The following is a 124,179-nucleotide window of genomic DNA, read 5'->3' on the forward strand; positions in this document are numbered from 1 at the left end:
AAATCACCTACTTAGGGGAAAGCTGGCGCCTCGGGGCATAGCACTTCCTGAGTCTAAGACACAATGCCTCCATATCCAGTGCTGTGTACCTGCTTGGCAGGCGGGAGCTGGGTTGATGGAAGCCCTCCCACAAGCACTGTTTACTCCAGGAGTTGGGTCTGCAGACCTGTGTTGCTCGGGGTAGACCTACAACATAAGTTTGCTGTGGAGACCGGGGCTCTGGGAGAAGTGATAGCAAACACCGTGGAGACCTAAAGATAAAGATATTCAGACTGTGCACATCAGATGGTCGGTAAATCCCCACTCACTGCGCTGATCCAACGACTCGAAGAAAACAGAGGCCTGAGTAGCTGTGTGTGTAGGCGGGCTGCCAGGGTCAGAGGCAAAGCCAAGAAGAGGCACACGCAAACTGAATGAGTGACAGGAGGCCACGCATGAGCTCTGATCGGTGTTATGACTTTCTCTACAGCCTAATTTCAAGGAGGAAACTGACCATAAGCGAGTCACTGCAACCACAGGAGGCTTGAGGAAGCAACACTTAATGACTTCCATTCTGTTGAAAGCATGATCTGGCCCTGGAGTTCCAGCCGAGCCCTCAAATCATAACTACAGATACTGTCAGGTGTGATGACCCTTAGCTGGATGCTCTGGCACGAGCCAGAGAGAGGGAGCCCAGGAACAAAACCTCCAGCAGTGACACAAATCAGGGATGGAGAAGACAACCACTCCTCACCTTCACCTTCTGTTTAGCTCTACGGGTCTTGCGCCAGCCTACAGTTTCCATGACAGCCTTAGCCAAAGGGGTGCATCATGGGAACATCGTCTGGCCTGGACCGAAGGATGGGAGTCTGCTCTTGGCTGAAAGTTTTCCATATGTGAATTTTAAAAGTTTTAAACATTTTTCTGCCATCCTCTCCTTTGACATGATGCCAACAAAAACATGGCCACGCGTTTGGGATCCAGAGTACTGAGATTCCAGCCTCGCACGTTGCCCAGTATTGTTTAATTTTCCGGGGCTCCCCATCCACCTGTCTTTACTGTTACCATTTGTCTTACATGTTGTCCCTACTCCAAGAGATTATAATCTGTTTTATCACTATATGTTCCTTGGTGGGATCCCAACATCAATCAACAAAAAAGCCAGTGCAGAAGAGTCATTCTGTGTAACTCATCACACCTCTGGGATTACCAGCTTTTTGCAATAACCAAAGCGTGGCAAATAGCTGATCACGGCAGAGAGATCAGGCAGAAGACATTTACCACAGTCAAAGTACTGGCTCTTAGAACTCGACAAGTTGATCTCCAGCCAGAACAAGCCACAGTGAATGGAAAAAGAAAAAAAAAAAGGTCACTTCATTGACATTCAGCTATCACCCAAAGTGGCAACAATTGGTGTGAATTGTAAACCTGCTAAAAAGCACCTGAGACAGGAAATGAGTGAAGTGAGAGCAGCTACAGGGAAAGAACAAAAATCTTCCTGCATTGATCTGGTTTCAGACTAACAGGCTGGTAGAGGTGGTGGCCATGGCTAAAAGTTCTTTGCTGTGCATCCCAGCAACCTGAGTCCTCCTCAGGGGGCTATAACATATTCAGTCACTGGGTTCAACCAGGGAATTTCAAAACCACTGCAAAGGCTACAAAGATATGAAACTTCAGCAAGAAATCTAAATGTTCTGAGCCCCGCAGCCTGCAGGTACTACCCATGTTTCACCCAGTCATTGTCAGGAAGAGTGCCCAGGAGCCAGGTTAGCCCCCAGCCCTCTCTTTGTATTGGGCATTTTAGATGATTCCTTGTTAACAATGAAATTAGCACATAGCTGACAGCAGTAGCAGCTGGTCCTTTATCCTCTGTGCAGATCCCTACGATCCAGACAGATTTGCGCAGAGCCCCTGCTGGGGGTAGGTGGGGGACAAAGTTCTTGCCATGAGGGGTAGAGTGGGAGATGCTGGACCAGGGATGGAGGGGAGCTGCCATGGAAGAGGGAGGGCCTGGGGACACGGGATGGGAGGTGCATGCACACAGAGGAAGTGATATGGGTGAGGGGGAGAATGGGGCCAGATAATGTCTAGCAGTGGAGACAATGGGGAGAGCAGCAGGGAGACCCTGAAATAGAGATGGCAGGGTGGGTGGGCCAGCGAGATCTTCATGGATCTGCTGCTGAGGCACTTTAGCTAAGTCACTTCAGTGCTCCATACCATTCCTTCTGTAAAACAATACTGACTTCCATTGTTAAGTGCTTTGAGATGTATGGCTGACATGTCCTATGTATGGTTTGAAGTAAAGACTTCAAGTGGTGGAGAATTGTCTACATTCCCAGAATCCACTACATCACTACTATGCTCCTAGATAATATACAGTCAGTTCCAATGCTAAATTACGCTCGCTGCTAAAAAAGTGCATCTTATTTCCAGTCTGAAATTGTGGGGGGTAAGTTATGAAGAGCTTCAAAAGGAAGGGCCAGACTGGAGACAACATGAAACGAGAGTAACGCAGCCACGGCAGTGGGCCAGAAAGATGATCTTGGTGGTGACACCTAGGATGAATTCAAGCGGAGAGAACTTAGAAGACCTTGGAAAAAGGGTCTGTAATATCCAAGATGATCAGGCTGTGGCTAAGGATTTTGGCAGGATGGACACGGAGGGGAGGTTGGATCTTGGTTATGTTACGCTGGAAGTTGAAACATTGGTCAAGTGTGACCTGAACACATGGGTCGAAAGAAGCGGATGAGGTAATGATGAAGCCAAGACTCCCAGCCTGAGTGACATGGAGGATGTTGGATGACACAGAGAACGGTGGTTCCCGGTAAGCTGTGTGCTTGTGCCTAGGGGAAATTCAAAATCCATCCAGCTGATCAGCAGACTGCGCACAGCTAAGTTTTGTCTTTCGGCTGGTGGTGTGCATGAAAATTTATTCTGCACACGGTTGGAAAAGATTAGAGGGAACATTGCTCTGGTGCTGTCCTGTGCCAGGCCCCCAGGTAATTCCCAGGCTGCCTTGGATCCATCCATAGGGCAGTCAGAGCATCTGCCAAGGGCCCCCCCAAAATGCATGAGGTGGGGTGGCTGCCCCAAACCAATCTATGGACGGGATGGCTCTGACACCACCCCCGCTTGGATTCGGTGGGCCTGGACACTAAATGGGTGGGCTGCAGCCCAGCTGTGGCTGTGCCCCTGCCCTGGATTTCCCTTTCCAGCTCTGCATCGGGACTCCCCTTTTCAGGGTAGGGCTGTGTGGGCTCTCAGGGGCCTATATGCGGGCGTGCGCATGGGGGTCAGTCCGGGGCTGGCCTCTGCCTGGCTGTGGGTTGGCCTGGTCCATGGCAGCCGCTCTTGGCCGTGGCAGGGGACTCCCCTTTACCAGTGACAGTTGTGGCTGAGGGGAGGCGCTGCAGCTCCCCAGGGCTACCCCAGGTCTCAGCCTGGTCATTGTTCTGGTCTCGCCCCGCCCCGCGCTCTGCTCCAGGTCCCCCTCCCTTCCCGGCTGCGGCTCCGCGTTCCGGGTTTTCCCCGCGCCTGCCTGTGTGAGTCGCTCCGGCTCCGGGCTCCGGGCTCCGCGCTCCGGGTCCCCGGCCGCCCCGCGCGCGCTGAGGCGAGCCGAGCTGAGCCGAGCCGAGCCCGGAGCGCGGCGGCCGCTGAGAGCCCCCGGCCCGAGGCGGAGCGGCCTGCACCGAGCGCGGCGCGGCGCCATGGCGGCCCCGGGCCCGTAGCCGGCGGCGCCGGGAGCCCGGTGGCCCCATGGAGGAGACTTAGGGGAGCGCCCGGGGCGGGACCGCAGCCGGGTGAGTCCGGGGCCGGCCGCGGGGCCTGGCGGGGGAGGGGCGCCCGGCGCGTGACCCCCCCCCCCCAGAGAGGTGAGGGGCCGAACCCCCTCCCGGCACGTGACCCCCCCAGAGAGGTGAGGGGCCGAACCCCCCCCGGCGCGTGACCCCCCCCCCCCGGCGCGTGACTCCCCCTCGAGAGGTGAGGGGCCGACCCCCCCCGGCGCGTGACCCCCCCCCGAGAGGTGAGGGGCTGAACCTCCCCCCCGGCGCGTGACCCCCCCCCCCAGAGAGGTGAGGGGCCGAACCCCCTCCCGGCACGTGACCCCCCCCAGAGAGGTGAGGGGCCGAACCCCCCCCGGCACGTGACCCCCCCCAGAGAGGTGAGGGGCCGAACCCCCCCCGGCGCGTGACCCCCCCCCCGAGAGGTGAGGGGCCGACCCCCCCCAGAGAGGTGAGGGGCCGAACCCCCCCACCGGCGCGTGACCCCCCCCAGCGCGTGATCCGCCAGAGAGGCGAGGGGCCGAACCCCCCTGGCGCGTGACCCGCCAGAGTGGTGGGGTGGGGGGACTGAGCCCCCCCCCAGAGCGTGACCCCCTTGGGTGGGGGGTGGACTCTCCTCTTCCCCACCTGGAGCCTGACCCCCCCCAGTAGGCATGGGGGGCCCAGACTCCCCCCCCCCATTGCAGTGTGACCCTCTCTTCACGAGCAATGGGGAGCCAGGGTGTCTTTGGCCCCCACTCCCCTTGAGTCTGTTGCCTGCAGGGTGCAGGGCTGTGCTTGCCTGGGGTGCCATGGGGTGCCAGGATCCCAGGCATCACAGAGGTGGGTGATGCGGTGCAGGGTTAGTACTAAGGTGTGCGAGGGAAGGGGTCTGCGGACAGATCCTCAGCTAGAGGCAGGGTCCTGTGTCCTGGCTGGATATGTTCAGCACCTAGCGTGAGGTCTGTGATGGCTTGGGTGAGAGTTTGCTGGAGCATGTGGTTTGGGGGAACCGGGTGGGGGAAGGGATGAGGGCAAAGGGCAGACGGAGGTAGGGTAGCTGACAGACAACCTCAAATCCCATGGCTCAGGCCCCAGTGGGCTTAGTTTTCCCTTCCTTGTCCAGTTCCTTCACCCCTCTCCTCACCCTGGCAGGAATTAAGAACTTGGGGAAAGTGTCCCTTCCAGAGGCTTGTGGGTGTCCTGTGCCAGGCTCCTTTCTAGCCTCCAGGCGCTGTGCTGGAACCACTGCTTTCTCCATTTCCTTTATTTACAATGTGGGTTCAATAACTGTGCTTTCTCATGACCGATTTCCTTCTGCCTGCTTGTGCCTGGGCCTGAGGTGGAGGGAGAACATCTGACCTGTGTGTTGTGGGGGTGTGTGAGAAAGAGACAGGCAGCAGCCCGCAGCAGTTTCAGGTCCTCGGTGTTGGGCTTGCAGACGAGAAAAGGACAGAGCCCTTGTGGGGGATTTTCTTAGCACAGATCACAGTGAATTAAATCCTTCAAGAGACTCTTCACTGAAATCCGAACAGGCAATGTGGGAAGAAATCTGCCTTCTCTGAACACATGGGTGCCAGAGGCGGTGGCATCTGTGGGTCACAATCTTAGGCAAGGCACGTGAGATTGCCTTAGCCGCCCTTAATTAATGGTAGGCTTGATCACATCCCTGGATCCTCTGCTAGTAACTATCCTTAGAGCTCTGGTACTGTTATTCTGAAGCCCAGCGCTGCCGCATCAGCTTGCCTTGCACGGTCTCCTTTTGGAAAGGGACAGGAGTGCTGTGAGTGGTAGCTGCCTGGAGCTGGACCGAGCGTCTTCAGTTGTCTTCTCTTGTTTTTTAGCAGGGGTAGGGTCCAGAAGGTAGCTTGGTTCTTGGCCAAAGGAAGAACTGGGATTGGAATGTAATCTGTGCAGAGTTTATCTCAGCTGCTCTAGAGCCAGCTCCCAAGTGGGGGTCATTTTCGTTCCCAGATTCCAGGAGAAAGGGTGTTTTTCTCTGGTGACACCATTTTGTTTTGTGGAGAGGCACAAACTGGCTGTACTGGGTGTCCACAGTAACTGGTCTCATTTTAACTGAGTGAAACAGTGGGGTGAGAACTGCTGCTCCAGGATAAAGCTGTTCTCACTTCCCTCATTGTATACACAGGGAAGGTCACAGGTTCAAGTCTTGTCTGTGAGGCTTGGCTCTTCTCTGTCTCGGGAGCCTCCCAGCAGGCCATTTTGTCCCTGTGTTAAGCAGGCCTTTGCCCTGGTTGAGAGATTGTGCACAAAGAATTTTTGCAAGGGACAATGAAGATCTGATTGGCACATTTTCTCCCTGAAAGGATAAGGATGCCAGTGTCTGTGCTGAAGCCCTTCTTGGCACAGCCAGCCCTTGTGTTCTTAGCCCTGCAATGGGAAAGGATCACTGTGGGGAAAAGGAGATTTATAGTTTTGCCTGTCTGCATGTATTGATGGAAACATGTTTCCATGGTCTGCACAATGACTCTGGCACAGGGAAACGCTGCACAGTTCTAGCTCTTTGTTGACGCACAATGCTTGAGAAATCCAATGCGCTCATTTCTTGATGAGCTTTTGTACACTATAACTTACAAGCAAACTGTTACCTGCTTTGGAACAAAAGCATTTTAATAAAAGTAACGCTTCATCATTTCCTTCCCATTTCTATCCTCAGACACTCTTTTACTTCCCAAAATCTCTCTGGTTGGTTACAGGATGTGGGAAATGAGCTATGTACACCCTGGAAATGCTGTCAGCTCTGGGATAGAGAAAAACAGTTGTTTAAGGTTGTGCAACATTGCTTTCCGACAGCTTAGGTTATAATTCTGTACCAGTCACACCACCAGAGGAAATCGGCAGGCAGGAACTGGAGTTTATCCCAACCTGGATACTTTCCGTTGTTTGTCTACCTCTTGGATTTTCGCATCTTTTCGTGACTGTTACTTGAACGGCTCCTTATTCAGTCTGACATGCAGTACATGTGAGCATGCACAGATGTTTCTGTCTGACACATGCGTACCTTCCTATTGCGCTTCCGTTCATTTAGGAAATGAGCACTGCTCTTTTCTAGGTGGTATCTTGGGCTGGGACCTGCGTTGCTGTGTGGATTCATGTCCCAGGCAAGGGCAGCAGTGATTGTGAATAGTAGGAAAAGGGAGGGCTCCTCCTTTAGAGGAATTATGGGGTAGTGTGCCCCCAGCCAGAATACTGAGTGTGTACAGTCATGATGCACTCTTTTCCGTGTCCTTCCTGGCCATGGGAAGAAACCCACTCTGACTTTAAATAATTTATCCGCCTAAAATACGTCTTTTAATGAAAGACTAGGCAGAAGTACCTAGCAGTGAAGGATAAACAGTCCGGGGTGTAGCCTAAGGCATGCCACCTAACAGGCCTTGTGCATTTTGGAGTGTGTTTGCTGTCTGACAAGTAAGCTGGATTTTTGTAATGGGACTCTGTTGAGATTGAGCCACGCTAACTATGACCTGCTTTGCCCAAGAATATGCTTGCAGCGTCCAAGTTGCCTTTGTCCAAATTCTCCACAAGCATCACAGAAACATTTTCCCTTTCAGTACCCCTTCCCTTCTGAAAATGTACCATGAGGGCAGTCCTTGCTTATGGGCGACCCTGAACTGTGGCTGGGCTGGTGTGGAGCAGTACCTTATGTTGCTCATTGGTGAATGATGCAGGTGCAGCAGCTGAGCATGGGATTCTGTCTCAACGTAGAGAGTGGAGATGGGTCTCCTGGGGTGATCTGAGACTGAGTGTGTGTGTTTTGGGTCCACCTGGGACCTGTAATTGTCATACTCCTTGCATTCATTGGCTTTGGGCTGCCCACAAATGTTTGCTGAGGAACTACACAGGATTGAGCCAATGTATATCTCTTTTGACCTTGCGTTTTGGCAGACTTGAGCCAGGATGTCTATAAATTCTTCAGAGCAGGGGTGTGTTTGCACAGGGCCTGATGCAATGGGTATCTGGTGTTGATTGGGGCCTATAGGGACTAGTGTAATAGGAATATTAAATATGCTCTGTTGAGGCTTTGTCCCTCTGCTGCTGAGTGTTGTGTAAATAGGATGGTATTTATGGTTCCAGGTGCACTGTTTTTGGGATGCAACACATAGAGTGTGTGCACAATTACCTCCTGTAAGGCTTTTACACCCTGTCTTCATTGTGTTTGGATTATCTGGCATTAGAAACAGCCCTGCCCAGAGAAAATTGAGGGCACATGTTTACACTGCATGAGTCACGTGCCTGTTCTGTGACAAAGGGAGGTGAGGCCTGCTGATGACGGTTTCAGGGGGAGCAGCTGCTTGTACACACTGAAGCACAGGCTTTGGCTGACCTGCACAGTGGCATTGTAGGAAGCCTGGGGTAGAGAAAGGTGAAAGGAAGTTGCAGTGAAGGGTGTTCAGCTGAAAGGTTTACACAAGAAGTCTCTGTGTGGCTGTTTTCTTGAGTTTGGCTGATCAGCGTTTCCTTTATTAGACTGTAGATGACATGGGAATTCCCAGTTCAAGGCGTGACTTCAGGGATCTCTTTGGGGATTCACAGAAAGATATGGAGAGATATTTTCCCAACCTTGGATCCATCTTCCTCTTCCCTGTTTTAATACCCTCAAGAGCTTCTTCCTAGATGACAACCCGAGTTCCCATCTGGTGCTACGCTCTTTGATGTAATGTGCAAAACGTTATTGTGATGAAGAACAAAGGTGGCAGCTATTTATGGTAAAATTTGCCACTGTGGCATCAGGGTTTAGTGACTTCTGAAATGCTGTCTTGACAGAAACAGCATTGGTATAGTTACCCAGGGATTCTCCAGTAGTACTCAGCAGGGTGGATCTTGTGGGATTTCACAGTATGGATGGTGGATACCTCCTGAGCTCAGACACATGGTCTGTGGTTGGTTGCTGTTGGCAGACCTGGTTCCTGTCTCACAAAGCCCTCAGTCTAGTCCAGAAATGCAGGGCGTGTATAGGCTTAACGTGCTGAAGCAGCAGCATGGTTGCACAGCACCTGCTCCACTGTTGTACTTAAGTGACAATGCTATCTGCATTGATGGGAGGGGTTGTCCTGCACTCCAGCTCGCGAGGGGCAGTAGCTACACTGGTGGGAGTATTGTACCATTGAGCTAGTGCTGTCTGTGTTGGGTTGGTTTAACTGTGTCATGCAGGGAGGTGGATTTTTTGACTTAATATTTTAGTATGGACCACATCGTAGCCTAGTTCTGATTAGGGTGTTGCCATCTCTCCTGGACCGATGCCATTGCCGCAAATAGCGTCCGGTCTGAAGAGTTGGAAGCCTGAGTTCAGACACACTGAACGCTGCCATGGTACAAGCTGGAGGTCTCAGAGGCTTTGGACCTTGGAGCTATCAGCCCTGAAAGGCGGTGTAGAAGAGTATCTGTAGAAGGGATTTCGGCCAGTGAGGCTGTTCTGGATCAGGAGGAGGAGACCTATCCAGGTGCCAGAGGTTCTCTGGAAGAGGTCTAGTGGAAACATACTGGGGCATTTTGATTCAGGGGTTCTCATAAACACCTGTCCAGCTGGGCTTGTGGATTGAGAGCAGCTCATCTGTATGGTGCAGGGCAGACTAGGGATCAGGTGTCTTGCCCAAGGTTTTCTCTCTGTAGTTTGACTGTCAGAGGAAGTTTTGTAGTGAAACAAACAATCCCAACCCCCTGTCTTGCTGGCTCAAGTGAGGAAAGGCTGCTGCATTGTATCAGGGCAGTGTTTGCTCTGGACACCTTTGCCTGTGAGCAGGTTTATGCCTGTGGTGTGCCATGGAATGAATGAAAGGAAGGGAATTTCAGGGGCTTGGCAGGCTGCTGACCAATGATTCAGGTAGGTGAGAAATGGAAAGAGAACCAGATGGCTTGCAGATTTCATTTTGATTCTCCTTGTCCTTCAGATCCTTGCAAATATGTACAGAATGTCCAAATCTGGGTCTTTCCTATGCCTTAAATTGTAAGAGTGCCTAGAGGCCCTGATGAGGATCAGGTGGTCCCTGTTGCATGAGGCATTGTGGAAGTGCAAGTAGAGGCAAACCAACAGTCGGTGGAAATGGTGAGCCCGTCATTCCAATTACTTGATTGTCAGAAAAAATGTTTCAACCCTGGTTTGGTGAAAGTGGAAAAAGTTGCTCTGGGTGGAACCGAGCGAGGTCATCCACTGTAAGCAGAAGTAGTTTTAAGTGCACCCACTGTTGTTGTTTTTTCTCAATTCAAGATACAAACCACAGATGATCCTTTAAGGAAATTCTGCTCTTATTTCAATCTGCATTTCCTAGCACCTGCCAAATATTAATGAATTACACCTCCCACCATTACTTTGAAGCAGGGGGAGTCCAGAAGTAGGGTTATCCCCATTTTACAGATAGGGAAATGTTGAGATGAGGTGACTTAACTGACAAAGATGCCTGTTAGGGTCAGCAGCCCTGGCTCTCTTACTTTCTCCATTACCAAGGTCATCTTAGTAATGGATGACCTTCCTGTTTTACTGATACAGTTATGCCCATTTAATTTTGATATCCAAGTCTCCTGCTGCTAGGAGTACACATTGCCAAAACCCAAAGCCGTGTTAAGGTTTCAGTTCAGAATACACAGTAACCAGGATGTCCAGTTGCCAAAAGCAAAGTTAACTCAGCTGCACCAAGTCTAAGCAGTAGTTGAAAAAGGTATTTGTGGATGAGTTAAGGTTCCTCTTAGAGAATTTTGACTTTTGTGCATTTTATTTCCCTTTCTTATTACGGGGAAAAGGCCCCAGTTTTTTTTGTGGTTTTTTTTTGTTTTTGTTTTGTTTTGTGCCTTCCTTGCCCACAACATGAAAAAGAAGTGGAATAATTTTGCAGCACCAGATTTTAAATACAGCCATTGGTACACATTGCTTTTATCTGGGCCAATATATGTGGGCCCTTTAGCAGCTGGAAAGTTTTACATTTTATTCAGTGTTTTTGTCACCTCTGACTTTGTAATTTAGTTAGTTTGTCTTTCTATGTGCGCAGTGATGTGGTTCTTGCTGAAAACTGACCACCTGTGCAGCAGGAGTGTATGTAATGTGTTTATCTTTTATGTTTTTTTAAAAATGAAGTATTTTCCTGTTGGGTAATTTAGGCATATGGAAGGATTTTTATTAAAAACTACCTCAGAATCTTCTTCCTGTGATGAGACCAAAAGAATGGGCAGTTCTAGGCTACCCCGGGCAATCCTTTGCAAACTTCAGTGAATGAAAATGGGGCATCTAATGATTCTTCTTGCACACTTAGCTACTGGGTGAACAAGAAGTGTTGGTCTCTCCCCAAAGATTTAGCAGCAGACCCAATAGTGACTTTTTTTGTTTTGAAAGTTTCATTATTTTTGCAAGACCTAACACAGAACCTTTCCGAGCATTTTCCGTCTTGCCATGAGTAATTGAAATGGACCTACAGCTAACAAAGCAAGCGAGCAAAGTACATTTGATGCAGTATCTTTGCTTTTGGCTGTATTCCTTTACGTGCTTGCTAATTCTCAAAATCATGTAATTGTCAGTGGGTCATTAGTGTGACTTAGTGAGAGTCTGAGATATATCATGGCTTTTCAGGTGTGCTTTATTAATCTGTAAAATACACCTATTTATTATCACTATCCAAAAAAATCACTGAAGGGCTTTTGCCATCTCATATTGCTTGAGCTCAGCTGTGTTCGTGCCTGTCTGTAGTAGTAGTAGTAGTAGGCATCCTTCAGTCTGCATAGACTATGGATCGCGCCCTGTATAGTTTCAATTGAGGACTTCGTTTACTGTGACTATGAAGACCCACATGAGAGTGACAGTCCTTGCTGCATCTCTTGCAGATGTGGGTGTCTGGCAAGTCCTTAGTGTGCTTTCTGTGCGCTCGCTTCTCCTCTGCTAGCTGTCTGATCCTCCTCTCGCCCTTCTGAAGGCCCTTGTGTAACCCCTGCCTCCATCTGCTGCGGTCGTCTGCTAGTTCTTCCCAGTTGTCCAGCTCGATGTCTGCCTCTCTGAGGTCTCTCTTGCAGACATCTTTGCAGCGCAGCTGGGGGCGTCTGGGAGGTCTGTTGCCAGAGGCTAGCTCACCGTACAGGATGTCTTTTGGAATCCTTCCATCGTTCATCCTGAGCCTGTCCGTAGCCCTTGCCTTACAGTCTGATTGGCTCCCCCCACACTGCTCCTGGGCTGACGCTTGACAGCAAGAGAGATCAGGAGTGCAGGTGACATAAATTCTGCTCCTGCAGATGAAGCTCTAGCTAGCGTTAGCCAAAGTGCACTAATTGGTTATTGAGTGAGGGGAATTAAGGGCATTAGTAGATAGAGTGGGAGCCCTGTCATTTTTGGAAGCAGAGACATATTCCTTCTATGCTAAAGCATGTGAGTGAGGCTGCCAGTGCTGTGCATTTGTGGTCTCCCCAGGGCCGCCTAGAATCTGTCCTGGGTGCCAGATTGAGAGGCCTGGGAGTGAGGCAGACAGGCAGGCAGCGTGTGACCTACTGGGAGGGGCAGGCCTCCAGGGCAGCTGAGAGGTCATGCCCAGGGCAGTCTGAGGCTCTTTTCAACTGTCTGCACTGTACCTGGCCTCTTCTCCCTGGGGTTTGGATCAAAGCAGAATCATGGCGGGAAGCCGTTGCTTTGTCGGTCACGTGACTTATGTTCCATCCACGTTTTCCCCTGGATTTGGGGTTGAGCTTTGACATTAGAAATAAACTTTTCCTGCCATGTTTTCTCCTCCTGCCAGTCCAGTCAGTGGTGTGTCAGCCCTGACTCCTAGCTGCCTTTGAAGGCAGTGCTCATCACAGCATGCTTGCATTATCCTTGGCCTGGCCCTCCCTTCCCCCATCATGGATGGAATCATCTGCTTGGGGAGCAACTCCACTCGCCACTTGGAAACACGCTAATTACTGTAGCTATTATAGTCGCATCCCAGATCCACCCCCGTCCCGTTGTCTTCCTGCCCCCTCCTATGCCTCCGGCAGCAGGAGCCAAATGGCAGTCTCAGAGCATAGCCAGCTTGCAGGAAGCCCTAGCTCTTGCCAAAGCGACTGGAGCTGACAGGGCTGTTTTTTCACAGTAATCTTGCCATTTGCCCTAAGAATCCCATAAATTAAAGGTGGAAGGAGCCTATTTGGTTACACCCAATCCACCCCCTCCTGCTCCAACACCAGCCAGGGTAAAGTTGAGCTGTAAGGTACGTGAATTCCTAAATTGTGTGTGTTTGTTTATCCAGGTGTCTTGATGGCATTAGATGAGCAGGGAAAAACTGAGACTTTCTCCAAGTATGTTGCCAGCTTCAGCGCTGTAGCTGGCATCCACTGGCTTTGTGTGGCCTTTTATTATCTCGGGAGCTTTTGTTTACGCCTTTCCCTTGCCTGAGATTGTGGGGCTTCACCTCTGATCCCATTTATTACACTTCCCTTTTTGATTTGCTTGTGACTCAAATGGTGCAACTAGATGGATTTTAAAGCAGTGTAGTTACACTAGTTCTAGTTCTCTGGCAGACATTTTGTCTGTGAGAGAAAGTGAAAAGAGAGGCTTGTCCTGTATGTTTCTATTGAAAGCTTCACTGTTACAAAACTGCCTGGTTCCAGTTGAGTGAGTTTCCTCAAATTTAACTTGTTTGTTAGAGGTCGTTTAGGCCGAGTCCATAATGCAACTCTTAAGAATGGCTTTGTAACCAGGTAGAGGGCATTAAGAATGTGTTGTATGTGTTACTGATAGCTTAGTGACTGGGTTTTCATGACACTTTGGTGCGGTGCCCGATCGCTGTCTATACTAGTGCTCCCGCACTGTTGCTGGCTGTTACTGTAATATTGGTTCTGATTTTTCTAGTATAGAATCATAGACTGCTAGAACTGGAAGGGACCTCAAGAAGTCATGAAGTCCAGTCCCCTGGCCTCACGGCAGGACTACTCAGCATCTGTATCGTCCTTTCTAGATATTTATCTAATCTGTTGTTAAATATCACCAATGATGTAAATTCTACAGCCACTCTAGGCAATTTATTCCAGTAATTAACACCCTGATGGTTAGAACAGAGTCAGTTACCTTACCTGGTTACACATTAACACTGTCTAGTTTGTATTTGCATAGCTGCTTTTGTGCAGTCACAGTGTACATTGTGTCTGCACCTGCTCCTCCAGCTAACTCTATTTGCATGAGTATATGATGGGAAAACATGGGCAGCTAGCAGTGTTGCCTGTAAGCTGAGCTCTTGAGTGGCTGCCCAGGACAGATTCAGGTGCTGTCCAGCTCATTAGCAGAGTTGTAGCCTGTGTTTCTGTTGGTGGTGCACAGCCACATATGCCTTGGTGCACATAACAAAATTTATTCTGCCCATGGATGGAAATAAATTAAAGGGAATCCTGGTAGCCACCTCATTGTGCTTGAGCAGCAGAATTCACCTGCACAGAGTACTTGGGCGGTTAGTGGTTCTCAACCAGGGATCGCGGGCCCCATGGAGGGTTTGTGAGCAGCTTTCAGGGAGTCCACCAGAACAAGCCAGAGGGTTGGACTAGTGTTAGACTCGCTGGTGGCTTGAGGCAGAAAGTCAAAGCTTGAGTCCTGCCACCCAGGGAAGAAAGCCAAAGCCTAAATAACTTAGCTTTGTGGGCTTTGGCTTGGAAGGTGGGGAGAGTGTTTGAAACAGAGATTTCCTTCAGCTAAAAGCTGATTTAGAAGAAGATGAGGTGTTCCTGAGGGAAGTGATGGAGCTTTTAGTCTCCCTTGGAGGGCTTTGCCTCTTGAGCACAGGATCCGACGTACTCTCCTTTCACTTCTCTGGAACAGGAAAGTCCAAGCTAGCTGTGTTAGCTCAGCCCTTTGTTCTCCACCGGATAATCTCTGTGTGTACATTTCTGACATGCTCTTTTAAATGGATATTGGAGCATCTGATGCTTTTATCGAGAGCAGATATTTGCCCCAGTGCCGTTGTCCTGATGTCCTTTATACTGTTTGGATGTCATCCTCCACACTGTGGGGTGCTGAGGTTCAGTGGTGCTGGATAGGGTTAGTTTATAATATAATATTGGATGCCTGCTTAATTGGAACATCTGCTGTAAAATTGATTAAATCTAAGTATCGTGGGTGGGGATGATTCTTGCCCAGTTGTGTCAGTATTACCATAAATTCTGCTTGAGAATGAATTTGTTTAGTGCCAAGAAGTTAAATGAAGTTTAGCTAGGAGATAAATACCTGCGAGAGGCAAAATGCTGGTCTTCTGCTACACAGATTGCCAGATAAGGTTTAAGAGGTGCATTTTGTTCCGTGCACAGGCAGCTTTGGTCAGGAGTTTCAGGGCTGGGGGGAAATCAAAACCAAATAATTGCAAATCGAAAGAGCTATAAATCCCAGTAGCAATTCTTCAAAAAATAGGAGGAGGTTCTGTGCCATGATCTCAGGCTGAAGGCAACATTAAGAAGGGGTTGAAAGGAAAGTTTGTGCCAATTTTGCTATTTCATAATGTATAAAAATGGTCTAACGGGGTAGGGTGTGGGCTTTTTTTTTTTTTTTTTTTAAACTCCTGCTGTAGTTTTTACCTCAGAAATATCAGCAGTGTCAAGACTGGTTTTACTGGAGGATTTCTTGGTGGTTATGTGTTGGGAATTTTTGGCTTCAATTAAAATGATCCGGGATGGGGAAGTATGTGGCCGTCTTTAGTCAAGAGAATCTCTCTTCCCTTGTCCATTTGGCATTGGCATTAAATAAACTAATAAAAATAGGCAAAATTTTAAATAATCTGGCTAAACTTTTGCTAAAAACCTGGTTCAGAAATCAGGCCAGGCCTGAAGGCTGTAGAACAGTAGTTCCCAAACTTTTTGGCATCATGCCCCTTGCCTTTTGATTTTTGAGAAATCATCCACTCTTCCCCACCTCTTCTTTACTGCAGCCAGACACCTGTGAACCACCTGCCTGAGCCCCTCCCCTCTCTCAGAGCCACGCACTGCCAGCCCCTCATCAAACCTCCTCCTCCTCCTCCCCCCCACCCCCAACCCACACTCACTCACCTTTCCAGGACGCAGCTAGCTCCACGTGGGCCTTTGCCAGCTGCCTGGTTTTTATAGTGCCAGGTTGCCCATGTGAAATGTTAGAGGCTGAGAGCTGGAAGGAAAGGCCGTTTTTTTCTTTGGGTGTGGGAAATGACTTGGGGGAGTCTGGGTTGCCTTGCAGCCACCTGGAATGTCTTCATGCCCCCCCAGTTTGGGAAATCATGCTCTAGACTATATGTTACTGTATTTGGTGTTAAACGTACCTGGGAAATTCCTCTTTGTATGGTTGTAATTGATCATGCTCTCAGAAAAGGCAGTATTTGAAAGTTACAAGTCTGGGAGGTGGAGTCAAGGTTGAGTTTTTAACTTTAACTCCGGATTTCCTGATTTGATGCTGGATTTCTCAGCGTAAAGTTGCATTGATTTGTTGTGTATGTTTGTAAAACTACTAGTTGCTGTCAGGTAGAAGTTTTAATTTACAGTTCCCCTGAACTTGGCTGTGGTTTCCTCCCTAAAGCAGCCTGGTGATCCCTGCAGACAAGGTTTTCTTGGAATGACTGTGCTGGTCTTTACCTCCCCCAAACCTCCAGTTGCTTCCCGTTACCTGCTGCTCCTTGTGTAAGAGCTGATTATAACCAGCAGTGGAGGGAGACAGTAATGCCATATTCTCCACTTCACTAGTGCCTTTCGTTCCAGAATCGGTGTGTTACAAAGCAGACCTGAGAATGATTTATGATCTAGATGCTGTCCAAGGGAGAAGCGGTGGATGTGGTATACCTAGACTTCAGTAAAACATTTGACATGGTCTCGCATAATATACTTATCAATAAACTATGCAAATACAACTTAGATGGGGCTACTATAAGCTGGGTGAACAACTGGCTGGATAACCCGTACCCAGAGAGTAGTTATTAATGGTTTTCAATCCTGCTGGAAAAGTATAACTAGTGGGGTTCCACAGGGGTCTGTTTTAGGACCGGTTCTGTTCAATATCTTCATTAACGATTTAGATATTGACATAGAAAGTACACTTATTAAGTTTGCAGATGATACCAAGCTGGGAGGGGTTGCAACTTCTTTGGAGGATAGGGTCATAATTCAAAAGGATCTGGATAAACTGGAAAAATGGGCTGAGGTAAACAGGGTGAAGTTTAATAAGGACGAATGCAAAGTGCTCCACTTAGGAAGGAACAATCAGTGTCACACATACAGAATGGGAAAGGACTGCCTAGGAATGACTACAGCAGAAAGGGATCTAGGGGTTCTAGTGGACCACAAGCTAAATATGAGTCAACAGTGTGATGCTGTTGCAAAAAAAGCAAACATGATTCTAGGATGCATTAACAGGTGTGTTGTGAACAAGACACGAGAAGTCATTCTCCCGCTCTACTCTGCGCTGGTTAGGCCTCAGCTGGAGTATTGTGTCCAGTTCTGGGCACCGCAGTTCAGGAAGGATGTGGAGAAATTGGAGAGGGTCCAGAGGAGAGCAACGAGAATGATCAAAGGTCTAGAGAACATGACCTATGAAGAAAGGCTGAAAGAATTGGGCTTGTTTAGTTTGGAAAAGAGAAGATTGAGGGGGCACATGATAGCAGTTTTCAGGTATCTAAAAGGGTGTCATAAGGCAGAGGGAGGGAACTTGTTCTTCCTTGCCTCTGAGGATAGAACAAGAGGCAATGGACTTAAATTGCAGCAGGGGAGGTTCAGGTTGGACATTAGGAAAAAGTTCCTAACTGTCAGGATGATCAAACACTGGAACGAATTGCCAAGGGAGGTGGTAGAATCTCCATCACTGGAGATATTTAAGAAGAGGTTAGAGAGATGGCTTTCAGGGATGGTCTAGAAAGTGCTTGGTCTTGCCATGAGGGCAGGGGGCTGGACTCGATGGCCTCTTGAGGTCCCTTCCAGTCCTACTCTTCTATGATTCCTCCCTAATACAAAGGTGCTGCCAATGGGAAGGACAGGCCCTAGTATGCATTGTTCTGCTTTATAGCCAAAGGATCTGGCTGCATTGCATGCTGGGACCTGTAGTCTTCCTGGGTGTGCCGCTCCATATTAAAAGAGGAGGGTGGCTCCATTTTAGTCAGAGTGGGTGCAGCCTTCTTGCTCCTGGCAGGTTGCCACTGTGGTTCTTGCTCCGGAAAACTTTGGTGGCTCCATGTCAACTGCATTATGAGCAAAAGACAGTGACATGCCAGCTCTCCCCTTCAGCCACACTTAATTCCAGATTTAACAGCGTAGTTTGAAACCTTGGACTTCAGTGAGCTTTGGAGCGTCTTGGGCACCCCGGTGTGCATGTGATTCAGGAAACCTGCCCCGGTGGGGTGGCAGTTCTGGAGATCGTGATCCATCTCCTTTGTCTCCTTCAGCCTGACTGATGCGTGTGAGAGAGCAGAGCCCTTTCCCCTGCACTGAACTGAGCTGAAAGCAGCAAGTGAGTGAGGAAGCTCCTTTGTGCAGATTTCTCAGTCTCCTCTTGTGCGTGCCAGTTGGCTCTCGTTCAACATTTTTTTTCATCGCTAGAGAGAGGAGGCGGGGAGAAAGGAACATCTTTAAAAAGAAATCTACAAAAACGACATGGGAGTTACTTAAAAAAAAAAAAGATCCAACCCAAACAAGCCAGGCGGGGGGATTACAGAGGTAGCGGTAGGAGCGCTGTGGTTCTTGAGTTTCTTTAGTCGTAAAAGGAAACAAAAAAGGATCTTGTGTGGAGGCGGTGTATGGGGAAAGCTGCAGGCTGGCTGCCAGCACTGGATGGCAGGCGAAAGGCCTAGCAATACGGCATCTTCTCACGTTCCCGCATTGCCCCACTTGAAAGAATGGTGCCAGGGGCCAGTGGGGTAGTTGTTAGATGCAGGCTAAGGCTGTGGGGAGCAGCAGTTCTGACTGAGATTCCACTCCTCCTTCCTGCCAGTGCTGGGACTGCCTCCCACTCCATCCGTTGGAGGCTGCCCTGGAGCAGATGGGTGCATTTGCTGGTTTGGACTGGGCTCAGTGAGGGCAAGCAGTTATTTGAAACCCTCCTCTGCTTTGCTCTGCTGCAGAGTGGCAGCCGCCTCGCCAGAAGAAACACCTCGCACAGATTTTCCCTCTTCTTTCCTGGTCCTCGTTGTGGGCATTCCTGAAAGTTAATCAGGGAGAAAATTGCAGTCAGTCATGTCTGGAAGCCACCAGAGGCTAATCCCGGAGAGCTGCAGATTCAAGCACATGGTTAGGAGACAGTCTCTTTATGTGTGGGCTGGCTGACTTGCTGGCAGCGGAATCGCTTGCTCCTGGTTTTTATCACCCTAGGGCGTTAAATCATTCCCTGTTTAGGTCTTTCTGCCTCTTGCTCCCTGCAACTGCTCGGAAGGAATGCAGGCTCCTGGGGTTTGTCGGAGCCGCTGGGTGTGTTCTAGCACAAAGAGCCCTGGCGAATGCGGTTTCCTAGTTCTCTGCTTGAAGCTGGTGTGTTTGAAATGCTCCCTATCTGTTTGAATAGCTTTCTATCGCTGTGTTTGCCTGTGGCTTTTAGCTCCAAAAGTGAACTTTCCGGTTTCTCTGTTACATGTTGGCTCCTTCCCACTACATAGATGTGGATTGTGGAGGTTCCAGCACCAAACGGAGCTGAATTATTCATGTCTTTTACTTTGTGCGTGCAGCATTCCCCAGTGGATGGCTTTCTCTCTGAAGGTTTGCAGCCTCGCAGGTGACTACACACCTTGTCTGTGGTGCAGGGATCAAGCCCCAACTGTGGAAGAGGGAATGGCAGGGGAGGGTGAAAACTGGGTAAGCCTCTTTCTGTTTTCTGCACTTCTTTCACTTCCTTATGTCTCTTCTCCTTCCTCCAGAGGAGGCAGAGTTTCTGCTGGGTGCCCACTCGGGACAGTTTGCCAGGAACTAGAGGCTGTGCATAATGGACAACAGAGGAGCAAGCTGGAAGGAGAGTCTGGTGGTTACAGTCTGTGATGAGTACAGATTCTGGCCTGCACTGCTTGATCTGCTTCCCTGTGTGTCTTGCAGGCATGACGTGTAACCGACGCAGGCTGCACGTTCTGTGTTGGTAGAGGCGTCCACAGGGCCAGGCTGTGTTTGTGTTTTTGTGGTGTGTGTGTTGGAAATCCCTTGTGTCACCTGGTTCAGATGTTGTCAGCAAGGGTAGTGTATGATGGGGGACCAGATCAGCACCCCCTGAATTCCTCTGCTTTGTCTAGTTCATAGTGTTTTTCTCTTGTTTCTCCACGCTGGGGGGCAAGTTGTGCTTTCAGTCACGCACACAATCTTGTGGGCATCCCTTGGGTTGCATGTGTGAGACAGGGCTCAGTGTTTATTGGGTAGTATAGCTGGAAAATTTTTCGGGGGGTGGGGGGAAGCTCCAGCTCTTCAGCTTTTTTGGCATTTGTCTGCAGCTCCTAGTTGCCTGCCTGCTGCGAGTCTTACTGAGAGCCTGACTGCCTGGGGGATTTTTGTGTGTTCATCCCAGCTCTACTAAATGTGTGACATCGTCTCAAACTTCATTGTGCCATGACCCCCTTCTGATAGCAACATTTACTACACGACCCCATGACGGGACCGAAGCTCTACCCTGGGTGGGGGAGCCAAAGTTGGAGCTTCATCACCTTGGGTGGGGGGTGGTGCGGGGGGAGGGGGAGAGGAGGAGAGCACAAAGCTGAAGCACAGGGATTTCATACCCGAGCAGGGGGCCTGTTTCCCTGGCGCCCAGGGCAGCAGCTCTCGTGCGTATCTGTTGGCCCTTGGTGGTGGGGTGTGGCCCCAGCAATTCTAAGCCAGCCCTGGTGACCCCCATTAAAATGGGGTCCTGACCTGCAGTTTGAGAACCACTGTTCTGAAGCATCCCTGTGGTTGGCTCCCGTGGGAGATGTTCTCGAGCGAGGGCGTTACTTTGCTTTTCCTCCCTTGCCTTGGGGCTATTGTTTGTTGCAGTTTCAGCATGTCCCTGCTTGTGCTGTGCCTGGCACACTCGCCCCCTCGCCCCGCATCTCCTCCACAGCCTCACTGTACCCAGATCTTTCACTTTTCAAACCTCTGCTCATCCCCCTGGCTGCTTTCTCGAGGGACTTGGTGGATTTCTGGGAGTTCTGGATACTTTTTCTGTTTGGTGGGGTGGGGGTTTGAGGACTGTTTATGGATGCTGAGTCTGTTTGCGTGGGTCTAGGCCAGAGCTCAGATGCTTTCCTTTAAAAATATGGTTGGGAGAGCATATAAATGAATCAGGTGGGAAGGCCTTTGAGCCTAGCTTAGTGGCCAATAGCAAAGCACAGGCTATGGTATTGTCCAATATGACCTGTGCAGTCATTATTGTAACATACCCATGTGAACTACAGGTCCCAACATGCAATGCTCAGTCCTTCTCATGACCTTACCCTGGCATCAATAGGGAATGGTGCATGCTGGGATTAGTAGTTTTTACAGGCTGCACCTCAGTATTAAGGTTGGTGGAGGGGTTGGGGTTCAGGTTCTAAGCGTTGTGTTGGATATGAATCAGGCGTAGTGTCTTGGACTCCAGGTAAACTGTTTAAGAGGCTCTTGATGTTAGGTATGTTTTGGACACGCCAGTGGGGAGGGTGATCTGTAGCTCACTGTTCGTGCCCCTGAGCTGTCATCAGCCAGCAAAACCTTGACCTGCAAGTGCCTCCTGCACCTGGGCGGAATGGAGGCTTATGGGCAAAGGGGTTACTGTCCGTGTTATCTCTGAAGTGCCCCTGTCCATGGGCTTATCCCACTCCCAGGAGGGGCCTTTGTGGCTTAAGGGCTTGGGCCGTCAGCCTCATTAATGGCCTTGTGCAGCTGGACAAAGAAATTGCTCAGGGCTGGTGATACAAAGGCGGCTCTCTGCACATGGCGCGGTGCCTGTGGCTGCCCGGGGCTGGGGCTGGGGGCTGGTATAGCGGCTTTGTGCTGCTTTGGATGTGCAGCGCTGCTTCTCATTTTGGAGGGAGGCTGAGGGGAGTGAGGTGAATTGATCCCGGCACGTCTGCATCCGTCCCTCGAGCTGAGCTGTGCAGGGAAACAGCCCGTTTGTTATCTGAGCTGCAGGAACAAAGCGCAAATGGCACTCCTGGCAGGGCTGGAGCTGGAAAGTGGCTCCAGAGAGGCAGGTAGCCTGGAGCAGCTGGTGGTTTAGAGCTGAGGATGCTGACTGTTGTGCATGCTCCAAGCTGAGAAGTGGATTGCCGGGGCCGGAGGGGAGGGGTCTGGGGCACGGCAAGAGGGAGGGAGGAACACGCATGGCGGCTTTTGAAAGCTGTTAGTGACTCCAGCGCTGCGTGCAGCATCCAACTGATTCTGCACTTTCTCTGCCATTGAAACGAGAGGTCAGTGCTTTTCATTTCCAGCTCGTGTGTTCGTCCCTGGCTCCCGGGGCTCAAAATCTCCGTGATGGTTGTTAGGTGTGCAGAGCCAGGGAGGCTGTGCCGAGCAGATGGAAAATGGTCTGGCTGCTGCAGCCCATCTGATGAAAGAGTCCCTGGCATTTTTACAGTGTTTGTGTCTCTGAAAACGCACCACAAAGCTGCTTTCCAGGCTTCTGCCGGCTGGGGTTTCAAAGGAAATGTATGTTTTTTAAGTCACCTGCTCGGGGAGTGTTGCTCAGAAATAATACGGTGGATCTGTGGGCTGTGTGCTCAGCAGGAGAGGGAAGAGGACAATGGCACTTGAGTGGAGCCGCGCTGAGTGGGGTGGCCAAGGGTTTCTCTGGAGAGGGCTTGGCTGGGGCTGAGAGCCTGGCTGCTGTTTCATGTGTTAATTATGTCTCGTAAGGCAATCACAGCTAGACACTGCCCAGGAGTGACTCTGGTCCTTTCCCTCTCTTGACATACAGTTGGTCCTAGGAAAATGTCCAGCTCTGAGTGTCTGCCCTGGCTGTTGGGAGTTCTGGGATGAGGGAGAGGATGCTAGGTCTGACCGGGGTTGCCAGCAGAGGGTGGGCATGTGCAGTGTCCGATTCCTGCAGGCCATGTCCCTCTGACCTGATACCAGCCCTGGGCTCCTACGCAGCACTGGCCGTGCCCCTATGACCAGCCCTGCTATCCCCTGCTGTAGTTCTGCCAGTGTCCTTCAGTCCTGGCTTGGGAGCCCCTGCCCTGCTTCCTGCCTTGGGCTTCTCCCCATCACTGCCCTGGGGGAATGGGACTTTCCAGTGGAAAGTGAGCTGATACCATCTGGGTTGTTACTGGAGATCAGAGGTGAGTTCTGAACCTCGGGCTGGAAAGCTAGTCCTGTTGGCTCCCTCCTGGCTGTAGCACTGGGCTTATGCTGGGGCTGGATATCCCACGCTGTGCAATGTCCGTGGGGTGCATTGCTCTGATCAAGGGTCCCAACCCCACCTCTGGTCCTGGGGGTGTGTGGGGAGAGGCGTCTGTCTCCGTCCCGGGGCTGCCAGGAAGGAGGGCTCAGTAATTCCAAGGGAAGTGGCAAGCAGGGGGCATGTGAGTAATGTCTTGTTGAGGCTGAGCACTGTGACCTGCTGGGGCCTGTATCGATTGAGGGAGCCGTGCCAGATGGAGGCTGCCAGAGGGACAGCCAGGGTGCTAGGGCCTCTGCCGAGATGCCACGCATCAGACTCTGCAAGGGGCGAGCAGGGTGCTGGGAGGGGCTGTGACAACCTGAGGGCAGGCTGGTGATTTTCAGGTATCAGGTGGATACTCCTGGGCAGCGATTGTGGTGGGAGCTGGAGTGGGTGAGGGAGTGTTGGGAGTTGTTCCCTGCACAGACAGTTAGCTCTGGGGTCTGTGCATGGCCAGACTGGGGGAGCAGGATCTGCCGCCTGCCAGTCACCTTCCATCTCTGAAATTGTTCACGTTAATGTGAGTGTGTCTGGGGTGAAACATGGGAGTTGTGGGCAGCTGTGCTCATGGGCTCCTGTGGGTAGGTAGTGAGCACAAATCCTGTGTGTGTGTGTGTTTTCAGGCTCCATGCATCTGTATGTGTATGAGTAAGAGAAAATGTTCAGGCTCTGTGTGTGTGTGTGTGGGTGTGGGTGTGTGTGTATGCGTGGGTGTGGGTGTGGTGGTGCACAGATACCAGTTGGACCCTCTGTGGTGGTGCATGCTTGTGTGCCTGTTCCAGGAGCATCACCCAAACAGGCTTCCCCTGCGTGCCGTGTAACACCTGTTCTTGCTGTCCTTTTCAGCGATGATGCTGTCACCTGGGCAGACTTTGACCGTGGGAGGACTGAGGAGATAGCTGCAGCTGCCGCCTGGGATCCAGGAGGTGTGGAGGCGGGGTAGAGCCTGGAACCTTGAGGTGGGCCGTTAACTCTAAGATGTCCTTGAGCAGTGGAGCTACCGGAGGGAAAGGAGTGGATGCGAACCCCGTTGAGACGTACGACAGTGGGGATGAGTGGGACATTGGAGTAGGTAACCTCATTATTGACCTGGACGCTGATTTGGAGAAGGACCAGCAGAAATTGGAAATGTCAGGCTCCAAAGAGGTGGGGCTGCCGGCACCCAATGCTGTGGCCACGCTGCCCGAGAACATCAAGTTTGTGACGCCAGTGCCAGGCCCCCAGGGCAAGGAGGGCAAGTCCAAATCCAAGAGGAGCAAGAGTGGCAAGGACAGTGGCAAGTCGGCCCCAGGAACCTCTCTGTTCACGCCTGGTGAGGGAACCAGCGGCAAGAAGGAGGTGCCGGGGCGCTCTGGGGACGGCACCAGCTCTGGTGGCCTGGTGGCTGCCGTCCTCCCGAAGGGCACTGAGAAGTCGGCCAAGGCATCACGCAGCATGGCCAGCTCCAAAAAGGAGAAGGAGGGCAGCTCGTCCAAGAGCAAGAAGGAAAGGAGTGAGGGTGTGGGGGCTCCGTCAGAGAAGGAACCCGTTGTGCTCCAGCCTCTCGCCTTGGCGGTGAGGGTGGGACAGTACGATGCAGGCCAAGGGCCTGAACCTGCTGCAGCCGAGCAGCTGGGGAGTATAGCTATCGACACGGGAGCTGCACTCAACCCTTTGGGAGTTAAATCGGAGATGGAGGATGGGGAGAGCGAGTGCCGGCAGCCAAAAAAGGTCAAAGCAGAGAAGGTAAGAGGCCGGCAAGCAGCAAGACGTTGCTGTGACCGTCTGGCAGCCAGCGCAGCCATGGATCTGCTCCATGTGCTGGTGGAGCTGTGCTCTTTACACACCCTTCACAATGTGGGGGTGGCTGGGGTGTTCGGGTGCCTGGTCCCGTTCCAGACAAACTGGCATGCTGAGCTGTCGCATTGGCTCGAGTACTCTGCACAGACTCGCTCCGTGTTGAGCTGGTCCCAGCAGCTGATGTATCAGTTGATTTCTCTGTGTTACATCAGTTTCAGCAAGGGAGACAATTTCCATATTAAAGCGTTAAGGAGGGCTTGTCTCCACTATGTCAGGATCAGCATGGCAGCCATCGATTCACTGGCTGTTGATTTATCGTGTCTGCTTAGGTGTGATAAATCGATCTCTGCACTCTCCCCTCATTGCTGGTACGCCACCAGGATGGGCAGAGTAGCAAGGGTCGACAGGAGAGCAGACCCCACTGACCTTACCACGCTCAAGATGCTGCAGTAAGTACGTCGACTTCAGCTATGCTGTTTATGTAGCTGAAGTCACGTAGATTAAATTGACTGTGGGGTTTAATGTAGACAAGGTCTGAGTGTAGACTCTGTACTAAGATGTGGTGGAGAGGCTGGAGCTGGCCAGCTCACCTGAAATGCCAGGTGAGGTGAGGGGGCCTTGTTCTCCCTCTACTCAGGCCTGCAATTTGTACCTTGGCCTGGTGGTACCTGTTGTTGTAGTCAGCGTACAGGCATTGATACGTCAGGGGCTGTGGGCAGTTTTCCACATTACATGTTGTTTTGCATTGTCTTACCCTTGTGGCAGCTTCTAAAGATCGCTGGGGTGAGCTGCAGGGGTGTTCTGGCCCTGAGTGGGTATTGTCCACAAGTGAACCCCAGCTCCTGCAGCTGAGCTGCAAATGCTAAGATTCTGCTGCTGCTCCTGGCCACAGACTTGTCTGCCTCTGGATCTCCTCCGTATGCAAAACAGGGCAGTGGAAGATGGCCGACTTTCATTCCGTGCAGCTCTGCGATCCTGCCGGGGCGTTGCTGCTTCGTGTATGATCTTACCTTGCTGGGGTACCCGAGGGAGAGCAAGTAGCTCAGCTCAAAAGTGGCCTTGTCTGTAGCGTGTGCTGTGGACTGCATGTTCTCTGCGGCTGAGTGCCAACAAGCTGATACCCTCCGGGGAGGCATAAGACCATTCCGAGGCCTGTCTGCACTGGAGAGTGTGGACAAGATCGCTGCCACTGCCACCGTCCAGCACACCCATAAAATACCACAGACAAGTGCATGCATTGGTGGCCAAGCCTTTCTGCTGCTCCCGGGCTTGCACTGGCCTAGAACAGCCCATGGGAGAAACCCAGTGTGGTGCAGATAGATGGTGGAAACCACACACTGCCATGCCCACTCCATGCAATGGCCCCAGGCCCAAGAGTGCATGAAGGAAGTGCTGCATATGGGTGCAGCATTGGCACTTGGAAAAAGAGACCCACGGGAGGGAGCTGCAGTGCTTCAACTCAGGTGCAGGTGCAGCCTCAGGCAGGTGTTGCTGCTGATCAAATCCATGCTCTCAAAACTGGGCTCTTGTGCCAGGAGCCAGGTAGGATCTGTGTGTGCAGGTGGTGGGGGCAGCCAGCTGGGCAAGGCTGAGCTGTAGCATTGTGGAACAGGGTGCTTTGGGAATTATTCCCAAGCAAGACCTTTAAGCTGGAGCCAGGCTTGCCAATGCCCGTGGTACTGCAAGACGGAAATGTAAGTGACGGGGGGGGGGGGGGGGGGGCAGGGTACATGCCCTTTGTCCTGTCCCTCAGATGGCTGATGCTGCCTGAAATGTTTCTCCAGTGCAGGTTTTCTGACTGGTTTTGTTTCCATGAGGAGTGCAGCCTCTGGGTCTGCCTGCAGGGATTGGCCTGCTGCAAAGCTTATCCCTGTCTAGTGTGTAACTGTGGCTGACCTGCAGTAATGTGAAAAGAGGATAGGTTCCTGGGGGACAGTGATGTCAGTCAGCAGCTGGTTTGTGTTAAGCTGGTTGTACTGGCCCAGCGCTTCCTGGTGGAACATTTATATTAACGTGGCTCATTCCCCTCCTGTTCGGGGATAAATGATCCGAGTATAAACATTCTGAAGTGGAGGTAACTGCATCCATAGCGTGCTGGGTTGGCCTCTTATTGGAGGTAAAGCCTTTGAGTGCAGACAAGGCCTTGGGTGCAGATGTGCCCTTTTCAGAAGTGACTTAGGTTCCTCGGTCTCGGTGTAGGTTGGGGGGGGCGGGGCCGTTTAGGCGCCTTGGGCTTGGTGAAGGTCGGCAGGGTTTAGGTTCCTAAGTTTTTTGGGAACATTAGAAAATTCTGCTTGGTCTCATTGAGCCGGAAGGGTAAAACATGGGGACTCAGAAACACCCTGTCATGCTGGGTGTGAGGGTAGGCAAGATGGCTGGGCAGCCTGGCTGTGAATAGCCCTCCCTGGCCAGTGATGCTCTGAGGCACATTTGGCCCAGTGATTGCCAGAGGCTTGTGCTCTCTGAGGCAAAGGCGAGGCTGGGGTGGCTCAGTAGGGGGCAAAGGCCTTGGAAAGAGGGTCATAGACAGCACAGGAAGAACAGGAGAGAAGGGGGCGTGTGCGATGAGTGAGCAGAGCCTCTGGAACTGGAGCTGCCAAGTTCTGCACTAAAGGGCTTGTTCCGAACCAGCGTGGAGACTGCGTGGAGAGCGGGACGGACTGAGGGGACAAGCAGGCAGCAGGAAAGGATGGGTGTCAGGGATGTTCTGCTGCTGCCCAGGCTGCAGGATCATGTGAGCCTGGCCTGATCGCCTTGTGTCCCCATGAACTACCAGTGTGGAGCCTGCATTTATTCTCCTGTGAAGGAGGGGCCGGTATGTGCACAGCCTGGGTGGGGTGGGGTGGGGTGGGGTGTGCCCTGCCCTGCCCTGCCTGGAGAGCAGCCTGGTTCCTGAGGATGCCGGGGCAGCTGGGGGACAGATGGATGCTGCTCAGACGAGGGTGTCCTGGAGAACGGCTGTGCGCAGGGAGAAATGCCCTGCAGGCTCTGGGGGTGTTTCCTGGCTGAGCTGCCCCACGGCACGGGGAATGGCTCCCTTTGCCCGGTGGGGGTTGGGAAGGGCAGCGAGCGATGAGTGTCTGTGGGGTGCTGCTCTCAGCGCCTTGTGCATGGCAGCCCCTTGCAGTGCTCTCTCTGCCCCTGCTGCTGCGGCTGCCCAGAGCCCCGGGGGGAGGCGCAGCCCAGCAGATGCCGCCTGCTGCCATTGTCAGCACAGCCCTCTGGAGCTGCCTCCTTCCTCCTGCTCCCCTCTTGGTGTGGGGCAGGGTGTGGGCTGGGAGGGGATACTGAGCATTAAACAATAGCGCCTCTCAGCTCTGGCTGCTGGCCCAGCTTTGTTTTGTTTGAGAGCTTGTTGAGCGGGAGGCCAGGCTTCGCTGCTGCTGAGTGGCCAGCTGCGAGGCTGCCTCAGACCGGGAAAAGGCAAACAGCAGCACCTGGGAAGTCAGTGCTAGAGAAACCCCACTCCATATTGTGTGTGTGCAGGCAGGGGCGGGCGCTGCCTTGAAGGACTGCAAGCAGGGGCTGCAGAAGGATGCGCCCGCCTCCCTCAGAGGTGAGCTCCCATGCTGTCAGAGCTCAGGTGGCATTCGTGCTGGCCCAGGGCTCCCGCCATTGCTGGGCTGAAGGGATGGGGAAGTCTTGCTGTGGCTGGGAGAGCTGGAGATAGCAAGGCCGAAAATACATTAGCTGTATGAGCACGTAAGGGCAGTTCAGCTGTGCCATTGCACAGGGGAGGAAAATGCGGCACCTCTGTGTTCTGGGGCTGTGTTTGAATTGGGGTGCGTGGAAGCCAAGTGCCCACCTCCAGGAACAGCTTACAGGATGCAGGGTCAGGGACACTGCATCTCCGCTGAGTGAGTTTCCCTGTCTGCGGTTGTGAATGGGCTGGCAGTCTGAGCATTGGCTGGTTAGCTGCACCGGTGCTGAGCAGCCAGCTTGGAGCAGGTGACCCAGTGCCCAGTCAACACCCGGGCTTCCATTCGTCGCGCTGGGGGCAGAAGGCAGCTTCTCTTTGTAATATGCACAAAGGCAGAAAACGTGGTTTTTAATCCACGCACGAGACATCTGTCGCGCTTTTGGCTGGTCTGCGCGGCCAGGAGCAGCCGCTTTAAAGGGTGGCTGGAGCACAAGTACGGGCAGTGTGGACGGGACCAGGACCTCCCCGAGATGTGTGTGGGGATTCTTGTTCTCCTCCGGTCTCCATTTGGCCCTGCCCCTATGAGAGCTTGGCCAGTATTGTCTGTCAGTTCCCTCGTGCTCGCGGGTGACAGAGTTGTGTCTTCGCCCACACTGGGTGCCTTGTGACAAACGTACGAGGCACTGTACTGTGTCTTGCCAGGGCAAGAGGAGATGCAGGTGCTGCTTCGTCACCACTGAGCTTGCTGGACCTGATGGAAAATGTTGCACTAGCCCTGTCCGCCTTAGAGCTGAAGTGACACGGGAGGAGACTGAGAGTACCAAATGGAGCGGGGGAGGGGGGAGGATCAGATCTCTTCCAAGTTCCCTTCCCCAGGCGTTCACCCCTAAAAATTCCCACCATTGGTGCTGGTTTCATTAGCAACGTGGGCTGCTGTTGCTTTGACTTGCGTGATCAGAGCAGGTCAAATCTCTGGCAAATGGAATTGCCGCGTGCCTGGCCTCATGATCATCTGTTGTCCCAAAGAAGTGTGAGATTTGGGTCAGAGACAACTTTTGGCCACTTTGTGGGTGAGGCTCTGGGTGGGGGCTTGTTGCACTTCTCTGCCCACACTGAAGACAATATGTGGCCTCTCTGTTTCAGTCAGAGCGGGCTGAGTCTGATCAGCGCCATGCGTGCTGGGCAAGGGGAGATGCATTGCGTGTTTTGGGTGACAGCATAAGATGTATCCCTTGAGCATGGGCCATTAAGGTGGGACCCAGGCCGTGCGCATCACCTCGTGGGATGCGCACAGGTGGGCCCACATGGCAAAGGGGCAGAGAGGCACTGCAGGTCACTTCCCAGGAGGCTGTGGAGCTGTATCCTGCAGTCCTGTGCAGCTCGGCCTGCCAGCACATGAAGGCCACTCCAGCCATGCATCTCTCTGCGGCTGTTTACCAGGGGCTTCCCATAACTCCTCATCCTCTGGGTGTCTCCCGGAGACCTGTCCTGGTCTACTTCACTAACTGGCAGCTGTGGCAGTAAAGCAGTGTCCCTTAGGCCAGCTGCTCAGTAAGAGTTCCCAGGTTCCCCCTACCAGCTGAGCGCCCATGACCATCTGTGTGTCGCTGACCGAACGTGTTGGGCTACTGGCAGTTCTGAGCTGCCGTGGGGGAGAGGATGGTTCAAATGGCTTCTCTGCTTCAACCCACCCACTTCCAAGAGAACCAGGCTGGTAACTGTAGGGGCAAAGGGGTTCTCTATCCTTCTGTGTGCTAGGGTTTGCCTGGGTCTGTCCTGCTCTGTGTCCTAGAGGCTGCTGTGTCTGTGTGAGTGCCCTGTAGTGAGCTGGACTGGTTGCCTATCATGTGGGTTCTAGAGAGCACTCTGGAATGCAGTCTTGTTTAGTTGCTTGCTCCTGAGACAGCTTTATATTAAAAGAGCATTTGTAAGGGCTGTTATCCAAGCTCTGATCTGCTGTGTCCACCTAGCTCTGAATGTGCTTGGCAATAGTGCTATAGTGTAGTGTGTGATGTGATATCCCTTAACTTCTCTGAATTGATATCGCCTGACATTCTGATCAAAAAGTTAGACCAATATACTATTAACATGGCACATGTGAAATGGACTGAAAACTAGCTGATAGGTCTCAAAATATGACTGTGAATGGGAAATCATCATTGAAGTGGTGTGTTTCTTTTAGGGTCCTGCAGGGATCTTTGGCCTGATATTATTTAATATTTTATCACTGACCTAGAAGACAACCTGAAATCATCAAAGTGTATGGATGATATAACAGCAGGAGAGTGGTGAATACTGAAGAGGCTAAATCATGGGCAGTGTTCCCGGTAAGCAAGGCGGCCGCTCAGGACAGATTTGATTGCTGCCCAGCTGATTAGCAGAGCTAAGTTTTTGTGTCTACTGGTGGTGCACATTCACACATGCCTTGGCACATATGAAATTTATTCTGCACGTGGATGGACTGGTTTAGAGGGAACGTTGGTCTCAGCTACAGGGCAATTTGGGTTGTTTGGTAAATTGTGCACATGCAAACGAGATGCTTTCTAACACACCCAAACGTATGCATTTGGGAACAAAGGATACAGGCCATGCTTACAGGATGGGGCCTCTATCCTGGGCAGCATGGACTTTGAGAAAGATTGGTGTGTGGGTGTTCATGCTGGATAAGAAGCAAAACACGAGCTCCTTTTGCTATGCTGTGGCTTGAAGGGCTAATGTGCTCCTGCCTGTGTGTAAAAAGGGGAGTCCCGAGAAGGAGCAGAGAGAGGTTGTTGTATCTCTGTGTTTGGCACTGGTGCAGCTGCTGCTAGAATAGCGTTTCCAGCAGTGCTGTGTGCAGTTGTTTTAAATCAAGACTGGCTCTTTTGCTAAAAGGTGTGGAGGAGGTTCTCTGGCCTGTTCTGTACAGGAGGTCTGACTAGGTCATTACAAGGGTCCCTTTAGCTTTGGAATCTGGGTGTTTCCCCAAGCACTTTCCTTGCAAATTGCTCTCGGTGTAAGGCAGAAAAAAGCAGGGCTGCTGTCTGCTTGTTAATGTACCTGTGAGGAACCAAGGTAAGTGGATTAAGGTGGGGGAATTTGTAGCGAGGTCTCTGTTGGGCCAGGCTGTGTTCTGAGTCTCTTCAATCCAGATTTCTGCAAGAATGGAGGAGCCCTCTGAGTATGGGGTGTGCTCTGACTAGCATCCACTGGCAGTTTGGATGCACCTGTAGCATTGACTGAGACTGAAATTGTTAGCACAAAACAGTCTTGTCACGTGATGGGCGGTGGCTCACTGCTACTCTCTCTGGGGGGCACGTACTCAAACATCTCTGTAAGTGGAAGCAGCTCTCAGTTTAACAAACCCTTGGGGGGTTGAATCTCAACTCTTGTCTATATTCCCCCCTTCATTGTGTGCCGTGGCAAACTATAGGTTTGATTTGGCAGCGGAGCATTCCCTTCTGGCTACAGGAAGCTTGTTCACAAAAAGCATAAGAATGGCCACACTGGATCAGACCAAAGGTCTGTCTGGCCCAATATCCTGTCTTCTGATAGTGACCAATGCCAGGTGCCCCATAGGGAATGAACAGAACAGGGAACCATCAGGTGATCCTTCCCTATTGCCCATTTCCAGCCCTGTCAAAACACAGGCTAGGGACACCTGTCTAATGAATTTATCAAGCTCTTTTTTGAACCCCCTTACAGTTTTGGCCTTCACAGTATCCTAGGGCAAGGAGTTCCACAGGTTAACTGCTCATTGTGTCAAGAAATACTTTGTTTTAAACCTGCTGGATATGAATTTTATTTGGTGACCCCCTAGTTCTTGTATTATGGGAAGGAGTAAATAATTTCTCCTTATTCGCTTTCTCTACAAGAGACCTGATTTTATTGACCACGGTCATATTTCCCCTTAGTCATCTTTTTTCCATACTGAAAAGCCTCAGGCTTATTAATCTCTTTTCACATGGCATCTGTTCCACACCCCTCATCAGTTTTCTTGCCTTTTTCTGAACTTTTCCATTCCAGTATATCTTTTTTGAGATGAGGTGACCATGTCTGCAGGTATTTTCTATCTTCTGTATTGTTTTCTTAATGATTCCCAACATTTGGTTTGTTTTTTGACTGCTGCTGCACATCGAGTGGATGTTTACAGAGAGCTGTCCACAATGACTCCAAGATCTTTCTTGAGTGGTAACAGGTGATTTATTGTTTACCATAATTTTTATATGTCTAGTTGAGAGTTTCCCAATATACAGTACTTTGCACTTATCAGCATTGAATTTCATCTGCCATTTCGGGTACTTTTGAAGCTTTTCACAGTCTGCTCTGGACTTAACCATCTTGTAAAATTTTGTGTCATCTGCAAATTTTGCCACGTCACTGATTGCCCCTTTCTCCAGATCATTTATGAATATGTTGAATAGGACTGGCCTCCATACAGACCACTGTGGGACTTCGTCATTTACCTCTCTCCGTTCTGGGAACTGGTAATTTATTCCTACCCTTTGTTTCCTGTCTAATCATCATTTATCAATCCATGAAAGGACCTTCCTTCTTATCTCATGACAGCTCACTTAAGAGCCTTTAGTGAGGAACATTGTCAGAAGATTTCTGGAACTCTTAGTACTCTGTATCCATTCGTTCCCCTTGTCCACGTGCATTTTGACCCCCTCAAAGAATTCTAGTACGTTGGTGAGGCATGATTTCCCTTCACAAAAACCAAGTTGACTCTTCCCCAACAAATATGTCCATCTATGTGACTGACAATTCTATTCTTTGCTATAGTGTCAGCCAGTTTGCTTGGTGCTGAAGTTAGACTTACAGGTCTGCAATTGCTAGGATCATCTTTGGAGCCCTTTTTAAAAAATTGGCGTCACATTAGCTATCATCCAGTCATTTGGTACAGAAGCTGATTTAAAGGATAGGTTACAAACCACAGTGAGTAATGCTGCAATTTCACATTTGAGTTTGATCAGTACTTTTGGGCAAATGCCTTCTGGTCTTGCTGATTGATGAGTGTTTAGTTTATCAGTTTGTTCAAAAACCTCATCTAATGATACCTCAATCTGGGACAGTTCCTCAGGTTTGTCACCTGAAGAGAGTGGCTCAAGTTGGGAATCACCCTGATGTCTTCAGCCATGAAGATCAAGCTTCCACAGTGGTTTTAAATGTCACTGAATGCTCCTGTTGCCTCCTGATGCTCCAGTGGTTGGTTAGCAGGGGTTCTTTGCTATTGCTCTTTGAGTTGTTGGCTAGTTGTTCTTCAGATTCTTTTTTGGCCTTTCTTAGGTATCTTTTACCCTTCATTTGCTAGAGTTCATGTTTGTTTTTAAATTTAATTTCCACCTTTTAAATGATGCATGGGGTTTGAGGGCATGTATTTGCATTCAGAAGATCTGGTATTATGGTGGCTTGGGAGTGTGCCTTGTCTGGACATTTGGAGGTTCCTGCTCATACTTATGGAGTGGGAGCTGCTGGCAGTGGTTGGGGGAACATGCTCACCCTGCTGATGGTGTCCAGTTTTAAGTGATAGGCCTGATCTGCCAAAAATGTAGATAAGTGTGGCAGTTTCCCTAATAAAAGTGAAAGCTGGATTTTGAGTTCCCCAAGCTGCTGTTGCTGTGTTTGCGGCATGGGGCTGTGTTTTGAGGTGGCTGGGCAATCAAGATTTCCAGTCTGAGCCATTTCCCACTGCTTGCTTTGTGTAGCTCTCTGCCCTCTTCCTGGGGAATGGCGGCTGGAACAGCTTTCGCAAAGCAGCCAATCTGGGCGGGCGAGCGGGCAGGCAGGGAGGGCCGAGGTCTGGAAGGTGCTGGGAAACATGTATCAGCAGCTGCTGGCATGTCCCAGCTCCTCTCACTGTGGTTTCCCCCTTCTAGCCATGCTTGAATAAGCTGCCTCCAGAGCTGCTGACAGGGCCTCGTTTGGAGGCCTTGAAAATTACACTGTTCATTTCCTTATCATCCCCTGACCTGCAGTGCAGAGCCTTCTGGTGCAGGAACAAGGCACGAAAGCGGCATGCAGCCAACATGTGTCAGGAGCTACAAAGGAGGAAATTGGACTTGCTCACTTAAAACCATGGGGTTAGGCTTTGATTTTTGGCTCCCGTTGAGAGGTTATTTCTTTGTACTGCTTTTCAACTGCTAGATGTGGCAGGCTGTGGATTTCAGCAGATCCCACCTCTGGAGTCTGATAACCAAGGAAGGCAGGGGAAATTGCATCTCCTGTTAATTTCCCTGTGGTGCAGTTGGGAGTGGGCTGACAGTATGTGCAGGGGGAAGGATTAGGAAAAGGCTCATCTTAATCCGCTTTTATCCTTTGCTGCTGTATCTAGTTGAACTGTCGTCAGCTCCTGCAGTGTGGCGCTGCCTTTGCCATGGCTGCAGCCTGCACTTCCCTGGGAACAGGGATCTGGGGATGCCCTCAAGGGCACTGGCACACAGAACAAAGAGGCACTAGCAGTGCTTAGAAAACTGGTCAGCATTTGCCAAGCAGGAGTGTGGAATGATGCACGTAGTGGAGAGGAGGATGAAAGAGGCGTAAAAGCTGCTTGTGACTGTGCTGATGCTCTATTCCAAGCCACTTCCTCCCCTCAGGGCAGCTGTAAATGGGCACCATTCGCATGCTTTGCAGCTTCTTGCAGGAGTTGGGATTAGAGGTTCGGATGCAGGATCCGGCTGCCTAGTGCGTGACCCTGCCCATGACTTGTGTACGCCCATTTCTGCTCCAAAGGAGACTTCTCAGCAGTTGGAGATGGCTCAGATTGTGAGGCTGAACGGTATCTCTGGCCTGTCTAGCATTCTTGGTCCGGAGGTGTCTGTGTGTTTGCATGAGAGCCCCATGTGACACAGGTCACGTCTGTCTGACTGAGGCCATGTCTACATTACCTGGAAGATCAGCCTGCTCGGGGTCGATCTTCCGGGGTTCAATTTCGCATGATTGGTAGATACGCGCGAAATCGACCTATCGGGGTTGGCAGTCTACCCTTGTGCCCCTCGTTATCATGAGGAATAAGGGAGGTTGATGGGAGAAACTTTCCTGTTGACCTTCCTCAGTGACTCACCTGCCTAGAACAGGCCAAGCCTGAGTACTGTTTCCCAGAAGCACATAGAATTGTCCCTCTGATCTGTGTAGTGCTGGGAACCCAAGGGACGCCAGAATGAGACCAGTTGGTGTTACTGGGCTGCGGGGGAGCAGGAGGAGTGTGCCAGGCCTTATCTGCTAGTGACCACATCTGCTCCTGGAGCCAGGCTCCTCAGGGACCTTGCAGTAGTTCATATACTCCCGGAGGGAGCAGGTTTGAGGCCATTTCCGAGTGCACTGGGCATGCTGGGTCACCTTCCTTGTTCTCAGCTGTGCCAGTGGCAGGGCTGTGGGTCTCTTTCCTTGCTGTCAGCGGGGTTGCTTACAGCGCATGGAGTGGTGCTGCCTAGGGGACTCCCGTGCTGAGGTTGACCTAGAATCAAACAGCATCTGAGTCACGTTGAGGATACGCAAGGTGTGCGGGATGGGTGAGCCTCCGCCTTCACCTTTTGTTAAACACTCCCTTGTTCCAGGGAACAAATGTCTGTCTTCCTGTGCTCCTGCTGCTGGGGCGGGGGAGCGTGCTCCTTTCGGCAGCATGACCTGCTGTGCCTGTCGGAGTCATAGTGTGTGCTGCGCCCTGTCTTTAGGGGTGGGAGACCCTGTATTTCAGAGGAGCGGTGCATTTGCTGGTGGGAGTGGGCTGCTCACCTCTTGCTTGCTGACAGAGTAGGGCCTTTGATGGTGGCTTTGGAATGGACTGTGCCTCCTACCAAACAGGTCCGGGGGCCTCCCTGAGAAGGTGGCCACCCCACATTGACTCAATGGGTTAGAGAAACCAAGTCTTGGGTGCCAGCACAGTTGCTAGAGCTGCTGTGTCCAATATGCTCCCCATTCACCCCATGCAGCGAATGGGGCAATGCAGTGTGGCGAATGCGGCTCAGGACAGCTGCAGACATATGGGGCACCCCTCCGGCCGCTCTGCACATGCACCCTGCCACATGGTGGGACGAGCACTTGGTGGCAGTGGCAGAAGTGGCTCCTCCAGCCCCGGGGGCTCCTGCCGAGGTGTGGATCTGGCCCTGGGTGACTTGCACAGTGGCAGCAGCTCCGGTCCTGGTGTGGTTTGTGCCACGTGAGTGATCTGGCTGGGGGCGAGAGCCCTGGCTGTGGGGGGACTGTGGTGATTGGGGAAATTTAAGTTGGACACCACTGTGCTAGAGAGATCCCAGCTCCACCTGGAAGCAGCCACCTGGATCCTGCTTCACAGAAGGGGGGTTCCCCAGTGGGGAGTTTTGGGAGGAGAAATCCTTTCCTTACCCGAGGGATGATCATCTGTCTTCTCTGCTGGTGGTTCCTTTTGGGCAAGGCTTCTCCTTCAGGCTCACTGCAGGGCCAAACCTTACTACATCCCTAGATTCCAGGTGTTTGCTGGGCTTGTACTAATGCAGTTCTGTGGGTCTCTGCTTCAGGCCTCTCACCCCAGACACCAGCGGAAGGGCGCTCTGCATGGGAGGGTGATGGGCTGGACTCTTTGCTAGGGGGAAGGAGAAGGCCACAAGCCCTTTCCATGTAGAGGGATTGCAGTGCTGAGTGGGACCTCTTGCACCGTGGCACACTGAGGTTGGCCCTGCTACCTGGGAGAGCTTGGAGGGGAGCTGCCCAGAGGCTGGCAGGAGGAGGCAGCATGGAATGGTATCAGTCACAAGAACTGGTGCCTAGAAGATCTGTCCTCCTCAGGGACTTGCATGCTGGGCCGCTGTCCATGAAGAGGCAGAAGCTTCTGTGTATGGTGTTTTGCTTTGGAAGGGCTTATGTTTGGCTTTTGGTGGACTGAGGTTTGTGTTGGCTTCTGTGTGCTCTGGGGGTGTGGGTGGGGTGTATGGAGCCACAAGAGGGCCTGACACTGCCCTTGCAGCTGGATTTGCCTTGGGCAGTTGTTCCCTGTGTGCTCACTTCTTGGCTGGCTCCTTATTCCCATGGCCCTCTCAGCCTCTCGCAGAGTTCCCAGGGACTGTTGCACAGGCCAGAAAGGCACGCCGGTCCATCCCTTCCTGCTGCACTTGGCCATGGCACTGCGTGGGGATCCCACAGATGGCTGTTCTCTAGGCTAGTGGGAACTTACTGCTGCGTGGTTCTCTCCTTGGCGCATGGCTCAGCAGAGCGTTTTTCCTCCCACCTTAACGGCCTCACAAGCAGGGCCTTCTTGTCTCTGTCTCACCTCTGAGCCAGCTGGTCTGGTGTCCCCAAATATTGTGGGAGCAACTTATAAACAGCATGGGCTGGTAGGGCTCAACCCACATGTGCAGGCTGGAAGCAGAGCCTTGGGGCTTGTGTGTGTCAGTGGTGTCAGGCCTGGATGCTGCAATTTAGCATGCCTGGGAGCTGCGGATATGGGGCCTGGGCAGTCTGCAATATGCCACTGGGAGGAGTAGGCTTGTGCGAGTCAGGGGAGCTGGTCGTGGAGCCTGGCCTTTGCCGCACAGGAGCAGGTGCGTGGCCATTTTATCTGGCCTGGCTTGTCCTGGAAACCTGTCAGGAGTGTCTCTGGTGTCCAGTGATGGGGCCCATTGTTGGGACGCCTCTTGGAAGTCACAGGGGGGCAGGGTTCTAACTAACAGCTCAGAGAAGGGGCCAGGAACTGCCTCACAGGTGACTGCGCCTTGCATGTCCCCCTGCCCAGCAGAAAGGGCTGTCTCTGGTGTGCTCTAAGAAGGCTGGGTCCTCTCTGGGAGCAGCCAGCACGTCCTGCGCTGCAAAGGGCACGCGTGCTCCGCAGCCCAGTTCTACCTTCTCCCTCCTACGCTGCTGTCGCTACTCTTCCCTCCTGCTCTGTGTGTCTGCCCAGGTAGCAGCAGCTCTGGAGCCCAGCGCTGGTCGGCTGCCTCTGAATTCCAAAGGCCAAGCTGCGGGTGAGGATGACCTGAAACAAATGCTGCGTTGACATGAATTGGCTCTGTCCAGGCAGCCAGCACCAGGAGCGTTTGGGAGAGTGCCTGGGATACGCCACTGAATACCCATTGTTAGCTGGGCAGCTTGTGGCTGTTAAACCCTGTGCTGTGTGGGACCTGGCACCAGCTGGCCGTGAGGCCTCAGCCCAGCCCTGCAAGTGCCCAGTGCTCTCTGTTAGGCAGAAGGTGCTGTGCTTGGAAGGGTGAAGTCTGTAGCTTGCCATGTGGAAAACTCCCCTGCAGCGGCGGCAGCTTGCCAATGGCAGGTGTGTCTGTGTAGCCTACGCTTGCTGCTTCCTCCTCTCTGCTTGGCAGTAGGGGGCTGTTGACAGCGGCGGTGGCCTTGGCTTCTCATAAGCCATTCCTGTCTCTGTTATTTGTTCAGTCTCTGTTCTGGGGGCTCCAGAAACCTACTGTGCCAGGATACTGAATGCAGCCAGGCTCGCCTTGTTACATGGTGTCCTTCTTTGCTAGTAGCTCCAGTTCCGCCTGCGATGTGGAGGGGCGAAGCTCTGTTTCCTAGTGCTTAGACAGGAGACTGTCTGTCCAAACTCCTGGCTTGTGTTCCAGATCCCTTCATCTCTGCGCCTCGGATTCTTGCTTGGCAGTGAGCAGCCTTGTTGTGTCTCTCTCCCCCACCGCAGGGCTTGTGGAGCACCCGGGAATTGCTTTGTGATTGCTGTAAATACAGGCATGCCTTTCCTTGTCAGGCTGCAGGGGAACTGAGTGCAGGGAGCTGCTCCCCCCATTTGCTATGGAAATGCACTGGCCTGAGTGTCCTGTGCTGTGTAGAAAACACTGCTCTTGCTCTCCCCACTTGCTGTTAGTGCAGGTCGTTAGTCTTATTCCCCCGAGCTGCCTCCCACTGGGTCTGGAGCAGCCCCTCCCCTTTGTGGCATCCTTGGCTGTGGCTTTCTCTGGAGTGAACTGGGTGCTTTGTTTGTGGCTGGCCCCCTTTCCCAGGCCAAGCTTCTCTGCATAGTGCCTGGGTGTGAAGGGTGGCCAAGGGGTGGGGCAGAGCCGGGTTTCTCCTGCTGACTTCTCAGGCACAGTCCAGCGCCTCTCCCTGTACAGCTTCTCTCTGCCCAGCGCCAGTGGCCAGGAGCAGTCGGCCCTGTGGGAAAAGCGCTGCTGGCTGTGATGGAGTGGGGGGTGGATGTGTGCGAGAGTCAGGCCGGATGTGTATGTGACAGGCTGAATGGCTCACCACAGCTAGGGAAGACCCCCCTGCTGTCTGGAACCTCAGCTGGCAGGTAGCAAAGAGCGGGGAGGAGCTGAGCTGGGTTTTGAATCGGCGGCTGCAGTAGGAAGCTGGGGGGAGAGTTGGAAGGCAGCCAGCCTGTGCTGAGGGGAGGCTAGACCCAGCTGGGACACCCCTTGGTCTCCTCTCCCCGAGATGGGTTGGAATGACTGTCTGTACCACGCTGTGCCTCTGTCAACTCATAAACTCCCTGTTCTACCTGCTGAGTGAGAGTCGTGGTTGGGTGCAGTGCTTGGGGACCCCTGAACCTCATTACAGTTGCTCCCTGGGTCTGGGTTCTGGGAAGGGCCGGTTCTGACAGCTTCCAGGAGTGATGCTGGAGGTCAGAGCCCAAAGCTGCAAGTTTTGCAGGGCTGTGAACTCCACTCCTCAGCTTGAGCTAAAGCCCAGCCCTGGGGGTCTCCATGCCCTCTGCCTCGCCCCTGCCCAGTGCTGGAGGAGGGGGGGCTGGAGAGGGAGGCAGTGCTGTTTTTGTCACTGCTGAGTAACTCAGGGTGGCAGGGTGTGAGAGAGCCAGACAGGCCAGAGGGTTGGAGATGAGGCCTAGCAGTGAGAGGAGGGGAGGCTTGGCCAGGCTCAGTCCATGAGGAGGCCTCAGGCTCATCCATGTGATGGTGGGAGGGGACTGGCTGGGGGCCAAGGAGTTCTTTGAGGTGGTCACTGACTCAGACCTGAGCTGGCGTGTCCCGCGACATCCCACGTCCCAGCTGTGGCGGGGAGAGGCAGAGCTACAGCTGCCTTGTAAGCAGAAGGGGGTGTGGTGTTAAAAGGGCTGGTGGCTGGTCTGTGGGAGGAAGGGAAGTGGGTATGTGTCCTGGGGCCCAGCCATTTGCTAACAGGAAGGCTGGTTCTTTGCTTAGCATTGTCATTTCAAGGTCCAGGAACTGCAAAGGTACATAACGGTTCATGTCCCTGCCAGCCTGGCTGTTAGTACTCCACTCTGCCCACAGGGCCAGGGACCAGCTGGGTGGAGCTGCTGCATCTGCAGGACTGGGTGGGGAGGCCTTAAGAATTTATGCGAAAGAAACCAACCTTTTCTCAGTAGCCCTGCAGTAATCAGCATCACTGGCCCTGGGGAGGGACAGCTCTGTCGTGGGGCGTGCGGGGGGCGGCTCTCTGTAGCTGCGCTTCAGAAGTCGGATCCTGTGGTGGTTGCAGGTTTGTCTTCGGGGTAGCCGGAGTCCTGACTGTCCCGGACTTACTGGGTGACCTGGGGCAAGACACTTCCCTCCCAGTGCTGGTTGCCTTGCTGGTGACAATCGTCTAGTGATTGCCTGTGCCCTGTGCAAGCCCCAGCTGCCGCCAGCAGCTCCCTGGGAGGTAGATGAGTCCTGTTGTCAGCACTTCTCTCCAGGGGGCGTGCTCCTTGGACAGCAGTGGAAAGTCATGAGACTGAGGTGAGCGCTCTCGTCTCCGGTCACCTGAGGCTGCAGGCTGAGCCAGGATCACAGTGCGAGGCCGCCTGTGTCCTTCCCACGACGGCGGGACTCTGAGCTAGACAGGGCTCCTGTGGCGGGGTCGCTGAAAGGTTGTGTTCTGGGAGCATCTCTCGGTTAAGGTTTTCCGAGTCAGGGGTTGCCTCTGCTTTGGCCAGGGCTTCCTGGAGCTGCGGGGGAAAGGTTTGGTTTGGTAGCTGCCCTATGGTTCAGCCTTTCCATTGAGTTGTTCCCATGTCCCAAGTCAGTAGCAGAAAATGACGGTAATGAGGGTTCTGCCTGGGAGAGAGCATCAGGATTTGTCCTTTGGCGAGGTCCAGGGCAGCCCAGAGGTAGCCTCAGCTCCAAGCTTCCCAGGGCATCATGGTGAAAGCTCCTGTTGTTACCAACCCCTGCAGTGGGTTCCTGGCAGTAGGTTTACCTGACAAGAAGCACAGGGCCTCTTTGGTGAGGGAGTTCCCTTTCCCTGTGGGTATTTTGAGGTGTAGGTTGGGTGTTACCTGAGCCTGTTCTTTAGGCTGCTGAGAGTCGGGACACCAGAGCCCCACACCCTGGGAAGTCTCCGAATGGAGAGGAAGAACCAAACAGCATGTCTCGGCATGATCTGTCTCTAGGCTGTGGTAAAATGGTGAACATCTGCCAAAGATGACTTGGGTTGAACTAGGATCCCAAGCTACTAGAAGGGGAACCAAGGGTGCGTTCTCCAGCCAGGAAGCTGCCTCCTCCTCCTGGGGCTGGGACTGCGTTTGTGACCACATCATTGAGCGGGCTCAGGCGGTGCTTCCCCAGGTGATGGTTGATTGTGGCACAACGCAGAGCATGGTGAGGGGACATTTTGTTGTGATGAGCTCTGTGCAGCAGGTTCCAGTGTCACAAAGGGCTCGACAGCGCCCTGAGTTTATGCATGCAGCCGTGTCCAAACTGGGGTCTTGTAACTTTCCTTCCAGGACACCTCTCTTCTAAGTCTTACAGCGCAGGGGGTTCCAGGTCTGTCCTCCTAGGGTGTGTTCATAGGGCAGTGATTGGTGGAATCGTTACCTGCAGGGCCATTAAGAACAGTCTCTCTGGGGAACTGGTGGTCTGCTAAGGGAGACGGAGAATCTCTTTTCATTTGCCCTAACAAGCCTGCGCGTGGGAGGCGCAGATGCCCAGCCTGTGTGTGGTTATTAAATCTCCCACTCAGTGCTGATATCTGATCTCTGAAGTGCAGCGTTTCTCGGTTTCTAGGAAATCAAATAAAGGAAAAACTACTTAGGAGGATTTTAATCAAAACTTGGCAGAAGAACGTAAGGGAACCCAAGAAAGCCTCTGACAGGCAGACTTCACGTGACTGACTGAGATTGCGATGAAAGGCAGGTCAGAAAGCGGTGTCGTGGCCTGCACTCTCAGTGATTGGGTGGGTAGGGTTTCAGCTTCTGGCATGTTAATCTGATTACGCTCCCCATGTGACAGGAACAAGAAAACAAGCCTTCTCCCAGAGCCGTTGAGACAGACTGCCAGCTGGAAGTAGCAGGCAGAGGCCTGGAGGAACTGATGAGGAGAGGCCTCTCTCCCCCACCTCCCTCCGTTTGAGACAAGCCAGTGGGGACCGTGGAGGGGAGCGCTCACCCCTGTACACTGCTGTCCTGTGTGAGGGGACAGACAGGGGCTGTTACACTTGGCCTTTTCAGGAAGCAATTAGGAGTGATGGGCATTATTGGCCCCCGGGGGAAGGGAGGTTCCCAGTAAAACAGACTATTGGAAAACGGTTGAGCTCAAAGCTAGGAGTTTGACTGTGGGTTGACACTTCTCTGGCTGCAGGCTTGGGAAGAGCCTTGCTGATCAGTTTGGGGCCCCTTGTTTATGTCACTGTGACACTCTTAAGTGTGTATGTAAATTGCTGTGCCAAACCCTTGTTTGTAGTTGATAGTGACTAGCCCGTAATGTCTTCCTGGCTAAAGCTCTTTTTGGTCTTGGCTAAGCTGGGACTGTCGGTTTTGTTTTGGAAAGTTTGACTAAAAATCCCATCGAGCAGCCTGAGCTGTTTGACCATTTAGGGGCAGGAGGTAAGCTGCAGGATTTTTCAGATGCCTCTCCTACAGAGATGGGCAGCCCCTCTCTTCTCATAGCATGTGCTGGGCCTGGACAGAAACCTGGCTCAGGAGCATGGGCTTTGTGCTGTTGGGGAGGCAGGGAAGGTGTGTGAGAGATGAATTGTGGGCATTTGTTAATAGCTCTTGGAGTCTGCTTGTGCCGTTTCCTATGGCAGTACCAAAATGGGCTTTCTCCTCCAAACGCCTCTTCGCACAGGACTTGGGTGAGGATGTGGGGACTGCTCCCCTGTGTCACAGAACCCTTTGTCAATTGAGTTCTGAAGCGGTAGCGAAGGTGGCCATGTAAACCCTGGGGATAGCATCCAGGCCTAACTATACACCTTTTGCCATCTCTGCTGGGGCTTGCACAAAATGGAAGCGAATAGTGTGACGATGCAAAGACTCTTGCGTAGACGAAATGCCTGGTTGGTGATCGCAAGCTAGTAAGTTGCTGTCGAAGGGGCAGTGAGTGAATGCTTGGAAGAAAGGGGTGTAGGGCTTATCTATGTTTGAATCACTGCAGCAGCAGTGCAGGACTGTGAACGTTCCCTTCACCAACAGGAACTCTCCCATCAGCACAGGTAATCCACCTTCCTGAGAACTGGTAGCTAGGGCTGTCTGTTCTGTGTTAAGTTGGCGTAATTGCATTGCTTAGGGGTGTGGATTTTTTTCATACCCCCAAGGAATGCACCTGAGTCCCCCCTACTTTTTCCTGTCCACCAGGCCTCAGTAGGCTTGACCTGATTTTAAAGGGGTCAGCAGGCTGCAGCCCAGAAATATACATTGATGTTCACCTTACCAGTTACAGGCAATGAGTTGCTTTTGCTGTGTGAGGACCATGAGACTCGGGTCTCAAGATGAATAAAAGATCGAGTGACTGACGTAAAGTGTAGCTTACACAGTTGTGGGTCAGCGATGAGGATATGTTGATGCTTGCAGTGGTGTTTCCCTTACTGATCTTGCAAGTAAGTTGTAGGCAGGTTGTACTTGCACTGCCCAACATCAGAGAGGATGAAGGGTTAAGCTGAGCGCAGACGGCCTTAATTTCTCTGATCCCATCTCTATGCGCCTGTCTGCAGTGTTTTCACTACAACATCACGCTGCCTTAGGCTGTGACTGCTTGGCAAGTACCGTGCAATGGAAAGGAACTGCACTTTTTCCTGAATTAGAAATGTATGTGCATAGCATGCCTGCTTCCCACACGGTGTGTGATCATGAAGCAAAGTCCTTTCTCCATGCCATATGCCAAGGGGGCAGATTTAACCTTGCTGTGGGCAGCTTGAATCTCTTTCCTGGCCTCTTCACCCTTGTGCTTTATAAAGCACTTCCTTTGCATAGAGGCAGGGAAATTGCCACTTCAAGTCATCCAGACCTGTCTTCAGAGCTGGTCTTCAGAGGGCAGTACTAATGCTGGGCATTTAAGGAATTACCTGGAATTCCGTATTTGTGTGATGGTTGACATATGGCCTGGAGACTGAGGGTTTACGTCCCTTATACTTGTTTAATGTAGGTGTTCATACAGCTAATCCTGTATGAAGTCTTGCTAACTAATAGGCAAACAGGCATATGGACTATCTAAGATAAGGCCTGTCGTTTCCTCCCTAGTGCTCAGACACAAAGCCACAGGAATGCTCTGGGGAGGGCGATGTGGCTCGGCCCGGCAAGTGTCAAACCTGCCTTCAGAATCCTCAGCTGTTCCCTGTTTCTGGCCTCCTGGCCGTGCAGGTCCTGTCCAGAGCAAGGAGGAGCATTGAATTTGGGACCGTAGAAAACTGCATCTCTGTAGTAAAGGGGAGGGGCCAGGTCCTACTGTAGAAATCTATGTGCAGTGCTTTAGTTACCCCTTAATAGATTGTTGGGGATGGTGTGAGCAGGCGACGCGGCATGTGGCTCTTTCAGGTGGCTGTGAGCAGAGGATGGATACAGCCTGGTGCCTCATTGCGAAATCATCAGGGCAGCAAACATAGCGTGATCGTCACATCACCTGGAGCTGCTTTGCAGTCTACAGACAAGCTCAGAGACTGTCAAGTTGTGTCTGCTGCGACTCCAATCGCAGTCGTGACTGAGCAGTGCTTGGGGGCTCATGCCCTCCCTGCTGCCCCGTTGCATGGCTCAGTGCATTTGGGGAACATCTGGACAGCTGTGGCCTAGAGCCTTAGGAGAGACCAGAGCACTGTGAGGGCATCTCATGCAGCAGGCCGCGAGAGAAGATCACACAAGCCAGGTACACAGGCACCTGTAGGAGGCCCGTCTGTGCTGCACAGCGGTAAGTTTGGTTCCAGGACAAATGCTGACAGCTGCCCGGGTGTGTGAGCAGGGGGTGAGGGGAGCCAAGTCACTGACTGTTTACGGTCTCTAGATACATCCAGTATTTGCGGGACCTGCTCTGAGTGAGAGGCACCAGCACAAGTCCTGCGCGAGGAGCTGCATGCAGGGAAATGCCCCACTGAGTCCCAGTCCTTGCAGTGCCCATGGGAAGTGGGGAGCAGTCTGGGAGCGCAGCTTGATCAAATGGGGAGAGCTGGAAGCTGGATGAGAGATTCCCAGCCAGCCCCCGGGGCAGGGCTGGTGTGTGCAATTCGGTGGTGTCAGCATCTGGGGGATCCCTCATGTGTTAACGGTGGAAATGTGTGTTCCCTAGCAAAGCCCTAGTGCCGGGTGGGGTGGGAGAAAGGCCGGAAAGCGCAACCAGAGGACTGGCCAGAAGAATGGGTAGGTCTGTAGCAGGGCCCTAGCAAGAAGGTCATTAACACAGCTGCCTCCCTTCACACACGTGCATGCGGGCTCTCCCAAGACTGATGCTCCCCATGAGGACTCTGGCTCGTGGTTTTTGAGTGTACTGTGTCTGCCTGATGGCCGAGGTGCCTCTCTATCTTCTCTGGCTGCTACACGTAGAACCCCCTTCTCAGATGCTGCCCGCGGTCTTCTCTTCCTCCCCACAGCTGCTGCTAGGGGAAGCATGTGCCAATGGGAGAGGAGTTCACTGAATCCTGCCCCGATTCTGCCATCTGGACACGAGGAGGTGCTTTCTCTGGGGTGCTGGCAGGGAAGGGGTGTGCTGCCTGTCCCCCTGCCCTCTGCACAGGGTTGAAGCTCTTTATTGTTTTGTGCAGTAGTTTTTGTGGTCTTTCTCCTGAGCTCATTCCTGACTTTTACAGCAGCAGTCCTGCTGCACTTACAGGAGGACGTGCTCTGTTTCTGTTGACATGCTTCAGTACAGGGACCTGAAGAAGTGAGGAGGTCTTGTAAGTTTTATTTTTGAGTCACAATGCTCACCCTCCTAAACAGTGGCAGAAGACTGGTCCCTCCCAGAGCCTTCTGGTCAAGAATGGTAGTGTTGGGGATGCCTGTGGTCTTTTTTGTTTCCTCCCTCTCCTAGTCTTTCTGGTTTTTGTGTCCTCTTACTGAGGTTTGAGGCTTAGCATCTGCCTTTGATCCTGTGCAGAGATTTTCCAAGCTGCAGCTGAGTGAAATTGAAGTGACTCTTGTCAGTTTCACATTTGCCCCCAGTGGCTAGTGGCAGAAGAGAGAACTAATAAGCCTGTCAGTTTTTGCTCTCCTGCAGCTTGGAGGGAAGCCTCTGAGCACCAGCGAGGTAAGTAGATCTACCAGCTGGCAGGCTCAGGTTTTGCCTTCACTGCCCCACAGGTGTGTGTTTGCAGTAAGATAAGTAATACGCGTTAAAATCCAGATTGGAGACCAGGCCCTCTGAGTGCTCACTGTGATGTAGAAAGATGAGGTTCGCTCTACACCTCTGCCTGTGTTGATGTCGCATCGTTTACCTTGCAGTGAATCTGTGGCGCCTGGTCTCCCCAGGCAGGTTTGGACAGCTAACGTAGTCCTTATCCCATGGAAAGCCACACCTTTGTTATCAAGGAAGGGGGCACTGCACCAGCTATTCTGGGTTCCCTTTTGGGGGATTTCTTTGTGGCCCTAAGGACTAGGAAGGGAACCTTTCTGGAAGGATTGAAAGCTTAGCTTCCATGGGGCAGGTCGGCTTTCACCCAGGGGTGCTTCTTGCTTGCAGTGGCCAAGCAGAGTTCCCAGCCCTAGCCTCAGTCCTCACGTTAGAAATGGTGACCCTGAAAGGTCCTTTAGACTGGCTTGCTGAATAGTGCTTCTGAAAAGGCCCTCAGCTCCCATGGGCGCCGCAGCAGCTGAACACATCTGACTTCGGCACCAGCGGGTGCTTACGGGAGAAGCTCAGTTCTCCATCGTGGGAGAGCTGCAGGTGGCAACAGCCCTCGTGAGGAGAAGCTGCTGGCTGCCCTGCTCTGGGAAAGGATGGTGGTGGGGAAACTGGGAGCAGAACAGGCAGCCTCACCCCATGGATTGTCTGGAGAGTTCCAGCTGGGTTCCAGGACAGGCTAAAGCTGAGGCCTGGCCTCATCTGTTTGTTTTGGGGCCAGGGATTTCCAGGAGCAAACGGATCTGTAGTGGCATTGGGCTGTGACGCTGCTCTGCTGTGGGCTGTGTTGTTGCTGGAAGGAAGGCTGTGCAGCTGCCCAGTGGAGTCCGGTGAATGCTGTTTATTCTTCCTGCAGTGAAATTCAGACACCTCTTCTGCATGTTCATTAGGACATTTCCAGTGTTTAGCATCAAATGTTACAGGTTTTGTGACTGTCTTTTTTCTGTAACACAAACACGTAGGACTATACCATGCGCAAAGCATTGGCACCAGCTGGGCTCTCCTCTCCTGCCTCTCTCAGAGAGAGACTGTCTCACAGCTGGGAGAGCTGTCTCATGGATATGTGCACAGTTCATCAGCCTGGAGAGCAGCAGGCAGGGTGGCTTTCAAGCTCACTGTTTGGTAACTCCTGGGCAGTTTTTTACAGGCTGAGGTGTTGCAGCATTCATCTGCCCTATAGCAGGAGACTTCTAAAGCAGAAGTGCCCAACCTTTGCGAGCCAGAGGGACTCCATTTTCACCTTGGCAGGAGTGAGCCTGCCTCTGGCCTGCAGACCTGTCCTAGCCATGCCTCCCGTGGGAACAACATGTCCCAACATGCCGTGGGCTCCATTTTGATCTGAGCGACAAACTGCTCAGGTCATGCTGGGCCTTATAGTCTGTGTGCTGCCCCCTTTCACCTTCAGCTTGACTCTAAAGAGTAGTTGCTGGAATGTTTCTGTCTTACTCCACAGATCTGCTCCCCACGTCGGTCTTTTCTGGTTGCTCTTTAGCGACCAAAATACTTGTTTGTTGCTTGTCTTTCCTATTAGCCCCGCAGAGCCTGCATGGCTGGGACGACGCAACTGGTTTCGAGCCCCTCTTGTGCATCAGTAGCCAGTGGTGTATGTTTATGCCCAGTGAAGCTGCAGCTGGTCTCCCTGGGGATCTGTTGCAATGTGCAGGACTACTGTTACTGGAGACGCGGCACCAGATAGACACATCCTGCCCAGGTGCTCAAAGCCCAGTGGCTGTTGGCAGGGCTGATGGGTGACCGTAGTTTTCCTAGTAAAGTGAGCAGACTGGATGTGTAAGCAACGATAAACAGGAAGGTAACTTGCGGATTAGAATGACAGTGTAAGGAGGATGGCCTTGGGCCTGCTGAACATTATAAGCTCCCTTTAGCCCGTAGGTTGCTCTGCCTGGCCCCATCTATATGCTTGCTGACTTGGAAGTGAGTTGTCCAGCGGCAGGTCTCGGGATTGTTTGACTCCCAGTCCCAGTTACTGTCACCCCTTGTTACGGCAGAGAAGAGCTGGACAGGCACCTGTTCTCCTCACGGCTGTGAGGAAGGGCTAGAGAGAATTGCTTCTGTTAGTTGCAGAGTGGTGGCAGTTGAGAGATCACATCCTTTTTTCCTTCTTGCACTGGTGACCGGAGCTCACCACCTGAGATCCCTGATGAACGCTCTGCCTCCCTGCAAATGCCACTGGAGAGCAGATGATCTGTGTTCTTTGCCCCCCGCCTCTCTGGTGGTAGATGCCTTCCCACCAGATGCTGCTCTGTGGGAAGGCTGCATGTGGTGAAGGATGCACAGCGAGGCTTGTGCTAACCCTGTTCTCTTGTTAGCTAGCTCTATTTGAGAGCCAGATTGTCCCTGGGTGAATAACTGTGAAGTGGGTGGTTTTGTCTTGGAGCAGTTCCAGTCTTCTCTCTTGCCTCCTGTTTCCAGACTGAATTGATCAGGATTCCTTCCTCTTCAGCATCCCTCCCCCGTTGGAATCATGGACACCCGTCTGCATGGTGGCTCTTGGCCTGCAGGGAAAGCACAGGCCTGGATGGGCCCAGAAAAGGGAAGGCAGAGGGTGCTTGTCAGCCATGTGTGTGTGTGCAGGAGCTTCCTCCTCTCAGCACTAGAGAATTTCTTGTAACAGCCCCTGGGCAGCTGTCGATATTTGATTGGGGCCCCCTGGTAGTTGGAAAACTTTCTTCCTGTGTTGCTCAGTTTGTCAGTGGAAGGGGTTGGTGAACTTTCTCGGGTGCCAGGGCACCCACTCTACATGCCCGGGGCTACGAGTGAGTGGGAATCTGCTCCGGGTGTTTCCCAGCTGTGACCCAGGGAATTCAAGGGGTCTCTGGCAGTTGATTCATTTCATTTTACTACTGCGGCACCTGAACTGGCTGTGATGGGACCAGGACCAGGGACTGCGGGTTTCAGGGTGCGGTTTGGTGTGGAGAGCTGCCTTTCCCAGCGATGCTCCTGAGCTCGTTCCCTCTTGGGACCTCTCTGGTACAATAGCAAGACTCTAACCATGGAATTATGTGAGGGGGTGTGTGCCCCTTTCCTTGCATGTCATGGCCCCTGCTGCTGTTGGCTTGTGTTCAGTAATACCCAGTAAGCAGTTAAGCTGTATCAGCACTGATAGGTATTAAGGTGGCTGATAAAACCTAGAGCTTCCTACCCATCAGTGCTCCCCCGGGTTCCAACACGCCTATTGTGGCTGTGCCATCTTCTCAGAGGCTGTGCTGGTCTGCTCCAGCCCCTGGGCACTGCAACCAGCACGTGGACCAGCCACGGAGGAAGCATGCCCTCCTGCTCCATAGACTTGGCCATGCCAGATTAGATCCGGTTTTAGGTTGGCCCTGCCCCTCGTGTGCTGGAGCAGATGGATCACCCAGCCCTGTGTCCTCCTCCTGGCAGTAGGCAGAGGAGGGTGAGCCTCCAAAATGCACCAGGCCACTTGCACACTCCTCCCTGTGCCGTCAGGAGATCTGCTTTAGGGTGTGAGCTGGGGGCCACAGGCTGGGTCGTGGTTTAGCTGACATTATTGACAGCATTGGGGCCTGGGTCGTGGTGCAGTTACAAGCGCTCGGGGCAGCTTAATTCTGGGTAGTCTGGCCCTGGGCTACAGGAGGCACATTTGAATCCTGCTTGGATCAGAGGAAGCCGCGAGAAGGGAGAGCTATAAAATATAACTAACGAGAAATAACCCTAAAGCCATCTGCCCCTGCAAATCAGGATTCCCTCCCCGCAAGCCCCCTGCCTGCACTCTGCTCTGTTCCTGGCTTTGTTGCTGTTTACAAGTTGTAAGCTCCCCAGGCAAGGACTTTGCTTCTCTTGCCAGTCCTGTGCTCAGGCACACGTGTGTCACTGTACAGCCTGCCACGCTCTACCCAGCATTGCCCGTCAGGGTGGGGACTCTGCTGGCCAACTGATGTAGGCTGCTGGCACCCCCGAGAGTTGTGCCTTGGGTGGACTTTCCATGTGCATCTCAGGCAGCGACCTTGGGTTCTTGTTGGCTTTGATTCTCTCCCATCCATCCCCACAGCTTCTCCCCAGGCGCATGGGTCCCTGTCAGGGTTCACCCACAGTTCTCTCATGAGCAAAGCCAGAGCTAATCCTTCCCTTAAATCCTTTAAGCTGCCTTCAAACAAACCCTTTCTTAAACTTCTGGCACGCAAGCCCTGTGCGGAGGGAGCTTGGCTCACAAGCCCCGGGTTTTGTTCCACTCTCCATCCCCCTTCCCGCCAGCTCTGAAGCTGTGCTCCAGGCCATCCTGGCAGAGCTGGATGTGAAGGCTTGGAGGTTGCAGTGTGTGGAGAGAGATGCAGGCTCCTTGTTGTTTGAGGACAAGTTACCTGAGCGCCTGCCTGGCTCTTCCAAGTAGCAGGGAAAGAGATTATTGACAACCGTTAAATGGGGCTGAAGCCCCACACTTTTGGAAAGCCTCTGAGCGTCCCATGGCAGCGATTGCTGGAGAAAGCATCGCACATGTGTCTGTTCTGCCTCACAGGTAAGGCTGTGGAGTGAGGACACCTAGTTCTGTTTCTGACTACCCAGGCTGACTTGGTGTGTGGTCTCAAGCAAGTTATCTCACTGCTTTGCCTGGACATTTCAAAAGCTGCTGGTGAGTTTGGGTGCTTCACCCTTCGGGGGCCTGATCAACTGATCCCTGCAGATCCCGCTCCTCCCCCAGGCACCAGAACTCACTAGATGCTTTTGAAGATGTAAGGCCTGGCGGCTTTGTCTCCCCTTTGGTACAACGTAGCTTCCTTTGTCGACTGCTTGGAGAGCAGTGGATGAAATACGTAGACATGCTGTGATGCAGTTAAGCACTGTGAAATGTCTGCTCGCTTTTTCATGTGCCCCTTCCAGGAAAAAGCCCAGCTGTATATCAAAGACTAGTAACAGAGAGGAAGCCGTGCTAGCCTATACACTATCAAAACAAAAAGCAGTCAAGAAGCACTTTAAAGACTAGCAAAATAGTTTATTAGGTGAGCTTTCTGGTCTGTCCCACGAAAGCTCACCTAATAAACTATTTTGCTAGTCTTTAAAGTGCTACTTGACTGCTTTTTGTTTTTATATACCAAAGAGTATAACATGGCGCCTTGTTCAGAGTGGTAGCTCTCAGCCAGAGTCCCCTCTAGTTTTTTATCTCAGTTTATGGCGGGGGGTGGAGCCGAAGGGTTCCGGACCCGGGGCCGGGGGCTGAGGTCTGGACAGAGGGTTAGGATTCAGGGATTTGAGGGCTCTAGCTTAAACTGCGGACTGGGGTGGGGCTGGGGATGAGGGGTTTGGGGTACAGGACGGGGCTCATGGTCGATTCTTCCCCTAGTTTTTTTTTTTTTCCACCCATGTGCGTAATACATTTTATTACGTTCACCAAGGCCTGTGCAGATGGGCATCACCCAGAGACACATACTGCTGGCTGTGGGCACTCTGCTAATCAGCTGAGTGGCATTTGACTGTCTCCTGGGCAGCTGCCCCAGTGCTCAGCTTAGTTGGAAACTGCTGAGTGTGGGTGGCAGAGGGCTGGCATGTGTGTGTGGGGGGGATGCAGGCTCTGGGGTGAGGCTGAGGATGAAGCATTTGGGGTGCAGGCTGTACTGGGGGGAGAGCACTCCCCCCCAGTCTTCTCTCACTGCAGCATCTTGGGGCCAGGTGAGGGGCTTCTCTCTATCATGGGCCTGTCTGGGGTAGGTTACCTGTCTGCCCCAGCTGGGGCAGGGCTAGGCTGGGCTAGGCTGGTGGGGGCAGGGAAGAAGCACATGTCCCCTGGCTACAGCAGCTCTGGGTTGGTCCTGGGGCAGAGGCCCCTCTCCTCCACCTGTGGCAGCTCCAGGGCGTGGGGAGAGGCATCTCTCCCTTCTGCAGCCTTGATTCCCTGTGTGGGGTTCACCTGGCAGCTGTGCAGCTTAGAGGAATATAGCTCTCCATCTTTCCGGACTACAGTATCCCTCTCTGGAGTCTGTTTTGTCTTGTGTGCCTCCAAGTTTTGCCGCACTTACAAACGATTTGCCTACAAAATCAGACACAAGTACCAAATTGCTGCAGTGCACTGTCTCAGGAAAATGGCCGGCTTTTTCTGTTTTCCCACAGAACTATAAAGTAAATCAGTTGGAATAAAATAAATCATTTGGTCCCTGAGAACCAGGGATGCCGGACAGTGTACTGGATATTCAAGCTGGGGCTGGCATCCAGTCCCACTCTTGCCCTCCTGGCCAGGCAGCAGGCATCCGGCACTGCTCCAGCGGCCCCAGCTGGGTAACCAGCTGCGCAGCAGCTGTTTAACCGACCGTTTCGGTTATCTGGGTGCCGGCTACCTGAGCGATTACTGTGCTTACGTGTCAGTGCAGAAACACAGAGCAGTAAGAGCAAGTCATGATATGAAATTTTACTTTGTGCTGACTTCTCTAGTGCTTTGGAGTCTGTTTTAAAGCTAAGCAAGTATGTCGATGAGTCTGTGTACCCACTGACAGAGCTCTTCCTCCCCCCAGGAGCCTGCCTACCCCTGGTGGAGAGCCACTGGCTTAAAGCATTTGTTTTGGAGATTGCATAGTGAAAGGAAAGGAAGTGAAAAGGTTGGGTAGATTCTTATCTGACACATCCGGGAGAGGTGCTGGCTCCCCTCCCTAGGGCACAGATGTGGGTTACTGGGCGGGCTGCAGACATAACTGCTGAAGGGTGGAGCTCTGCAAAAGCAGAAGTGAGTAATGACCAGTGGCCAGCTTCTCTGGATGGAACCGGCTGGGGACATGGACCAAACTGAGCGTAACCTCCCTATGGACGGCTTCGTGGGGAGAATGCTGCCAGGGGCAATAGGAAACTGACCCCTCCTTCTCCTCCTCCTCTGCCCCGGGAGGTGAGGAATTGGGTCAGATGGGCCTGTTACACCCAGGATGTCACTGTGGCGTGGAAGCCCTTCTGCAGAGCTGCACAGGGAATCTCTGAGAACAGCGACTGGTGGTGGAGGGGGAAGTAGTGCTTCTTCAATCATGAGTCACTCGGCAGAGGCAGCTCGGGATGGCTGCTCCTGACAGCCAGTTGGCGTGCTGTGCTGAGAGGAGCCAGGCGCACTGTATGCTTCATGAGCGAACAAATTGCTGGCACCGTGCGCTGACAAGGAAGCTCCTGGCATGGCCTTTGTGGATGCACCTCCGCCTTTTAGATGGCACCAGAGCCATTCAGTGGCGCCCAGGACCTCTGAGCCAGGGCACTCGAAGACTGGTGGCTTTGCTCAGTAGCTATTTGCCTACAAGGTGGGGGGCGGGAGTTTGATATCTCTCCTTGGTGGCTGTCAGCTTGTCCAACAGATTAAATAAGATTTGAAAGGAAATGCTGTGAGCCCCAGTCCTCTGCCCCCAGCTGTTTGAGAGCCAGGGTGGTGGCCTGTGCAGTGGATCAGGAGGTGGCGAGGGGTGGGGGATTTGGGTGAGCAGCTGGTTTGTTTTTGTTTTTGTTTTGTTTTGTTTGTTTGTTTTTTTGCATGCCACAGATTTGTTGACTAAAAATGCTAAAGAAGTGTAAATGCTGCTGGATGGTGGGACTTTCACTAGCAGCTGGAAGACGGTATTTTATTATGTCTCTTGCTGCCCCCCAGTGCTGGGCACCATAGCAGGGCATGCCCTGTGCCCGCCTTCCAGGGGGGTGAGCTGAGTATCTCCAAATCTGTGGATCGCCATGTCTCAGTGTTGCAAATACATGTGAAGATACAAATTTTGTATGCGCGCAGGGCTCTCATTGTCTGCACTTCACCCCAGATGTACCCCTGCTTGGTTCCCTGGCAGCAATGCCCAGGAGTGGCTCTCCTGGTGCCAGGAGTTTAGCTGGGGGCAGGGTCAGGTGGCAGCCAATAGAGGTGTCCCTAGAGCAGCCTGCTTATGCTGGAAGGGCAGTGCTGCTGGTTGTGGCGTGCCAGGCCTCGCATGGGTTGGGGTGCCTACTCTAAGCTGTGTTAGCACGCTCTGCCTGCATGGAGCCCAGGAGGGGCTGTGGGGCGGCGCTCTGCTTTCCTGGAGGGGTGACGACGTTAATGCTGGCTGCCAGGCTGGCTCATCTGCTGTAGGCAGGCAAACGCTGAAGACAGCGTCGCTGCTCTTCTGCAGATAAGCTGGCCGAGCCGAGCTCCGCTGTTGGCACTGCATCTTGTGGCGTGTGACAGATCATCAGCCTGGCTCGCAGCCCACCTGTCAATATGTGACCTGGGCTGGCACATCCTCCTCGTAAATCATCGCCTGGCTGCTGTTAGTGTAGTAATCACACTCTGATCTCCTGGGGCCTCTCAGCCGCAGGTTTCAGCACTCTGTGCAGAGGTGCCCGAGTGTCCTCGTCCCTCCTGGATATGGGGACATCACTGCAACCCGGAGTTATCGACCAAGGGGTCAGGACAGCCCTCTCCTGTAGCCCCCTGCTCATGGAGCCTGTGTGGCCCAGAGGGTGTGACGCCATGCAGTTTATAGAGGGCCTGCCATGGTGCCCAGTGCCCAGGACGGAGCCTCGTGAAAGGAGCCTATGTCATTGCCAAGGCACCTGGCGGGGAGAGGGCCCTACAGCATTGCCAGGGCCTGCACACTCCTGTCACTACTGTGTGCAGCCAGTTGGAAGTGTCCTGGATAAATGCACACCCATCTGGAGGATGCCTCCGTTGCTGCCTGTCATGGGCTCTGGGAGACTCGGGACCAGCTGGAAAGAAGTGCAGACTCTCAAAGGGTTTCTAGCATGTAGGAAGTGGGGACCATAATAAACACTCACCCCGGCCTGGCTGCCCATGTCTCCATGGGAGAGTGTGTGTGTCTTGCTTGAGGGGCCACAGAGAACAAATGAGCTGCTCCTCCAGAGCTCAGCCATGCCAGGGACCCAACCAGAATCAGTGGCCTAGCAGTGGTGAGCTGTGCCTGGTTAAAGCACCCTTGTGATATGCCGTAGCTGAGAGGGGAGGGGGCTGCTGCGGATGTTTTGGGGAAGTTTCACTGTAGCTGCATGGGTGATGGAGCTATGGGAAATCTGAGCTCCCAGAAGTACTCCAGGCCTGGCGAGGTTCAGAGCTGTCATTCTGCAGTGGCAGGCAACGGCCCAGCTGGGACAGGCCTGGAAGGCTGGAGGTGGGATTGTGGTGAGCACTGCAGGCTGTGTGTGTTTTCCTGGTGCTGAAATGGGAATCGAAGGAGGAAAACGACCTGGCATGTCTTCTATGGTTGCCAGTTAGGCTGTCCCTGCAGGCTTCCACACCTGAGCTTCAGCCTTTAACAGGCCACTTCCTGAACCAGGCAGATTGGGGCACTTGCCAGAAGCTTGTTGTGGGCCTGGGGCCCAGCTGCTTTCAGTGATCCTGAGCCCACTTCCTCTGAGGTCAGTGACTCCAGTGGGAATGGGCTCACACCCAATGCTTTGCAGGCTCCACGTACAGTCCAGTGCTACGGCACCGTTGCTGTGAGCTGCGAGGCCTGAAGGAATTAAGGAGAGCCCAGAGTAACACCAGGGCACCTTAACTTGCTGTGCGTGCCGCTGAAGAGAGCGTGGAAATAATCAGTGAGCCAAGCCGAGCAGGTGGAGTGGTATAAATATTGCATGTGCTGGCTCCCAGTGCTAATATAGGAGCAAACGTGCTTGTAATGCTGCAACTGAACGGGGATGAAGGGGCTTTCACCTCCCTTCAGCTTGATCGGCTGGCGAATAAGTTGAAAGCCAGTTTATGCTGTGGGGCTTGTGGGGCAGGGGTGCAGTCAGGCCCTGAGCTTCACAGGCAAGTGCAGCCCTGCCAGTCCCAGGCCGTTAGCAAGCTGAGGCAGGTGAGGTTCTGCCCTTTATCGGACCCCAGAGCTCCTCTTTTTCTAGCTCCAAAGCTCCTCTCTCGCAAGCGGAGGTCAGAGCAAGGACTGTCCCTGCTGCTGTAGCAGGTGGGGAAATGAAGCTGCCGGTGCTAGGCTGGAGCATGGGAACCCTTCTGCCAACATACTTGAGGAGGGCAGCTGGGTAGTGCTGAGTGAGGAGCCATTTAGCCATGAGGTGCGGGTTAGCTGAGGACATGGCAAGGCAGCTGGTGGACAATTACCACAAATGCTTTCCTCATCTGTGTCTGTCTTCCTTCCGCCTGGCTCTTCCTGCTGGGAAGCTGACCTGCAGTTGGTGTTTGAGTTCCCCTCTTTCAGGGTTTCCTCTCCAGCTGTCACCGCTGCTGTGTGAAGGCTTTTCCCTGAGCATCTGCTCCTCCTGATTAGCGATGGCAGGGACCTGTAGGATCACTTATCCCCCATGCAGTCGGTGTCCAATCAGAAACATCCTGTGCTCCATCTTCTCCTCTCTCGACAGCTTCCAGAGGGAGCTCTGGCTGTTAAGCTTGTGGTGGCGTGAGCTCAACCGAGGGAACTGCAGCCCCTTGCTGAGATCTGTCAGCTCTTGGGGAGAGTAACGAGCTGGGCTTTAACCACAAGCATTGCGGCGCTTTCCCTCCACGGGCACTCCAAACACAGGCCTAGCGCCTTTAAACCTGGATGCCTCCACCACATGCCCTGCTGGCTTCTGTGTGAGACAGAGCATGATGCTCTGGGCCAGGCCCCTTGCACAGTAGGTGGTCATCACCCAGGGTCCCCCTTCTCTTGAGCCATTGGGAGGCTGCCATTTGGAGGAGCCCCAGCTCCCTAGCATGCTAGGTCCTGCACAGCTGGAGGGGGGCGGTACACCAAGTCCCCAGGGTGAATGCCTGACCATCCCCCTGTGGTGCTGAAGAATTCTTAGGTGTGGAGTGGTGGGATTTGAAGGAAGCTGCTGGGTCTGGCCTGTGATTGTGAATGAGGCAGGTGGGGCTTGTTTTGTGGCTTTGTTCCCAGCCTCTCCGTAGGCTGTCCCTGCCTGACCTGGGCACTGCTAAGCACTTGCTGTGTCGAGGGAGCCAGGCAGTTTCCTGCGAGTGGAAGGGTCAGTCTGAGCCCACCTCCAGTGCCTCGCTGCTGGGGACTATGCCCTGGGCTCATGCTCATTTTTCCATTCATGGGTGGAATGAATTTTGTTACGTGCACCAAGGCACATGCAGCTGTGCAGCACCACTAGAAACACTGGCTGCCTGCTCTGGGTAGCCTTGGGCGCTCTGCTAATCAGCTGGGTGGCGGTGCCTGAATCAGCTTACAGGGAACACTGGTCGTGCCCCACTTGCCTAAGGTTCTGCTGCGATTGAAGGGGCTGGGGATTGATTGCTCTAGGCAGGAGGCGGCACCAGGCCTAGGGCTTTTGCTGCTGCTCTGGAAGTGCCCTGGGAGTTCAGGTGCAGCCAATGTTGCTCTGTCCAGCAGCAGCAGCTGCTGCTGTAAATAACGCGGCTTTCCTTGGGGAGAGAGTAATTGTTTCCCCTGCCTTGCTCGTAACCCCTTTCTCTCTGCCCTGGTGCCCTGTCCCTCCTCCCTCTCTCTCCCGTTAATTGCTTAGTGATTGCTGATGCAATTAAAACAAGATGTGTCTGCAGCCTCTGAGCTCTGCTGTCACATGCCCCCTCCAGGGTTTTCATCTTCCTGCTAGGGATGGCTGAGCACCTTATTGGGGAGGAGCTGGAGGAACCTGTGGCTAAGCACTGCTCGCTTCCGCCAGGTAGCCCCAGTACCTGGATTGTCCGTGCTGTGTCCTGATCCCCCCCCCCCCCATCCCCCTGAGCTTCTGCAGTGCAGGCCGGAGGGTGCACATTGGTGATCTTTGATGTGGTGGGTAAGGGAAGTAGCTGGCCTGCACTCCTGAATTGTGAGGGTTTCCCCTGGCCAGAGGGTTGGTCCCTGTGCGCGCGCGCGCGCGCGCTCTCTCTCTCTCTCTCTCTCTCTCTGTGTGTGTGTGTGTGTGTGTGTGTGCGCGCAGAGTGTGAAGTGGGAACACGCTTGGGTGCGATCCAGCCTGTAGCCCTGGCCAGAGGGGCCTGTAGCCATGAAAGAGGCTGACAGGTCCCTCTTTGCCAGGGAAAGAGGATGCAGCTGGCATATGTCATAAGGAGCTACCAGCCCTCCTCCCCGTCCTCCAGAACTGGTGTCAGAAGGGCCGTGAGGCTCTGGTGTCCTCTGTCTTGCCAGGAAACCACACACTGTGCTGGCAATGCTGCTAGTGCCAGCCCAGCTGCAAAGCAGGTAAATGCCCTGTAGGCAGAGTGAGGCTGGAGAGTTCAAGGCCTGTTTACAGGGAGGCTGCTGGCCTCCTGTCCCCAAGGGAAGTGAGCGTATGCCAAGGCGGGGTGAGTGTCTAACCGTAAGGAGAGATGCTTGAGGCCAGTTGTGCCAGTCGGGTGAGGAGTAAAGCTTTCCAGGTCTGGAGTAGCTGTGAGTGCGGCTTGGATTTTGCATTGCAGGCTGCTACACAGCTTTCTTTAGCCTCCCTTTCACTTAGGTCTCGGGCTTGCCAGGGGTCACTGCCTCTCAGCATAGCTGAGGCTTTGTGCCTCAGCTGAGTGTCCTGCAGTTGCTTTGACAGAGGTCATTTGATGGGTGATAACCAAATGATAGGAGGTCTCCTACCAGTCCAAGCCAGACTCCTGGGGAGCAGGGTTCCCTATAATTTTTTCTATCTGCATGCAGAATAAATTTTGTTATGTGTGCCAAGGCCTGTATGGGTGGGCACCACCAAGAGAAACACAGGCTGCCGGATGCGGGCGCTTTGCTCATCAGCTGGGCTGCACCTGAATCTCTCGTGGGCAGCTGCCCAAGTGTGCAGCTTACCGGGACCGCTGATGGTGAACATTCCAAGGGAGGAGAGTGACAGCCAGAGGCCATGGGAGACCGTGATCTACTGGAACATCATCTTGCGTTGTTAAGCTCCCAGAAGAGCGACTGTGGAGGCTGCTTGGCTGTGGCCATGCAGAGGCTGTTGTAGGCTGCCCAGTAGCCAGTTTTATTTCTTCTAGGGAACAGGGAATCTGCTCCTGCCCTGGAGATCAGACTTTTCTCCTCCCCTGGTTGGTCTCTGTCCTATCTCTGCATTATGCCCCGGCCTGTGCATATCTCCCCTGTCCTGACCTGTCCACTCACCCCACACCTTGTTTCCCTTCCCTTCTCCTTCCCCACTCCTGCAATGCCTGCTCTATCTCTAGCAAGCTCCGCATAGCTCTGGCTTCCTCTCCTGCTCCTCCCCTGGCTCTCCCCTCCATCTCTCCGGAAAGTCCCTCCGCCCACTCTGTGCCTAGAGGTGGTTAGCAGAGGAGCAGGTTGGCAAACCATTAGGTTCTTGTATCTCATCTCTCCCCTTCTGAATTCCCTCCTCACGTGATTGTCAACTAGCGCCTCATTGGCTCCTGCCCACTCTCGTAGCCGCGTTGGTTCCAGGGTGCAAACAGGCAAGGTTTGTGAGGTGATATGTTTTATTGGACAGACAGGCTGTGAGCTACACACAGCACTTCCTCAGGCCTGGCAACTTAAGCTGTGTCTACGCTACAAAACGAGGTTGACTGAAGTTACATCAGCCTACTGCTGTATTGCCCACACTGTGCTTCTTCGGCCAGCCATGTGCATTCTCACCAGGCAAGCTTGTTTCAGTGCAGAGAGCAGTGCACTCTGGGTAGCTGTTCCACTGTGCAACTCAGGATGTTTTGGAAAGCTTTTGCTGTGTCTTGTAGGGCCAAACAAGTCCAATGGCGTGACTGGCAACATTGGTTCAACTTCCCATAATGCACTGTTCCGCATCCCATAATCTCATCTGTGACCTACCATATTTCACGCCTCTTTTCAAAATCCCTGCAAACGTATGCACCCCTCCTTGCTGTCTGCCATCCGTCTACCAGCCTGGATCCCGCACAGTTCTGCACTATTATGATGAGCATTGTGAGCCCAGGGTGCTTGACCCAGCGGTATTACCAGAGCTGGAGGAGGAACTGTGGGGAGTGTGATGGGTCCTTGGAGGCTAGATGGTGGGACATTAAAAAAAAAACCAAAACAAAAAACAATTCAGCATTGTTGGTGACACTCATGGTGGGGTTGCTGCAGACTGTGGAGCACCAGTTCTGGGACCCCGAAGCAATCACTAACCAGTGGGCTTGCCTGGGGTAATGCAGGGTTGGGATGATGAGCAGTGACAGAACTTCTGGATGCTTAAGGCCACCATGTTCCTGGGTTTGTGTGCCAAGTTCACCCCAGCCCTCTAGTGCAGCAACACCACAGCGAGACCCAGACTGACAGCTGAGAAGTGAGTAGCAATCACGTGGTGGAAGCTTGCAGCACCAGATTGATAGCGACCAGTTGGAAATTAATTTGGAGTTGGGAAATGCATGGCAGGGGTAGTTGTGGTCACAGAAGATGAGGCTTAGAAGAGAGACCACAGATGGCCATCTACGCCAACCCCTTGCTCAAAGCAGGGCCAGCCAGGGCTCTTTCAAGTTTGTTGCCCTCCCTCTGGACTCTCTCCAATTTGTCCACAGCCTTTTTGTAGTGGGGAGCCAAAAGCTGAATGTAATACAGTACTCCAGGCGTGGCCTCACCATTGCTGAGTAGGTGGGAATAATCACTTCCCTCCATCCACTGGCAGTGCTTCTACTAATGCAGCCCAATATGATGATAGCTTTCTGAGCAACAAGGGCACACTGTTGACCCGTATACAGGTTCTTGTCTACTGTTACCTGCTGGGTCCTTTTCTGCATTACTGCTGCTTAGACAGCTGGTCTCCAGCTTATAGCGCTGAGTAGGATTCTTCCATCCCGAGCGCAGGACTGTGCATGTTTCCTTGTTGAACCTCATCACATTTCTTTCGGGCCAACCCTACAATTTGTCCACATCATGCTGGGCCCTGTCCCCACCCTCCAGCATATCTACCTCTCCTCCCATCTTAATGTCAGTGCTCAGGCCCGTTAATCACCTCCTGCAATGCAGGTCTGTGACTCTGGGCAACGTGCATGGCATAGTGCATAGATTTTCAGCAGCGGAGTTCCTGAATGGTGGTGGGGTCATAGACAGCACACAGCCACCTTGCCCACAGAGCGCATCAATATCGCGGGTTACTATTGTGTAGTTGTGCAAGTGCTGGCAGATCCCTGGAGAAGCTTTACTGACATCAGTGTGGGCTGGTAAGGGAAGGTACACAGCGTGCTTATCTTTAAGACCCCTGGACCATTTAGAAAGCGGCCAGATTGGTGGATTACCTTTGAGAGTGTTGAAATGCCTAGTGTGTCCGTGGAAGACCCAGCAAACCCTCACCCCTGTGGCATGTGAAGCCATATGCCAGGCACACGGACAGCCCCAAGGAGTGCTTCAGCTACAGGCTGAGCAAGGTCACAGTGACAATTGCCCCTCAATATTCTCCCCTCCCCTCCAGCCTTTCATTCATCCTGTGGCCCCCAGTCATCACTGTCACGATGCTGTAGCTTCCTCCTCTCGGCTTTACTCTGTCTCCTCCGCTCCCTGTCCAAACTCATTAATCTTGCCCATCACTTGAGTCACGTCAGGCACTTCAGGAGCAGGCACATTGTTTCTGCCTCCAAAGGCCCTGCATCACACAGCCTTTGCCTACCTTTTGGACGTGGTGTCTTGTCACACGCCTGTTCACCCATCCGCTGTTAGTGACCACTGCCCTAACACACTCAGACACAGGAGTCTCTGCTCCACCTCCTGAACTGCCCTCAGACCTGCAATGCCCTTCCAAATGCCTCATGTGCATCAGATCTCCTTCCTGATGTCTCCTCAAGCCCACTTGTGGGCTCTCCCCTATAGGAAGGACACAGAAGGACTGACCTATGGAGATTCCCCAAGGCTTACTCAGTGACCTGGTTGGATCATGTGGGATTTAGACTGCATGCCTGTTGGACCAGGTCCTGGCTCTGCAAGTGTTGAGTTGCTTGGCACGCTTCTGGGATAAAGAATTGCTTTGGCCCACTCATGGAAGGATCTCGGCATGCTTTTCAGACAGGTGACTGATGCCGACAGCCTTTGGACACTGTGGTAAAATGGCCACTCTGAGATCACAGAGTCACTGTCAGTGGTGAGAGTGGAATGTGTATTGCCCAACTTCATGTGTTGTGGGCACTGGACCACATGCCTTCTCAAAGTAGGAAGTGACTAATGTTCAGATCTTTCTCCAGAACAAGGCACTGGCAGATTTTTGTTTGTTTTTAACACTAGCCTCAAAATAGTTATGAGTAAGATGGATTGATTTAAATCAGTGTTTAAGGATTAAGATAATTGAAATAGATGATCAATTTTAATCTTGCTTTACATTTTTTTTCAGTTATTTTCCTAAAGGGATGTCGCTTCTCGTTAGCTGGTGTGATTTGGTACACTGTGCTAGCCAGAAGGATATTCCGTATCTATGTAAATTTAAGCAATTATTAGCAATTACGCTAACCATATTTTTTTTCAGATGCTTAATTTTTTTATTATGTTAAAATGGTAAATGATGCATTTCTTATAGAGGAAGTGAGGCTAATTTTTTTGTCCATGTTGTGTTATGTTGCATGTGGATGGAAATTGGAATTAAACTAATAATGCACAAAACCAGCATTTTAAAGTTGTTAAATAAAACTATTTCAACATCTGTTACATTAGAGGGAAAAAGTATCAAAATATTCTTTGCAGTTTAAAAACTGAAAGAATGTTATTTGTAGTAGTAAATTGCATTGATTGTTTGTGATCACCATGCCCCTCAAGATTTTAGAACTAGTAGAGCTAATTCTTCAGCTAGTTCAGCGTCTTGACTTTATTTAAAACTTCCTCCACAAACATTTAATGCTTGAATACTCAATTAAATTTAAATTATATTAAATGATATTACATTTTATAAATTAGGTTATAGTAATTTTGGGGCTTAACATAACTCATCACAATTTTAAATTGAATTTGTATTTAAATCAGATTTAAGTTCAATTAAATATACTTTAAATAAGTCTATTTAAAATTATTTTTATTTTTTCAAAGACTCATGACTTTTCATCCATCCTGCTTGAGACCAGTGACAGACAAAGAGCTGGCCAAACCTTCTTCAGGACCGATTTCAATACAGTCACAGCCATACAGACAAAACAGCCTTTTAGGAAATCTATACATGCATTTGTTATGGTGTAGTGTCAGTGGCTAGACCTGTTCCTACCTCCTTTTCAATTGGCAGAACTATGCTTGTAGCCACTAAGCCTGTCTCTGAAGCCATGATGGGTGTGGGGCCGGGAAGGTGCATTAGGAGTATCCCTCCCCATGCAGGCTGGGTAGAGCTGCATTTTTCTTAGAGCAGTGGTCCCCAAATATTTCATGTCACGCCCCCATCTCCCTGTTCACCTTCCCACCCCCACCTGCTTCGGTCAGGAATGGGGAGCAGGGTTGTGGCTCCCCCCCCCGTGGGTGGAGCATGGGCAGGGATAATGTGACTAGAGGTGGAGCTGGGCTGTGGCTGGGAGTCTGGATGGAGCAGAGATAGAGGCAGAGCAGGGCTGGGTGGTGGTCACTCTGCACCACTGTGGGGAACAGGCCCAGGCCCAGGCCCAGGCCCAGGCCTTGCTGCATCTCCTGTGAATGTTCTCCATGCCCCCCATGGCTGGGACAGAGTTCTCCCATCAGCACGGAGAGGCAGTGGCTAAGTTGTTAGAAAAATTCTATTGACCTAACGCTTTGTCTGCCCTTTAAAATTAAAGCGCAGAGTGCCCACAGGTGGAGCAAGGGCGGAGAGCTCGCCCACCACTCCACATAAACCACCTCCATGTGGGGAGCGGCTAACAGTGCTGGGAGCCTGTTCGCACTGGTGTTTTACAGCACCGTAACTTGCTGCACTCGGGGTGTGTCTGGTTTTTCATGTGCCTAAGACGAAAGGTTGCACTGCAGTGCAGACTTGTCCCTCCCATCTCCATGGGGACTTTGACTGGTTTAACTGCACCTTCCCGGTCCATGGATTTTTCACATCCTTGACTGAGCTAATTTTCTAGTGTAGACCATGTTTACAGCCAGGTGACAACCTGCCCTGACGGCCCCACAGCTGCAACGTGCTGCAAGCCACATGGCAGCTAAAGGCATTCTCAGCACTGCCCCCGAGAGCCTGGCTGAATTCCTGGAGGTGATCTTCTGAGCCAGGGCTGAGAATGAGTGTGTCTCATTTGCACTAGCAGCTAGGGTGGGTTTTTCTAACGCATTCCGCTCATGTTGGCTCTGGGGTTAGACCAGTGCTGAGTGCTTCTGACGCCTCTGCTCTGAATGTCCTTCTACTCCCTTTGGGCTGAGATGGGACAGTTCCTTGCTGGTAACCAGTGTTCGTGTGGGCTCAAGTCCCTTGGGTAGACAGAAACTGCCCGGGGCAACTGGCTCTCATCCCAGCAAGCTCCCTGCTGGTACTGAAATACCTCTTGTACCTCTTCCACTGGAAAGTAGGGCTATTGCACTCCTGACTCGTCTAGACCTAGTTCTGTGCTCTGGTTTCTTGCCTTGTGAAGCCAGGACCGTGGAGAGCAGGGATTGAGCTAAGAGCATCCTCACCCTGGGTTCCCATGCAGCGTGAGCCCACGGGAGCAGCCCCGTGTCTCTGTGTGACCATCCCAGTGGGATGCAGGTGCTTAGCGCACGCATGGGCATCAGCCTCCTGTGTTCAGTGTGTGTGCTCATGTGATAACAGTGCCCATCAGGTTGCTAATGGGCGGGGCTCAGGCCAGCCTCTGTGTCCTGGAGAGCCGGATATTCTGCTACTCCCCTGTGATGTTTAGCCAATGGTGATTGCTTCAAGGCCCAAGAGAGGATTACAAGTCTTCAAGTGCCTGGAATCACAGCTTCAGATCTTGTCTGGGTCCTCACCCTTCATGCTGTGAGTAGAGAAACATACATCCGTGAGCTGGCAGCGTGGGCCTGGCAGGGGAGAGAGACCTTGATCATAAAGGTCCTGCTGATGATTTGTAGGGGGCATTAAAGATCCCAGAGCACTTCTGGAGGGGGTTGTCTTGCCAAAGTGTCCTTGCCCCCTCTTCTGAGGTGTGTGCTGATTTCGTTAGTGTGCTACAAGGAGACCCTCTGAACCAGTTAGGTGCTAGCGAAATGCAAGCTGGTTTGGTAGGCTGTGTGGGGCTGGAGGCGGAGGGACAGTCAGTTTGCACTGTGGCTGTGAGGCAGAAATGTCTCTCGCTTGTCAGATAGGTGTGAAGCGGGTCTTTGCCCATGAAAGCTTATACTCCAAAATATCATAGAATCATAGAATACTAGGACTGGAAGGGACCTCGAGAGGCCATCAAGTCCAGCCCCCTGCCCCAATATTGGTTAGTCTGTAAGGTGCCACAGGACTTTGTGTTGTTTTTGAAGATACGGACTAACTCGGCTGCCCCCGATACTGCTTCCCCCACAGCAGTCTGATGGAGTTCCTCACAGCGTCTCCCACAAGCTGAGGAGGAGGGACTGTGGTAGTGGTGTTGGCTTCATAGTGTCCAGCTTTGTTCCAGTGTTTCACGGAGCTGTGAGCTGCCTCAGTCCTCCTCCTGTTGCTACAGCTTCTACAGGGCCAGTCATGCGCAGGAGTGTTGGCTGAATGTCTTTTTGTGCTGGGTGCTGCACTGAATTCTGTGTGTGCTTGGTGCATTAGTCCAGTCCGAAGAACAGGCTGGCTTAGTGGTCAGTGATCTGCACTACCCAACTGCAGAGCTGGATTTGGTCCTTGGTACCTGTGCCCAGGAGCTCGGAGTGCTCCGTCAGGACAGTTACTGGGGTGTAAGGAGTCTTCATAGCTTGAGCCTGACCAGGGAAAGGCATTTGCTCTCAGGAGCCCTAGCCGTGACTGAGTCCTGTGTAAATGCCTGCTTTGAAGGAAGCTCACGGAGGCAGGTGTTCAGTGAAGGGATTATCCCAGAGCTGAGCGAAAGTACAAACACTGGAGTCCAAAGAAGACCAGTCCCAGAAACCACAGTGGGTGAAGCCAGACCCTCAGTAGGGATTCAAGGGCAATAGGCCTGCATGTGGGACTCTGTACCGCCCAGGAAGCATGTTAATATGGCTGCCTGTTCGGCTTTAGGGCAGTGTGTTTATGTACGGTGCCATGTTATTACACCAGAGACTTACAGAGGGGAGTAGGACACGGGCATTATGCCTTTATGCAGCCAAACCGCTTTATAGACACCTTCTACAAGCTCTAGGGCAGCAGTTTTGAGGGCCATAGGAAAGCTTACAAACTCACTACCACTTGCGTAAAAAACATGCCAGAGTGTTGGTGCAGCGCAGGTGCTCTGAGGCTGAGGTTCTGCTGGCCTGAGGTGGTTTCTGGAGAACAGAGTGGTGCTACTTGTGAGAAGGGACCAGACCCCTCCCGCTCTGCTTTAGTGTGTTTTAAAATGGGCTGTGGCTTTGCATCCAGGCGGGCTGGTGAGTGTGGTGCTGGAAGATAGTGACTCATCCCACTTCTAGTCTAGTCTAGAGCGGTATCTGGGGGTAGTGGCGCAGAGGTTCAGCTCTCCTTTGTGGTGCACTTGGAAGAGGGGAAGGTGATCTAGAGTAGTCAACATGGATTCACCAAGGGCAAGGGGTGCCTGACCAATTCGATTAGCTTCTATGATGAGGTAACAGGCTCTGTGGACATGGGGAATACAGTGGATGTGATATACCTCGACTTCAGCAAAGCTTTTGTTACAGTCTCCCACAACATTCTCGCCCATAAGTTGAGGAAGTATGAATTGGATCCATGGACTGTAAGATGGATAGAAAGCTGGCTTGATGGTTGAGCTCAGCGGGGAGTGGTCAATTGCTCAATATCTGGATGGTGGTTGGTTTCAAGCAGAGTGCCCAAGGCTCGGTTTTGGCACCAGTGTTGTTGAACATCTTTATTAATGACCTAGATGAGGGACTGGATTGCACCCTCATCAAGTTTGCAGATGACAGTAAGCTGGGGGAGAGGTAGATAGGATCCAGAGTGACCTGGATAAATTGGAGGATTGGGACAAAGGAAATGTGATGTGGTTCAACAAGGAGAAGTGTAGAGTCCTGCACTTGGGATGGAAGAATCCCAAGCATTGTTATAGGCTGGGGACTGACTGGCTAAGCAGCAGTATAGCGGAAAGGGACCTAGGGGTTATGGTGGATGAAAGGCTGAATATGAGTAAACAGTGCGCCCTTGTAGCCAAGAAGGCCAACGGCATATTGGGCTGCATTAGGGAGGAGCATTGTGAGCAGATCTAGAGAAGTGGTTGTTCCCCTCTATTTGGCACTGGTGAGGCCACATCTGGAATATTGTGTCCAGTTCTGGGCCCCCCAGTATAAAAAGGATGTGGATGTGCTGGAGCAGGTTCAGCGGAGGGCAACAAAAATGATTAAGGGGCTGGCGCACAAGACCTAGGAGGAGAGGCTGAGGGATTTGGGTTTGTTTAGTTTGCAGAAGAGAAGGCTGAGGGGTGATTTAATAGCAGCCTTCAACTTCCTGCAGGGGAGCTGTAAAGAGGAGGGTGAGAAACTGTTCTCAGAGGTGTCAGATGGCAGAACAAGGAGCAATGGTCTGAAGTTACAGAGGGGGAGGTATAGGTTGAATATTAGGAAGAACTATTTCCCCAGGAGGGTGGTGAAGCACTGGAATGTGTTGCCTGGAAGGATGGTGGAATCTCCATCCCTGGAGCATTTTAAGTCCCAGCTTGACAAGGGTCCTGGCTGAGATGACTTAGTGGGGGTTGATCCTGCTCAAAGCAGGGGGGCTGGACTCGGTGACCTCCTGAGGTCCCTTCCAGCCTTATGATTCTATGCCTGTGTAGACAAGGCTGAAATCTCCAAGTAGCTCCTTGGGCAAGTTCTGTAAAACTGAAGCCAGGAAATTTTTGCCTAAGGACAGCATTTGTAGGGAGGGAGCTGGTCTGAGCGAGGACATTACAGCATAGTGTTTTGTCTGCTAGGGGCCCTTGTAGGGCCAGGGTCTTATGTGTGAGGGGTCCAGAGAGAGGAAATAGGGGACCTTGGCCAGGGCATGGAGCCCTTCCTGCTTCCAAGCAAGGCTGGCTGTAACCCCCAGTGTGCCACCCAGGAATGGGCCGCCTGTGAGAGGAGGTTAATCCAGCAGTGAACTCTGCAGCTCAGCTCAGAGAGGCAAGTGCTGGGTCAGAGCAGTGTCATTAAACCGATTCCTCAGACTTAGTCCCCTGCAGGATGTGGGGCAGTGCAGGGCAATGGGCCTTTGCTGGAATTGTCCCAGTTACTCCATCATTCAGGCAGGACCGGCTTCCACACTGCACCCAGGTTGGTTGCTAGCTCTGAGTCTGCAGTGTCGCAAATGTGAAAAGCTGCCAGTGTAATTATTTGTGGAGGGACAATTAGCTTGGGAAGCCCTGGGGAGCCTGTACTGTCTCCCCGATACCTCTCATTAAGGGAGCAAAGCCCAGCTGAACTGAGCACTGGTATCTGGAGTGGGTCGGTGGCAGGAGAGCAGCTGCAGGAGAAGATGCAGTCAGCAGGTGATTAAACTGAGCATTTGCTCCTCCTTGACTTTCTCTCTCTGTAAAGCTCTTTGCGTTAGTGGTGGGCAGCTGTGTGCAGCGTTGGTGGTTTCCGCAGGAGGCTGTTCTCTCTGTGGTGGGGTTGCTCTCATCTCGCTTGTGCTGGAGCTGTTCTGCCAGCCTGCGTGAGGGAGTTGCAGCCCAGCATCCTGGGACTCGTTAGCTGTGCGAAGGACTCACCCCTCGTACCCCCACAGAACTGGAGTTGGAGCAGAGTGCTGCCAGAGCAGATGTGCCCAGATTCGGGGTTTGTTGCTCACAGACGTGCTACATAGATGTACGCCGCAGTGCAGCCTCCTGTCATCTGCATGCACTTTTGGGCTTAACCTGAAATTAGCAGGATGAGCAGCAGGTCTCTGGTAAGGAGAATAGCCCCTGGCAGATCAGTGTGTGCAGCAGGGAATGTTTTATTTTAGGAATGGAAGGGCTTGTCAGGCTTCTGTTTGACACCTCAGAGCTGGGCTCCGAACTGGCCAGGGAGGGGTGAGCTGCAGCTGATTTCATGTGCAGATCAGTGTGTTTTAGGGTAGGGGGCTCAGCCGTTTTCCTCTCTGGCCATGTTCATTCAAATCAGCTCAGGCAGTGAAATTACTGCACTAGTGGGGAAGCTCATCCACCTGCAGGGCTGTGTCCAGCCATCTACCCCTCGCACTCCAATAGCAGTTTCTGTATCATGGTCTGGCTGTCCCGTGTGCTCCTTCGGAACAGAGGTGATGCTGGTGTAAAGGTGCTTAGCTGAACTTGAAATGAAAATTCAGGGGTCAGCTGGGAAAACTTAACATTGAAAAACAGCTCAGTGGGGCGCTGGGGAAGGTGTCAGACCTCCTGGTTAGGACTGTAGCAGCAGCTGTGTCTTATTTGAGGGGCGATGGTAAGAAACCCACTTGCTGGAGTTCACTAGTCTCGTTTAACTAGGAAATAGCTGTGTCATTGTGTGGTGTTTCTGTTAGAGGCTAAGGGAACAGTGCAGTGTGCCAGTGCTCTGCGTAGTGTCTGGTTAACACGGATTCTCTGGCAACTGTTTCCTGTCTGGTTGAAACTGGGCGTTAAGGGTTGGGCTTCGGGTCCATCTGAACGCGGAAGAGCCCTCGTTGTGAGGTGTATATTTACATTCGGTGCCCCTGGCTGGCTGGCGGGTGTCCCAGTCTACAAGCAGAGAAACACCGGCTTCGGGGTGAAAAGCTGTGAACGTTGATTTGGCTGGAACATAACTCAGACTCCTAGTAACGTTGGCATTAATAGAAGCTGTTTAATTGCTCACATTGCTTGTACCAGGGCATTGAGGCAAGTGACTTAAACTAGGCGACCTGCAGAATTTTGCAGAGCAGAGTTTGTCACAGAGCAGTGACATACTGCACACAGAGTCAGGGCTGTGCTTTTAATCTCCAGTCTGTTCCCTCCCCTTAGGCCCAGTAGAAATGCAGCCTCCTGATCTCCGCTCTTCCCTGCAGTCTGGTTGAGTTGGCAGGCTGCAGATCCCAGGCCTGGATGGGGTGACTACAGCCTGCCTTTGCTCTAGCTAATTTACTTCCCCACTGATGCTCAGCTTCCCTGTTAGCAATCGATCCTGCACAGCCGGGTTAGTTGGACCTCATGGCTGTCAGTTGTTAGCATTAACCTGCTGGGTTGGCTGGCCTAGTGAGACCCCCTTGAGCGCTGAGTGGTGGTGTTTCCTGCGGCTGGGATTTCTGTGCTGTGCCCATGGCACATGCTCAGTGCTTGCTGATGAGTTTGCTTTTGTGCCCAGTGTTCCTGGCAGGGCCTGTGAAGGAGAGCCCCTTGCCAGGAGTGCAGCTGCCGACCTGACTCTCCTGTCTGTAAAGTCCAAGTGCAAGGGGGTGGCTTGCCCTGCATTATGATTTGTGTGCTGTGCGTTACAGATTGGCTGGCTGTGTTTAATACCACGGCTCCAGGCAAAGCTGTAATCCATCAGGGGGTTCGCTAAACAGGCTGGTGCTGGAGGAGTGTTCATTGCAAAGCAGCACATCAAACCCCCGCTCCCCCAGCACTGGGGCCTGGCACACCCTGCATTCCTGTTTGCAGAGCTTCCAGCCAGGCCAGCTAAGAGAGACCCCAGGCGGCCTTCTGAGCATATCACTGCGCCCCTGCCCCATCAGCTGCTGTGGAGACACCAAGAGGGATTCGATTTGACAGGGAAAATGGGGAGCCTGGGCCAGACACTTGGCTGGGGCTAGGATTTTGAAGCTAAGCTGCTGTTACATGATGTGAGTCTGCTGGGCTCAACTTCAGCTCTGGTGAGCAAGTCTCCTGTGGCTCCTGTGCTCTGATTTAAAGGTAGGTGTGGCGGCGTATGCCAGGTGGAGTCCTCACTGCTCCCCCACCTCTGAGCACCTGGGCTGGGGTTAAGTCAGGGCACCAGCTTTTCTGCAAGCGGGTGTTCCTTGCGGGGAAGAGCCTCCTAGTTGGTGTACACAGAACAAGGAAAGCGAGGAAGGGGCAGGCTGCAGCCGGAGCAGTTTGTAGGCAGGGAACGCGCGCAGCATGTGAGCACAGGTCCTGTGGTGGGAGCTTTGGGGATAGAGGCACATGTATCTGATTCAAGTAACAAACCATCCCAACCCCAGAGAAAAGTTCCCACCCAAACGGCTCTGTCCCTCAGTGTAGCGGACAGTAGCAGAGTGCTGAACAAACCAGCTGGCTTGCCCTATGAGCGCTGCTCTCAGGACAGTGATCTGCAGCTGTATAGACCCCTTCTCCCTTCCTCTGTGGTTTTGTCCTTTGCAAATGTTTGCGCTCACACCTGGTTCCTGTGGACCTGTCCCTGCCTGGGGAGCCCCATGTATTAGCTCAGGTTGGGGTGAGCAGAGGTGGCTGACGTGATCCCAAGATGAGCTAATTGGTATTATAAAAAGTGTTCCTTTTTAAAAAGCACCCTCTCCTGGGCAGAGGTTGGATGAGGGGCAGGGCTGCAGGAGTGCTGGCTAGAAGGCATCTCTTGATGGGAGGAGAAGGTGTCGCGTGCAAAGTGTCAGGGGAGGGTATTGCAGTCACAGACCACAGCAGGAGAGCAGGCTGCCTCTCTGTGCTTGGCTCGCCTTCATTTTACTGTTGGGGAAACTGAGGTACGGCTGGGACTTGCCTGAAGCCTTAGAGTGAGACTGCTGGGGAAGAACACGGCTCTCACAATCCCCAGCCTCTGCTTGCTCTTAGAACACAGCTGCCCTTCCTGCTGTGTCTTGTGCGTAGGCTGCGCACAGGACTGCCCAGCACACCATGTGGTCATCCTCCTTTCCTAATCTCCCAGTCAATCAGACAGAGCTGGCCTTGTGACTGGAAGCCAATGGACTCTCTCCTGGCAACCTGAGCAGAACCTACCGAGAGGAAGTGATAGGAGAGCAAGCGGGTAGCCCTCCTACACATGCAGCCTGCAAGGACTGGAACGTGCAAATCATACGGAAATTGGGCTCTTTAATATTTAATAGATAGGAGGAAGACGTCTTCTCTTGCCTGCAGGGTAAATAGATCTGAAATGCCTTCTAGACTTCACCGCGTACCGCATCTGAAATACACGCGCCTGCCTGCAGCTCTGAAATGATCTGGTTCCTTGTTCCTCGCCATATATGTGTATAGCGTGTGTGTAAGATACCATTCTGTATGTTCAGGCGGCTCTTGCACAGCGGGCGAAGAATTCTTTGAACGCAGAGCCCAGCAGAAAGGTGTCTAATCTGCGTGTAGATCTGCAGTGTGGAGTTCACACATGGTGTCTGTATGGGGAGGGTACCTTGCTGGCTAGGCTGTCAGGCTGAACCAGGTTATTAGGTCATCTCCTATTGCCCTCTAAAGCCAAGTTCCTCCAAGTGGTTGTCATGTCACAGGATCTCTTCCAAGTGACCCAGGGGACACAGCTTTGTTCACAAATGTCTTTTTATTAATATTTTTTTTAGCTATTCATAGAAGCCTCACGGTACTTGGCATCTGATGCACTAGCACAGCCAGACTGCAAGCCTTTAAATACAGCATGTTCCTTAGCCAACGGCTGTCAGATCGCTTCAGCAGGGCAGCCATATCTAAAATACCCCGGCTGACCAGATCCCCCTTTGTAAAGTAAAATAACACTTCAGGTGGGGAATTCTCTTTTGTCATCCTCTCCAAAGGTGCATTGCTTTACTGTGATACACAAAAGCAGTTTCACTGCTGTTGGATCTTGGTTCGGATGTAACATGGCGATGCTGTGAGGGTCATCATGGACAACGGTCATGCAGAAAAGCTGCTGGACAGAGACTTAGAATTCCAGGGTCAGTTTGGAGCCCAGTGTGTGAGCTGGGGTAAATCACGGGCTCGCTCTGTTCCCCGCTGTAACCTTCCCTGTCTGTGCCAATGTAACTCCATTAGTGCCTGTAGCTGCTGGGGTGGGCATGGAGGGCACAGAAGCCCAGAAATACAAGTAATCCCATTTCTCCAGTGTGGTTTAGAATGTGTCCGTTGTTCTCTATAGCTGATCGGGGAGGAGAACTGTTTCTTGGTCCTGCTGGACTGCACAGCCGTGAAGTTTGGCCTCTTCCTGGTGAAATGCTGCCTTTCTTAACCCCCTCCCCCATTTCTCCTATTGAACCCTCCTTGCATCATTCTGAATAATTCCCCCCTCCCCTGCTGTTTACACCTTCCTGGGGTGTAGCTTGGGATCAAATTTCCACTTAACCAAGTCAATATTTAGTGTCTTTAATCTCTGCTTCCAAGTCAGTCTCTTCACACCACATTATATTTGTTCTTCATCTCTGAATTCCCACCAGTTCCTCAGTATTTTGGGTGGGGAGGGTGCAGAACTGAGCATGGGTGATTTCCCGGCAGCCTCCTGAGCCAGGCTGCTGACCTGTTCTGTGCTGTGATGCTCAGCCAGCACGCCCCGCCCGTCTGTCCCAGCAGTACTGCTGTCCAGGTTAGTTCCTCCAAGGCGCTCGTGTGTACTTTGCGTAGAACATCCAGTGACTTCCAGCCCGTGATCCTGATAGCGCTTGTTCTTGATAGACTCTATGGCTGGTGGCATGTCCTCACAGGTTGAGCTTTGGTTGAGGAGTGCTTGGGCTGGCTGAGGATGGGTGAAGCCCTCAGAGTGGCTCTTTGCCCCACCTGATCCTGGAGCCTCTCTGCACCAGTTTAGTTGCCTGGGGCAGACTGCTGTAACCTATGCCACGTGCCTGCAGGCTGAGTGGTTTGCTGTGGGCTTGCAGAAGGAAGGGGTGAGGCATGGGGAAGTGCTAGGCATGACCTTGTCTTTGGTTTTGGAGCTTGCGCCAGCAGCTCTGTGCCTACTGAGATCCCCCTTTGCAAGGGACGTTGGGGGCGCTGCTTTGCACTCACGGAGTTGACATGGGAGCATCTTGCCAGTGTCACTGCTGTTAGGTTTACACCCCATGCAGATGAGGAGTGCAAGCCAAAAGCAAGATTGCCCCAAGTCCCAACGGCTGTGGTACCTCTCGTACCTCTCCCTGTGCGGGTGGGTTCAACGTTCTGCTGTGCCACATTCACCTTAATGCATCCCTCCCCAAAGGACAGTGGAGAGAGCCTCCTGGGTGGAATAGTTTAGCACACTCGGTATCAAAGGCATCTTGAATTCCTCATATGCAATGTGCTGCAAAGCTCCCCTCCTCCCCCCCGCCATTTTTGTTAATTTTATCAATAAAAGCAACACAGAGTATCTGGGCACTTTATAACCCCAGTGCTGCCCCTCTCTTACTCTCTGGAAACCTAGTGGCCTTTACATCGGCAGCTGTTTTACTAGGGGTAGGAGTTGGATTCACAGCAGAATGACAGGGCCACTTTTCGTGTGCTTTCGGAGCCAGGTTTGCCATTCCCACCTCAGGCTTCTGCAGCTCGGGGGGCAGCAGCAGGCTGCTCAGTCGGAAGAGCAGTGGACCCAGGTGTGGCTCCCCTCTCGTGGGAGGAACTCCCAGCTTTACCCTCTCCTCTCCTTGTCTGAAGCCTGATAGCCCACTTCCTCTTCTCTGTGGTGTTATCTCTGCTGTTCTGTCGCTCCTCAAGGCTCCTGCGATATATGAAGTCCTTGTAGAGCTAGTACCTTGCGGTGTGTGTCCTCGGGCTGGCTTAGCTGTGCTGCAGCTTTCCAAGGATCCAGACGTCTAACCAGTGAGACAATGGACTGGATGAGTCTGGGGCCCATGCAGCTACTGACCTCTAGGTCTGACTCAGGTCAGGCTGGTGGCTCGTCACTGTTTTCTGTGCATGCAGTGTAGCAGATTCTCTGTCAGTTTCTCAGGGGGAGGTGTTCACCTCTCCTGACACATGACCTCTGACATTAATTGCCTGCCCGTGAGGTAGGTGCCCAAAATCAAATGGGCTGTGGAGAAGAGCCGTCCCTCTTCCCCCTTCAGGTGAGCACCGAGGCGCAGGGTGTGCGGTGGGCCAAGTACACCCCAAACTGAGGGTGTCTCTCTCCAGGGCTGCCAGTCACAACAAGAAGTTCACTTCTGACCTGCCATCTGAGGCACTCTCCTGACCCTCCCTTTGCCCTCTTACCTCCATTGCATACAAGAGTGATGAGCAAGAGGCAAGACTGAGGAAGCGGGTCTTTGCCCATGGAAGCTTATGCTGTAAAATATCTGTCAGTCTATAAGGTGGTACAGGACTTCTTGTTTCTGAAGATACGGACTAGCTCAGCCCCCACTCCAATAAGAGGCATTGAGGTGGCCTTTGGCATGCCTTAGAGCTTCTCCAGTCACTGGTGCCTGGGTAGTGAGGTGAGGGTACATTAGCAAGGCCCATGAGTTGGTGGCACTGCTGCTTGCTGGGCTGGGCCGGGCCACGGTCATCTGCAGGGTCCACTCAGCTCATGGTAGTCATCAGTCAGTCGCATTGTACCTGCCTGGTGCCCTGTGCTTAGGGAGTTCAGTATGCAGCAGCTAAAGGGGCCTTCCTTCTGGCTGGTGCTTTATAGGTGCAAATGCTCCTAGCCCCCAGTTAATCGCCCTCCCTCCCAACCAGCAGGGCCATGCTAGGACGAGCCATCTGCAGCTAGGAGGAAGCTAATCAGGGCAGGGGGAGAGGGCTGTGCTGTGCTCTCTGTGACACATAATGAGATCCAGAGCTGTCTGTCAGCGCAGAACTTCCAGCAAGCCCGGCACTGCTCTGGCAGTTGTCTGCATTTGCCTGTGTCCTTCACACCCTGTTAATCCTGCTGGAGATTTGCTGTTCAGTTTTAGACTCTTCATCTCCAAAGAGCCTGTAGCCTTTTATAATCTTGCCTGTACGTAGACGGGTGCTGTGCTCTGGCTGGCTGCTTGAAGGTGAGCCAAGCCCAGAGCAAGGTATCTGCAAGGGGGGGCGGGGCTTCCTGTGCTGCACTTAGAGGGGATTTGTGCAAGGTGCTTTAATCGTGTCAGGAAGCCTGTTCCAGGGAAGAGCAGCTCTGTGTGTTTCTCTCTCTAGCTGGGGTCACCCTGGAAGCACTCACAGAGCGTAAGGGGATTGGGCTTTAACTTTCTCGTCAAGCATATTATCCTCCTCCTTAAAACAGCGATTAACTGCTTTCCTCCCAGCCTCCTGGGAGTTACCGGATTACTGAATTTCTTCACTTGCTGGCCAGTTGAGCTTCTCCTAAAGCAGATTGTGAGCTCTGTTTGGAAATGCAGCTTGTTCCTCCAGGTCAGAGGGCCGCAGTCAGGGTGGATAAAAGTCTGTTTTTTTAAAAATGGAAAAAAATTGATGTTTGTATTTTAAATTGGATTTTTAGTTTTTTTTAAAAGTCATCAATAAAACACAAAATTTCTCATTAAAAACAAGCATTACATTTACATCGCGTCGCAGACATGCTACACGCACACTTACAAAAACAAGAAGTCCTGTGGCACGTTATAGACTAAAGGATATTTTGGAGCATCAGCTTTCGTGGGCAAAGACCTACTTTGTCTCATGCTTATGTGCCAAAATATCTGTTAGTCTATGAGGTACCACAGGACTTCTTGTTGTTTTGGAAGATACAGCCTAATTTGGCTCCCCCTCTGATACTTGAGACACTTACAGATGATTAAAAATGAATTAATGGCTCTGTCTGTCTGACCTAACTACTAGCTCTTGCTTCTTCAGAGTTCTGGGCTTTCAGTTTCTGTTTCTCAGCAGAATAAAAAGTCACATGTGCAAAGAAGGACACAAGCTAGAGTGTACTTATAAATGTGGGTCTGTACTGGAAATGAAATTGATCTGATGAAGCGGGTCTGTCCCACGAAAGCTCATCACCAAATAAATCTTTCTGTTAGTCTACAGGGCTATGTTTCTGTTGCTTTGGTTTGCTGGAGTACAGACTAGCACGGCTACTTCTCTGTTACTATTCAACACGCTAGAGAGGACTGTTTTTGTTCTGTGCATATGTGGTGGTGGACTTTGGCCAAACGCAGCAGAGGAGTTAAGAAGTTGTCTTAGGACAGAGAGACAGTATCTAGGAAGGACGAGGGCAGCGCAGAATGGAACAGAGGGGTGGACTAGAAAAAAAGGGAAGATGTTATGTAGTACACATAGAGCTTCCCCACACTTATGCGTGTAAAAGAGACCCTGTTGGGGAATATTTTGAAGAAATTTGTTCCCTGGATAAAAAAGGGAGAACGTGCCAAGTGTGAGCAGTGCAAGAAGATGAGGCCGGGCCTAGCTGGAAGGATGAAACAGCACAAGGAAGACTGCTTATTGGGAGAAAATGATGCGGATGAAGATGTGGATATGGCTGAGTGGATCCAACTGGTTAGAAATTGAAACAATTCACTTTGTATTGCATCATTTTTCAAGTCTCTCTGGGTGCCTGTTGGTAGAAGTGTGATTTGACAAATAAATTCCCAAGCTGTTTGCTGCCTTGGATGCTGCTGGAAAAAGTTTAGCTGAGCTAATCCTTATGGCTTGTTTAATTAGTAGTTAACTAGGTTTAGAATCTATCACTCAAGTTTACAATATAGCAAGCTGCAGTCAGAGAAATCTAGAGTTGCCAACTGCTATCGAGTGTCATTTTTTTTATTTTATGTTACACAACACATGCCCCTTATTTTGGAACATCCTGGCCACAGACCATAATGGTGATGCTGTGAGTCTAGTCCCTATTTTACTTCAGCCTAACTCAGCATTCTCAAGAGAACCCCATCCTGTACTTGTTTTTCTCAAGAAACAAATGTGACACTGAGTTCAAGGGGGCTTATGCCAAAATTAAGCACACTCTAAGCACAGTCAGTCTCAGCTTTTTTGGTAACTTGATTTAATCAGGGGTTCATTTTTTTGCGGGGGGGGGGGAGGGGCGTGATTTGAATTGTGACTTCAGTCAGTGATTAGAATTGCCTGGATGTAAATCAGTCTCTTCTGACAGTAGTTCCTGGTGATAGTCAGTGCCTGCTGGGTCTGGAGTTAGCTCACCATTCATATTGGGGCAGTTGCTAGGGGTGGGAACCCCCTTGGTGCCCAGCGTGGCACAAACAAAGACTAAGAGTGCCAAAGCCCTTGCAGGGGTTCAGCAATGCAGGGTCTGTCTGGGCCATGTGGGGGTTGTGGCGTAGATGAGAGAGGCTAAATCAGCATCAGGGGAAGGGAAACTCACCCTTAACTTTTGGCAAGATCCCAAAAGTACAGAAGCAGGAGCAGTCTGCTGGGAGCTGGAGACCTGGGCTAGAAGGTGCTTATAAAGTTATTGAGAGAGAGGCTTTTGTTGGAGTTCCCCCATTCAGCTGTGTGAGGCCCTGCAGCCTACTGGTAACGTTTCTGGAGGGACGTCATTAGTAAATCAGTACTCCCACAGGTGTGTCTTTCTCCTTCCTAAGGGCAGGTTCCAGCCCTCCCCCACAAAGCTGTGCACCTCACTGCTGCCCAGCATCCTTTCCCTTGCAGAGCTAGGGCCCAAAGCCCTGACCTTCTCATCCCCGCATCAGGCCATGTCCCTCCTGCCCTCCACCCCTTGGGCCTCTGTCCCCCAGGGATGCTGGTGGAGGTGGCTGAGATTCCTTAGTGTTGACAGGCATGGCACATTCTGCTTGGCCCTGGCACTGCCACAGCTCCCCCTCAGCCTGGACGGCCCTGTTCTCCTGCAGCAGGTGGGAGAAGGGGAGACAGAACTGGTGACCCCAGTCAGAGCAGGGTTCAGTCTATGGAGCCTGGCCTGGCACTGAGGGCTCAGCCACGCTCCAGAGCAGCAGGGCTGAAAGTGTGAGACACTGGCAAGGGCGGGGCATGGTGTGCAGAGGGTACCTGGGGTGGTTACGCAGCCAGTGGGAATGGTTGGCATGTCGGGGGGCCCTGGAAGCTGAGGATGAACACTTGGGTGTGGTAGATTTGGAGAAGTGCACGGAGATCTCTCCCGAGGGAAGTGCATGTTCCCAGAAGAGACAGATGCTTGACACCACTGGCCAAAGCTGCTTCACACACACAGGAAGTTACTCTCAAAGAAGGGAAAGAGCTCCCCAACCCCACCAACGAAGGCCATTCCACAGCCTCCACAGCACAGGCAGCGCGACACGAGAGCAGGGACGTATGGGCTCGCCAGGAAGTGCTGTTCTGACCCTTCGGGACCAGCAAGACATTTCGGGAGGAGGTTGGGATCAGACCTCGGGAAACTTGCCCTAGCAGGAGCACCGTGCCTAACAATCTCACACCACACCAGCAGGCTCACATGCTTGAGCATTGGGCCGCCCTTGCCAGGATCATGCCAGCAGGGATCACTGCTGTGTTGGTTGGTCACAACTGGGAACAGCACCATGGTCACACAGGGGAACACCTCTGTGAGCTACAACCCAAGCAGTGCTCCGCTGGCAGGGGTGGGGTTCTGGCCTTCCTGTCTCTTCGGGGAACATGCACTTCCCTCCATGAGCGATCTCTGTGTCCTTTGGGTGGGCGGCAGTGTTTTGTGTAATGGTTATCATAGAGGCCTGGGAGTAGGGAGCCCTGAGTTCTATTTCTGCCTTGCTGTGTGACCTGTGGCAAATACTCTTCATGTCAGTTCTCCCATCTGTGTAATGGGTATAATCCCACCCCCTTCTTCTAGCCTCCTTTGGCATCCTAGGATGAGAATGCTACGTGAATTGCATCTGTTTCTGTTTGTTATCACTGTTTAGTGTGAAAACTAGGGTAGTTGACACTCAGACTTGGTTGACCAACCGTTTGTCATTCACAGGTGCTTCAACTCCTGCCAGGCTGGAGTGAATGACAAAGTTTTGCCAGGGCAAACGAAAGTGTGAACAGCTGCTTTGTCAGCAGGAGCACTCCTGCACCTCCTCCTAGGGAGGGAAGAATGTTGCTGGCAAAAGATCTGACTGATTTGTAGCGACACAGCTGTGTGGCCACAGCCTTGTTGCTAAAAGCTGCTTGGCATATACCTAGCCGAACTGTGCTCTAGGCTCTCATATGCTGCTGACAGGCTCTGCTGGCTGTGTGCTGGCAGAGCTGGGCTCCAGGTATGGGGTAACTGTGCATTGCAGCTGATCACTTGGGGATTTGTCTCTGTGATGAGCTGGGGGCTCTCGGGTCCTAGTGAGCAGACGTGCAAGGCACCGCATTCACCAGGGCTTTGGGCACTAATGGCCCTTCTTGTTGGCAGTTTCTGTGGAGATTTTTTGAGCCTTCAGGAGGCCGGTGTGAGGGGGTGGGTGGTGTGGAGCTGGTGGGCAGTGCCAGTGCCTGGGCTCACACCAGCTGGGGGGAGAGGCGGTTTTTCACCCTCGACAAGGGCAGCATTGTGGAAGAGAGGACCCCCGGCACTGCAGAGTGAGCTCAGCAGCAAGGGGACAGGGAGAGCTCAGAGGTGGGTAAATGATGACGGCAGCAGAGGGGACTGCCTTTCCCAAACTCTTCAAAAGCCAGTGAACTGATTCGGGTGCTTCTCTCTGAGCAAGGCATAGGGCGTGAGGCGCTGGCAGCTCAGTGGGGGAAGGAGAATACAAGCAGCCTCTTGTAGGCAGGGCATCCATCAGCTGCCGAGCTCATGGCCTTGTTGATGGGAGCTGCTGTGAATCTCAAGCAGTTGGCGGGGTTGCGGTGTGAGAGCAGGCAGTGACAAGCCCAGTGGGCAGACTTCAGTCAGCACAGCCTGTGCCAGGGAAGCAGCGGCTGCGCCCATGTTCTGTGATAAGATTTTTCTTTCTTCCTCCCTCCCTCCCTCCCTTGGAAAGGCAGCAGCCAGGTTCCCAGGTGCCGTGTGCGCGTCCCAGCCATCTGCCTCTGTAAGTTCAGCTTCTCTATTACAGCCCACTGAGGAATTAGAGCTGGCATGAGCCCCGCGTGAGCTCCAAAGGCCAACAGCATCGGCCTAGGGAAGCCTGGCTGCTCCCTCTTCCTGCGTTAGTGCCTGCTCCCTCCCCAGAGCACTTGGATCGGGGCGTGGCAGCTGTTGGAGCAAGTTCCTTCGGTTTTGGGCTGGCACTGCTGGTGCGAGCTGTCTGCACGCAGTGAGCAGCGCTGGAGCAGATGTCGGTGCGTTCTGACATCTCTCCGACCAATGCGGTGAGCAGGATTGGGCTTTGCTCCGTGTCTGGAGGTACGGCTGCTGCCAAAGCTGCACGCTTCCTCTGACTCTTCCGTGCTGTGGCGTTTACGTCGTCGAGCCATGGAAACGATGCTCCTCTTGCAGGGCGGCTGCAGCGAGATCTGCAGCCATTACGGACTCTGGGAACAGGCTTTACTGCTGTTCAAGCCAGTTGTTAAAAGCCGCATGGGAGCACCAGCATCACTTGCTACGGATGTAGCACAGTAAGGATTTACCCGGCGTGCGCGGAACATATCAAAGCTCCTGCCTAACGTCACAACTGTGCTTGGGCTTGGGGTCCATAGGAACGTCTTGTGACATTCTAGGCTCATGGTTGTCTTGTGGCAGTGAGTTCCACATGTTAATGAGGTGAGGGTGTGGGCGTTTCAAACGAGAGATTTCTGAGCTCTTTCCTTTTTGTTGAACGGGCCATTGCTTGTGTCTGGCCCAAGGGCAAACAGGTACACCTGCTCAACTTTTCTGGTGCGATTTGCAATCTCATAGCACTTGGATGTTCCCTCTGACTCCTCTCTCTGAGCTAAGCAAATTTACCTCCTTTGGTCTCTCCTTGAAGGGCAGCCTCTCTAGCTCTCTGCTGCTCAGAAAATGATGACAGTAATTTACAGAAGTCCCAGCACTGCAGGTTCTCCTTTTGTATAGCAAGGACATGACGATGAGCTTTTTTGGTTGTGATGATTATATTCAAGGTTTCTGGCTTTATACTTCAGCTGGAATTTACCAAGAACATCTTTCATTTGGGAGTGAGGAGAAGTTGTAATTCTAAAACAGCAGTTTCCCTTGGGTGAAAAACCCATCACTTTTCACTGGTGAATCTCTCCACTCCAGTCTGACACTGGGTGAGAGACCATCAGTAGCAGTGCCTGAATGCCCAGAGAACAGCGTGTGACGACGCGCCATGTGAGGATTTGATTCCCCTGGTAAGGCTGCAGGTGTTCCCTGCTGTCCTGCAGTAACCCGAGGTGGGTGCCTCGGTTTCCCTCAATACAGCATCAGTGCATAGTGGTGAGAGGACCTTTGGTGTGATGAGTTCTCACACGTAGGCAACAGCCCTCCCGGCTCTTTGTAACCTAGGCAACCAGGCGACACCTTTTTTCCTTGGGAAACAGGACGGAGGCGGGCAGAGGGGCCTGGTTGGCTGGAGCTGGAACTGGGCCGGTGAGTGGGGCAGCCTGGTCTGGCTGGGGAGGGAGGGAGGAGGCCAGGGCCCGGCTCAGGGGCCCCTCTCCCTGAGACAGATCTCATTGATGGCTTCTGGTTCCTGTGCTGACAAGTCTGTTCTACGCCGTGTCCGTCGCCTTGTAACCTGTTCTCCTGCCGAGTGAGAGTCACGTCTGCCTGTGGCTGGGGGCAGGGCTGGGGGACCCCCACACCGTGTGACATAAGGCTTCCCATTTACCACCTCCATATCTGTGTGGATCCACAGAACTTGTGCTGGCAAAGCCCAGGTGTGCAGTGTGCGCAGGTGGCATAGATTTGGGCCTGCAAAGCGTGTGTTTGAGAGGCTTGTGTCCTGTGCTCATGGTGCTTCAGGCTCAGCGCAGGTGCCTGTGAAAATCTTTTACAGCTCTGGTAATGGCGGGAGCTCTTGCTGTTGCTGTGCCGTAGGTGTCAGAGCTGGGTTGGTTCATTCCATCCTTCTGTGCCATGGTGCCCCAGCAGGGTTGTCTCAGAGAGAACCTTTCTCTTCGTTAAGTAGGACATTGTGCTGGTCAGTCGTTCGGAGAGGTCAGAGCGCCTCTAGTTAGCGAGTTCTGCAACGGAATGAAGCGTGCATGAGCTCTCCCAAAAGACGTCGCCCTTCACTGGCGTTCGGTGGGGCTGACAGGTGTGAGGGTCTGGTGCTGCTCCAGCTGCAGGACAGACATAGCCAGAAAACACTAATGAGGATTTATGGCACTCCATTCAGCTCCTTGTAGGGAAGGGGCTTCTCCTGAGGTCTCTTAATTACAGCTTTGAATGATCTGTCCCGTGCCTCCCAAGTGTGTCAGCTTGCACCCTGGGGTGACTTCAGGCCTGCCTGGCAGAACCTGCACGTAGGCAGCGGAACAGGTGCCAGTGTTGAGTCTTGTTGGTCTTCCGCACACACGTGCTTTGACAATATCGTGACACATCTTCCTGGTGTGGATAAGCAGCGGGGAGGTCAGGCTTGGAGCACACTCTGGTTCCTGTTCGAGGCCCTGGACGATGCCATCTCCAGCGGGTAGAGCTGTCCCCTCCCCGAAGATGCAGTATGTGGGAGAGGCCCACTCCGTGTGACTCCCTGACATTGCCATGGCTGGAGATACCCATGGGAGCTGGGGAGGAGGCTATGTGTCTGGTGGCACGTGAGCTCAGCGTGGGGAAGGGCAAATATCATTCCAAGCTTCCCCTGGTTGGAATGTGTGACGATGTGCGTTGTACACGTGGGGGCGCTGGGGCTGGAACAGGTCTCCCAGACGCTGTATCCCAATGAGTCCTCTTGGTTGGGCACATGGCCTGGTAAGACTGTTCTTACTAGAGCCCCATGTTGTCTGGATCCTCGGGCTGCGGTGCGTGTGGCCCTCTGTGCTCCGAGGCAGTGGTGTGCGAACGGGTGCCCCTCCTGGTGATGGGTAGGGTGATTGCAGTTCCGGCATAACCAAGGACCCCTGTGTTTGGCCTGGAGAGAGCCTGCATCTGTAGCCTGACTTAGTCTTTGAGTGGTATCTTGTGCTGTTGTGTTATCTCCATGCTTGGGGGTCTGATGCCCCAGCAGTGTCAGTAGAGCCTTGAACCTCGTGTTTCAAAGCCATGCTGTGTTCCTGGTGCTGATCCGCTGCTTGTGCTGACCCTCCCCCTCATCCCTTCACCCGCATGGCTCCATACACCCACCACCCCGTCCTTTCCTGTGGCTGCCTGGCCTCCTGCCCTTCTCTTCGCATTTGGTGGTCCCCTCCGAATTACACCCACCCCAGAATAAGGTTGTGGAACTACAGGGATGTTTTCTGCCATCCTTTGGTTCCCTGTGCGTGTGTGTTCCACCCTCCGCTCTGTCTGTCTGGCCCTTAGATAACACTGTCTCCTCAGTTCCCCAGACTCCCTGGTTGCTCTGTGTGTACCCAGCTGTTGTCTTGTGTGTGTAGTCTGTGAGTGCTTTGCAGCAGGGATGGTCTCTGCTTCGTACAGCACTCAGCACAGCAGGGCCCCTGGATGCTGTGGTCATACACGTACTGAGCAGTCGTGCCCTTCAGGGCACTCTCGGATCGCCGCTCTGGCCCGGTCTGTGTGGGGAGACTGGCAGTGGTTGGTGTGTTCATGTTCTTTTCGGAGCTGGCGGGTTCCCGGAGCGCTCGCTAGATGAGCAGGGGAGGGGATGAGTGGAAATGCGTTGGCTCTTTTTGACGGGTGTGCTTGGCTGTTAGCACGTTGGTTGGTGTAGGGCTGCGCGCTCTCGCATTTGGAATGAGCTATCCCTGGCTGTGCTGGCGTGCCAACACCGCCGGTACCGCCACCCACGTTCCTGGTGTAGCTGTGGCCTGAGTCTCTTCACTGCCACTGCCTCATCACCTCCAGTGTCCTCCAAGTGCCTTACTTGTCCCCTGCCGAGTGCTGTCACACAGCTCACCTTGAGCCAGATTTCCCAAATCAGCCCTGTGTTGTCTGTCTGGGGCCACCTGATGTCGGGGCCTGGTGTTCTCAGCCAGCCTTGGTGCCAGTCCTGCTTGAGGCTTGTACCCCTTCTGTCTGTTTCCCCAGGGTTAACTAACTGCTGCTGTGTGGACGGATGCAGGTGTGCTGGCCCTTTAATGTGAATTAGTCTGAAGATGCCCAAAGGCAGTGTGGCCAGTTTGCCAAGCCGGAGCTGCTCTCAGGCTGGCAGATGGCTGACTTCTGCGCAGGTTCAGAGGCGACTGGCCCTCGCCATGTCAGCCCTGGGTTGGGAGTTCCCTCTGCAGAGGGCTTGGCGTGTTGTCCATGGGGAGTGAGCAAGGCACAATGACATCACCACTGGGCACTGGCAGCGTATCTGCTCCAAGCTACACCTGGTCCAGAGGCAGGTTTCAGGATCCCTCCTTAAGCCCTCAGTCCTGTTCTGAGGTCTCCCTGTGACCTGCAGCTTCCTGGGGTGTGTTTTCTGTTGCCTTTTCCCCATCCAGCAGCTTCAGTGTGGTTTTTCTGGGCCTGCTGTGTTAGATGCTTGCGTCAGCCGCAGGGTGTGTATCTCTGATGACCGAGCAGAGGCAGCGTTCTGGAGCACTGAACATGCAGGGGTTCTTCATCACACCTCCTGGACAGACCTGGACTTCTCCACCCCCAGCTTGCACTGGGGAGGGAAGCATGTGCCCAGGGGCTGCTTCCCTGCTCCGCCCAGGAGAGCTGGCCTTGCACCACCGGTATTAACGGCATTAGCCTCAGGAGCGCCGGCAGGGCAGGCAGGGGAGTATTAACCTCACCACGTAGAGGGGAACAGAGACAGCCGTGTTCCACAATCTGCCTGAGGTCGCACAGGGAATCGGTGGCTGACTGCGGATATGAGTCACATGGCGAGAAGCTGCCTTGGGGGACCTGCAGGGGCTGTTGTCTGCAGCCAGCCGTGCCTCGGAACTGCCCAGAGTCTGGAGGAGGCTGTAGAGAGGTTGCTTAAGGGGTGTGTGCTGGAGGTGTTCGGACGGGCATGCTTTGTAGTGCCAGGCTCCCTGACCGCAGCTCAGTGTCTGGCACCGTCCTGGCTGAGGCCAATGCACTGGCCCCGTTGTGGGATTTGGTCTCACCAGCAGAAGGGGGTAGGAGCACTCGGCCCAGGCTTTGCATGGCTGCTGCTCTGCTCCCAGTGGGGCTGGCTGGCTGTGGCTCTGAGCCTGGGAGGAGATTCATGGCCCATGCCGTGGCTGTCAGGAGGAGGGCTCTGTGTAATTACTTCGCATGATGAGACTAATGAGACCCTGGCTCCTTCCTTTCCCACCTCCTTCTGGTCACTTGCTGCCTGCCTGAGGCTTGTGCTGTGAGCAGCAGGCCAAGCCCCCAGTCTCACCTTGGTCTTGATGAAAGTCCTGGTGCTGGCAGATCAACCACAGGCATTAGGGGAACTCTGGATTTACCTGGCTCCACACTGACCGGTGTTTCAGCTCTGCTCTGAGTCTTTCCAAGAACTGCCCCAGCACTTGGCTGCTGTGCTGGAGAGAGACTCCCGCCTCCCTCCTCCGGGCCTTGCTGGTTTTCTCCCCCCAGCCTGCAGCTGCTCCTCTTGATTTACCTTTTCTCTGGAGGGCGGATAAGCGTGAGGCTTCGTCGGTTCCAGTGCCGAGCGAAATATGAAATCCCCTTAAAGCCGCCTTCCTTATTCTGTGGGTCTCAGCGAGCTGCTTATTATGCACCGTGGCATAACGCAGATGACGAATGCGCCCAAACGCTAATTAGCAGAGCTGGATCTGTAATTAAACACGCCTGTGTTGCACTGTGGTTTCTGTTGCAAAGTGGAAGGAAGCTGAACGGTTTCTAAACCCACAGGTGCCCTTCCTCTCCTCTGCCACACAAACAAGTGCTCAGCCACAGCTCCCGGCGCTGCCGAGCAAGCCAGGCTCGAGCCAAGCACTTCCCCCAGGGCCAGTCAGGTTGTGTTAGTTGCACCCGGTTCCTCTCCAGCGACTGCCCTGCCGGGGCCTGGCTTTCATTGTAGCTGGCTGGGAGCTGGAGGCAGTCTGTTGGCTCAGGGAGAGGCTTTGCTGAACTGTTTGTGTGTTCAGGCCCTAGCAGTTTCCAGGGGCTTGTTTCGGTGGGATTTTCTCAGGTGGCTAGTGCAGCCCCCTCTGCACCTGCAGCTCTGCTGTGTCCTGGTGGGGGGAGTGTGTGGAAAGCAAAACTCTCGCTTTCCGTCCTTTGGGGAGAACAGGCCTGTGGGCAGTGACTAACAGCGCAGGGCTTGGCAGCCTCTCTGAGCCAGCGCTGGGGAGGGAAGGCTGAGGGCCTGGATCTGGAGAGCTCTGGTGCTATTAGCAGGAAGCCAGGCCTGCTGGCCTGTTGGAAACGACCCCCAGAGGAGGCAGGATGATGCCAAGCGGGGAGAGACGTGCAGCTGTGGAGCAAACCTCGGGGCAGGGTTGGCTGCGATGGGCTGCGGGGCGCTGAATGCCCGTGAGGAGGACGAGGAGCTGGCGGCCGGCCAGCGGCGCTTTGCCCTGTTGGCCGTGGGAATGGGGAATCCAGCCTGGCAGCTCCACTGCCTCCAGCTCCCCTCACCGCCTGCTGTCCGGAAAGGCCCCCAGCAGCCCCCGTGCTCTGGGGGGGTGGAGGGGGGGGGACAAAGCGCATCCTGCAGAGGAGAACTAATGGGGCTGCGTGGAGCAGTGGTGCCCTTGGAGGTGTGGGAGGGAGAGGGGGACTCTGTGCAGTGCGCCTGGGCCTGAGGCACCAGCTGTGGGTTGGTTGGTGCCTCGCCTTGGACTCCAGCCAGCTCAGAGAAGGCCTCTCAGTGCCAACGGGCAGCCAAAGAGAAGGTTTGGCAGCTGGTCAAGGACCAGAATTCATCTCAGTGAGAGTCTGACCGTTTTGTGGCTGTTGACGGTTGAGTGCCACGAATAGCAGTGATGTGACAGGTGGAAATGGTGCTAGGGCACCTCCTGGCAGGCCATACGGAGACACTGCCTCCGGCCTCTCAGGCTGATGCTAGCAGGCGCGCCAGCTTCTCAGGGCGCCAGCTCCAGGCGCTGGTGCCAGGGCTGTGGCAAGGAGCAGGCCTGCAGGGGTGTCTCCTGCCGGCATTTGCTGTGGGGGGCAGGTTCAGCTCACAGCTGACTTGCATGGGGGTGGTTTTCAGATGTCTGCTGCTGCTTGGAGCTGCTCAGCACCATGTCGAGAGCAGAAACCCCGTCCCTGGGGAGGGGGTCAGAGTAAAGCCCTTGAGCCAGTGTGGGGAGTGCCACAAAGCCCCACTGCGGGGCACAGCTGGCGGCTGATTCAGTGGCGTGGGAAGGGTGCTTTAGCTGAGGGAGGGAGTGGGGGGTGAAAAAACTGGCTCCCCTCCTGGGCACAGGAGACACAGGCTGTATGAAATCTGAAGCCAGCTCACCCCAGTCGGGAGCGTTCCTGGGGTAGTCTGTCCAGGGCTCCGAAATGAACCAGCCCTTTGCCTTTTCTCCTCCATTGCGTGGTGCTGGACCACTGCCGCAGCCGGGTGACCTGCTTACCTGCGCAGCTGTCTGAGCGGGCCTCTTGCACAGCCCCGTGGCTGAGAAGCAGCTCACTAAGCTGGGGTGGGTGGGGTGGGGTTTCTCTTTGCTCCACCCCGTTCAGCTGGCTTCTCTGCTCTCCCTGTGGACCTAACTCTGCTCTGGCACCTAGGAGGCAACTGCCAGTGCCAGAGAAGCACAGTGGTTGCCCTTCCTTTTCACCACAAGAGACCTCCGTCATCCTGGCAGAGCTTTGCTGCACAGAAAGCAGAGACCCAGGGGTTAGTCTGTAAACAGACAGTGGGGGAGCTGGGGTGGGTCAGTCCAGGCACAGAACTAGGCCGAGGCCTGTGGGATGGAAGTTGCCTGTAGGGTGCCAGCTGCCTCTTGAGCCCTGCCCTGCCCCTCTGCACCCAAGCCAGCGTGTCAGAGTTCTGCTGTTCCTTCCCAAAGAGGCAGGGCCTTTTTGGGGGCAGTAGCCAAAGGGGATCAGTCTTCAGGCAGACTGGCTGGGACTCCTGTGCTGGAAAGGAGAGAGACTCCTGTCACTGAACGGAGCCCAGCAAGAGCCTCTCGGGCCGGGTAGGTGACTGCAGCAGAGGGCCTGGATGCTGTCCTTGTGGTAGCCTGTACTTTGGGCTGGGAAAGGCCTGCCAGGTGCTGATGGAGGATGGGGGGGCTGAACACCTGCTCGGCGTGAACAGGCCGGATGGGACAGCGTCCGGAGCAGGCTCACCCGGCAGCGGCCGCTTGCTTTCTCCTTGGCACTCTCCCCGGTGGTCACTGGTGTCTCTCTCCTTTCCTGCAGATGGAGTCTCCTGTCTCCACGCCAGCAGTGTTGCCCCTGCACCTGCTGGTCCCCGTCGTCAACAACGACATCTCGTCGCCGTGCGAGCAGATCATGGTGCGCACTCGCTCTGTGGGCGTGAACACCTGCGACGTGGCGCTGGCGACCGAGCCAGAGTGTCTGGGCCCTTGCGAACCCGGCACCAGTGTCAACCTGGAGGGCATTGTCTGGCAGGAGACGGAAGACGGTAAGTGCCCTCGGAGAGCGGCTGCTGACTGTTGTTGGTCACACGCTGTGTTCATGCCCAGGCTGCACGTTGCCCCAGCCGCAGCACTACCCTTGTGGGCCTCGGGGGCGGGTATTCCTGGGGCACGGGGCTGGGGTGGGAGGATTCAGAGGCCATGTCTCAAGGGTCACTTCAAAGTGCCGCTCCATGTGCAAATCCGGTAAGAGTCACGAGTGCGTTCCCTCCTGCAGGGCCCTTGGCCCATGCGCTAAAGCGCCAGGCTGCCTCCCTCTTCCAGACGCTGCTTTGGTCATGTCCGTGAGGGCTCATCCTCTCCCAATGTGCACGGAGCTGTCAAGGCAGCTGGAGGAGGCCTGACGAGATCTGGCTGAGTGCTCAGAACGGGCCCCAGAGGAGATCAGGGTGGCAGGCCAAAGGCAGCTCTTTGTGGCTGGCTCTGCTCCGGTGAGCAGGGCTCGGCTCGGCTCAGCTCTGCGTGAGGGCTGATGAGGTTGAGCGGCTGGCAGAATGGAGCGCTGTCTCTCCCAGGTTATCTAGGGAACTGGGAGCACAGATCTCTCTGGGGACGAGCGGCCCTAGCCTCTGCTTGTACCTGACGTTGAGACCAGTCGTTGCCCCTCAGTTCCACATGTCCCTTTATCCGCCTCTGGAGGCTGTGCGATGGGCATGGGCTGAGCATCGTGCTCATCCCGGCAGTGCTGTGGGTGAGCTCAGCTTCCCCACAGCTGCTGGCCGGTGGGGCAAGGGAGCACCCTCCAGAGGTGCCACCGAGATGCTGAGGAGGAGAGCCATTGGCGATCCAGGGAGCGCGGCTGGAGACCCAGGGTGTGGATGTGCCTCAGGCCAGACTCTGGTGGCTGAGCAGCGGCATTGTCCTGTTCTGGAATTACTGCCTGTGCGCACCCAAGCCAGGCCTCTTCCTGGTGTCCTCTGGCGGGGCTGGTGATTCCCTTTCCAGCAGCAGCGTAATGAAAAGATCTGGAAGCAAATACCGGGGTCTCTCTCTCCCTTGCATTGATGCGCCTAAGGACATTGTGGGTTTGCCATGTAGCTGCTGAAAGACAGCTGCCCTTCGCGTGCTGGCCCACAGAATGAACCATCAGGCAGCTGGGTGCTGAAGGGAGCACTGGAACATGGCTCCTTGTTGGAACCTCCTCCCGCTGGGAAGCTGGGATGGAGAGTGCAGAAGGGCAGCTGCCTCCTGCTCCCAGAAACAGCCTGTCAGAGGGGGTGATGGGAGCGGTTAGTGACAAACACGCGCACAGAGAAGCTCATTCCTACAAGTGGGCAAAGCTCGTGCCTGAGCCTGCTCCTCCCTCTCTAGTGAGTGTCGAGGGGCCGGGGCCGAGTTCCTGTTGCTAGCACAGACTCTGTCTTGGTCAGCACACGTGGTCGTAGCAGCGCAGCCTAAAGCGGAGCCGACCCAGGCAGGCATACGCAGCTGTCCTTCAGCCTGAGGTTGCAAACCACACCTGCAGCTCACGTGGCATTTGCTGGAGTTAGCTGCTTTGGGTCAATCCCTGGATGTTATTGATACATGGACTAATCCTGGGTACAGTGTAAAGGTGGTGGGTTGGATTCAACTCCCCTGTCGTTTCAGAAACTAGATGATTGGCTGTGGCCGCACGGCTTGTTAGAACAGAGCGTGGTTCCACCTGGCGGAGGGGCCAGCCTTGCAGCTGTTGGGAGAGGTGGAGCTTTGTGGGCTGTCATCTGGGTGTGGGGCTGGCCAGAGCAGGGAGACAAGAACCGGGCTGTTTCGTCAGCTTTGTGGCCAGATTCCAGGCCCTGGAAGCGGCTTTCCCTGGTGCCCCCGAGGAAGGAGGTTGCAGCCTCATTGTAAAATTAAACCCTAAGGGGTGCCTCCTCTCTCAGCTTGCGTTGCTGGTGGGGAGGAGGCAGAGGGTATGGACCTCGGGGCCTGGATTGTGGAGGTGGGTATGTGCTGCTGGAAGGTAGGTCTGTCCTTTGCAGCTCTGGCACAGCTCAGATTCCCCGAGTGCTGCTGGCCGCCCCTTCGGCCCATGCTGCTAGGACTCGTGTGGAGAGAACTGAGGGGAAGACACAGAGCTTGTCACTGATGGGCTCTGCTTTGAAGCACTGATCTCTGATGAGTGTCAGCTGCTTGCCAAGAGCTTACTCGATGAAGCAGACTTGGCAAAGAGCCTTTGCTCCCCTCCAGTGTGCTCTGCTCTGTGGGCTGGTGCCCGGTTCCCGCACACGTGCTCTGCTGCTTTTGGTCCTGCGTATCTATGCTGCAGTCATTGCCTCTCTCTTCCAAAAAGCCACCTGTGCCTGCCCAGGCTGGCAAAAAAGCGTCTGCATGTAAGATCCCTTCCCCCTGGCATCTCTGAGACTTGTTTCCTATGCTTGCAGGGTCATTCTAGCACCCCAAAGGCTCCCCATTCCTACGGCGTCTTGTGCCAGCCCCATTGCCAGTCTTGCCCTCAGGATCAGGATGAAGCAGGGCTTAAAAATCCCACTCCCCAGTTAGTAGCAGTAACCTCTATGCTGGTGGGTGAGAGACAGTTGGGGGAAGCCAAGGCCACCAGTTTATGTTGAATGTGAGTTTTTGCAAAAAGAGAAATTAGGGCTTCTAGGGAAGCAAACCATTTCAGGGTGTCCTGATGCTGTGAGTTCTTGTGTCTGCAGGCAGCCCTGGCGCCTGCGCTGCTTCCAAGGGCTTTCCCCAGGCTACAGCAGCATGAAGCTGACAAGACTGGTTAGTTTCACTCCTGCTGTTGAGAGTCCTGAGAGCAATCATGAAACTGACAAACTGGATCTCCCACTTTTGTGTCAGGAAAACCATCAGCAGAGGCAGCACTTGAGCTATTCGTGGGTGAGGGAAGCATAGCAAGAGAGGCTGGAAGTAGGGATGAGTAGGGAGACCACCAACTTCACAGTTGCTGCCAAGAGGCTGAGGGAGATTAATTCAGTCTGTCTCCTGAGTTGTCAAGAGCTCTGGCCTGGGGAAGGGACAGAGGAAAGCTCCTGAACTTGTCGAGAAAGCACAGGAGAGAGAATTTATCAACCATCTATTGGCAAGATGGGCCCCAGAGCAGTATCCAGAGGTAGGAATCCCCCCGCAGCCGAGAGGTGTCTCTTACTGGGTCATTGCCCCATGCTGATGTGGGACTCTGCACCTCTTTCCTAGCAGTTTCTGGTGTCTAGTAAAAGCTTTCCAAGGCCTGATTGCTACACAAGCTACTGAAGCAGGCAGCCTGCTCCGTACAGGAATTAGGCCACTTTCCACTGCCCAGCTAATTTCCAGTCCCCTCTGGTTCAGGCGTAACCAACTCCATTAGCATCAGGGCTTGGTGTTTCTGTTTACCCTCCCTCTCCAGTCTGTGCAGTTCTGCAGCCGGTCTGCCTGTCCTTCCACATTATCTCTTCTTTGGCAGCTATTGTTTCAGATCTTGCCTTGGAGGCACTCTGTGATTCTTGCTGCTTGGCTATTTTTAGTCCGCAGTAATTCAGTGAACTTCTGCAAAGACCCTTCTCAGCCTGGCTCCTGCCACCAGGCAGATTGGCTTTGCTGTGCGGGCTGGGTCCCCGGTATTCAGGGCTCAAGTCCGGCTGCGCTCCCAGTGCGTGGAGCTGGCAGACAGTACGGGGAGGAGTTGGCTCAAGCCATTTGGGATGAGGCTCTCCCTAAGAACTCCCCCCCCACCCCCCCACCCCCGCCACTTGTGTCCCCTGGCCTGCCCCAGGGAGCGGTGAAGGGGCGCTGCGGGTTACAAGGCACTCCTTGCTTACAGGGCGTCTGCAGCCAGGCTTGCAAATGAACTTTTCCCTGAGCCCAGGTGTCCCAAAGAGGCAGAGGGAGGAGGGACAGCCAGCAGGGGGCTGGGCAACACCTCTCCAGTTCTTCTTCTCTTTGTTTTCTTCATTAATTTCTCTCCATTTCCACCTCTCCGCCCCCACTCAGGTGTCACTCTTAGTCCATCGGTGCAGCTGCCGCCCCCAGCCCTGTCCAAGCAGAATTTTCTCTCCAGTTGACAGATGGACCTGGCTGTGGGGAAGTTCTCGGGGCTGCAGTACCTGTGTTTAGCTCCCAGCAGCCACAGCACGGGTTGGATGAGGAGGAAGAGGCGTCATCTTTACTGCAGGTCTGAAGTGACAGCCCCCCAGGTAGCTGGTTGCAGGAAGTGTGTGATGTCTCCTCCATGGCTCTGGGACAGGGAGGGAGGTTTGCTGCCACATGAGAACTGGTGATTCTAGCTTCTGTGCTCTGTTACCTTGAGTGGCATTCACAGACTGGTGTGTGCTTGGGCAGCCTTGTGCCGGGTGCAGACGAGTCCAACCAGCTCAGCAGCTAGTCCGGGGAGAGATGGCCTCTCCTGGCAGCCAGTGAGCAGCACTCAGGCGTTTCAGGCACACATACCTCTCCCGTAGAGCTGGGAGGGACCTCCAGAGGTCATCAAGTCCAGTCCCCTGCACTCCTGGCAGGTCCTATTACCATCCCTGACAGGTTTTTTTTTTTTTTTAAATCTCTTTTCCCCAGACCCCTAAATGTCCTCCTCAGGGATTGCGCTCACAGCCCTGGGTTTCCCAGGCCAGTGCTCAGACACTTCCCCTGAGACTGGGATGAAGAGAAGCTCCTAGCAGGAGCGTGGCAGCCTGCTTCTGTATCCGGAGGAAGCAGCCAGGTGCCCCCTCCCCTCAGCAGCTACCTGCCAGGCAGGTGTAGAACATCCTTTGCTGTGAGTTCATTGCAGTCTCCTGGAAGACGCTGCCATGAGTTCCCGGCACGGTTCGCTTGCCGATTCTGGCACCTGCCTTCCCGAGCGCTGCAGTACTGAGTGATGATGCTCCTATGCTGCCGGGAGAGTCCGACCTGTACGTAGCGCCACCTGCTCAGAGGAGTGGATGGAGTTATAGCTGTGACCAGCCTGAGGCGAGGGCCCCAGACCGCCCAGTCTGGAGTACGTCAGACCCTGTTGTGCAAAGCCAGCAGAGGGGATTGGGGCTCACCAGCCGCATTATGTCCTCCTTCCTTTCCTGTGGGCTGTTGCAGCCTACCGCTGAACTGTCTGGTGGTGCATGCATGGACTCCTGGCTAGAGCAGACATCCGGTAGCATCACGCAGCCGCTGATGATACCCCCTCTGCCTCAGCCAGCTGGGGGAGGAACAGCAGTATGCATACAATAGCGGAAGGAGAAGGGATGTTTTGGCCACAGCAGCTTCCCTTTCCAGTGGAGCACATGGCCTCTCCTTGTCCTATGCAGTCAGGAGCAACTCCTCTGCCAGCCCAGAAGGGTGAAAGTTGGTGCCATCCCTGCCAGGAGGTGAACCTGGGGTTCCAGCAGGTCGGGAGGCTCTTAGAAGGGATGCTTCAACATTCACCAGCACTGGAAGACAGCCATTCGCTGTAGGTGAGCGGTGCCAAGCTGGAAGGAAACAGCCACCTGCTAAAGCAAACCAGGACCTAGATCAGGCCACTGAAAGGCTGCTGTTTACTGGCCGTGGTGGCCTATGGAAAGGTGCAACCCTCTGGCTTCAGGTGCGTGTGAGGTTGGGTCTGTGGGCCGCAGCGCTCTCCTCCGAGTGTCTGGTTGTGGTGGGCGACCCCTTTTTGAGTGGCAGCTGCTCCCCACCCCGCCCCCGCCTCTCTCGCCCGGGAAGCGTGTTGTGTTAAATGCCTTTCGTGGGAGCAGCTGTCTTGGCAGTTTCCCTAATTCTGCGAGGTGCGATTCTGATCTGCAGGAGCCATTAGCAGAACTAACCGTACTGGAAAGCAGCACTCCGCTCACTGCCTCATTAGCTGCCGGGGTTCCTTTCCCGCTCCCTGTAATTAACGTCATCTGGAGTGGAGTGTGCCAGCTCAGCTAGAGCCTCCCCGGCCTGCCTCACCCAGGTGTGAGGGGCACGACCAAGCCAAGCACTGCCGTTGCCTGTCCCACTGCCATGACGACTTGCCCTGGAAACACCTCGCTGGGCCAGTCGCAGCCTTATTTTGAGCCAAAACAAGCCATTGTCTGACTTGCGAACCTTCATAGCAACGAGGATCACCGCATGGCAACAGCAGCTGCTGCACAAAGGAGAGGTTGGATCTCTTCCCTGATCTGTTGGTTTGGAGGGGCCTGGTGGAGCTGCCCAGGCAGGGAACGCAGAGGGCTTTGCCTTCTCCCTTGGCGCCCCATTTATTGCGCCTTGTGGGTCGGCTGATGTTCGAATTGCAGTGGCTCCAGCAATACACCTGGGACCAGTCCTTCTCCTGTTACTGGGGCTCTGAGGGCAGAGCCCTTTAGGGACCAGCTGTGCAGGATGCTGCAGTCAAGAACACAGCAGCATGCAGGAGGCAATGGGAAGCTGCGGAGCCCTTGCTGAGGGCAAGTGGCAAGGGTGTGCACAACGTGTGTGCTTATTGTGTGCTCCTGCCTTCTCTCTGCCTGGACACGAGTGTGGATGGAGCCCAGGGCCTCCGCGGCAGCATTCTGTGAGATATGTTGAGTTCCGCACGCAGGGCCGGGCAGACAGGCAGAGCTGCAGGGTCTCACACGCGGGTGAGATGATGGTGGAGGGAGGAGGGTTGTAGATCCACTAGGAACTGGGGAAACTTTGGGGAAGTGGGGAGCCTGTACGGGAAGGGCATCGGGCTTCACCTAAGCCAAAACAGATCCAGAGCGCTGCCTCTTAAAAGATCACAGAGCAGTTTGGAGACTGTGGACGGGGGAAGGGCAGTGGGAGGACTGATGAAGCGAGTCTGTGCTCACAAAAGCTCATGCTCAAAACTTTTCTGTTAGTCTATAAGGTGCCACAGGACCCTTCGCTGCCGTTACAGATCCAGACTAACACGGCTACCCCTCCGATACTGGATCAGACAGACATCTCTTAATGGAGAACCTCTGTCTTAGGATGGAAGAGGGGGGAGAAGGTGGTAAAATGTAGGTCTGACAGAAAATAGTGAAATGAGAGAGAGTCCTGTTCAATCACGCCGTGCGATGGCAGACAGCCCCCTGAAAAGGGACAAGTTTTTGAAGTGCTTATACAGGTTGAAACTCTTTGATCCACTAACATCTGTGGTCTGGTCTGACCTCCCCTGGTCAGGCGAATTCCCTTGTTCAGGACAACGCAGGTCCCCAGGGCGCCAGACCAGAGGTACAACCTGTACATAAATGCTAGACATCCAGATACTAAGCTGGGTGAACTGGTGTGTGTCTTGCATTGAATGAGGCTAGTGATGTAATAGGCATCACAGAAATTTAGAGTCATAGAATCCCTAGGGCTGGAAGGGGCCTCAGGAGGTCATCTAGTCCAGCCCCCTGCTTCAGGCAGGATCAACCCCATCTGAGTCATCCCAGCCAGGACTCTGTCAAGCCAGGACCTAAAACCTCTAGAGATGGGGATTCCACCACCTCTCTAGGCAACACATTCCAGTGCTTCACCACCCTCCTGGGGAAGCAGTTTGTTTTCTAATATCCAACCTACTCCTCTCATTGGTGGAATGAAGATGATCAATGGGACACAGTAAGATGAGGGTGTAAATTATATCAGAAAGACAGAACAGGTCGTATTGGTGGGGGAATGGCACGGCATATGTAAGAGTGGAGAATCCAATGAAGTAACCATCTTAAATGAACCAAACTCTTCATAGAATTTCTAGGGAGAGGAATTCCGTGCTCTGATAATAAGAATATAGCAGCAGGGATTTATTACTGACTGTAATGGTGGTGGTGACTCTGAAATTCTCATGGAGATCAGAGAGGCTGTAAACATAAAAATCTCGATAATAACGGGAGATCTCAGTTGTCCCCACATGGACTTAGATACATGTCATCTCGGGACGAAATGCAGAGAGAGAGTTTCTGGACGTTTTATATGAGCTGTCTCTTGGATCAGGTAATCTTAGAACTCGTTAGAGGAGAGGCAGTTCTTGATTTAAGAACAAAGTGGAGCACAGGATCTGGTCTCCGGGTGATTGTAGCTGGACTGCTTAGTAATAGTGACCATAACAGAACTGGATTTATCATCCCTGTGGAGGGGGGAACGCTACTGCAGCCCAGCACTATAGCAGCTAGTTTCAGAAATGAGAGGGCTGCACAAAAATGAGGAAGTTAGTGAAACAGAAATTAAATGGCACAATGCCAAAATGAAATCCCTGCAAGCTTCCTGGGAACTTTTTAAAGGCACTAGAATACAGGCGCAACTGAAATGTGTGTGCCAAATCTAAACCACAGTAAGAGAACCAAAAAGTGCCACCATGACTAAACAGGAAAGGAAGAGAAGCAGTGAGAGGCAAAAAAGCATTGTTTAAAAAGTGGAAGTTAAATCCGCATGAGGAAGATTAGAAGGAAGCATAAACTCTGGCAAATGAAGGGTAAAAATAGAATTAGGGGGGCCAAAAGCGAATTTGAAGAGCAGCTAGCCAAAACCTCAGAGAAACAGCAATAGCATTTTAAGCGCATCGGAATCAGGAGCCTGCTGAACAGTTGAGATGCTAAGGGGGCACTCAAGGCTGATAAGGCCACTGCAGAGAAACTAAAAGAATTCTTTTGCATCGGTCTTCGTGGCTGAGGACCTGAGGAAGTTCACCCCACTGAGGGGCGGGGAAAATGAGAGGGGCGCTGGCCCCAGACTGGGCTTGGCTCTGCTCCCAGCCCCAGGTTGAGGTTCCCCGTGGTTTCCCTCAGCCCAGCCCGCAGCAGCGAAAGCGACAGTTGCAGACACTAGCAGCAGCAGCGCCTGGGCAGCGGGCTGGCCATACCCCTGGCGCTCCCCGTGCTGCAGGCAGGTGACTGTGCCCCACAGCAGCAGGCGCCACTAGTCCCTTTGGACGGAGGGGCGTGTGCGGGGGAGAGCTCCCTGCTACCCGGTAAAGCTCACAGGCGCAGGTCTGGCAGCGTGGTGAGGGAGCTGCCGGCAGGCGGTCATGGGGTGGTTCTGCTCTGCCAGTCTCCTGTGCTCACTGCAATGGTGCTGCTGGGCACGGGGGCGCTGTGTCTGCAGCCCGGAGGGTAACCCAGGCTGGTCATCTCCCCTTGCGCCAGGCCCACTCCCACTCTCTTCCATAGAGCCCTGCTTTACAAGGAGAAGGTTGGGCCGAGCGCTGCTCCCCTCGCCAGGCCTGGGCTGCTCCGTGTGGCGAGGAAATTACTTGGGCCCTTTGCTTGGCAGGTTTGACCCCCGCCAGATCCCCCCACCAGCTCCAGGGAAGCAACAGCCAAAGCGGTGCGCCACGTGCTCCCGCGTAGCCTCAGGCCTGGCTTCCCTGGAGTGCCCCCGGCACCCCTTCCTAGCACAGGGCTGGGCAGGTGACCGTGCTGTGCGAGCAGCTCCCCTGCTCCCTTACCAGTGCTGCTTCGCCGTCGTAGCTGTGTCCGCACTAGAGCACCCCTCGCCAGCTCTGCGAGTGAGTAGCCCTCTTCGTCTTAGGGGGTCACCCGCTGGTCGTAACCGAGAGGTCTCCTGGGACTGGGCAGCTTTGCTAACTGCGCTGGTGTACCCCAAGTCTGCAGGCTGTGCTTGGGCGCAGAGGGAGCACGCAGCTCTCGCAGGCCACATCATGTCCAATCAGCATCCACCTCCCTTCACGCTCGCTGGCTATAAGTGCGCGTCGCTTTTGTAACACTGGCAGGAAAAACGCGAGACTGGCGGAGGCCGGCAGCCCTGGGCATGAGCAGTGTCAACAGAGTGTCTCGCGGGCCATGCTCAGAACGCCAGTCGGCCGCAGGCTGCCCACCGCCGCCGCAGAGCCCCTCTGCATGGAGCACTGCTCGGGGGTTCCTCTGTTGGGGTCTCTGGCACTCCTCTCTGGGCACGCTCACCCCGGGTTCTGGTTCCTGCCGAGGGGTGGCTGCCGGGGTGGGTGTCTCCCTCGCTGTTGGGGATGAGCAAGTAGCTGCCTCTTTCTTTCCTGGACTAGTGGTTAGCCCAGGAGCCTCTTCTGTTTGTCAGTGGTGGTGTAATGGGGCTGAGGTCCAGGCCCGTTGTGTTGGGCACGGTGCGAGCTTAGGGTGAGAGACAGTGCTCCCCAGAGCCCAGGCCCTAAAGAGACGCTGGGCGACAGGCAGAGGCAATGCGGGTGCAGAGAGGAAGAGACGTTCCTGCCTTATCACAGCTGGCCATGGCAGAGCTGGCCCAGACCCCCAGGGTGCTGAGTTGGAGTCTAGTGCCCCAGTGGGAAGCTCCTACCTAGCTGGGGAGTATGTCTGCACCCTGGCATGGTCGTAGGGCGTCTCTCCTTCCAGGGAGCAGCTCTGTTTCCCGGGTCCCAGATCCCCTACCCAGACACCAGCCTGGGCTGCCAGGTTCTCAGCTGTGGGCGGTAGCTCTCTAGGGAGGCTAACGGGTGCAGTAGCACAGGTGCCTGGGTAGCTTTCTCAGGAAGGGTTTTGCAGCCATGCCTAAGCTTGTCCTGCGTTGCTTTGGGTCCTGGGGGTTTCTGGTCTTTTCTTGGTCAGCTGGTGAGAGATCTGGTACTGCGCTCCGTGTTGATCTCGCTTCAAATCCCCCTCTGCCCTCTGACACAGAGAAAGGGGAGTGTCCGGTCGCCAGAAGCGAGCTGGCCCAGCCCTATTCCATGGGAGAGCATCTTTAGCCTGCAGCAGGCTCTGGGACTGTCCTTTCCCCTTCCCATTCAGACACTTCTCCTGGGAAATGACCAAGCCAAGCGGGTAGGCAGCCCTTCAGCACAGTGAATGTCAACGTGGGCTCCCCTCCCGCAGCTGCTGGTCCAGCCATCTCGCAGAGGGAGCCGCTGGCTGTCAGACTGTTGCTGTTTGCAAGCTGTGAAGTGACGGCCGGGCTAATGGGAGCCCTTCCCCGGATGGGGGCTGATCCATCACTGTCAGCTCACGCCCAGAAATCTGCGACCCCCGGTGCAGAGGACAGCCAGCCTCGGACTCCTCTGACCAGAGATCGATTCCACACTCAGGGCTCGCTGGAGACAAATGGGGCAATTCTCCAGGTGAGCACGGAGACAAATCTACCGTCAGCGCTTGTCTCACTGGGCGCTGGAGTTCAGCTCTAATTAGAGAGCTTTCTGCCAGGCTTGTAAAGCCGGCTGCCTCCTCCCTTTGTCGGCGCAGCCTCCCCACCCGCCGCACGGGGAGAGGGATCTGCACCTGGCTTGTTCAACGCCGGCTGTGCGCGTGGGGCCTGGCACGTAGAATCCAGGAGGAAAAGGCTTGTGGTGCCAGCTTCCACCTTGCCAAGGGGGCAGGGCAGCAGCTGTGCGCTGTTGGTGTTCTCTTCCTCCTGGGCTCGCCTGCCTTCTGCCCTCGCTTCCCACCAGGCCCTGGCCCCACCTGTCTCCTCCCTGCTTGAATCAGGCCCATTTCTACTCCCGGCAGGATGTCACTCACTCAGGGCTCGCTCTGAGCAGCACAAGGCCCTTTGACGGCTTCGTTCTGCCCAGTAAACTCCTTGCCCCGCGGTGTTCCCCCAGGCCTTGTCTTGAGCTCTCTGAGCTGCTGTCACGGCTGCAGAGAGCTGCTGCTCAGCTCAGCTCAGCTCCGCTCTGCTCTCTGTTGCCCCTCTGGGTGTTTGGCCTCACTCCCAGACCTGCCCGAGTCTCCGGCTCTGCCAGTCACATCAATGCCACTTGTGCTCCTGCCGCAGGGCGGCGGAGGTAGTGAGGGGGCCGACCGCCGCTGAAAACAAAGGCTTTGTATTCGCTAGGTTGTAGCAAAGCACCCGAGGGAGGGAGGGAAGAACCAGCCGCTCAAGGGTTTTGAAATGGCCTCCTGCCGCCGTCGGAGTTACCTCCTCCCATCTGCCCACGCGCTGCAGGAGAGCAGCTGCAGTCTCAGCAACTCCCAAGTGTGAGCCGGGAGGTGACTGATCGGCCCTGCTCCCCGACAGTGCTGGCCCCACGCGACACGGGCCCTCCCTGCCGATGACCACGCCGGAGCAGTGCCTGTTACTACAGAGCAGCCACCTTGTCCCCGCCGCTGCCTGGGCGAGCCACCTCTTCGCACGGTAACTGGAGGCTACAAGTCCGGGCTCCAGTGTCACAGGGCCGTGACATCATCCCTGCAGGCTTCACCAGGCTGAGAGCGCCGGCAGCGCTTCTGGCTCTGCACTCTGACCTCAGCGCAGGTGCACGAGTGGGGCTGCCTCAGCTGGAGGGTGGGCGCAGCGTTCCCGGTAAGCTGAGCGCTTGGTGGACACCCAGGAGAGATTCAGGGGCTGCCCAGCTGATCAGCAGAGCGCCCGCAGCCCGTGAGCCTGTTGGTGGTGCGCATCCGCACAGGCCTGGGCGCACGACAGCATTTATTCCGCACATGGGTGGGAGCGGAGAGGTGGCTCACCGGGCGGGAGCCCAGCTGTGTGTGTGGGTTTGCCGTTAGCCAGGCAGGTGGGGAACGTGGCGGCCGACGGGGCCAGGAGCGCTTTGGTTTTGTTCCGTGGCTTAACCGAATTTCCAGCAGGCCTGGCGTGCGGGGCTGGGAGCTCTGCTCTGCCTCCCTCCCTGGGGAGCAGGCAGGCTGTGGCTGCCAGCTGGCTCGGGGGGCCGATGCCGTGGTTCCTGGGCACGCGTGTGCAGGAGAGGGGAGCACAGCAGCAGGGCCGCTGGCCTGGCCGGCACGCGCAGATTTGGAGTTCTAGGTGCTGCGTACGTCCAGGGCCACCGCTGCCGGGATGGGGCAACAGGGGGAGGGCGAGGGCGAGGGCGAGGGCGAGCCAGCTCTGGGTCCGGGCCCGAGCCCTGCCCAGGCTCCGCTCACTTGCTCTGTCTCGCTGGGACTAGGAGAAGGGGCAGCAGCCAGGACCCCCGGTGTGGGGCCAGTGGTAGAGCCCCAGGCAGCAGCTAGCAGAACCTCAGGTGTGATGCTGACAGCAGCCAGGAACCCACGTCCCAGTGTGTGGAGGCTGCAGCAGGCCCTGGTTCCCATGCCAGTCCCTGCCTGCACTCCTCCTGATTGCAGCCCCCCACCCTCTAGCTGGGACCATGAACCTTAGATGCAGCCCCTGCACAGCCCATAGCCCAGACACGAGTTGCTTCCTCGAGGACTGGACTGCAGCCTGCCCTCGGGCTGGGGCAGAGGCACGAGGTGCCCAGTGCGGCAGGGTGCAGAGTGCTGCGAGCGGGGAGCAGGAAGCGTGCCGGGGGCTTGCTCCCGCCTTAGCCCAGCGGCCGTGAGGTGCTTCTCAGAGGCACTGCTGCTGGGGGCAGATGGCACTGGGGTCCGAGCACAGGCCTGGGACGGAGGATGGCACTGTTCTCCTAGGCCTGCCCCGCCCCGTGCCCGTTCCTGCTGCTGCAGCCTGGCGATAGCCCGCTGCCCAAGGGGGGGTGCGGGAGGAGCAGCCAGAGGTGTCACACTGCTCGGCATGCTTGGCCCTGGCACTGCCGGCTCGCGGCGCCTCGCTGCTGCCCCCAGGGCTTGCTCTTTCCACGTTTTCTTGCCGGATTGCCTTGCTGTGCTGCTTCGGCCTCTCTCCGGGAAGACAGTCAGTGCCAGGCAGAGCCCAGCCAGGTGCGTGTCCATTTCCCTTGGTTCTGGCATCCTGTTCTCCTGCCGGACGCAACCCTCCCCCGGGGCCTCCAGCGCTGAGCCCTGCGAGCGGATGCTCCTCGCGGAGAGCACTTGGGTCACCTCAGGCAGAGGAGAGCAGGTGTCGTGAGTCTGTGACGCAGCTGCGTCCCTGTGATCGGCGGAGCAGCAGCCTGGGGGGGCAGCCGCCACGGCTGCTCTGGTGGAGCTCTCCTTACACCAGAACGTGGACTTGGCCGTCGTGATCACGTGGCCTCCACAGCCCCCAGGACGGCACCGAACTGGCGTCCCGTCAGCGGTTGGGGCCCCCCGGAGATGCCGTCGGCCTGACGCACCGTGGAATGCTCTGCCTCCTGGAGCGTGGGGGCGGCTGGGCGGCAAGGGGCTGAGCCCGGGTGTGTGCGGCCTGCTGGCAGCGGTGGGGGGGGTGCGTAACGCGTCTTCTCTCTGCGGTGGCGAACCACTGGGAGGGCTGCAGGTTGCTGTAGACGCCTCGTTGCCTGCGCTCCTCACCCCCTGAGCCAGCGCCAGCAGCCAGGTTCACCATTATCGTGGGCTGTCCTGTGCCCAGGGCTCCCTCTTGTTCCTTTGCACCCATGTGGAATACGTTTTGTTCCGTGCTTGTGCGGCTGCACGCCACCAATAGGAACGCAGGCTGCCGGCGGCTGCGGGCGCTCTGCTGATCGGCTGAGTGGCCCCTGGGTGGCTGCTGAGGTGCTCAGCTTAGGGAACGCTGCCGCTCTGGCCTGTGAGCTGCCTGCACCCCGAGGGGGGCCCTGCCCAACGCGGCTCCCCAGCTGCTGTTGCCCTTGTGCCATGGTGGATGGGGCACGTGGGGCTGCCCCCCACCTGTGCAGAGTTTGGTGTGCCAGAGCAGCCCCTCTGTGTAGAGGATTATGGAGCTGTAAGGCCCAGGAGAAGGCAGTGAGAGCTGTGCTGGCCGGGGACGCAGTTGCAGCCAGACTGCCACCCTGGGGCGCTGCCTCTGGTCCCCACCGGTGGGAGGAGAGCCAGTGAAGTGCTCTGGGGGCTGTGAGCCTGCAGCAGGGGGCAGGATCGGCAGCCCTGGCTCGGCCGCTCTGGATGGCCAGCTGCTCACCACCCTTCCCTCCGCGGTGCATTGCCCTGAGAGCAGGTGACTTGTGTGGTGCCAGGGTGTCTGTGGAGGAAGGGGGCAGGAGCGGCCTGCTGCGGTCTGTGCCTCTGCAGAGAGCGCTCCCCGCCGCCAGCCAGGAGAGCCTGGCAGCTGGTCTCGCGGTGAACGTTGACAGGCCACGGGAGAGGAGAATGGTACGCGGCACTTACGGTGCCCAGGGCACGCTCCCCCCGTGGCTGTGTGCGGCATGCCCAGCACCTGCCTGCCTGAGGGAAGGCTGCAGTGAATGGCTGGGGCTGGGGCTGTGCCCACCTCCCTGAATTCCAGACCAGCCAATGCGGATCCCTTCCCTCCGGCCCTACCTACCGCCCGCCGCACTGGCTTCTCCAGAGACCCGTGGCACGTGGACAGCGCATTCTAGCTGGACTCCCTGGGTCTCCGCGTGCTGAACTGCCTTTCTCAGGGAGCCCATGGGATTCAGGGCCCAGCTCCGTGCCTGGGTTGTCTGTCCCTCCCCGTGGGCTTTAGGGGTCACAGTTCCGTGCAGCAGGCTGAGGCTTCCCCATGACTGGGGTTGAAATTGTGGGCCTGAGGCTGGGCGCTGACATTGCTCAGTGTATGCCTGTACCGATTGGCTCTGGGATGGGCCAGTGACAGGCAGAAGGTGTTAATTCTCCCTCCATGGGCGACTCGCCCTCGGAAAGAACTTGAGTTGCTCCCATGTGGCTCCCCATGTCGCTGTCCGCCTGTCTGGCTGCAGGGTTGGGAACTCGGTCCGTTTCGCTCCCTGCTTGGGGCCTAGTTTCTAGGCTCTTCCTTGTACGGGAGTCATCGCCGGCTCATCTGCACACCCTGGCAGCTCTCCTGGGAGGCAGGCAGGTCTGTCTGGTGGGTGGGAGTCACAGACTCGCGTAGGAATTGATCGCAGAACCAGTCACGGACCTGGGAACACGAGTGCCTCAAGCAGCGCCTGAAGCAGCTCTTTCCTCCACCTGCAGCTGGGCTCATTGCCAGCGTGGGCCGGGGGAGAAAAATAAAACGGGCTTTTCTGCTGCAGGCCTCTGTCCCCAAAGCTTGTCTGTTTCCGGGCCAGGGCTTTAGTGCTTTCCTGTCTCCGGTAAATTAAACCCTGTCTCGAGGCCCCAGCAATGTTCATGTCCCTTGACTCCCAGCATTTCTCAGCTGTCTGCAGGCACATTACAGCCGGGGAAGTATGGACCGAGATTTATAAATGTGCTCCAGGCACAGCTGTTCAGGACTTGCTGAGCCCCATTCATCTCCCGGTGCTGTGTGGCTATCAATCCAGCTGCGTTCATTGGCCCTTGTAAATGAGATTTCTATCTCCCAAGCTTTACCCGGCGCAGATAAATGCACTGCCTTCAGTGGACTCTGCTCCAGTGTGAATTAGTTAGGCAGTAATCGGAGCAGGCCATCGCTGGGAGGGAGCGTCCATCCACTTGGCTCTGCTAATGGCCCGGCATTAGGTAGCATAATTGCTTTCTTCTGCAGGGATGTGGAGCCGCTGGCCACAAGAGACTGAGGGGGCGGTGGCTGGAGTAGACTCTGTGCTGGGAGTGAAGCTAGTGCTGCTGGGAGGGACTCAGCAGGGTGCTGGCTCCTGGCGGCAAAGGCCAGGCAGCTGCTGCTGCTGCTGCGGGCTACGCTGCCTTCCACTGGGGGACCAGGGTCCCCATGTTACAGGGGCGGTCCCAGTATTTGAGGCCTTGGCTTGTACAACGGGCAGTTCTCCCCACACCACGTACTCGCACCCTGTGCTGGTTTCTCACCCCGGCTAGCTGGTCATCCAGCCGTCTGCTGCCCCTTTCAGCCGCGGTGTGCGGCGTTTGTTCCAGTGCTCCAGACCCACCAAAGCTGGTGTCTCCTCGTAGCCGGGGAGACCCTCGGGAGCGGGGCCAGGGTTGCGGAGCTCTCCCCAGTCACTGGGCTTCACTGCTTTGCCTGGGGGGCCTCCCCACCAGGGCTGCCTTGTGCCGGGTGATCCTGTTGGGCCCGTGCGATGGCCTGGATCTAGCTGGCACTGCAGCCCCTGGAACACAGGGCGCTGGGGCCAAGGCTGGGAAGCTGCCCTCTGCTGAGCTGGGTGGCAGAGGCCAACCCCTAGTGGGCAGGCGCTGTTCACAATCCCTCTTCCTTGCACTGCCCCGTGAGGCCCATTCATGGAGGGGGATCGCCAGCCCCTGAAATGAGCAGCCAGGCTGTGCTTACACGTAACACAGGTTGGGCCTTTCTCTGCCTTCTCGTGCACTGGGTTAGGGAGACACTTGTCAGTGTCCCCCCGCCAGGAGGGCTCAGCTGCTGTGGGTGCTCCCCTGACTGCAGGAGCTGAGGCTTTCAGAAACAGCCCATGTACGGGCGGTTGTGCTGAAGCGGCGTGTGCACTCCCGGGGCTGCTGCAGGCCCAGGTGGGCAAGGAGGAGGTGGTGTGCTGCCATGTGGGGGGCCCTGCAGTGTGGCCGGTAGGCCCAGAGCTGCTCTGCCCTTGGGTGTCACCTCTACAGACATGCTGAGTCACTGCCTCCCTGGGCTCAGCTCTTCCCTCCCCAGGGGCGACGCTGCTCCCTTTGTGTGTGCCTGGCCCATCTCCCCTGAGGGGGTGGCTGTCATAGCTCTGTGGAGGGGAAGGGGGGCCTGCATGCTGCCCCAGGCTCCTGGCTGACCTCACTGGTGGTGCAGCCAAGGGGTGTCCAGGTGTGCTCCCCTTGTCTCTGGTGACAGCTGCTGTCTGTTGTGGAACTGCTGGGGAGGGCCTGAGCACGAGGACGGGACTCCCCTGGGTTTCCTGCCTGCGTGGGGACAGTAGGACCCCCAGCACTGCCCCAGTTGCTGGGCGGTGGAGCTGGCCCTGGCCTGGTGCTGACCCCAGCTTGCCCCCAGCATGGGCCAGGCCTGGGGTGGGGATGGGCCCGTGCCCAGCCCCTCAGCATGTAGCCCCATTCACTGGGGCTGTGGTGACCTGGTCTCCTTGCCTTACAGGCATGTTGGTGGTTAACGTGACCTGGAGAAACAAGACATACGTGGGCACGCTGCTGGACTGCACGCAGCATGACTGGGCGCCCCCCAGGTAAGCATGGGGGGGTCAGGGCTGGTCCCAGGCGCACCACAGTAGCACCTCCTGGGCTCCCCAGAAGGGCTCTGGAGCTGCAGTGTGCGTGGGCAGGGCACTCGCTGGCTGACGGCGCCCCAGCCAGTCCACAGGGCTTTCAGGCAGACAGCAAGCACAGGCCCACACTGCTGCCACCAGCAGTGGGAGGACAAGAGAGGTTCCTCTGCTGCCAGTGTTACCCTGTCCCTGGGCATCTTGGCGCTGCTCTGGGGGGCACCAGCCTGGCTCAGCTGGCAGCGTGCAGCTCCCTGCCAGCCACTGGGGGTAGCCTATCTCAGAGGCAGGCGCTGGGGGTTGGTCCCGCTGGGTCTGGGGAGAGGCAAGGCGGTAGGTGAGTGACGCACCCGTGGTTTCTTGGCAGAGGAGGCTGGGAACTGAGGGCTTCCCCGAGCGCCTGGGCCCTCCCTCGCTTGTGGCCTGAGGTCTGGGGCTGGGGCTAGACAGCCAGGTGTATGGGGTCAGTGGTCATCTGTCAGTGGAGGGGTTTCCCCTCCTGGTGTGCGCACCTCTTGTCACTCGCCAGTGCCCAGAGCTGCCTCGGGGTGGGGGACGCCAGCAGGCTGCAGAGCTGGCTGTGCCTGCCTAGCCTCAGTGGGCCCAGCAAATGGGGGAGGCCCAACTCCCTCTTTCGTTCCCATTCGATTGCTCCTCTGGGGCACGTGGCCCGGGTGCCGGCGCTGTTTGCACAGCCAGTGTTGGTGCAAGAGCCAGCAGCCAGTTGTTCTCACCTGGACCTGACTGTGGCTGTGCCCTCGTCTCAGCCACTCCCGCCTCGGCAGGGAGCACAGGCCATTGTGGGGTGCGGAGGAGCCCCCAGTGTGCTGGGTGATGGTGCAGAGCAGAGACCAGATGCTGATGTAGGCTGAGAGCATTGCATGCTGGGAACCCAGCTCCCAAGGGGTAAACCCCACCCCCCAACTCCTGTGGCACTGAGGTGGTGGCTGGTGCTCTGCCAGAGGCTGAACTGTGCTGTGTCCTCCTCAGGTTCTGCGAGTCTCCCACCAGCGACCTGGAAATGCGGAATGGCCGGGGCAGAGGCAAGCGCATGCGCCCCAATAGCAACACACCGGTGACGGAGACGGCCGCTGCCTCAGACGGCAAAGGGAGCAGCAGCAGCAGCAGCAAGACGCGGGCGGGGGCCAGCAGCAAAGGGCGCCGGGGCAGCCAGACCTCCTCGGAGCAGCGCCCCCCGCCCAGCGGCGCGGCCGAGGACGTGAAGGCCAGCCCCTCCTCGGCCAGCAAGCGGAAGAGCAAGCCCCTCTCCGACCTGGAGCTCAACTCCAGCTCCGAGGACTCCAAGGGCAGCAAGCGCATCCGCACCAACTCCCTGGGCTCGGCCGCCCCGCCCCCGGCCGGGCTCAAGGTGGAGCCTGTTGTCCTGGACAGGAACTGCCCCTCCCCCATCCTCATCGACTGCCCCCACCCCAACTGCAACAAGAAATACAAGCACATCAACGGGCTGAAGTACCACCAGGCACACGCGCACACGGACGATGACAGCAAGCCCGAGGCGGACGGGGACAGCGAGTGCAGTGAGGAGCCGCCCCTGCACGCTGAGGGCTGCAATGGCTCCCAGAAGGGCTCCCTCTCGCCGGCACGCTCAGCCACCCCCAAGGGGCGGCTGCTGGAGCCGCACAGCCCCTCCCCCTCGGGCAAGTTCAGCACCAAGGCCCCCAGCAAGAAGAAGGCAGGCGGGGAAGGCGAGGTGGACCCTGGGGCCCTGTCCAACGACGGCTCTGAGGATGGCCCCTCGGCCGCAGATGAGACGAGCAATGACGGCTTCGACTCTCTGGAGAAGAGGGGCCCCGACAAGGACAAGGCCAAGAAGCCGGCCGGGTCCAAGCCAGACAAGCTTCCTTCCAAGAGCCTCAAGTCGGCCCGACCCATCGCTCCCGCCCTGCCCCCGCAGCAGATCTATACCTTCCAGACGGCCACCTTCACCGCTGCCAGCCCCGGCTCCTCTGCCGCCCTCACCGCCACCGTGGTCCAGGCCATGCCCAGCAGCCCGCAGCTCAAGCCCATCCAGCCCAAGCCCACGGTCATGGGGGAGCCCTTCGCGGTGAACCCCGCCCTCACCCCAGCCAAGGACAAGAAGAAGAAGGACAAGAAGAAGAAGGAGGCCAAGGAGGCCGACCTGCCGCTCGCTCCCGGCAAGGCTTGCCGCGCTGAGGAAGGCAAGAGCCCCTTCCGGGGGGAGTGCGGGGACCTTGGGCCCAGGGGTGAGGGTCTCCTCAACGGCTCCTCTGACCCACACCAGAGCCGGCTTGCCAGCATCAAGGCCGAGGCGGACAAGATCTACAGCTTCACGGACAATGCCCCCAGCCCGTCCATCGGGGCGGCCAGCCGGCTGGAGAGCACCGCCTCTGCCCAGGCGCAGCCCCTCACCCCGCTGCATGTGGTCACGCAGAACGGGGCCGAGGCAGGCTCGGTGAAAACCAGTAGCCCGGCCTACTCGGACATCTCGGACGCAGGTGAGGATGGGGAGGCCAAGCTGGAGAGCCTGAAGGCCAAGGACCCAGAGCAGCTGCTCAAGGAGGGGGCCAAGAAAGCGCTATTCCCCCAGCCGCAGAGCAAGGACTCCCCTTACTACCCAGGTTTCGAGGCCTACTACTCGCCGGGCTACCCGCAGGCCAGCCCCGGGCCCATGAACCCCAGTGGGCAGGCTGCTGCCGACAGCCAGGCCGCGAAGCTGAAGAAGGAGGAGGAGCAGCAGGAGAGCCCCGAGGTGAAGGGGAAGAGCGACGGCTGTGAGGAGAAGAAGGTGGAGCTTAGCAGCCCGAGCCAGCAGCCCTCGGTCATCCAGCAGCGCCCCAACATGTACATGCAGTCACTCTACTACAACCAGTATGCCTACGTGCCGCCCTACGGCTACAGCGAGCAGGGCTACCACACCCACCTGCTGAGCACCAGCCCAGCCTACCGGCAGCAGTACGAGGAGCAGCAGAAGCAGAGGTCTGGCCTGGAGCCACCGCTCCCCCGCGGGCTGGAGAAGAAGGCTGAGCCGGGCCTAAAGGAGCGGGAGGCGGCCCTCAAGGAGGACTGGAAACAGAAGCCGTCGGTCCCGCCCACGCTCACTAAGGCCCCCAGCCTCACGGACCTGGTGAAGTCGGGGCTGAGCAAGGCCAAGGAGCTGGGGGTGGCCGAGACAGCCAAGTCTGTCATCATCCCCAAGCTGGAGGAATCCGCCAAGCTCCCCGGCCAGGTGGCCGAGGGCCTCAAGGTGAAGCTGGCTGAGGCTGGCCACCTGGGCAAGGAAGCGGCAGAGTCCAAAGCAGGTGCCGAGTGCAGCCGGCAGGCCGAGATGGATCCCGTCCTCTGGTACAGACAGGTACGTGCTGCTGGGGGTGGGCCGAGGGCCTTGGGCACCTGTGGCCGTCGTGCTTCCCTCCCCTGGGCTGAAGGTAGCAATGGCCCTTTCCCTGCAGCAGCCAGAGCCTGTGCCCCTCAGCTGCGCCGCGCTCCCGTGAGGAAGGACAGGAGTTCTTCCGTGGGGGGCAGTTGCCCGGCTGGGGAAGCCATGTCGCCCCTTGCCCCGGCTCTCGGGCTGTTTGGCAGGGTGGGACCAGGCTGGGCTCAGCCCCTCTGCTTCTGGGGTTGGGGCCCTGCTGGGTTCCCCTCCAGGAGAGCAGGAACCACTGATGGGGCCTGCAGGGCCGGGGGGGCGACAGGCTGGGGCAGATGGAACTGCCCAGTCCCCCTGGGGCGGTGAGCCCCGATGGGGTGTGAGCATGGAGAGAAGCCGACAGAGCCTCCTGCCCTGTGGGGGAGGTGAACACTCCTGGGGGCTGTTATCCCCCAGTGCCCTCCCCCAGCTGCCCCTCTCTGCCCCACACCCTCTGTCTGCCCCCTGCCGGCCCCCAACCTGCTTGGAGGGAGTGGGGGAAGGGCCTGGGCTGACAGACCCTGGACACGCCTGGTGGAGTGGGGTGAGGTGGGCCGTTCTGTGCGTGGTGTGGAGGGCATCGGCTGCCCACCCCATGGGGGGAGTGGGAGGGAACAGCAGGCACCGTGGCTGGGCTGATGGCGGTGCCCAGGGTGCTCTGGCAGCCAGTGAGACACGGCAGGGAGGGCTGGGGCCGGTCCCGGGCGCAGGCGCTGCAGCGGCGCTGATGAGCCCCTTGTGCGCAGGAAGCAGAGCCGCGGATGTGGACCTACGTGTACTCGGCCAAGTACTCGGAGCTGAAGGGTGAAGACGAGCGGTGGAAGGAGGAGAGGGACCGGAAGCTGAAGGATGAGAGGAGCCGGAGCAAAGAGCCCGGCCCCAAGGAGGACGGCAAGGAGAGCGGGAGCTCTGACTGCAAGCTGGCAGCGCCCGAGGAGTCCCGCCTGGCGGGCAAGGAGCCCCGGCCCAGTGCCCACGTGCCCGTCTCCTCGCCCCTCCCCCAGCACCAGTCCTACATCCCCTACATGCACGGCTACTCCTACAGCCAGTCCTACGACCCCAGCCACCCCAGCTACCGGGCCATGCCTGCCGTCATGATGCAGAACTACCCAGGTACGGAGCTGGCTGCCTGGCTGTCGAGGCTCCCTGGGCCCAGGGGGAGAGCAGAAAGCAGCGTGGCAGGGGGAACACTTGCCTGCTGGGCTGGGGGGGGGGCCTGCGTCACATCAGGTGCCCTTGGCCCAACCCCAGCCCAGCCCTGCAGCAGGTCTTGGTGGCACCGTGTGCCATCTGGTGCCTGGCTTGGGAGAACCAGGCAGGCTTGTGAGCCAGGGGAGCGCCCCGGCAAGCCCATTGCCAAGGCCGGCAGAGTCCCTGCCCTGGGAGTGGCCTGTGGGGCTGGCGCTGGCATCCCTGCCCCTGCTCTGACTGGCATCTCCCCCACAGGCTCCTACCTGCCCTCCAGCTACTCTTTCTCCCCGTACGGCAGCAAGGCCTCCGGCAGCGAGGACAGCGACAAGGCCCGAGCCAGCCCCAGTGTGAGCTGCAAGCCCAGTGCGGAAGCCAAGGCCCTGGACATCCTGCAGCAGCATGCTAGCCACTACAAGAGCAAGTCGCCCACGGTGAGGGGCGGGGCCCAGCCCTGCTCTCTGTGCCCCTCCGGCCCCTGCCCGGCACCCGGGGACCCAGCCCTCCTCTCTGTGCCCCTCTGGCCTCTGCCCGGCACCCAGGGCCCAGCCCTCCTCTCTGTGCCCCTCCGGCCTCTGCCTCGTTCCCTGCTGTCCCAGCTTGGTCGGGAGGAGGGCGGTTTTGTGGGCCCCCTCTGCTGCCCAGGGAGCTGCTGGTACAGCCTGTCCCAGGCATGTCCTGGCCACAGCGGTCTGCGGGGGTGGCTCAGCCTGCAGGGCAGAAACTGAGGCCTAGGTCCATCAGTGAGTCAGCGATGGGGCTACGACAGCCCTCGCACTAACCAACAGGCACCGCTGCCTCCCAGCCTGGGGCAGAGGTTGCTGGGCCTGGGTGGGGTCTGGGAAGGCTCCGGAAGAGCCGGGGGTCGGTCCTTTGAGAAGGAAGCTGTGGTGCAGGCCAGAGGCTCCTCCCACAACTCAGCCCTGGGCTGCCCGGACCACAGGTGTGCGGCCAGCGTCGGACAGGTGGGAGCTGTCAGTGCAACCCGCCGGCTGGTGTCTTTAGTGCAGCACTGGACCCCCCGCCCCTTCCGCCAGTGCAATCCCTTCCCGTGCTGGGGGGAAGCCACTTGCCTCAGCCAGCGCAGACACTCGCGGGGAGGGTTGGGATTGCCTCAGCTGGGCCCAACACTGGGCTCTGCTCTCCCCCAGCTCAGCGAGAAGGCATCTCAGGAGAGGGAGCGCGGCAGCTGTGGGGTGGCGGGGGGCGGAGGCAGCTGCAGCAGCGTCGGGGGAGCAGCAGGCGGAGAACGGAGTGTGGATCGGCCCCGAAGCTCCCCTTCCCAGCGCCTGATGTCGACCCATCACCACCACCACCACCTGGGGTACTCCCTGCTGCCAGCCCAGTACAACCTGCCCTATGCAACAGGTGAGAGCCGCCGGGGCTGGGCACAGGGCGTGAGTGGGGTGGGCGTTGAGCAGGGGAGGGCAGGAGCACAGACCTCCTGGCAGGTGGCACGGCACGGCCAGGCTCAGGGCTCCCCAGCAGCCCTCCCCAGCCTCCCAAACCCCAGAGCTAGCCTGGTCCGAAGCACAGTTCAAAGCTGGTGCCAGGGGAGGAGCTGAGCTGCCACCTTGCCCCTTGGCACTGCCCCAGGCACCAGGCCACCTTCCCTTTCTGCCTCTTGCTGCAGGTCTCTCCTCAACTGCCATCATGGCCAGCCAGCAGGGCTCCACTCCCTCCTTGTACCCGCCTCCCAGGAGGTGAGAACGGTAAGGCTGCTGCGCCACTCCGGCAAGGGGGGAGGCCCCTGGCGTGGGAGCAGCTGAGCAGTGCAAGCCTCCGGCCTCTGCACAATTGCATTGGGGCGGGAGAGGCGGGACGGTGGGTGGAGCCAGGCAAAGCATAGGCAGGGGCCGTCCTTGCCCCTCTCTCCTGACCCACGGGCCTCTGCTGCTTCAGCGTGCCAGTTCCCTGGCCGGCCACTCCTGCATGAGCCCACCTTACGGTTCTCCAGGGGCGGATTTTGGGCCTGTGCAAGCGGCAGCTGCCTCCTGCCCTCCCCCCATCTACCTCCAGATCTTTGGGTGCTGGGTCTCTGCAGCTGCCGCCGGAGAGGTGGTGGTGGTGGCGGCGGCGGCAGGGAACCATCTCTCCTTGTGCGCGGGGCTGGGGTGCCCCTTGGTGGATGTAGCAGGGGCATTGCAGTGATTTCTCCTCTGGTGTTTGTCTGCTGGCAGGCCCCGCGGGACTGGAGACCAGAGGCTGTACCAAGTCATGTGACTGGCTCACATGAGGAAGTGCTGGAAATTCCATTAGACATCAGTTGAATGGTGTTATTGTTCTGTTCGATGTTCCTGCCGTAATCCGAGGCAGACTTTCCTCTTCCCACTCGGACACGTGGCGTCCCGCCCCCGGAGCCAGGGCGCTGGAACCACAGGGCCGTTTGTTCCCCTGGCCGCATCCATCCCTGGGAAGGGAAGCGAGCGGCAGCTGGGGGCAGATGAAGAGGCTGGAAGCAGAGTGGGTTTGCTCCATTGGCCCTCTGGAGGCGATGCTGTGTCAGGGTCAGAGGAGTCTGGCCGTGCATGTCTCTGGCGGAGAGCGGAGGCAGTCCCTGCCCTCGAGCTGCTGGCCCCTGGAGTCGCAGTCCCGGGAGGAACGCTGCAGGCTCCGTTGTCCTCGCAGCGCTGGTAGTTACCCCCCAGTGAAGAGTGGGGGGGGCTGCCGTGGGGAGGGGCGTGCCCACATCAGTGCAGTGGGGGGAGAGCGCCGCACACATGGTTGCTGCCTGCAGCATTGGCCGTGCTCGGGTGGCACAGAGGCACTGGCTAGTCCAGCTGGGGGACGAATCAAAGCCACCAGCCCCGTCTCAACTGCCAGGGTGACTATTGCTGGCCTGGCCGCTTGGGCTGCTCTGGTACGGGGACGTCTCCCACTCCAGTCCTCTGCCTCCTTCCTCTCAGCGTCCTCACGCCCGTGGCTCTGCACTGGCCCTGCTGGCGGGAGCCATGGGATGCCAGGGCCCAGGCTCACCCTTGTCTGGGCTTGGCCCCTGCCCAGCCTGAGGGGGGATGGGGGGGGCGCCTGCCTGGCTGGGTGGTGGTAGCAGCTGCTGTGGGCTGGCTGCTGCAGGGCCTCTGCCAGGGCCTTGAGTGCCAAGCTGCCCTGGGCTGGGGCACTGAGAGGGACTGGGGAGGCAAGAATGGGTCTGACACCCCCGGGCACCTCCCCTGCCCCCAGGCAGGCGGCAGCAGTGAGGAGGGGAGGTGGTGACCAAGCCCCCAACAGGTACCTAGGCAGCGGCTGCAGCCTGTGGTGAACAAGCACTTTGCCAGGCTTGGGGAGGGTGGCGGGGGCAGCCCTAGTGGTCCCGCCTCTCTCTGGCCTGCAGGTGGGTGGGGGCAGCCAAGCTCGCACTTGGCAGCTGCCCTTTGAAGCCAGTCCCGTGGCTTGTGAGCCCAGGGCAGGGTTGTGACACTCCCCTCGCCGGGCCGGGCCGGGCCAGGCCCAGGTGCTCGGGCTGTGGTGAGCAGTGCTAGCTGCCCGCCCCCCGCGCTGTACATACTGTACAAAGGAGTTGTTTGGAAGCGGTTGGTTTGGTTTGGTTTGGTTTTTTTTCTTTTCCCCATGGGAGGAGGAACCCGCCCGGCCCCCCCCCCCCGTCCCCTGGAGCCGGAGCCAATGAAAGTCGTGTGTCCGGCAGCCGCCCTTCAACGGGCTGAATCTTTTAACTGTTTCATTGGCAGTCAGAGGGGCCTGGGCGTTAGCGCTGCTCGTGGCTGGGTTCCCTGCTGGGTGGGAGGGTGCACGGTCCCCTCGAGGCTCCCCCAGCAGCCAGAGGGGAGCAGATCACCCATCCCCAGAGCAGCTGCCCACAGGTCACTTGTCTGGCGTGTCTCCGAGGGCCTGGCTGGGGAGGGAGGGAGGGAGGGGCCGATTGGCTGTGAGAGGGCCAAGCACTTCGCCAGGCACCAATGCGCAAAGCTGCTGGCATGAAATGAGACCTGCAGAGCCAGGTTTGGGGGCAGGCCCCCCCCCCAAAACCTGTGTGCAGTGGTACTGAGGGCCAGGGCAGTGGTGGGACAGACCAAGTGGCTGTAGGTTCCTTATGGCAGCACAAGGGGGTGGTTCTTTTCCTGATACCCTGGTGTGGTGGTACAGGCCTGTCCCCCCCCCCCAGCTCTGGCAGCTGGGCCTGGGATCTCTGAGGGAGCAGAGAGCTCTGGCTCAGTGAGAAATGGGAGGGTTGGGTGTCCTGGGCCCAGCTGTTGCCAGCAGTTGCAGGTTGGGGGCTTCCCAGCCTCCTGAATGGCTCCAGCCACTGTCTGCCCCTCATGGTCATTAAAGCCACTGGTTGCCTGCACCCCCTGCCAACATTGTCAGGGGCCTGGGCGGGCTCCTGCTGGGGACACTGCAGTCCCTTGCCCCTGTAGCAGCATCTGGTCAGTGACTCCCCGCCAGCAGTGGTCTGGGGGTGGTGAAGCGTTGATGTTCTAGCTCTTGTTTCCATTGGAGTTGCTGTGTTGGGTTTAATTTCAGTCTTCCTGATTCTGCCCTTCTGTAAAGTGTACATTATTCCCAAGCTCCTTGTTTTTTATATATATATAAATATATATATACACAACCTGTGCTCTCCCTGCCAGGGCCAGTCAGGCACGGAGAGAGAATAAATCTTTTTAAGAGACAATCACAAATAGAGGAAGGTTGTTTTTTTTTTCTGCCCATCCCAGCCTCCTCCCACCTGTCGACTGCACTTGCCCAGGGCTTGGACACCAGTGGCTGGTGGTAGCAAAGCCAAGCATGGACAGGTAATCCATGAGGGCTCCAGCAACAGCCTGTGCCAGCCTGGCACAGCAGCAGTGGAAATGTGAGCAAAGGTAAGGGGCCAGCCCCCCGCCTTGAGAATGACAATGGCGGCTGCTTCTGAGCACCCCCTTGCAGACTGCGGAGGATGTTGACTAACCGGCTGTGGCGAGCTGCTCATGGCCCTGTGTCCTGCCCTGGGGCACAACCCCAACCGCCCTCCCCTGCTACACTCAAGGGTGCTTGTGCAGCACTGGGAGGGAGGGAAACTAACCCTTGCCTGACTGAAATGGTGGTGGTGTTGGCAGAGCTCCTAGGAGGCACCACCTGGTCACAGAACTGAGCAGGAACTGGCTGTCTGATTGTCTTAGATATGCCCTCAGCTGGGCTGCTGGAGCAGAGAGGGAGTCCACCTTCCAGCACCTCAACGGCTCCTCTCCTTTTTTCCAGCCCCTACTTAATCTGGCACCTGTTGGGAGAAAAGCCCCAGGCTCCGCCAGCAATACAGCTACCACGTGTGGTTGGAAATACTTTCACTGGGCATGGGCCAAGCTTGCTCCTCAGCCTGAAGGGCAGCAACACCGCACACCTTCTCAGGACCGGGCTACGAGGCCTGTGTAAGCGGCAGAGTACAGATATAGCCAGTCCCCTTTAAGTGTCACAGAAGGGGTTAAAGGTGAAAGTCTTCTACAATGCTGGCTGTAGCTGCTACCAACTTCCCAAAGCATTTGGGCTCTGACCCTCCACAGCCACGCTGGGCTTGGGACTTCGCACGAGCGCCCAAGCATGGTCCCGCTGGCACGCAGCCGTGGATGGCACCAAGGCAGTTCACAGCCATGCAGTCTCCCCCACGCGGTGCTACCTCTGCAAACTCACTCACGCACTCCAGCTAGGCCCTGGCCTGGCACTCAGTGCCTACTGTCCAACCATTTTTGAATACAAAAACGGTACCAGGGAGCAAAGTGGCTCTGCCTTCTAAATAATACACCCCTGACATCCTGAAACAGTCCTGCAGAAACCTGTGTTCAATCACAAGCCTTGGCTGGAGTTACCCAGCAGCTGATGGTGGGTGCACCTCCTGGAAGACTGCAACAAGCAGAGACCCTTGGACTTGGCTGAAGCTGCTCCACTGGTTGTCAATGTAAATGCAATTAGCAGTTGGTCCAATTCGGCTGCAGTGACACAGGCAAGAGCTCTCTATCCGCAAGGGGGCTCTTACAGCCTGGCAGAAGTGGCTCGTGTATAGCAGGGCCAGCACAGCCCAACTCCCTTTCGATGACCTTTACAGCTGTGCTTCGTGGGCAGGCCTGCAGTGTGGCCAAAGGCTGGGCTGTGCCTAGGCCCTGGGAACAGCGAAGCAATGCTTCAGGAAGCACTTCTTGCTGCCACCTGCACCTTTGGAAGAGCTGCATTGCTGGATGCAGACCAGCTGCCCGATGCCCTCCTGTAGCAGCCAGCAGAGAACAGCTGCTAACCAAGACCTATTTTCACTGCCCTGCTGATATCGTACTCATACCACTGAAGCACAAAGCAGCTGGTAATGTTTGTGTTCAGCTTCTGGACGACTAAAGGACTACTGGTCAGGAGTAAGTACTAAGCCTGTTCTTACCTAGCAATGCAGACACACAAGGGGTCAAACCCCTGCTTGAGCAGTAAAGTGCTCACATACTGAATTCCATGGTGCTTGACTAGGGCTGTAGCATGGCAGAACACAGGCTGGCAGCTGTCTCTACAGTTGGTACACCCACCCCCAGGGCCAGGAACAGGTAAAGACTTGGTTGGTGGCGGAGGTTGGAAACCTGCGCCATCCTGCTTGCAGAGTGGCTAACTGCCACCTGGTTCTCCTCCTTCGGCAGGGGCTAGGCTGGAGTGGACTGGCACAAGCCCCAGGCTCTCCCCAGCTGGTTTGTAATTGTTCGGAGACTTTGGCAGCTCCGGGCACAGGTCAATGAGCCACGCTTTGTATGGTATCATTCCTCAGAGTCCCCTGCTTTGCTATGCTTCCAAAGCACCTTGGCACCATGGCCTTGTATGCTGCCGGTGGTAGTTTCCTCTCAAACAGGCCTGCAATGAGGCTGTGTCCAGCCACAGTGCAGCGTCAAATCCACTTTATTTAAATCAATTTTTAATGCTAGGTTTTATCAACTGGATTTTGTGCATCCTCACCTTCCCCCAGCCTCCCCCCCCCCAAAATTGACTCGTTGCTGTCACACACACAGATAATTGACTGTTGCAGCCATGTATTGTGGGAACCTATCCCCCCAGTTCCCTGAGCCCTGCGGCATTCTGGGTGTTTTCACTTCTGCAGCATGGGAGAAAGAAAAATGCCCTACCTGTGGCTGTAGGTCTCCAATTACCTCTTCCTCCATTTCTTTTCCCTTATTCTCCTGCCCTGTTAGCCAAATGTCCTTTTTCACAGGCAGAATCTGGCTTGCCTCTCTTATAAGAGATGTACTTTTTATAAGTCGGGGAGGGTGGGGGAGTAAAGCAGATAAGAAAGGTTGGAAATAAGATTTCGCATTTCCCAACCGCCAGGTTTTCACAACGGGATGCAAAAGCACTGGAGCACATGCTTGATGTTAAGGGGGCAAGAAGGGTCACAGAAACCAAGACGACGCCAAACATCAAGGGCCAAAAGTCACCACAGGCCCTTGGATCTGGATTTTGAGTTCCTGGCAAAGATGATCCTCAGATCAAGAGCTTTGTCTCAAAGGCCAGTCACTCTTGTGGCAAATTTGTGAGCATGCGTGAACAGCTGCACTACAAGCTGCTGTGCAAACCCCTGGCACACCCTCCTTTCCAGCCAGCATTCTACATGGCACACCAGGAGGGAGCCAGATACTCCCTGGGCCCTCAAGGAAGCAGACGGAGTGCCAGGAGCCACCCCAGGGCACCAAGGTGTGGGTCGCTCCTGGCCCCCTGGGGCAAAGAGGAGCTACTCCAAGACATTGAGATGAAGCAACATACTGCACCACCCTGGCAGAACAAGGCCAGCCCCTGCTGCAACATGGAGGGAGGAAGTCCAGGGAAAGGTGAGGGAGCTCTAGCAGGGCTATGTCTGGGCCCAACCCTCTGGCACAGGACCCCCCACCTGGATCTGGGTGTAGACCTCCTGGCAACAGAGAGCCTCAGAACAAGAATTTTCACCCTTGCACCCACTGCAAAATCTGGAAACGTACGTGTTGGTAGACACAGGCGTTACACTGAAAATGCAATGGATCAAAAAACCAGTTATGTGCAGTCCATCACTCCCAGCCTCACTTGGAGAACAGTGGTAATGGTAGAGCTGCTGCAGTGCCTGCAATGGCCTTTGGCTCAAGCCAATACAAAAATCTGGTCTCAGAGGACAGTCACTTTAGCAACAAAGTTTTTTCTTCTGTTGACCAAAAAGGCCTCCAGTTGCCCCAGGAGACACCCTGTCCCCAGCAATCGGTGCTCTGTGGTGCTTGCCTCTGGCCCTTTGTAAAGCTGCTGGGAGCTCAGGAAACCTTCTGGCAGGACCCACCACCTGCCCCAATGCCCAGCGAGCCCAGAGTAAAGTCTTGGCTCTGTATTTCCATCTCCTGGCAAAGAAGATCCTCAGAGCAATAAATTTGCACCGTTGCACCCCATCCGCAACTGAGAAATGTATATCAAATTACCCACAGGCGCTACACTGAACGTCTGCCCCATCAACTTCCACTGGCACTTCAGGCTGCCTGCTAGTAACGGGCAACCAGGGGTAAATATGTAGAGGCAGCCTGAGAAACAGCTGCCACAGTGGACTGAGTAGAATTTAAATCCTTTAATGATGCTCCATGAGAGGGCAAGTTTGGTCCCAGCCCCTGGGCACTTGCTGGTCTCAAGCCAGCTCCCGAATATTAGGCACAAAGGGGGACTTCCCCTGGGCAGCTCCAGGACACTCGCCCCATACAAGCTGCCTAGCCGCATGTTCAGCACGTCCTCTTATTGGCTTGGGGTCAAGCCATGTGATGCAGCTGGGCACAAGAAAGTTCCCGAGGGCGTGGCACCTCTCAGGGAGGGAAGGAAAGGGATGTGGTGAGCAGAACCACAGCCCCCACAGCTGCACTAACGGCACAGAAAGACAATCTTTCAGCCTCTCATACAAGCATAATGCTACAGCCACGGCTTCCAGGTGCCCAGCTGAAACGGTCTTCCTGTTGCCTAATTCCTCTGTACCGAGTGCAGAGGAGATGGAAGAGGTCAGAGTGGAGAACTGTGGGGCACATACAGGACATCTCTGGAGACTAATGGATTCCATTTAAAGACACGGCGCTTCCTCACTACCCTTCCTTTGGAATTTTAGATTCGACCTGAACATTGCACCCGTTGGGTTACAATGGTATCATGATACTGGTATTATGTTGACTTTGGTGCTCTATAAATCGCACTAATAGAATGTACAGTGAAGACAAGCACTTGGAAACATTGGGCTAAACACCTTAAAAGCTATATTGTCTTGCAGTGTAGACACAGCCTGAGTCTCTAAAGCCTAGTTCAGAAGGGACCACTGTGATCTGCCAACCCCTTGCTTCACCCCAAGACCACTGTAAAAGGCCTCACAACTTCACTGAACTGCTTGAGCAGAGCATTGCAACTTGACCAAAAATTAAACTGCCTCCTTCAGTTTCCCTAGATGAGATATCTTCATCTCACCATGCTGCTAGGCATCTCCCTTGGCTGCCACAGGGTAGCTGCACTACAGGCCAAGAATGCCCAGGGTCTCGCCACCATGCAGAAAGGTAGAAGGAAGCAGAAGCTAGTTCTCATTTCAGCCTCAGCTGACACAGGCTAGTCAATAGCCAGGATATTACAAGCAGGGGAGACAAGCAGTGTGGTCTTAAGGGAGCTGACAGCAGAATAGTTCCAGCGCGGTGGGATTTTACAAGAAACACCCTGTCTCTGGTCACAAGACACTTCAAAGCTGCCAGATACACAAGCCCATTGTTGCCTTGCTGGTTATAACCAAAAAGCCATCGAAGTCTGTCAGACCACAGCCACAGCATGTTCCTACCGCACAGAGCCCAGCATCTCTCCACAACCACTACTCCAACACGCCCTGCGTCTGAGGTGCCCTCAGGCCATGGTTTTCTCTCCCACTGCAGCTGACTACTCCAGCAGTTAGACCATCTCCTTTAAAGCTCTTGGTTCACAACCAGTCAGTACTGCAGTGTAACAAACACAAAGGTTAGGGAAAACATCCTGCAGCCTTTAAATAGGCCTCAGAAGTATGGCACCCTGAGCTCCAGCTGAGCCAAGGCTGCAGACAATCATAATTGTTCTTGGCCTCAAAGCTGGAAAAAAAGTGTACTGAATAGCCACTAGCCTGCGGTTTAAACCCTACGGATGTGGGGGAATGCCCAGAGATTGCAGTGGTGGTGGAGCAAGGAACAAAACTCCAGCTTACGTATAATGACAGCCCCACAAACAAGTTTCAGTTTTCAGATTGACAGTGAATACGGGGGACAGCTTTGAAATAAGCCCCCCCGGCTTCAACATTCCCTTACTCCTGCAGAACTAGAACAGAGTAAGGGAATGTCAGAGTTGCCCCCCATCTTCATTGTCAATCTGAAAAAAATCGACATTTGTTCGCATGGCTGCTATTATGCTAATGAGGTGCTGAATATGCATGTCAGCGCCTCATTAGCTTGCTTTGAGTTGCTTCATTACCATGGCCACCCACCCCCAACGGAACCATGGTAGCGTAGCAGCAGCCGTGCATGCTGCTCAGCTCTCTATGGTACATACAGTGGATCATTTGCTGATTACAAATCTAGCTCGGGAATCACCACAATTTTAACAAAGGACAGTAAGTCATGTCAGAGCGCTGCATAGAAAGAGACCTGACTAACGCACATTAGTAAAATGCTGCATCAAAGTCTCCCTGGTTTGAACAGTGCTGGTATCTGGCTGCTAAAATTCAGCCTCAGCCCTTCACCCCCGGGGAAACTTTTGACTCCTAGGCTCTCAAATATTACGGAACGTGCAGCAGGTTACTATGACCACGGGAACATTTTCCTTGCCTAGCTCTAACGAGCTACAAAGGCACCACAGGCATGCTTTTACTGTCAGAGACTCTCCACTCGTTCTGCACTTTTTCAGCCTATTGAGGATATATTCAGTGCTGGTACCCAAGTTTTCCACATGGCTCATGAAACAAGGGGTATGCTGGGTCTTCCAGGATCACTATGGGCATTTCAACGTCCCTCACTGAAATCTTCTGGGTTCGAAAGAAAGTCCCTGCTTAGAGCTTTCCGTACAGGTCAGTGTTCCTGAGAACATCATGCACCTTCCAGACCACACCCTGTTGATGACAAGTGAAAGAGCCATGATGAACCACAAGCACCTGCAATACCATAGAGAAGCATCCCCTTCTATTGATGTACTTTGTAACAAGATATTGCAAGGTTAAAACTGGAATACAAATGCCTTCACCCCCCCCCCCCTACAGGTAGGGAATCCCACTGCTGCAAAGCCATTCAGTATTCCATGCACATGGCTAAGAGAGAGTCCTCTGTAGCAGGATACAATAAATTGTTCTGCACGCTTGTGTTAATGCAGCCCCAACTGTCAACTTCCCAACTCCGAACTGATTTGTGACTTACAAGCAACAATCTGGAGTCACCAGCTAGCCACATGCATCTCCACCAGGAGGAAAGCTCTCGTTTGGCATCCTTGTGCTGCATATTGTTCCTGGAAGGTGATGTTCTAAAGCCACTGGTCATCATCCCAGTTCTGCATAATGATACAATCCCACTGCTCAATGCTTTTTTGCCAAGCCCAAAGCAATGGTCCATTCTCTGCAGTTGCTCAGTGACTATCAAAAGGAAGCTAGTATTTTTTTTTCCAGTGGCATACAGCAAGTCAAGGTAACTGATTCCTATTCAGATTGGAAGCTCAAGCTAATGACCATCCACACTGTCTTTGTAACAGTAACTACAACAGTAGACAGCAATGTGGAACCCACCCTTTCAGACAGATGGTGACATACTATAAGCAGGTCTGATGAAAAATGCAGCTGGAAGGCCATGGAATGGAGTTATGGGACACTGAGCCTATACCCATGATGCACAGCAATCCACACAGTGAGACAGCTCTGCCAAATGCACGGCTCTGTCAAGGCTGGAGCCCCACTTGTGGATTCACTCTGCTGACAAAAGGAGCACTGTGTGATACGCACAAACAGCCACCTAGCCAGCTTTTGACTGTCTGCTTAACTTTTGTTGTCAAAACTCTGTAGAGTAAACCAGGCCTTAAAGTGCAATTTATCGTTCAGCTCTTTAAAAGGTGGTATTAGAACAATCACACATGACAAAACATCACTGCTTACTCCTCCAAACTTGGCTATTCACATGTGGTTGCAATTAAATTATTGGGCAAGGCCCAACCATT

At 54.8% G+C, this 124,179-nt stretch overlaps 1 protein-coding gene across 5 annotated transcripts; it reads left to right on the forward strand.

Moving 5' to 3' along the window:
* The first annotated feature begins 3,582 nt into the window (after positions 1-3,582).
* ZNF609 (zinc finger protein 609) lies at positions 3,583-116,668 on the forward strand. 5 transcript variants are annotated; one of them, XM_075006672.1, is made up of 11 exons: positions 3,583-3,779; positions 19,544-19,653; positions 23,845-24,723; positions 89,583-89,808; positions 107,342-107,429; positions 108,456-110,799; positions 111,600-111,966; positions 112,300-112,475; positions 113,193-113,409; positions 113,675-113,744; positions 114,222-116,668. In XM_075006672.1, exons 3-11 carry the CDS (start codon positions 23,977-23,979, stop codon positions 114,262-114,264), a joined length of 4,278 nt encoding a protein of 1,425 aa, XP_074862773.1. In that variant the 5' UTR covers positions 3,583-3,779; positions 19,544-19,653; positions 23,845-23,976; the 3' UTR covers positions 114,265-116,668. The 5 variants fall into 5 exon arrangements, with proteins under 5 accessions (XP_074862773.1, XP_074862774.1, XP_074862775.1 ...); XM_075006673.1 differs by having other exon boundaries at positions 19,544-19,644; XM_075006674.1 differs by lacking the exon at positions 19,544-19,653 and having other exon boundaries at positions 113,675-113,753.
* The last annotated feature ends 7,511 nt before the right edge of the window (positions 116,669-124,179 follow it).

Source organism: Carettochelys insculpta, chromosome 12 (assembly GCF_033958435.1).
Source record: "Carettochelys insculpta isolate YL-2023 chromosome 12, ASM3395843v1, whole genome shotgun sequence".
NCBI lineage: Eukaryota > Metazoa > Chordata > Testudines > Carettochelyidae > Carettochelys > Carettochelys insculpta.

Bases quoted from the DNA above. Each gene is read 5' to 3' on its own strand.
- ZNF609 (XM_075006672.1), top strand. From the start codon at position 23,977: ATGTCCTTGAGCAGTGGAGCTACCGGAGGGAAAGGAGTGGATGCGAAC. The intron at 110,800-111,599 runs GTACGTGCTGCT...CCTTGTGCGCAG, and splicing joins CCGTCCTCTGGTACAGACAG to GAAGCAGAGCCGCGGATGTG. The intron at 112,476-113,192 runs GTGAGGGGCGGG...GCTCTCCCCCAG, and splicing joins ACAAGAGCAAGTCGCCCACG to CTCAGCGAGAAGGCATCTCA.